The sequence below is a fragment of the Haliotis asinina genome, chromosome 2 (genome assembly GCF_037392515.1).
Source record: "Haliotis asinina isolate JCU_RB_2024 chromosome 2, JCU_Hal_asi_v2, whole genome shotgun sequence".
NCBI lineage: Eukaryota > Metazoa > Mollusca > Gastropoda > Lepetellida > Haliotidae > Haliotis > Haliotis asinina.
In genome coordinates this window covers 65,493,400-65,637,578 of record NC_090281.1, presented here as the reverse complement: position 1 = coordinate 65,637,578, position 144,179 = coordinate 65,493,400, and the positions used below count along the sequence as shown (strand labels likewise).

Genomic DNA, 144,179 nt, shown 5'->3' with positions numbered 1-144,179 from the left:
TGTAGTAAATAGCCTCAAATTTTTTCATGTCCATACGCGTATGTGTTTATCCCATCAATAGCTATCCAACGTTTCGTGTCCATAGGCGACAGGGACGTCTTGTTTATAGTCAGTCCGTATATCTTATGTCCATCACTTCTAAGTGTGTTCATTTTATGCCTAAAGGTACGGGTCTTGAACAGGGCTTCCTTGAATCTGGCGTGTTTGATGTGTTGTTTCACCACATACTTCTTAACCCCCTTAGCCTTCCGGATCTCACTATTGTCGGCTTTCAGTATGGAGTACATCTTAGGTCTCAAACCTATGTACTCGGCTATGGGCGTGCCAGCACACTCGTCCTTCATCTTACCTAGGACCTTTTTATTTACCGTACTGTGTATGGCATGGGTCTTAGGGTAGTCGCTGGTGTCGTATAAATCGAGGTGTTTTTTCATGTTCTCGTACACGTCCTCGGTTCGAATCTCCATCAGCAGGGAATCCGTGTCAGTGTACAGCACTTCACACCTGTCACCGTACCGTTTCTTGAGCTCGTTGTAGTAAAAGTCGTACATCAGGTGTTTGGATAAATCGAGGATGCTCATCCCCACGTAAACAGGCCGGTTGAATTTTATGTGGCTTTTCTTCATGTGTAGGGCAACCAGGTTGTCTGTGAATATCTTACTACGGTTGAATGCCGGACTGGCTATCAATCTCCTGAGCTTGTCTTCCTCACTCGACCGAACCAGCTTCACGGTCACGCGTTTCCTCAGGTTCTCCATAGTCTTACCAAACACCGAGTTGTTCATGAGCTTGTAGAGATTTTTCTCAAAATCACTGGTGGCTTTTTTTCATAGGTCTGTGTTCATTCTGATGTAGGGCTCCATCCATGGGCTCTGGTCGAACATGAGCACCCTGTGTATTTTGGTCAGCCTCATACCCAACGACAGGTACAGCTGTAGGTTGCGATAGTGAACGATGTACTTGGTCTTATTCATTAAGTTAGGCACGAGTTTTTCAACGTCTGTCACACGCCCACCTAACAAGTTATGTTGGTACTCAGACATCCAGTCTGGGTTAACCCTCATACGTTCGGGGGCCAGGGGGTAGCTGTTGTGTGATGTGTGTAATTCCTTGGTATACTCTAAGTCAACCTCGAGGATATACCCTTTGTTCGAATCTGGTGCAACCCCCATAACATCAACGTGGGGTACCCATTCGAATCCCCCTGTAGGTAGATACTGGCTCATGGCCCAGCCGTACAGGTTGTTTGCGTCGAGGTAGAGAATGTGATTGGTTGGCTTGTTAGGATCGTAACCTTTCACGTATTGATTATTTGCTTTCGCGTATCGTTTGGATGCCATGGAAATCCCACCTCGCAAGCCTTTCTCAATGAATAGGTGCATGTCGTAATCTGTGAGCAATTCCAAATTAACTCCGGTCTTTTTAAGCAAGGCGTCCCACGACAGACCTGGGCTGGTGTAATACCATGCGGGGTCGAGTTTATACTGCTTGAAACACGTCCGCCTAAACGTCTCAAACACTTCGGCTAACAGCAGTACATCTGTCCTCAAGTACAGGTCGTGATAATCACCCAGGTTCTTACAACCCAGTTTATTCCATACGTTAGTCGCGTGCGAGTAATCATCTCGTGAGACGGACGCCTCATTCAGCTTGCTATAAAAGCAGTCAATAGGGGGTAGTCTGGTCTCGGTGAACTTGACCCAACTATCCATGTACTCATAGGGGTACACACCCTTCCTCATAAGCAGGGGTCTAGTCTCGGCGTCTGTGTATCGATCGGTGATAGGGAAGGTATTGTTGGCCTTGACCAGACTGTCGAGTGACGACAGGAGGAACTGAAACGAGTCAATGAACCTAAGTCCGTTTAAGCTGAAGGAGATGTATCTCTCCATGTTGTTGGGGATGCACGTTATATTACCATCGATTTTCGCGATGGCCTGCATGATTAAGTGTGAGTCGTACCCTCTCAAGTTGTGAAAGACAACGGGGATGTTTATTGTCTTAGGGTTGATTTTAAGCTTGAGGTTGCACGCGCTGTGAGCGGCGCCTCTATACTTACCAGTTATGTGGCAGTGATCTCTCACCGAATCACCGTTAAGTGGTGAGTCACACACGTGACAGTTAGTGCTACTAGCGTGAGCTAGCCTGTCGACTCGGGTCATACGCATGGGAGCGACTCGTATGGCCGTCTGCCCCACACCTTGACAATCATCCCGGTGGGATTCTAATAAATCAGCTCGTGTGAAGCCATGTAGGCATCGTTCACAGAAGTGGGTCTTTTCTCTGTGTGCCGATTGGTCATACAACAGCCTGCTAAAGTGTTTTATCCATGTGTAGTGATACTTGTCACCTCGCTGGATCATGAATATATTGATAACTTGACGATCCTTCACCGGGCTGACCCTGTGTACTATTGTTGTGTTACCTTCGTGCCCAAAGACATTTATAGCCAGATTATTCTGTTTTTCTACTTTAGTGATCTGGGATATGGGGGTGGGTTCATCTATACCATCCCAGTTGAGCCCATCATCCTGAGGATAATTAGAAGGCCTGTTCGGATTAGTGTCAGCTGGAAATAAGGCTGACCTGATAGCTAACCTCAGGCAATCGTTTCCTCTATTCTTAACGTTTACTATGGCATGTTTGTTCCTATAGTAGGGGGGCAAGGCTAGGTATGATCCGCCTCTGAACGGCACGTAGTTAGCTATGTCTAGATAGACATTATCGATTTTATCTACAGCCCACCCGGACCCCAAGTGTGTGTAGCGTTCTAGGTATTCTCGTATCTGCTGAAAACTGGTATCGATTGATGCGTCAATGGTCTCTGTATGTGTGACGACCTCTTGTTTACCTCGGAAGTAAGGCTGAACATACTCAGTGGCCCCTGTGGGGCCCCCAACCTGCTTATCGAGCGACATTTTCACTGTGATCTGAAACTTGATACTTCCTAGGTTATTTAGTTCCTGGTTGACCTTATCAGCTATCAGAGGCTTGATATCTGTAATGTCTATGTTTCTATCAACGTGCATGCGCCAACCTCTCAAATAGTTGCCTACAGCGCGCTCAGTGCGCACGAACTGTAGGTCAATAGCTCTATTCTGTCGTAATAATTCTACAAGCTGTGGTTTCCTCATACGGGAATAACCAGCTAAACCCAAATCGCGTGCCTCGGCTTTCAGTTGTTTTACTGTAGGCACCACCACTGGGGTATGTGATAACAATTCGACTAACCCGACTCTCCCCAGGTTTGAATAACCCGTGTATCCAAGCTGTTTTGCTTGAGCTTTTAATTGTGTTACCGTAGGAGGGGTTTCTAAACCTAGTAATCTCAACAATGCTGACTTCCGCATTCGAGAATACCCGATCACACCTCTCTGTTTTGCGACCCGCTTAAGCTCGCGCACAGTAGTCATAGTGTTCACACCTAACATAACCAATGTCTAATTGGGTCACAGTAAAGGGAGGTAACCCTTGATAAAACATTTATTTGGAGTCTATCTTGAGCAGTCGCCTACGTTCTTTTATGTAGTCCTTTTTATTCTCGTAGATGAGTTGATGTCTGACTACGTTCGCTCCGTGAGCTTTACATAGACAGTAGTGTCCTTTAACCCCGATACCACACACAGAACACGTGTAGTTAGGACTTCCCATATGGAAACAACAGAACCCCTGATTCCTGCATTTCCTACCACAGGCCTCGGTCTTCCCCATAAGTATGTATTCGCATCGGTATGGAGCGGGTCTCATGTTTACTTATATAGGTATTTAATTTAATTGCTTCGCAACCAACGCAGTAGCTGCTATACCCAACACTATGAAGCCCAGTTCACGATTCATTTGTCCCTTGGATGGTGTGTAGTACTGAGCGAGTGTGGGTTTATTGAGCGGTTCCAATCGTTTACCAGTTAGTAGGTAGTATTCTTTCATTGCTTCATCGACATCGTTGAATGTTTGAACGGCATGGTTTTCACGCTGGAGTTGTTCGTTAATAAAATCGATCCTCTGGAGGCGTTTTTTAGCGTACTCGGCCTGTGCTTTTTGTAAGTTCTCAGTAGCGAGATCGTGCCGCTTCCTTTCTTCCTGTATTTCAGCCGCGTGATCATCTCGTAGTTTCGAGAAGAGGAAATTACTCCCGGAAAATGCCAGGGCATTCACTAACGCCCCACCGACCATCATAGCTATCGTGGCCATCCTATATTTATTTCATTATATTATCAGGTATTATCCCTTGTTTTACTAGGATGTCTTTTGTGGCCATCGCCATACCAAGGTTCATTATGAGCATACCCATATCCTGCAGGTTGAAATCTAGCTTGATAGTTGGTTGTTTAAGCACCATTTTAGTCAACCGAGCGTACCCTAGGGCTAGAATGGCGACCACTGTGGCGTGGTATGCGTCGTTGACGAACGTTTTCCCCTCAGACATTATGTATATATAAAAAATATTTTAAATTATAACATGATATGCGGGTCGACCTCTAATTGTGTTGGGGTGGGGGGTACCACCTCACGGTGAGGGTTTCCCTCACGTGTATATAACCACGAGATAGCCAAGGCAGCAGTTACGCCTACAACCAACAACAGTCGGGTTGGGTTGGTCACTGTAATAATTTTATGTTGGTTACACCACCGTTTTTTACCGGCAGCTACTCTCTTAGGATTCTTCTGCCTGGTTACTGTTGGGGGTTCCTGTGAAGGGGTCACTTCCCTCACTGTTGGGGTTTCCTCCAGTGGAGTTTCCCTCACTGTTGGGGGTACCCCCACTGGGGTTTCCTCCTCCTCCCTGGGGGATTGTGCAGCATCCATCTATACTATTATTATTATTTTTTCTCTCAAATTGACAATGCTTTGCCGTGATAATCGCCGCCGTCACTGGAGCCAACAACATGCCATATTTGTGGTACAACCCGCAGCTGATAGAGCTCACGGCGTGTTCGATAAAAGGGTCTTTCTCGAGGTCTTCCCACAGGTAAAGTCGGCGCTCTGGTGGAATGGGAAGGAAGTATGACTCAATACCGGTGTATATCTGGGTCATAGCCGATCCTATTGTCTTTGTCATTTCTGCTCCGAGCCGGGACTCGTATCTAGCGTACAGCTTATCGATTTCTTCGGCTGACATTTTGTGAATTTTATCCGGAGTGTAGTCTCCAAAGTAATGTTTGGCTTTGCCACCAACAGCCAACGCCACCAGTTTCTCTCGCTTATCATCAGTGGGGGAACCCTCCACCAACAATTGTTCGAGCAATTCCTCACACTCCATCTTATAATATAACAAGTAAGATTTAGTTTTAACTATATAATACCCGATGCAGACAAAACACAGAGAAATGAAGGTTAAGTTGCACACGACAAACACTTCAAATATCATAGCTATACTTAGCATTTGCTTAGCTTTAGCTTAGCTTTGCTTAGCTTTGCTTAGCTTTGCTTAGCTTTAGCACACTCTATATGCTACTGGTTGGTCGGTCTTGAGCACGAGTTTAGCGTGTTTAGTTTCAGCGAGCTGTTTCTTCACCCGTTCCCGTTCTAATTTGCTCATCACATCGTTCTCTCTCAAACACTCCTCGAACGAATCCCTGTCCTTGCAGTGAAATAAGGCCACCCATCGCGTCTGCTCCCTGAGGTCTTTCAACACCGAGTTGAACTTCTGTGTTAGCACCCAGACGCTGTGATTTGCATGCCGGCCGGAGAAGGCCAGGTACGATAGCATGTCTCTCTTTTTTGTTATCTCGCGATTAGCGCTGCAGTCGTCCAGTATAAACAGCGTCGGTTCCCCTTTAAATTTCTCGTGAAGAGCTTTCAACCAGTCCTGCAGGCGTGTTCCAGGGTCGATTTTGTGTACGTCCGGGTCCGTCATCACCCAAGGTCGCGCGTACGTTTTATTCATGCTCAGAGTAGGGCACATGATAACGATGTTATCGAACACATCCTTGTAGTAACCCTCCAACATATCCAACACGAAAACGGTCTTCCCACAGCCAGTCTGCCCGCACACTATGGCGCAGTGTGGGTCAGTGGGGAGGTCAATAGATGGCTTGCACGAATCTCCCATTGTCTATATTAAGTTGCGCGTCCATAATAACGTACAGATATAATTTCAACTTACCAGCGGGTTGAGCCTTCTTAGTAATCTGGATGGTTATCCCTTCGCTGCCGTTATCTATACGGCGCCCGCTACCATGCAGTTTATCATCATCCGTGGATCGCATGTCCAACCATAGGGCGTACTTGGTGGTCAGGTATTCACCGATCTGTACGGAGCCGAGGTCCAGGTCCTTTGTTATATAATGTGGGGCTCCCCCCACTGTCCCTGGTAGCTTTTTTATCTCATCCCACTGCTGGTGTGGTCTCATACCATGACTGAACAGCTGGTTGGGCACGCCCTCGATGGTCACTTCCACCTTTTCAATCTCGGGGTTGAAAAACTTCTCGCTGTCCCTCCGGAATGGCTCGTAATCCTCCACGGGGACGACCAGGATACCTTTCATCGATCGCGCCGGCACGTTCAGGTTGATATTCCACACAGTGTCGCTCTTATCTCGCACGACTGATCTATGCCTCAGTACGCGATCGTACAGGATAGCCATCTTCCCAGAGTACTGGCTTCGAACCTGCCTGGCCAGCTCCGGGCTAGTGACCATGTCGAACTCCAGAGAGATGTTGTCTATGGTATAACTGGCCTCATCACCGTTCGGCGTACGCACTACTTTGCTATAGTCGTTAAACGTGAGCTCGTATTCGAGCCTATCACCCAGCGCGGCCTGGTAAAACGGCGCGTGTCCAGTGAGCAACTCGAAGTCGAGCGGCACGCAGAATCGATTCCCGTATGCTCGAGCAATGGCCTTTTCACCGTCCGATAGCTTGTCTAGCTGGTCTGGCGTGAAGGCATACCCTATACGCGACCGGGTTGATTTGCTGATGCCCTGGTACACATCATTGACTCGTTCTCCCTCGCTTTTCCAGAGATCCCCGTAGCAGTGAAACACGTCGCTGTCGTCGATGCTCAGCACCTCGTTACCGCTGATCTTGACGGTCGTTTTCTTGATGATAGCTCGACCCACGTTCCGCACTAGCTCGCGTTTGTCGTTGTCGGAGGTCAACGTGATATTGAACGCCAGTCGAACAGTGCCTGGTACAATGAGGTCATTCTCACCAAGGTTTGGAAATCTAACCAGCAGAGTTTGATTCTGGTCTATCTTGCTGGGATTGTTGGTGATGGTCACCGACTGGCGCACGGCTCTGGCGCCTAATGGCTCTCTCAATCTTCTGAAAGGATCTAATTTTCTGCCGTACATTGTTATATAAATGAAATATATTTTTAATACTAATGGCTGAAGACATAGATATGACGGAGATGTGGGACGATAGTGCCCAGGCATTAAATGATGACCAGGAGACCTCATTCAGTACTGGCCTACAGCCGGATGTCGAACTCATTAAGGGCGCCGTCGATGGTTATTACGACGCAGTTGAAAATAGAGACAACATCAAGCCGTGGGGAAGGGAATATGACAAGTTTTTTGTTGATACGGATGGCACGCTGCGTTTGAAGGCTCACCCGGGGATCGATCTCATGCATAAAGACACGAGAGAACCGCTTGCCTTATCAACATTGAAAGGTAAATATAAAATTAAGTTTGTCCAAAAGGAACTAGGTTTCAGAGATTACGGTGGCGCGCGACCTAAGCTTACTCCGAAGTTAGTTCAAAGTCTGGAAGGCATCAGGGACGCCCCATCGGATCAAAACATGACTTATGATATTAAAAAGGTGTTGGCTGACTACGAGAACAAGCCCTTCCCGGGTCTCGAAATTACCTTTCGGGAACTGCGGGGGTTGGACCTGTTGATGCAAACCATTCGTGGTCAGCTCTGGAAAAGCACGGCCAAAATGAGTGAGATAGACGACCACATCTCCTATGAAAAGAAAAAACTCGGTGAAACTGAGGACGAGTCTATGAAAGCCACCATCGAGGAACGAATACGTAATTTGGAAGATGAAAGGCAGACCTGGTTGGAGACAGCGTCCGGCTACAAAGAAAAGCTTAGATCCCATACCAGCCGTGTGCGGGAAACCATCAATCAAGTCCTCCACCGAGACACCACGTTAGCAGACAGGATTCGGATATTGTTCCGGGAGCAAGGGATCACAATCGCCAGCATTCTGACTGCATTGGGTTTCATCATATCAACCCTGGTGGTGTCACTGACAGGGGGTACCCCTGTGGGGCCTGCCGGTGGCGGAACCCCCGGCGGTGGTGTTAAAGACTGGATAAAAAAACTCGGGGAACGCCTAGCTAAACTAGCTGGTAAAGCCGCCGAAGCCCTTCCCGGCATCCTGGGTAGCATCGTCTCGTGGTTGTTGGGCGCTCTGGCTAAAACTGCCACGTGGCTCAGTCAAAACCTGTGGGCAGCCATCGTCGCCGTGGTGGGTCTGGTGTACGTAGCGGCTAAGAAATTTTTAACCAAATAAGTCCCAAAGCTACCCCACCAACCACCAGGGCCGTTTTATTATCGATGTGATTGGAGGCCTGAATATGGGGGTGTGTGGGGGGTACCTCCACATGAACTTTAGACTCCGGGGGTGGTGCCACTATACCCGTTTCACGTGGTGGGATGTGTGGGATATAGGGGGTGTTAATATTGGGGTTGATACCCAACTTTTGATCCGCCGTGGCTATGACTATTTTGTTGTTATAACCCACCACTTTTTTTACTCTCAGTTGCATATCACTCGGAGCCATGTACAGCCCCACGCCGAACACGTAATTGACTTTCGATCTGGCGTATTCTAACACGTTTTGGTAACGGTTGATGGCCCGCGGGAGATCAACTGGAGCATTGATAGCATCCTCAACGTTGGCAACGAACTGTTTCTGAGCGTCGTAAGCAGTTCCCTTACCGAGGATGTTGGAACGCCTCATCGACTGCGCACCCAACAGCGCCCACACGTACGTTCGAATCGAGTCGTTCAAGCGTATTGTACCAGCACGAGTGAATTCTTTCGATGTTTTTGAGATCATTTTAGTCCAGGCTGTGGCTGCATCAGGATTGGTTTGCTTTATACAGCTGACATGGATCTTTTCATTCGTTGTGGGGCCTGTAAATGTATGACGGTTTGGGTTGTATGAACCATCTTTAGAACCGGCCTGATATGTTCCGGACCTGTAGAAGTACACGAGAACTATACCGAGACCATGGTTCACACCAGGAAGGCGAAAGTCTTTATTCGTTGGAATCTCAAACTCCCCACAAACACGTTCATAAGCGCGTTTATCATAGGGGTTATTCGTCATACTCCACGCTTTATCTTGGGGAAGAGGAGCACTTATTTCCTTCAATATTCGTCTCGTTTGATAATAAATATGAAACAAAATAACAGCCTTACTCAGTTCGTCTATACCGTAGTCTAGTGTCATACCCGACCCTGTCGTCGCACACCACACAGCAAAGTTGAGTTGGTTCTGCCAAAACTGCATTGGGTTTTGATTCCAGTTTACCACCGCCTGCGCGTTATTAACGGTCACGATATAGTTTTCAAAGATATTAATAAAGGTTGTTTTAAACCCCGTACTACCTACCACCACGATTTTCAAGTGTGCTAAGTCCATATTATAATATATAAATTATATATTATAATATGTACATAACACTTCCAGGAATAACGAGCGGTGAGGCCGTTCAGCTGACGCACGCGATCGATAACACGTCAGGCCAACTAGAAGTCGCACTCTGCGATATCACCTACCTACCGCAATGGACTAACATCAACGCCAGCAACAATAAGCTGTTCGTCAGTGGAACTCGCAGTCAGATAACTGACGGCTACTACAGCGTGTGCTCTCTAAACGACGAGGTCTTCAAACCCCTGGGAGCCGAACTCAAGATGAACGACTCAAACGGCACAGTGGTGTTAATCAACAACGGAAGAACCTCCTTGAGGCTCGGCCGACCATTAGCGAGGATACTCGGTATGTCTCCTGACGAGATAAAACCAACAACAACCGTCACAGGCACGAAGTTACCCGGCCTAGTACCGTACCGAGAGCTGTACATTCATCTCGGTCAGGTGAGCACAACGTACAACATTCAAGGAGGTCACCCTTCCACTATACTGAGAGCAGTGCCGGTGAAAACTGAGAAATACAACGACGGTAGAACCGAGTCGTTTTCACCACGGCAGTATAAGAGATTAACCCAGGGCAACATACCTGAGCTGATAATATCGGTGTTAGATATAAATCATAATCCTGTAAATATAGGATACCTCAGCTTAACGCTTCATGTAAAATGACCAGCGCACAAGGGCCCGGAGTGAAAAAATGCGTTAATATCGGGATCTCCGACCTCGGAGACACGCGCGGTTTCGACGCTCCCGGAGTAGATGGTAAATCGCACGCCTTGCAACTGAAAAACAACATTTACAAACGCGTTGAAATCCCCTCCGGTGGAACCCTAAATGATATAGTAGATACCACAAGAGCAACAGTCAACACTAAGTACGCCCTTGTCAACACCGGTAGTAACTGGATAATATACCCATCGTCGGGGGTAAACTGTTCGACTTAGACGATGTTGAGAGCACTACCGTCACCCGAAACAAGCCATATATGCTCGTCTTCACCGAAGATGACAAGTGGGTGTTGTTACCCGATAACGACTGGTTTCTCAATATTAGGCTCGGCTCCCCCTACGTGTTCACTGATAACAAAGACATCCACCTAAACAAAGTCGTGAACAATGGAACCCTGCTCGTGGCTTACGTCCCAACTCAGAGACGTAGCGTAGTCGTCAGCCCACTCAACACTATGGCAGCCCACATGCTATCGAGTAAACCGACCATACAAAACGTGACATTGCAGTTGGTGTCTGAATTCGAAGGCGTGGTCAAGATACTAGAGAGTCTACCGGCAAACTCAACACTGATCATCAAAGTCTACCTAGGGGAACCATCGGGGAATGATGTCGAGATCGTGAAGGGAATCAAACTCGGGTGGGTGAAACGACACCAGTATCAAGTTTGCAACGTTTACGTGCGGGTGAATGTCGGCTCCAACACCAGTCTGGAGGGGGTCAACGTGATCGTGGAAAACAAGATATCACTAACCAAGATCTTCCTGTCTGACAACATACACTTCATGGGTATGAAGTTCACCCCTGAATTATTATCAGAAAACCAGTTGGAAATTATATCGTAATAGTATAATAATGACCAGTCATCCCAACACTACGCTTAACGACCTAGGAGATACGGAGGGATTCGATCAGCCTGGTGAGGAAGACACCTTATATATCCTGCACTTCAAAGACAACGTGTACAGACGGGTGTCGTTATCAGATTTAAAAGAGCCCAAATGGCTGATCAATTTAACACTCGCCTCACCTTATATCACAATAGACGCAGATACGTGGTATATCACTAAGATTAGGAACAACGGTATCTGGTTCGAGGATTTCATTCCGGAGGAATTAGTACCCACGAAAACTACTGATACCGAAAAAAATAGGTTAAAGTCTGGAGCAAAAAATAAATTAACATTTAGCAATAATCCTTATGGCAAAGATCTTGTTGGTAGAATATTCTCCCCTTTCACACTCATCATAGAAGTCTTCTTTTATTCAGACAATGAAAACACCTCAAGAGTACACCAATTTTTACCCGGGGTGTCAATACACTGGTATGACGAACACGCAAACAAATATTGTCGTATTGTTATACAACAGGATACCCCCACGGGTCCTATAAACCGCTTAATAAGCCTCAGTGGGGTTTTTATTACAACAGGAAAGTCTATTAGCCTCTCACCTCTTACCCTGAGTGGTAGTCTAGAACTTGTAGACTTCAAATTCATTGATAGACTTTTAACTGAAACCCAATTAAAATATCTTTCAAAATATATATTATAGGATGGGCCTGTACCCAGGCGTAGATGAAGTAGCGAAGACGCTGGAAACCGTAGATGGGTTCCGCTTGAGGCAGTTATGTGATGTGAAACGCCAACTAGAACAAGACCGTGACACGCGGAAAGCACTATGTAAAAAGTACAATAGAGCTTTCAATATCGTGGACGGGGCTGACACTACCCTTATGGTAACCAGCATGGGACTAGGGGCGGCAGGTGTTGGATTGTTAGCTACCATCGTGGCTGCACCTATAGTGCTAGGTATTGAAATAACGGCAGGGGTGGCAGGGTTGGCAGGGTTGGCGCTTAAGTTAGTATCACGCAGACTTCATCGTAAGGCATTGAAACACGACGAGATCAGGATTCTGGCCGAAGCAAAGCTCAACACAGTAAGTGGGCGTATTTCCACGGCACTCTCTGATAGTAAGATCTCAGAAGAGGAGTTTCGTTCAATCCTCTCTGAACTCACAAAATATAACGGAATGAAACAAGATATTCGGTCCAAGTCTCGTAAGTCTGCTATCAGCGAGGACGAGAAAAAAAAGTACATAGAACAGGGGATACAAAAAGCCCAGCAAGCCTTTATTACAAACACCAAAGAGATCATAGGCGGTTCACGTTAAACTGTTTCATCGATATAAACGTGACATAGGCACAGTGTTACCTCCAACAGACGTTAAGTAGTAGGGGTAATAGTAGCAAGAGCTAAGGACCCAACCAAAGCCTTATTTAGCTTAGATATATTAGTAAATAAGGCTTTGTAGAGACTTTTCTTGAAAGTGTTTTAAAACCCCCATTGTATATACTACTCATCGCTACATCCTCCATCTCTAGCTTTGCACAGTCAGCATCTAAGGTTCATGTGACAATTCTTTTACAGTAAATGATTCATAGACTAGTTCAGGTTTCATCTCGACAGCTCTGAAGTTTGTGCATGGGTTTGCAGGCATTTGGAATGACACTTAAACTACATATGTGTTAAGCAATGTCACCAGTTTGTGTGCAGAAGTGCAGCTGAATTAGGTGGCATCTCAGCTCATTGGAGAACACAGTCTATCACAGTGAAAGCAGTGCTACAGATAATTTTGTAACCTCAGTATACTGTTGACGTTAGCTGTAGAGGAGTACAAGGGTAGAATTCTGAAAAGTTTTGTTGGAGTTGTCTTTAAATTGATTGGATCAATTTTTCACATGAAACAAGGGCCATGCAAAGATGTGACAATCCAAGTGATTATAATTTCAAGTCAATCCAATTTGAATGACATCATTATCTGTTGATAAAGAATTGCTCAGCACTGAGGATTCTGCAGTTGCATAGCAGATCTATAATGTATTGCAGGGGGAATAACTTCAACCATAGCAAAGTTTACTTAACTGCTGGCTGTGAATGTTGAAGGGAAGTACTGAAACAAGCATTGTCATGAAGGTGACATAATCCCCCACCTCAAAAAGGTTAACATGCTGATATCTTCTGTTAGTTCAAAGTGTCGCAGTGACCTTCACATCACGTATGTGAAGGTCATGAAAATCGACAAGACCTTGCGCCTTTCCTAAATGAAGCTTGGCCTTAAAAATGAAGAAAGTCTAGTGAATGTTTTTTTTGATATCTCGTTGACAAGCTTAACATGCTACTTAACAAGCTGAAATCTTCAAAATGTCAACATCACCTTGAAAATTAAGTGAAGGTCACCAAAACCAACTTTCCTAGATAAAGCTTGGCATTGAATATGGAGAATATACTGTGAATGGTTCTTGAGATATTGCGCTGACAATTTTTACGTGTAGGTTAACATGCTGAAATCCTCAGACTGTCAGAGTTGACATGATCTTAAAAATCAAGTGAAGGTCACCAAAATTAACTGCTTCCTGCACCTTCCCTGGATGAAGCTTAAATGTCGAATATGAAGAAAATCCAGTGAACGACTTTTATGGTATATCGCTGACAAACTCAACATACAGCTTAACAAGCTGAAATCTTCAAGTGTCAACATGACCCTGAAATGTAAGTGAAGGACACCAAACAAAACAGACTGGGCCCTGTGCCTTCCCTAGATAAAGCCGAGTGCTGAATATGAAGAAAATCCAGTGAACAGTTCTTGATATATCTTTCTGACAAGGGTAAAATGTCCCTTTGTGACCTTGAAATATAGGTCAAGGTCACCAAACCTGACTGGGACCTTTCTCATACTGTGATGAACCTAGGCCCCAAATATGAAAAGAATCTAGTAGTCGGTTCGTAAGATATTCTAATTTGTACATATGTACAGCCAGTGCCTAAAACTATATCCCCTGCTTCATGCTAAATGCACGAAGGGGGGTAAAAATCTTTAAACAGTGGTGTGCAGGCCATTATACTTCTGTACATGATACACTATTATTGGAATTGCATCCTAAGCACAACTGTTTTAGACATGCTTATGTGCTCTATTGCTGTGGAAGGCTGTTCTTCCAGACCTCTCCCTGACAGAATGTCTGGGATGAGATGGATTAATGACTGCAAAGGGACCAGAAGCAACTCATAATGCCAGAATCTTCAGCAGATGATGGGAACATCCCAACGGTTCTTTCAAACCTTCAGTGCACTTGCCTGTATCAACTCAGGAGGTGGTCACACCTCATACTGTTAACTGGGCTGTTTCATTGCCCTCCTTTAGGGCATGCTCTCCCCAAGTATGGGTTCTGTCAGAGTGAGTGAGTATGGTTTTAGTTGCTTTTACTTTTAGCAATATTCCAGCAAAATCACAGCCAAGGACACCAGAAATGGGCTTCACACATTGTACTCATGTGGTTAATCGAACACTGACCTTTGGCGTCATGAGTGGACAATTTAACCACTAGGCTACGCTACCTAGGGTTCTGTCGGAGAATGATTAAACACTGAAGAGAAAACTACCAAATGTTATGTTGCTATTTTCAAAAACATAACACTTGTCCTACTCTATATGATGCACATTTATATATGGTACATAAACATGTTCAACTTGAGTATTGGTGGAACATTATGTTTGTTTTAATTTATAACATAATATAACATTCTATCACTGAATCCTCTGAAGAAATTAATCAAAGTTACATATGATTCCTGCAAATGTAAAGTAAAACCATGAAACTGTAAGCAATTTTAACATGCCCAACTGGCCAAGTTAGTAAGTCAGTAAGTTATACAGCATGATCCAAGACAAAAGTGTGCGCTCTGACCTTTGCTGAAAGACCTTGTGGGAACTCTGTGTCAAATCTGTTGCTGAGACCAAATCTGGAACATTTAGAATATCATGAATGAAGTGAGAGAAGAGGGTACAGGGAATATTGTTAAAAAGATGAATGGAAATGTCATAGACTCATCATACTGTGGCAGGAAACCACCATAACATCACAAGGCCAGGACAACTTCAGCAATATGGCAGTCTGTGTCACCAACTGCTTTGAAACACTTACAGAAAATATCCACCCTCTTATCAATGCCTTATGCTGAAAAGTAATTCAGCAGGCTCAAGGTTAATGCTAAGGCCAAAACAAGAGAAACATCGTTACACAAACAATGGTGCCGGTAAAAAATGAGAGCAAAAAACCCTGGCAATGTAATAGCAAATGAATAATTAAATTACTAATGCAAAGGCTCAATTGACAGAAACACTGCAGCAGATCATTCATTTTCTGACTGCCCTAACAGAGCTTAGCTATGGTTGTTATCTTGAGAAATTAATGGTTCCCAGACATGTAATATTTAGGCAAGAGAGAATGAGTGAGTTTAATTTTATGTCACAGTCAGTAATATCACAACTTTATAGCAATGGTCTGTGTATAATCATATCTGGACCAGACAATCCAGTGATCAATTCAATGAACATCAATCTACGCAACTGGAAGACAATGACATGTGTCTACCTAGTCAGTGAGCCTGACCACCAAATCCCTTAAGTTGAATCTTAAGACAAGCATGAGCTACTGAATTCTATTTAGACAAGAAAAGCTAACAGTGAAATACTGTGATGGGTACATAAAGACAGTCATGATTGTGCACACCATTCCTCTGATGTTTATTAAATAAAGTAAATAGTGTTGTGTAAATGCTCAAATGTCTGACTTTTCACAAGACGTGGTAGAGACGGTAAAGCTGTTTATTCGATATGAGGGTCAGTGTGACCATGACGACCATTACTGTAATTCTAAATCCAATAGTCAATGTGTTTATTCTAAATATATCTCATTTTTAGTTGTTCTCGTAGCCAAGTGGGTATTGCCTCACACAAACATCGGGCTACACGACGCCACGTTTTGACACACATGTTTGTTTTCATTATTCGATCGAGGTCCTCGATTCAATAACCAAAATAGGTCCTTATCTGAAAACACGTTAGCTGTATGGGGCCAGAGATTCGTACATGAAAACAGCACTTACATAGTAACATTCCCTGCTCCACGTATACTAATAGGGTTAGGGACGGTAACAACATAATCTTCTGGTATATCCTCGTCGTCTTCTTCTTCGTAAATGGTATCAAAGTCAGCCATTGTTTTGTACGATCTGAACTCACAACACTGACGACACGAAGCTGTACTTCCGGGGGGATAACTCTAAAGCTGTAATCTGGCACACGTTATGCTAGTGAGCGAAACGTTGACTGGCTTAGATCCTGACTATTTAGAACTATAAAGCTGTACCATATAGTACCAGAGTAATCCCGACTGCGCTAGTTACGTGCATCATTCCATGTGACGAATGCTGACACACCAACATGTCACAAATGTAATCAATGGTACTGACACAACCTGGATTATTACAACTCATGATTCTGGAGACAACCCAGCCTCCACCACACAACCCGGTTGTTGACAGAATGTAGGCATAATTTATAATCACCAAGGTACATTGTACACGAAATCCTTCACCAATGTTTGTTTTCGTTCCACCAAATAGATAGGAATCAAGCTTTGAAAAAGAAAAAGTGTGGAAATATATGTGTATGAGAAAAGCACTGCTTCTTTGACTTTGACACTGTCTTTGTTTGCCCACCACAAATTTTATTCTAATTTTAATATTAACAGTAACTCTGAAGATGTAACGTTTACTCAAAACCATTTTCCTATTCACACTTCTTGTTACGACTTTTATTCCACCTATTCATAATGCCGCGAGAAATTTAAAACTTGAAGAAATTTACCCAGGAAGTAATTCAAAATGAGTGTTTTTGGTGAAAGCTCCAAAATGTTTGTTTTCTGGTAATATTTGATCATTAATCAATCATTATAAACACATCCTGTGAATTTCTCGTACTGTGTGCTTTGTGGTTTGTTCCGCTTAAATGAAGGTAAACGGGCAACTAATGCTTGCTCCACCACAATTGGTTAATCCTGGTGTAAGTCGTCTAATAACTTGTAATTTGGCGTCTGACAATTGGGAGGTTTCGTGACGGCGAGGCACTGTGAACCTGATGGCAAAAGGAAGCATCGATGTATCTCCCGCTGATAGCCCAACGCCCCGTCATCATATTAGTGACACTCACTAACACATTGAGGAGATCCCCACCGTCCTTTTATGTTATTTAATCACACACACGAACATTCCACACAGGTTTTAGTGTCAGTGCATCTGCAGGCTGGCAGTGATTAACGCAGCTGAATCAACAAATATTGCATAAATAGTTATGTTGGCACGCCCTTAGGGAAATAGATCAGAGCTTCAATGATTAATATTAGGTCACATCGCATTTCTGACATTACTTCAGCTGCCATGGGGAGTAAGATAGTATGAAGTGTTTGATGTTGACCCGGTATACAGTATGTCAGGTCACCTTAATACTCAACCTGTCTTACCTCCATTCGTGCATGGTGTCTAAACTAATATCTGGTGTCTACATGTTAAGGAACCACTTAAAACGTGCACAGTGTCTGCATTCTGTGATATCTCATACAGGACTGAGTGACTATGGCTTTACGACGTTTTTTTAGCAATATTCCAGCAATATCACGACAGAGGACACTAGAACGGACTTCACACGTTGTAGCCATGTGGTAAGTCAAACCCCGACCTTCGGCGTGACGAGCGAACGCTTCAACCACTAGGCTACGCCACCGATGGTTTTGTCAGAGAATGATTAAGCACTGAACAGCGTGAGGATTGAACGCTTTAACCAATAGACTGCCCCATACCACTTCATAAAGGAGGTCTGACAACCTCTGAAACTCGCATAGAAATAAAAGCGTCATGAAACGAACTACATAACAGTGAAGCCAAGTTTGACATTAAATGATTTGGTTGAAGCTTCATATGAAACTGAGACACAACGAGCCGTCATGTAACCCGTAACAAAAGTACTTTCAAAAAGTCCTTTTACAGATAAACCGATAACCCGTAGAAACAAAACTAGAGTAAAACGAAAGGCCATAACCCCTAACCATTTAACGTCTAATTTCACTCCTGTTAAATCTATATTTGTTTATCGTTACAGATTCTTCATCCGTACCTTCTACAAACCATGTATCACAACTTCTCGCGTTGTCACTGTCACATCCCGTCGCAAAGAGTATGCACACAAACAAAGGATCCAACCACTATAAAATTTCACTGTTCACGTCGTTATAGCTGTAGAATCACAATGCCAATCTTTAATAGTCTTGGAAGGACTCTCTTTACATGCGTCGAAAATGAGACACTCGGAATTAATACTAAGTGGAATAAATAAACTCAAAGCTTGACCTTTTAATTAATTTCTTCATCCGCGTTACAAAACGTAGTGCATATGGACACACTAATCTATCTTTAAGTTCGCACTTTCATAAAACCTAAAATTTTGGTTAATATAAAAATTTTCCGAAAAGGTTTTACATCCTCGTAAACTTTAGGGGTGAGGTATTTAGGCTTCTGCCATCGAATTTAACAGTGCACACACATTTCGATTGTTAGATAGGTCAAGTTTGGAATCAAACAGTGCATAAACAGATCGGTTGATAGATAAAGTTTGGAAACAAACAGGACATCGACAGATCGGTTGATAGATCATTTTTGGAGTCAAACAGTGCTTAGACAAATCGGTTGATAGATAGATCACTTCTGGAGCGAAACAATGCTTAGACAGATCGGTTGATTCATAGATCAAGTTTCGAAACAAACAGTGCAGAGACAGATCGATTGATAGACAGATCAAGTCTGGAAACAAACATGGAAAATATATTTTTATGAATGATAGTCCTTTTTGATCAAATGTGCACTTTGATAAGAACTCTCTCAAGAGAGATTGTCAGTGTCCAGTCTAACGTTTGTTGCCTGTTCAGCTGTTACGGTACCCCATTTTGTTCTGGCGGACTGCACAGAACCGAGTGTTAAAGGAAGGTCATCCAAACATTACGGTAATTTGGGCTATTGACTTAACTTACTCTGTCGCACCCTATCGTCATTTTGTCAGTTCATTGAGATACTGTTTCGGAGCCGTTTACACAGCTATCCCAGTGATTGTGGATTCCCCTAAAGCACACTGTGACATGTCTTTGTCGCGTGGTGCGGCGTTAAGCTGCAAGATCAGGTATGTTGACATCAACTATAGTTAAAGTAGTTTCCTTCGTTTTTAAAATTTAATTAACTGAGCTCATTTGAAACCACTAGGGCAGACGTTTGCTATACATTCAATGATCCATATGATGTTGAGTCTCGATACGGAAATCAAGATTAATTATCATACAGAATTACCGTGACTACGGTTCATATTTTCTTGTGTTTCTTTGCGGTTGCTTAGGGGTTAAACAACAGTTTAAGTTTTTCATCAGTTCATACATCTACTCAAACCTAAGCATTTGTAGAGCCAAAGCTTTCAGTATTCAGGAGCGTAGTGAGCCACGTTTTTCGTGTAAGACCGATAAATTACAAAGTTTCATGTTTAGATAGTATGGAGGTATGTTTTTTTAGTCATGTGCAAGCCCGATATTTTTTTCGAAACGGTAGCCACGCCCTGGTATTATCCCAAGCTAAGTTGCGGTCAGATTACGCAGAGATGCCAACCCTACTTTGGGCCTAAGTGTAATACTGGTAGTCACAAAGTGTAATGTGGACCCCCAAAGTGTAATACCTGTCTTCCGGTCGCCTCGATATAGTGCACGTTTTCACAAAAGGAATATTCTTGACAGAAATACACGTCACCAGTCATTATGAAACGCAATGCATCAAACATTATTGGCCAGGTGACACAAGATACTTTAACTCCTTACAAATTAATTAGAATCAGCGCTATACTAAGGAAAAGCGATTTCTATCGGGGTATGGCCTTTTCTTAACCCCTACATGAGTGCGTTAGGAAACAGTTCCTCGTGAAGTATTATCCCTTTATTCATTTTCCTTTTACCAGTAGAAAGTGTAATTTTCGCATTTTAAGTGTAATGACGTAAGTAATTGGTCAAAATCGGCATAATTAAATGCAAATGGGTTGGGATCTCTGGATTACGGCACAATCGTGTGCTGTACCAGAACCAAACGGGCACATATCTATCTGGTTTAACATCCACATCCCATGTCACAAATCAGTTGATATGCACGTCACAATGTACAATCACACAAGTACAGTGGAAGCTGTCAAAACCGGCACTCACTGGGACCAAGGAAATGCTCCGGTTAGGACAATGTGCTGGATTGTAGAGCTGATGATAAATGTACAAGCCACCGATGGGACTGAGATGTTGTGACGGTGCTTACAACTTGCCGGTTTGGACAGATGCCAGTTTTGATGATTGTTATAGTTAGCCATTTGGCCAATGTGTCGGTTACATTATTGACTGGATGTGATCGCACTCTGGTCTAGATCAATGCTTATAATTTTAATCACTATGTAAAGGCTGGATATTTTGTCTCTGGCCCTTGCACTAGTAACCCAATATCCCTCTCGTTAGCAAATATCTGATAAGGTTTGGGGGCTAAAGGCACTGGTGCCATGGGTCCCATAGCAACAGTTTTTTCCAGCCATTCCCCAGAGGGTATGTTGTCGCGTGACAGGCGCGAGAGGGAGCGTGGGACCCCAAAGCTCTTCCTCTTTCTGCCTGTACTGTCTAGGTGACAACAAGCCCTCTAACCTTGTGGATTGTGTTGTAGGTTTCACCTGGACTGTGCAGTCAGAACTTGCAAATCCGAGCCGAGCCTTTTGTTCTAATACATGTTATTACTGTCCTTTTGTGTTGTGTCATCTTTGACTGGAGGACTTAGCGCAGTAGGCACGCTTGCCCATCCCTTTTCATCGTGAGACGTAATTGTTACGAAATCGGAGCAATTCACCAGGTCTTACAGCTAGATTGTCTGGTCTATTTACGAGCCGGAAACGAGTTTGAGGCGTAAATCACTCGCAGGTGTAAATAGTAATTTAGCAAACATAAGAAGCTGGGTTCCGTAACTGAGTTTAATATTATCTGTAAATACAGATGATACAGATGATAACCATTGCTCAATTTGCTGTTATATGTGGTTGATATTCCGCTTCTTCGGTGAATCCGTATTTTAGAAGACTTCTGCTGCAAAACATATATACGAAAGCGACGAAAGGAAAGAAGCCAGAGCACAAGAGAATGTCTGAGTGAATGTAACTCTTCTGATTATAGACATTTATACACCAAAACAGACTGGTATTTGAACAAATTTTAGTTCAATTTTTTTATGCTAAAAATGTTAAAACCAACTCTTCGCGGTAAGGGAACTCCGAACTGTGCAACAAGCTGCATTTGTATATATTTTCTTGCTGAGAACAGGTGAGGGATAGCGGTATTTGGAGGGGTTCAATGAAACGGACACTGGGCAGTTTCAATGGCCTGTGTGTATGGCACGAGTTGATTGTGTATGGATGTCGGATACCTTTAGAGATACAGTGGTACCGGTCTTACGAGTCCGTGAGGAACATATTGCATCTGCTGCATACAGGACGGTGCAGGGCTTATATAATACATGCGTGATTCTTCTAAACATTTTCAACACCGCTCATACGTCTTGTCGAAGATATTTCGGAATTGCGTTTCATCAAGTAGTTAAACCTGTCCTGGATGGTAGGGGAGGGTGTATATGGTTGTACTGAACGGTGAATGCTACCGGAAACGCTGTCACATGAACTTCCGGTCACAACAGATATTACGTTGTCCAAACCAAGCAATGTTCTCATTCCAAGGAAAGCAAAGACTAGAGCTTCTTTGAAGTTAATCGTGTCTTCATCGGTTTGCTGGACCTTAAATCCACCATGTTTCAGTTTCTTCTCCAGTAAACTCATGAGGAATTTATTAAACGCCCCTCCTCCCGTGATGAGAATAGTTTTCTCACTATCCTCATCCTTCTGGGAGCAGTCGGCGCATGCCCCCGCAATCCTGTTGGTGATATGTTCTACGAATGTGCGCAGTAGGTCAGGAACGTTGTACAGATTGACCTGAAACATACCTGGTATGTAAACATTTACCTGCAAGAACACATGATGATCAATAAACACAATGTCCTACAAATAGGTACCTCTGACACGTTTTTTTGTTGTTGTAGTTATACATGTAAGTGAATGAGTATTGTTTTACGCCGCGTTTTGCAGTATTTCATCATTATCACGGCGGGGAAAACCAGAAATGGGCTCCATACAAAGAACCCATGTTTGGAATCGCACCCAGGTCTTCTGCGTGGCGGGCGAACGCTCTAGTCTAACCACTAAGCTATCATCCCCGTTGCTGTGTAAGACATAACAGTGTCCATGTTGTATACACAAAAGTTCAGGGTGAAAACTGTCTGTCTGCTACGTAGCTTGACTGTCAAACTTCTGTCGACAACTGTATGGTTTTAACACAGAAACTACGTCTGTTTACAATGATCGTGAAGTCGCCTTGATACATAGAAATATTCTTAAATGTTAGCATTACATCGTTACAATGTCAAGACAAAATTTAAGAGTCTTACATCTAGAAGTGGGAATATTTCCCTGTCGATCCACTCAATGCCCAGTGATTTTGGTGGCGGCTCCTCGTAGTACTCTAGACCCTCGAGCTGCTGTAGGAGACTATCTTTAACCACCCCACTTGATGCAATCTCACCGTCGACATCGTACTCAAGCGTTTCATCGAACTGTTTGGCCAGTTTATTCAAGACAGTATTGCAAGGACACATGTCAAAGCCCTTCTTTCCCTTCTGTCCCACATTGGCGATACCTCCAAGATTGATACACAAGTCAGTGTGACTGAACAAAAACTTTTCACCAGAGGGTACGAGCGGTGCTCCTTGGCCCCCGAGGGCCAGGTCCTTGGCTCGGAAGTTGCACACAAATGGACACCGTAGGTACGTGGATGTCGTCTCTCCATCCCCGAGCTGAAACGTGAAACTGCTCTCAGGTTGGTGGAAAACTGTGTGACCGTGAGACGCCACAAAGTCCACCTTCAGGCCCTCCTTCTCGATGAACTGTTTCACGGCGTCGCCTATGAAGTGGCCATAGTCGAAGTGGAGCTTGATGAGGTCCACTCCTGCCAGCTTTGTCGCCCGGCTCAGCTTGTCCGTCCACACCTCGCCATAGGGCACAGTGACGGCTCGCTCTATTCGGTATCCCCACACATCGTTCTCAATGTCTCCTGTGAACTCCGCGTAGCATATGTCCAAGCCGTCCAAGGACGTCCCCGACATTACACCTATGCCTTTGTACGACGCCATCACCCTGTAGGCGAATATACTGAAGTCAAGCCACGTCAATATGTGCAGAGGAGCTGGGTCATGCAGCGAATAGTGTGCATGGCATGGTCGGACGGCAACGCGCTACAAAATGTTGTTGATATGGGAGATATTACCAGGTCAAGGTTGGTTAAATCGGTGAAAGGACGGCCACTGATAACAATTATAGACACAATACACAAGATACAATGGACGGTGTTAGTGATGTTTGGCATTATTACTACTGATGCGCATTACTGATGTCAATTCATTGTATGTTATATTTTATGACTAAGCTATCAAACAACAATAATCCATGACAATAATTTGCGAAATACGTCGTTGTGACGGGATCCCAGTCACCTCTTACATCAAGGATGAAATATACTACTACACACGTACTCGTGTACACGCACTGACTCGTAGGCGTTTACCTACAACGGGTAGATCCGCCCGATGTCACATGCTGGTGCATGTGTTGTCATAGAAATCTTTACATGTGGTTTTTGTTGTGAATGAAGGCGCGATATTAAACAATAAACAATATATATTGAAAACATACTACATACATGCATGCATGCATACATACATACATACATACATACATACATACATACATACATACATACATAGAAAACTACTAATGCGGCAGTGCTAACATTAGTAAGACCGTTGTAAGTCAAGACTGTGTGTGTGTATGTGTGTGTATGTGCATATGCGTGTGTGTGAGGGGGCGCACGCTGGTTTCTCGGTTTCACACGCTGTAAGAAGACCAGTAATTGCGCCAGAAATCTTCGTCATGGATTCCCAGACTAGGCCTAATGTCTGTTCCCTTTGTTGCACCAAGGAGAATACATATCATGAAAACTGTCTTTATTTCTCTATTACAGTCATATTCTAATTCTGTTCAGTCATTGTGTTTGTACAGCCAGGCTAGTTTGTGCTGACATTGTAATTCACTTGCAGTATTTTATATTGATCTGTTAGCCTAGACAGGCCTGTGTAAATATACATTATCATACATACATATGTTCCTAGGATATTTAACCGACGCCCCTCCTCACCCATCAAAATGCGAAACCATACACCCGCCGAAACAAGCAACGCATTCGTATAGGGTTTGAGAGGATTTGGTTTGGTTTGCTGCTCAGCGTCGCACTTAACTATCTCAAACATTCCATCTAAATTTCTATGGCTGTGGTCTGTAAATAATGGAGTCTGGGACAAACAATCCAGTGATCAACATCGTATATAAGCATCGATCTTTGCTGTTGGGATACGATTACATGTGTCAAACGAATCAGCGAGTCTGACCACCCAGTCCTAAACGTCGTCTCTTACACGTGAACTGATACTGATACTGCCACAGAGGTGTGTGTGTGTGTGTGTGCGTGCGTGCGTGCGTGTGCTGGGGTGCGCAACCCCCACTCTCTTGTTCGTCCTGAATTTTTATAAATGAATATAGAAACTCTCGTGAAAACAAAACAAAATTAACTGTGCACCCTCCCTACTAAGGAAAAGCTGTATCCGACCCTTGGTTGAACAGATTTCCACACTATGCTACTGGTTGGCAATTAATTCTTCTACACACTGCCTTTACTACATGGTAACTAAAATACAGTTAGTCGACAGTTGTTCTACTGACCTGGTCAAGTGTCACGGTTGATGACGACGTTACTTCCGGTTCTCGTGACAAAGCTTAACCCACCAATCACACTGAATCCACTTCCGAAACGTCAAATTTATATTTAACAGACTGCAGGGAAAACCACCCAGCATGTATTGGTCTCGCGTTCAGGTTGGGTGGATGTATTTGAAAGAAACATAGCTAATGCATCAGAAACGTACTGAGATGATTTTATCTTCACTTGCCTTAAAGAAATCGTACAGATGAGCAAATCAGAGCCAAGGTGCTATGGAGATCCGGATACTTAAGGACCAGGAAAATGTACTTCTGATTGTTTACTACAAATCAAAAGAGATGGTGGCAACATGCATACATGGAAATATGCATCTTTGTGTCCTGTAACATCGATACTTATTGCTCAGTCTCCAAACCCGAGAGGGATAATTAATTTTCAGACTGATTTCATATGAAACGTATATATATAGGTTGTGCCGTCTCTGTTGCACAGATTTACAAGCGCACAAATTTCAAATATCTTGCTTTGATGGATCAAAGAAAAGAATGATTTCCTGAGATGTTGTATGTTCCTCCAATGTGCACATCTTTTCTTTCTCTGTGAGAAACTTTGTTGTGGCAAACTTCGGCTCTATCAAAGAAAACGGTGTCCTTCAGCACCAGGATGCTAGAGCTGGACATTTGCGAAATGGAAGCTTGTACCCCATCCATACAACTTCCAGTAACCTGTTATAGGATTTCACCTCTCCTGTGTATGACATTGTACAGATCTTTATTGAGAATACATCTACATACTTCTCTATATTTATAAGATTTTTGAAGATCCTTGAGAATTTGTTGGCATACACAGTCTGAGCTAAGTCATGGAAGATACATTACCAACTCAATCACAACGTCACTTTACTTTTGGAAGTAGAATGTATCAAATAATTAAAGATAGTGATAATGTAACTGTAACCGTAAAACAGTTAAGTGCAAAGATGAAATTGTTCTTGTAAAGTTTTCTATCAACAGTAGCACAAACAAAAGAAGTAATACTTATGTAAAACCCATGTCCTTGTATGGCGTATGTTTTAGCAGGAATGTACTTCCTCTATCTGCATTGGTTGATAACTGACAATGTGATTACAGCCATCACAGAAATAATTTAGGTCTTCCAGGAAAATCGGCTTTTCAGATAATCAGAAGGTATCATTCAGCGACTGTAAAAAAACATAGACCTACTAGGTTCCTAAATACTTGATCTGTTCCTTCTAAACTGTCAGAGCTGCCTAAGCTGTGATGTTGGAACAAAGAATGAAGCAATATGCAGGGATGGCTTGATGTCAACAGACTGAATGCTCAATGTGAGTGTACATTATCATGTCATATCAAACAAGATACTGCACCTGAAATAAGTCAGTTATTAATTTTTCAAGTCTTATTGAAAGTCTATCATATTTAAAAGCAGTTCATACTTTAAGACAACAGAACTACTTTTGGATGTTTGAGTGGTGATAAAGGTGAGGTTCTATACTACGTTATCAGGAAACTTGAGAGTGTCTGACCCACATGCAGACACACACTATACTATGCTGAACAAATAGTTGTTTGATCATGAACATATATTTTCATACATGTAAAATATGAAGTTCAGTCTTAACTCTTAACTAAATTCCCCATCACACATATTCATGATCCCTATTTTTATTGTTCAGTGTATGTATGCAATGAAAACCAACAAAGGAACATCCCTTATCAGCAAAAAGTTTATTAAAGAACAAGTTTAAAACAACTGATGCCTACATTATTAAGACATCTCATTATACAATCTGCACATATCTAAACAAGAAACTGGGAGTTTTGCATTTTATTTTCCAATCCTAAAACAATCCCTGAAAATAAAACGATCAAGCCATGTAAAGAATGGCTGTAAGCCAATACACATTGCTTACTATAGTCTGGACATAAAATTTGTACAATGAAAACACATGAAACTTATTGTTGTAATGATTACCCGAACAGAGAAAATAATCTAAAATTAGTTAGAGGTTAAAAGAAAAACTCAACAACAGGGAAAAACAATAATAGGATATGCTTACTGAACACAATGATCATATGTCAAAACAGTGGCTGAAGTAATGATTATAATAAACTTTCCATTTGAAAAGGTATTGTTTGATACACATGAGACTTATATGATTGTATATTGTTAATATTGCATGTATTCCTTCATGTTATGTTTCAACAGATATATTCATGACTATAATCAGTGAGGGTCCTTCACAGGAATCTGTACACAAATTTGAAAAAAACTGTGTGTAATGGTCTTTTTGAGGGATTTCATTACAGATCTCTGTGCATGACAGAGTCACTTGACTGGTGCTCATATTATATGGGATACATTGTTTGTATTTATAGTAAAATGTGTTATCTAGCTGGTCTGTAGCATGGTTGTCCTCTCAAGCAGAGGAAATGAACTCAACAGTGACATGTGGTTGTGAATGATATGATGGGCTGTTACATCTTTTAATTTACTCAAACATAGTATTTACCTTGATATTTAAATTATTTTTCCAGAAATATTTAGGGAGGGGGTAGCTTGAAGAACCAGAAATGGGCTACAAACATTGAAGATGTGTGTGGAATCAAACACAAAACTTCAGACATCACAAGTGAATGCTATATTGCCCAACTCAGACAAAGGAAGACACTCCTCTTCTACATGCTGCTGTTAAATACTTGGCGCCTATTTATAACATACTGTCTTAAGTTAATCAAGACATTTTGGGGGGTTAGAACACACACTTTGTCTACTTTAAAACAATTTCATTACAATTGAAACCACAATTACAGAACCATTTTGAATGTCTTAGAAATTAAGCATTTCACACATGGCGAATTGTGTCTTCACAGACCAGACATTTGGAATATATCTAACAAAACAACCAACATTTTATAGAGGAGCTTATAAGAGCTTCATGCTGACCCTACCGGTGTAGTTGTTTACCTCTTAATACTGTTTACTGATGAACTGGGACATGATATGATACATAGGTTTTTGAAAAGCATGAGGAAGTTGAAATGAAAAGGTACAATCATTAGAGAAAGGAATGGAACCAGTGTATGACTGCAGGGATGTACTTCACAAGCAGTCCTTATACAACTGGATACAGGGAACACAATTTATTTCTTGGTGTAAAATGTATTTTGCTTCAAGATATCATAACATTATGTAGCTGTATCTGCTTGAGGTGACTGTAATTAGGTAATTAACTGCTAAAGTGGTTAAGGGCTGCAGCACATATGTATCAGACAGAAGTGGTTATGTGGTACAGGTGTATCTCTCCTGTCGTACATGTGTATCTGCTGGATGTGGTTGAGAGTTACAAGTGCAGCTGCCAGAATTTACTGCTGCAACTAAGATGAGGCATAGTATACAGATACTTTTGCTATCATAATTATGCACCATATATCTGATTAATATCATGAACATCTCTAACACGTAAGAATTACTTCTGATGACATTTGAACACAACACAAATGGTATTGACTTGATGGAAAGCGGTGAGTGAGCTAATGATATACATGTATTGAACATATGTACAAGATGTAATTCTAACAAATTACCATAATATCAGACTCTATCACAAATCAACTCAGAACCAGAAGTGTTTGACTTCAGACTATGGAACGAGAATATGGTTGGTTATATTTTAGAGATCGTGGTTGTAAATATCTACCCAATATTCCGGTCCTGAAACTTGAATTGTATGTTTAAATATCATCCAAACAAATGGACTTGTGGATCCAACATAGCTGTATCACAGATAATAAAAGGTAACAAATATATAAAAAGGAAATTATGACAAAGTGAACATACAGCAGTGTATAAATCTAAACATCAAAATGATCCCATAGCACTGTAACAACAGCACTGTAAATCATGACTACACATCATTGTGCTGTTCAGTCCAGACAAGGATTCTGGAGGAGGAGATTCTTCTTGTCATTAAACCCGTTTTGTTAAGCATGACATGGATAGTCATGTCTGGATCAAGTTATTTGTATGTCTGCTATTAAGATGATTTTTTCAAATTATGAAATGGTGAGGTTGCTTTGTATATAATTTTCATGTTCTGTCTATATGGTTGGCTATAGAATAACCAGGATTTCACTGTCTGGCAACTGATCAGAAATAACCATTATTTTACAGTAACATTGGAATCCAGAAGAACATGCAATGGTTTGCTAAGAAACAGTAAATGAAGTCACAGCAACTGCTAATCCTCAGACATAGTGAACAAAATAATCATGTAAGCTTTCGCACTTAGGAATAGTTTAAATTGGAGCAATCACATACAGAATCTAGAATAACTATCTAACACAGAATCACAATTCACTGTCAATTTCATCAAGCAAGTAATTGATATGTAAAATATATATTGGTGAAACCACTTGGTTTCATAACTGACTAAAACATACTAATCAGATGCTGATGATGAACGTTGACAACTACGAGTATTCTGACTTGTTATACAAGAATATCTTTGATTTGTCTAAAATAACAATATCTCATTGGCAAAGACAGGCAAACACACATTCTGCAGTTGCTTGCATGGTTACAAGTTTACCCTAACGATGCATCCTTGTCTAAATATCTACATTTGTACAACAATCTTCAGAAATAGAATAACAAGTTGATGAAATGCACAAGTACTTTGTTCATGTTGCATCGCAAACTACATGAAAGTTTTGTATATCAACAAGCAAGCCAAAAATACAAAACAAAACAAAACCAAAAAATATCAATCAGATCCATTCCTTTCATCAATATTCTTGAAAACAGCTGATAGTTGACAAGAAATATAACACGATCCACCAATGATCTGACGCTTTCATTACAGTTGACGTCCTTCATGATACTGATATGCTTACTACAAGCTGGTTCCCAATGAATGAAACTGCTAGGTTAGACGTTCTGTATCAGCATAGGTACACACGGCTACAATACCGACTAACCAAATGGTTTGTGATGCAACATTCAGCTGAAATGCAGTGAGTAAGACATGTATTTAAAAAACCAACACAACTCTAACAATGCTAGGAAACTTTGAATTGTAAGAAATAACATCATCAATAACAAAATAGTCTTGTTGAAGCAAACAACTTCATCTTATATCGTGAAGTCTAGCAACAGACATGTTGCCTTTTATCACTTTCATAGATTTCACTTCCATCATTGTGGATTGAGGACAAGAGAACTGTTGTTATAAGGGAGATAACTCTAAGCACCAAGATATTGCCTGGATTTAGCACAGGCCATCCATATCGTAACAGTCAAGGTATCACAGTGACACATCAGCTGGAATATGTATCTTAAATATTTAAATATCTTTGAAGTCAAACAAAAGTATATTAGGAACTTTCAGCTAATCCAATCAGATACAATAGATAACAAATGTTTTCATTTAGCAGAGTTCATGTATACATTGTGCACTGCGTATGTCCTCAAAATAATATTCATGAAAATATTCAAAGGTTTTTGTACAGTGAGAATAATAACCATACATTTCATGGGTAATGTGAATGTCAGAGAGAGAAGAATATGTCACTATACAACCCTAGAAATATTATCTGAAAGCTGCTTCATGCTGTTTTCAGCAAACTTAACAATGAGGACATCACTCTATGAAAAATAAGGAAACAAAGGATTTCATTCCTTTTTCTGTTTGTATACAGGCTTTCTATTTCACAAGTTACAGTGAACTACTGAAGCACCAGAAAAAAGGTTCCTACCACTGCATGGATCTCCCAGTCAGGTGGACACTGAACAACCAACACAGTGTGTCTGGCAGTGTGACGTGAGACAGTCTTCTATTGAGATCATGTCTCTTGCCCTGATTAGAACAGTCTGGGATAACATGCAAGAAAGTTCCTGCACAGCAAGGCACAGTTGCGAAACAAAAAAATGCGCTAGAAGTAAACACTTAGAATTGGGTCTCTATGACGTTTATTTTCGTTTTGTTGTTTCCAAATCTGGTTCATTTCAACATCCTGAAAAATACTGAAGCCCTGGCAAGAAAATATCAAATTCTTGTCTGCATACATCTTATCAGATTAATGGAAAATAGTAAATTTTTTTATATTTGCAAATTAAGAAGCATCATAGAGACATCTGGACCCTCCTTCCTCTTCCCTGACAGTAGCCACACTTAAACAGGCAGGATATGATTAGCACTAATTAATATCAGTTGGAAGCATAAAGCTTCACAGTATCACCCATGGATTGTTAGCATTAGATGCCTGATCACAATTACACACAGCACTTCTGTCCCTCCACATCGTCGGCAGACCTATGCAGACTACCCAATCATTGCTGTACCAACAACTTTCATGAAGAGGAAAGAGGTCCTTCTTCATAACATATGTTGAGATATGGACTGGATATGAATGAGGCATGAGATCTATCTGCCATTATGCTGCTCATTAACCTCTTCCTCGTCATCCTCCAGAGTGAGGATCTGTTCCATGCTTAAACCCTGGGTACTGGTTCCTCGACGCATCTTCAGGAGCTGGCCAATACGAACCCATTTCAGTTTATTCTTTTCCACAGCTTCATGAACTTCTTTACACTCAGGGAAAAGTTTCTCCAGAATCCTGTAAACATTGAACTTTCCAACTAATTTTCTTACATGGTAAAAATGAAAAAAGGTAAAGTAAACAGGCCCTACTGTTTATATCCATGCAAATCTTATTCTTTACCTCCAAAGTTCCAAAATGGTATTAGAATTGCTAGATTCCATCTATATGCTCACACATTAGCCTGAGGCAAGAGTGAGTGAGCATAGTTTTTTGCCATGCTTAGCAATATCCCAGCTATATATGGTGTCAGTCTGTAAATAATAATAATCTGTAAATAAAACCAGATAATACAGTGATCAACAGCATGAGTATCTGGGAAACGATGATGTGTCAAACAAGTCAGTGAGTCTGATCACCTGATCTTGTTAGTTGTCTCTAATGACAGGCATGGGATTGCTGCAGATCAAATCTAACCCAGATCTTCATGGGTTCCTAAGCTTGGACTAATATAAAACAAGATACAGTTGTCCTTTTGATAACTGAATTTTTACTTTCAGTAATGTCTTCTTTTGTAAATTTGGTGATGCTGTTTCAAATGTTGATGTGAATAATATTAAGCATATGATTAACGAATGATCTGTGATCATTTTGAAGTTGAAATATATAACACTATAACAGAAAACACCTGGTAGTTAATACTAAAGTAATGAGCTGTTCATCACTGAAGAAAGTACAATTTCTATATGTGCAATTTTCATAGTGTAATGTGAAGTGCACTTACATGCAATGTAATAGGTCCAGTTCAATAAGCACACAAACTGTGTACAATCGTCTCCTTATAGTTTATAATATTAATTTTATTTACCACAATCCTATTACAAACAATGTCAATCAAGTTTAAAGATCAAACAATATTTAACATAGATACCAAATGTGAGGGACAAAAGGATGAATGGACAGCACCCATTCCTTTTTACCCAGGGGATGAAAGAGACAAAATAGGATCAGAATGCGTAACAACCAACTCCACAGAAGGTCTCACCTGTAGACAGGCAGTGCAATGCCATCAAGGAAGTTGATCTGCAGGTCTGGGATACAGGCCTTTTCTCTGTCCATCATTTCTATTGGGTCCTTACCAACAGCCTTCTCTAAGTCCCCTTGAGAGAAGAACTCCTGGTACACTTGGGCCTGGAAATAAGGATGGTCATCTTTACATACATACATACAGATCTCTACTTCTGACCTTAAATGATGACTCGCCATGAAGTCAATGAGACGATATTGTAAACTGTCAATATCAACAGTTTCTTCCAGAATAAACATCAGCTGCAGCAGTGGAAAATATTCTGAAAAAAATCCAAGGTAAATCTGTAAAAATGAAGGTAACTTCATAAAGTACTGGCTGTGGAATGATGTCATGGATTCTTTGGAGAATGTGTCTGCTGATGTAGATATTGTGTACTGTACTGTACTTAGTTAAATATGTCAGCAGCTCTGTAAAATTAACAAGAGTCATCAGAGGATGACATATCCCCCCGGCCCCCACATATTTGATAGGAAAAATCATCTGCAGTTAATGTCTTTTCAGAAACGAAGCCCTTCTGTCCATTTTGACACTAAGTCTGAATTGTTTCCATGGAAACCAGGAAAAATAAACATGCCAGAACTTTATAAATAGCAAAAGGCATGACTTTATAGACTGCTGCAAATATCTGCCAAGTTTTGCAGAAAAATATTGAACAGTTTTTTAGTTCTGCTCTGGAAACGAAGCCCATCCCTTCATTTTGAGACTAAGTCCGAATTGTTTCCAGAATAAATAACAATGCCTAAACTTTGTAAAGAGCAAAAGGCACAACTTTGTGTTCTGCCTCAAATATCTGCCAAGTTTTGCTGAAAGATATTACATAGTTTTCGAGTTGTGCTCCGGAAATGAGGCCCTTTCCTCCATTTTGAGACTAAGTCCGAATTGTTTCCATGGAACCCTGAAAGTGATGAATCAAAAAAACCTGTAAATGGCGAAAGGCACCACTTTGGGGTCTACTACACATATCTAGAAAGTTTTACTGACAGATATTTGGAAGTTTTTGAGTTCCACGCTGGAAACGAAACACACCTGTCAATATGAGACGAAGTCAGATAAGTTTCCATGGAAACCAAGAAAATCATAAATCACAAAAACTTGTAAAGAGCAAAAGGCACCACTTTGGGATCTGCCATACATATTTACCAACTTTTCCTGACAGATATTACAAAGTTTTTGAGATGTGCTCCAGAAACGAAACAAACCCCTCCCTTTTGAGACAGAAGCTGCCTTTATTCTTGTATCATGATTGAGAGAGGTTCAAGTTTTACCTAGGAGAGTAGATTGAACTGCTGGTAACTTAGGAATATCTTTGGGTTGCCAGCTTCTTTCAAGTAGAAAGAATTCATACAGTCCATTAAATATGGGATGTTTACCAGTGGCTAATCTGTCATGTTGAAGAACAGCATGATGAGTAGACAAATATCCTAAATTAGTCAGGTCACAGATGTATTGCATCTGCAGTCATGGGTATGGTCATGTGTGCATCTTCTATCTTGTGGTATAAACTAATGCCATATATTGTCAGAAAAAGAAAGATCTACTGGATCCAGCAACAGCTGGGGAGGCAGAATCTGAGACCGCGGAGGCCTAGAATTTCTGCAGGTGTGTTCAGGTGAGTTGAAGACTGGTAGGACTGTGTAAAATATGTATAATCTATCTTCATGCACAAGATCTCATCAGATTGCTAGATGAAAAACGGTCAGTGAGTAAGTTAAGGTTTACATCACTCCCAGCACTATTCCAGCTATATAGTTGTGGAGTGTAAATAATTGCATCTGGACCAGACAATACAGCGACCCACAGCATAAGCATCAATCTACACAATTGGGATACGATGACATGTGTCAACCTAGTCAGCGAGCCAGATATACCTGATTCCCACCTCTTACGAAAAGCATGGGTTACTGAAGGTCAGTTCTAACCTGATGTTTCATTGGTGGCAACAACTACAGTATGGACGACTGCTGTCAACTTGGACAGATTTGGGTTACTAATGATGTTACCATTTTCTGAAAATACACAGTAGCTTTGATGACAGCTGAAATGCTATCAGAACCTGCATAAGTAGGAACTGTAACATTAAGGTACTTTGTAACCAAGTCTAAGTGCAAAGTTTCACCAGACTGGTGAGTATGTCAGATGGGACAATTTATTCTGTGCACACTGATGTGGTATCATCAGTAATGGGTACTAGGTTCATACAGTTAGCACATATTTTTTTCCTAACTCCCCAAAAAGATAGTCATTCCTAAAATGTGCAGTTGCCTTTGAAATTTTCTTGGCATTTTGAAAATTTGCATTTAGTGTGAGAAAATACAGGATTCAAGGCAATGATCTGACAGAGGTAGCAATTTTGCAAAAATCATGTTCTTTCTAAAATATTTAGTTTGTTATTGAAAAAGTTTTATTGGCACTGCACATCTGAAGATATTTTGGATGTGATTAAGAAAGACACTGTTATGAATTGATTGATGTGGTATTATCCATCCATTCATCGAATAGTTAGTAGTGTATACCATGGTCCATCCTCGATATCTCCAAGAGTGGAGAGTTATCGTAACGTATAACCTGGATATCGAGGACAACCATGGTCTGGTGAAAAGGAAACTTTTATGTTTACTATACACATTGAAATAACTCACAGCTATGTGTTTGGTATTGTTCCAGTCCTTTGTCTGATCAGAGAGGTCACAAGAGGTCATCAGCAGACACAGGAGCATATTTCTCTGATCGGGCTGGGTACTATCATAGCCATCTGTTACATAAAAAGAAAAAGTGAGACATACAAACAAGGAACATCAATACTGCAGTTTAGACACTAAAAACAAACAATCTGGAGTAGGGTCCAGCTTACTTTCAGATATCTGGTACAAACACTTCATTTCAAACTATGTACACTTACTCTCTGCCATTTTTTCCAGACCACCAAATATTCTGAGGTGATGTGCTAGATCTGTTGCCAGGATGATATCTCGCATCAAGTCCAGCACGTGTTGGTAGTCCTGGAAGAAACAGTTTCTCCTATAGTTCAGGTGCATCACAGAAACTCTGACTCAAATTTTAATATGTCTACATCAGTTTCTGCCCCTATTTGTGTGTTCAGTGAGGTCTGCATTTTGTTCCTAAATAACTGAGTTTACTACCACAATACTATTACTTTCATACCAAGGGTCCTTTGTTACCACAGCCTTTCAAACAAGATCACCTTAAATAGAGCCATCCAATCAAATTACTTTCATTTGCAAGGGAAATTCAGAAAGAGAAAGTGAAAGTGATCAGAAGGATGAAACCACCATGAGTTACTGACTGGGTAAAGAGCAATAAGACACATATCTCTCGGATATCAAGGAATGAATTTAACACTGACAAGTAAAAGAACAATATATTACCAGCACAAAATCCTACAACGTACTTCTTGTAACCTTTCAGATATATATGCTTTTAATTAGTCACTAGTATTTCATTCAGATTGAGACTTAAAGAAGTAAATATGATTCCAGAGGCTATTCACAAGGCAGGATCACTTGTTTCAAACACTATCATCAAGTCAAATGTTCCATCCGAAATCAGCTATGAGGGACGTTGTGTGGTTTTAGATCAGTGACTTTAATCAAACTGTAGTGTGTACTTGACAGACATCCATTCAGAAGAGCAGTACTTACTGAACTTGAGAGGTGTTCAAAGATATTGCATCCCTCTGTGTTAACAATACACATACTCTGTGCAAAATGGTGACGCTGAAAGATAACTTATATAATTATTTAGGTAATATATAAAAGAATACATCAGTGAAAATAAGAAGGTAACCTTGATGGCATAACTGTCCCTTTAATCAAAAGATAAAGAGGAAAGAGGAACACTTTATCAATACTGCTTGTATTATGTTATGTGAAAGGAAAAGTCAATAAGTACACATAAAATAGTAACTACACCACACCTGAACTGAACTAGTAATTATGAAGGAATACGAGGATATAATTACTCATTAAGATTTTGAGATAAAATGTGAGTGTGTTGACAAGCAAAACATTCTGTCTACCTCCATGACAGATCCTTCAGAGCTGTACAATGCTGCTAACACAGATTCCTGGAAAGGAACATAAAATGCCCATAGCATATGATTAGGAAGCAACAAGAAAAATCTTCACTGTGTGATTAACATTCAACAGAAACAAGGCACAACTTTCAATAAGATCATATTTTCAGGATACCTAAGCAAATGTATTCTTGTGCATAGAGCACTGGAATGCAAATATAATGATTAATACAATTGAAATGTTATAAATCAATGATATATGTGATTATTAGCCATGTACACACCATCTATATTTGGCTGAACATATAAGAGGAATAATGTGGAGAGCAATGTCTTGTGCAAAGTGCAGTAAGTCCTGCAACATGGTCAATGAGAGTTTTTGGATAGGTGACCATATTTGGCAGCTTGACTCCTAAGTGTCTAGGACTTAAGTTAGGTCACCAAATGCAGCACATGTGATACATATGGTCACTCCTAAGACAAATTTGCTTCTGTTCACAGTGAATTAGCACCCAGTGCCATGAGGAGATCATGTAACTGTTAACCTTCTAGCATCTTACAGACATTGATCTATGCAACTGCGATACAATGACGTGCCAACCAAATCAGAAAGACTGACCACCAGATCCCGTTAGTTGCCTCTTAGAACAAGCAGGGGTTACTGAAAGCCAATTCTAACCCAGACCTTTAGGGATCGGCTAGTGGGGATGCAGTTGAAGATGGTGAAAGTGTACTCACTGACTGCACTTGGAATGAGTTGGTTGTTCCTCTGTGATCAATGTCATGGCAAAGGCAGGCCACAAACAGCGCAAACACTTCGATGTCTCTGTAGGCACAAACATAAGGGGAATAACTCTTGTAGCCATAACAGGTCAGAAACCCATATTCATTCAGTTCAGAAATCAATCATGCCAGCTACCATGAACAAAATACTGCTGCAGCAAGATGCTGAAATGAAGCATGAAGTCAACGGCCCTTGTCACAGCTAATCCAACGTGTAGTGCCCCTATATTAAAATACTCTAATATGAATGCAAAATTCAATCACATTTGGAACCCAGCTTTAGGTAGACACTGAAAAGCTTTCCGTTATTCATGTTTAAGAGAAACACACATGTACTGTACGTCATGTTGACGTTATGATCATCCCATACTGGGGTCTTCATGAAAGGAGACATCTGACTGGCTGAAAACTGAGGGATACCCCAGTCACAAATCTATCATGCTATCCATAAGAAGTCAATGTCATAAATGATCAGACTTAGGAAGGAGTTAATAAGCATTTTATAAATTGTCATGTGAACATTACTCTGTCAGCGTAAAGACAGGAAAAGTTTCTTATGATGATAATCATGCATTTATAATGCGCCTGCTTTCCAGCTAGCAGCTATTTAGTGGTGCTCAAATAAATCTAGGTTGAGAGACTCCAGAGAAAAGGGAGGTTTTTAAGGGAGTTCAAAAGAATGAGACCTTGTTGATACAACAGAGTTTGAGGGGAAAAGAGTTCCAAAGAACTGGGGCTGTCACTGAGAAGGCGTCGCTGCCAATTCTTGTTTTGGTAACAGGATTATGCAACAAACAACTTCTTTCAGATCTGAGAAATCTTGAAGGCTTGTACTCATTCACAAGTGCTCTATGTGCATCTTACAGAGAAAACCGTCCAAGGAAAAGAAATGGTTGCTATGGTGCTTCTGTAGTGACCATGATTTCCAAAAGAAAATTTAACATAAATTTGGATAAATGGAAAGATATCCTCAGGCTTGTAATAATTCATTAAGAAAATTTTCAATGATTTCATTTTGATGCTTTATTTTGGCATGTGGAGTGAGGTTTTGAGCAATAAGAATATGGCAAGACTAAGGAATGTAACCCTTTGAGCAATGAAGTATCCTCCCAAACTGGGCCTAGCTAATTGCTTGCTCCACTCCAACACATACATACACTGCGATCAGACCACTTACTTTAAATGCTTCTCCAAGTGCAGGTTCTTGACCAGAAGGTAACAGAAATGGGCTACAGCATATGCATGCATCCAGTTATGGTATGGTGGATTCCTGTATCCTCTCTTCACCATCAGCACAAACCTGAAATAGCGTAGTTCATGACAAATCAGTCATACACCAAAACTCTGTGGTATTTCTGTCAGTGAATACATGATTGAATGCAATACCATAAAAGTTGCTCAAAAATACAAACAGTACTTTACTTAACATTTGAATGGATTCATTTAGTTTGAAGTATAAAGAGAAGTTATAACCACAGTGATCCTGTATACATCCACATTGTACCAGCCAAATCCATGGCCAGTGTGAGGGAACATACATGCTGTCAAGTAATCATCAACTAACACAATACTAGCCAAATCCCTTTTCATATTGACTACATGGGGAACTGGGAGACTGCGCTGCACATTTCAAACATTTGCGCTCACCTTGCCAATGTGTCTTTTTTTATTCTAAACTTGGTAATCAAACCAAGATCTTCAAACATGCTCAAGCAAGCCTGAAAAAAATTTAAACATGTTGTGCAAATCAGACAAGAAACAGACTCCGTTGTGAAGCCAAACAAACTTTCATACCAGCAATTCAAGCATGAAGCTCATGCTTGTAGATGTTGTGGCTGCACCAAGTCTGTGAAGATGCAGATAGTGGGATAGCATAAAGCAATGACATGTATTACATGTTACTGGCTGCATATGTATAGTTCTTGTCGTGTCTATTGTCAAATGCCACACAGCAATATCCTAGCTATATGGTGGCAGTCTGTAAACAAGAGTCATCAGAAGATGGCAAATCTCTCCGGACCCCACGTATTTGAAAGAACAAATCATCTGAGAGTTACTGTAAGTCCAGCTTGATGGGTTTTTTTTCAGACCAAATCATTCTGATGGAAATCATGAAAAATATAAATGCCAAAAATTTGTAAATAGCAAAAGGCACCAGAACAAAATCTGCCTCATAAATTGCAAAGTTTAACTGAAAGATATTAAAAAGTTTTCGAGTTGTACTCAGGAAACAAAATCCCATCCCTCCCTTTTGAGACTTAGTCCGATAACTTCCATGGAAACCGAGAAAAATAAAAATGATAAAACTTTGTAAATAGTAAAAAGCACCACTTTAGGTTATGTTTGATGTTATCTCCCAAGTTTTGCATAAAAATATTAAATCGTCTGGAGTGTATATAAAGAGTAATGGTCCAGCTATAGTCTGTTTGCAGTGAAAATGTACCAATGACTTTCACTTTAACCACGAAAGTAAAACAAATAAAGTGAAATTAAGATTGCAAATCCGCATAATTTTACCTTGACAATTGCACATTTAAATCTCAGAATTTTGTTCAACTTAGGATAAAAGCCGTTGAACAAATGATCATAGATCGCAGGTTTGTATTACAAGGGGTAAGTGCAGTAGTTGGAACAGTGAAACAATGCACATGATGAGTGTTAACTTAGACCAATCCTACATGCTCTTGGTGTTTTCACTGAAAACAGACTATACATCATGGCAGCCTACAAGTCATGTATCCAGATAGTGAATAACTTTAAAGGACAACGTATGATAGAGGTCCTTATTGGCCCACAACATGTCATGATTATCAAAATTTTATAACACGATATTTTTAGCAAAATAGGGCTAAATTAATTGTTGAAGTTACCTCCAATTGCTTTTTTATTATGTTTTTAGTGTTGTTATTTTTCCTCTTTGAAGACCTCAAAGTTATCATATTTTACAATATCTTCTAGAAACCTACATCTTCTGATTTTCAGAGTGATAAAAAGGTGTGAGCAAAAGCATGACCTATCCCTATTTTTTCACCACATATGAAGAGAGAAAATTAGAATGCACACTGTGGTGGGTCACGCTTTCGCTCACATCAAAATATACTTTTTTAGTTGCCCCATACAACATCTAAAAAACAAACATTGACATAAAATAACATCTATAGAAACTATCCATCACATTTACACATCTATGCCATTATACATTATATTTTGAATGGTTTTGTGCTCTAAAATACATGTATCAAACATCTTTATTGAAATTTTCAATATCATAAGGCACTCACAAGCCTGATTTATGTGAGATAAAACTTTGGGTTTTGGAAACCGTGTTGGTTTCTGCTAGAAAAGTACGAAGACGTCTGAAGATTTTCAAAATATGATGAAGCAGCACTGTAGAGGTGAGAATCTTTGTTATTATGTCAGAATTTGATCATAGTTGATCTTTCATTTCAAACACCTTTGAGTCACCTGTCACTGTCAAAATAACACTGTAATTCAACAGGATTGCCATGTATATGAACATTTACATTTTCCAAGAACCTATGTACCCTGATGTTTCCAATGACATATTAGATTTCAATTAACCAAAATGACTAAAAAAAATAACTTTTTTACTGGAATATCAAGGTCTAGCAGGTGATGAACACAAGCAGCTGTCAAGTGATACAGTGTTGTAAAGTGTAATATATAGATCTAAGCTTAAATTCACATTGTAAGGCAGAGGAATTTGTAGTCTAATGGTTGCAGTGGTGGACTGTTGTTTTTTGTGTTATCAGACATGCAGGTTCAAATCCATGTTCCTTATCTCTCTTTTTTTCAAAGTTTATCAAGTCTACAATGTTTAACTTAACTGTTTCACATCAAATGCAAATACTGAATTTTTTCTTGTTTGACAATCTATGTTATAACACTATTTAAACAAGCTACAATTAGCATAATTTAAATCTTTTCTTAAGCCTGAAGACACTGACCATTCAACTTTGTCCCCAATGTTTCAAAATTAATATTTTACATATTTTGATGTACTTAAGGTTTATACACTCTTGAATGCTGCAGTTCTTGACAGTGGATCAGAAACTGAGATTGATGACTGTGTGAATGAAGAGTAATAGTGGTAGTTTTATATCTTTTACTGACTTTAACACTTGCATGGTGCTAATATTAAACTTTGCACACAATGTAATCTCACCCAAATGGGCCCCTCTGAGGTCAAGATATCTATTTTTAGTGCAACATGATTGGTTATTATAATAACATATGATGATTGAGATGTTAACTGTATATTTGCTAAAACTGGTTGTAAATACTGACTTGTAACACTTACTAGTTAAAATGAAGCTGTGCCGAAAATGTACGTTTACCCCAAAACAGGCCCCTGTGATTTTTTGTACAACATGATTGGATATCATGCTTGCATGTTGTAAAATTGACCCATGGATTCCATTTGCAAAGAATGTTGTGAATAATAAGTGAGTTTGGGGGACACAATTGGCAAGTAAGTGAATTAACAACATTTAGCAACCCTAATTGGGCCCCTTGAGGTTAAAACATTGTGATTGATATTGACATGTTTTTCAGCATGACTACCTGTTATAAAACTGACATAATTTGTATGTAAATAAAATGACAGTTGTAAATAAGTCAATATGGCAGAGCACACTGATATTTCAGACTTCTTGTTATTTTTCATGGGAACTGATAAAACCCATTTTGGGCACCTCTGCAGTGAAATTACACCTCAGATCATATACAATATAGCATTTTTATGCAAAGCTAACTTGTCTCTAAACAAATAACATGTTTTCAGCCAATTCAGTTAGTGGGCCAAAAACAACCCTTATCATACCTTGTCCTTTTAACAGTTAAGAGCAATACCTCCATTCATGACACACAGCAACTCTTACAGCAAGCATATGGCATATCTTGGCATTCTGCCATTCATAACAGTTCTTATAAATGCATGTAAGTGTTCAGTACAGATACCATTATCTAAATGGAGCTAATACAAAGGGCAAATTGTTTTAACATCCCAATGGTCTTGTTACTGGTGTGTCATAATACTCTGATGCATCATACAGTATTTCCATGTCAAGACTTTATGGCAAAAAGCCATTCGTATCATGCTTTCTTTCCATACTATAAAGGCATGCTATGTGGTCTACTTCATTTTTCTCCTGATCAGTTACCGACTGTTCATGCAATTTCATTTTCAGCTCATTTACCATGCTGACTGTTTAATTTCAAATTTAGTTTAGTTTCAAATTGTTGTCTCAGTTTGAGCATTAACAATGGCACCATTTCCGTATAGGTTAATCATCCATAAAGTTGTGTCATCTCATAACTGAAGCATTTTGAAATCTCATAAGTAATGATGCCTAAAAGATGAACATAAAATTACGCTCAACTACTAGCTTTACTTACAATTGGTCAGAATTGTTACCTATGCATTGTAGATATGACCACATGCAACGACCACACAGCATATATTAAAGGTAATGTCAGCGTTAGTATCATCTCACTCACCACAGGGGTGTCAGCCTCTGGAATTGTCCGGGGAGCATAGTGGAATTTGTCAAAGATTGGACTGATGCCATGGACTGACAGCATGTCAGAGCTGATGAGATCTCTCACTTCATCAGTTGTCACCTAGGACAGACAATGGTATCTCACAGATACAAACAGATTACTGAAAGTCTCCACAACATTCCTCCTTTACACTAGACACATACATTCAAAAGTTCATTGACCATGTCAATAGACTGATCCAGTCTGTCAGTCAAATTTGGTGCATGTATCAAGTTGAGCCAATCAGGCAGTTGGATGGACTTTCTGTATTTGTCAGACTTACTTCCAGGGTTAAACATTGCCTCTAAGGTGATGTCTTTTTGAATAAAGCCCTATCTATTACCTGTTGCTGGGACTTGATGTTTGCCTTTAACAAAACTCATAAGGATGAGACAAAAGATTTGAGGCAGATTAAGAGTCAAATGTCTGCACAATCATTCTTGAAACCTACGTATGCACAAAAGTAGGAACTTGCACTGATTTCCATATTTTTGCACACATGCATTATCATTACCTGTGTATGACAACAAAGGGCAAGTTGAGAATTTGCAAGTGTTATAAACATGGACAATAAATGTAAGTACCAAATAGTTATTACTTTAGTTTTTGTCAATATTGGGCATTGAGGTTGTTGGTCATAATGTTGAGATGACAGGCAAGAAAGCCTAAACAATCCATTGTTAGGGTCAATGGAAACAGCACAGTCGTTACATTAAAGAACATTATGATGCATACTGTTGCCTTCCCTCTTACATATTCTTGATCATGCCATAGACTCTTTGATATATTATTCAATGTTCAGTTTTTAAAGGCCAATTTATAAACATTTCAAAATATTCTAGATGTAAGGTGTTTGAAACAGTCAACAGTTTTCTTTTACACTAAACATTTCAGATAAATTCCCATGAGAACCTATAAAACCATTGCTTGAATACTTCATATGCTGGGACTAGATTGGTCCACTGAAGAAGACAATAAGAACAATGATCAACATCTATCTATCTATTGACAAAGTTCATAGCCGAAACCTAACTAGTGCAGTTTGATAATTCAATCTCAATAAAACTTTCTCCAATCACATTTGTTGACAGGGATCTTCAAAGTGCAGCCAGATGAACTGAGGCAAGATCTGAGCCTTAAATCCATGCTTGTGACAAAAAGAGTGCTGTGCATGTTTATGTCTTCACTTGGCCACCCTGTATCCACATCACTGCAAGTGTATCAGTGTATAATAAAACTGTAACACTGTACACCATGCATATTTCCCATAATATATTTTTTATAAATTATGGAATGGGTTTCTAGTGTAAAAAATCAAACTGTGTAAACATAGCTATCTCATCATGAACCCATTTTATCACGGAATTAAAGACATTCATACCGATAACCCAAGTATGATTCCCTCATGGTAAATTTGAAAGACATTTTGAGGATTTTCAAACATTTTCATATCATATTCAATGTTAAGATAAGTACTATAATTTCATGTATGATCATGCTGAGTGAGTAACAACTGCCAGTCAACAGCTCTCACAAGTGTACTGAAAAACAAAATTTTAGTATGCGAAGTGAAAAGTCGTGTTTAAACCTACAGCCAACATGCAGTGGAAAATGCAAACAAATCATACCATGGGAAAGATAGAAGTTGCACTTGGAAATTAAACAGATATAGTTCTTACAAGCATATACAACAAAACAGAATAACTACAAGAAGCACCATCAATAATGTCACATCAACTGGGAGACAAATGTGGTCTTTCATACTTTTCGTCTAATTTAGATTTGTTGTCTTCAAAACAATATTTTTAATCATTTCTTACATCCACATATCTGTGTTAAAACTTAATGATTTAGCAACTTCCATCTTCACATACCATGCAAAGAAGAAGAAATAAAACAAAAAGCGTGTGAAACTAATAACGAAGCAGAATTACCAACAAAACACAAAGATCTAACTAACCTGCATGTGATAAATCATAAGCTCATTAGATAGTTTATTACGGTGCTGTGCGTCTTGAACTTTCTTGTACATGAGACACTGAAACATAAGATACAGTTTTCCAAATGATACAGAAAGAAAGAAACCAAAGACGTCTACACATTCCCCATGATCAGCTAGGACATCTACAGGTCTATGGGACAGTCAGCCAGCAAGCCAGCTAAACTGATCCATGGTTTACCTTCATGTGAAACATCATCAGCTCATTTGCGAGACTGTTTCGGTATTGAGCATCAATCACTTTATTGTACATCAGAGACTGAAACAGATAGATAGTCATGGTTCTCCACATCCTACCTATACCACTCTACCAGGCTTCACTGCATGCAGTTCAACACTTCAGTGGTAATCTCACAAAGCAGCAAGTTAAAATCCAAATCTTCTATAATTTAAATTATACAGATGATGCAAGGTGTATCAAGCCAGTTTTATTCCATCTACAACATGAGATTCATAGCCTAGTTTGGAGCCTGCCCATATTCAAAAACTGTTCTGCACATTTTTTGTTGTATCACACACTACATCAAAGAATAATTATCATTGTGTATAATTCTCGGAATACAATCATTGCCATATGAAATGGCTGTCCTCACACTATAAAATGCAAAGATTTTCAACATTAACAATGGAAATACTCTTGATCACCAAGAGCTGTTTGGCTATGCTGGTAATCTAAGAATGAAGACATAATGTGTCTCATCTACTTCCTAGATAACAGTCTAGGAGAGATCAAGGACTTAAGCAAACCAACCCTTCCAGCACATGGAGTGTAGAGCTTGGGGGTCTGATACTAGACTGACATATACCAAATATGGGTGGTTTAGGTGGTGAGATGAGGAGCATCTCCCTTCCATGTGAATACTTGCAGATGGAGAGACTATTCTAGCAGAAATATCTCCTTTGTGAGAGTCAATCTGCCAGGATATTGAATTTTCTGTGTAACAGGCTTCCAGTCTGCAAGTTTGTAACTGAAAAGCCCTCCTTCATTAATTCACAGATTTTGTTCCTCCCTAAATCTCATATGCACAACAGAAGTGGTGTCTATTGACATAAACACTATAGAGCATTGCTGTCTTCGGATCCATATTTGAGAGTCAGAAAAATGACTTTCATGTCCTGACAAATTATGCCGAAAGTCTTGGTCTTCTCTGAGAAATCTGAACCGCAGCATCAGCCAGGAGAGCATGCTGGATGCCTCTGTAAAAAGATGAGGATTTGGAGGAGGAAATATGAGGAGAATGCTTGTTATGTTGTGGTGGTAAATGAGACACCGATTGAAACTCAGCACTTATATGCCAAGATATCCTGTGGTGCTTATATAATATTGTAGAGGAAATTACAGGAGGCCAAATCCTCATGTGATGCGAGCAAACTAACCTATAGCACACACCACCTCCAACATCTGACTTGACTTACAGCCTCAAAATTAATATCTCCTGGTTGATGCATTTGTCATATATTGAAACTGTAATGTAGAATCTTGGTCTGAAGTTGGAAACTGAACCATCGTCCATGTAGGTATACTGACAAGGTTATCTGTTTTTCCTGGAAGGAGCACTAGATGAATCCTGTCCTGAAGAAAAATGTCTGCTTTGGGGGCTGACCCTGTCTTTCAGGTTCTTCAGGTTGTCTCTTGGCTCAAGCAACTAGTGTCATACCTAAACTTGTCAATCCTGGGGTGAGATAAGATCAGTTTCCACTAAGAGTCTGAGGCCTTGGTACAGACTCAGGATGAAGTGCATACACAAATTAAGCAGCCTGAAGATCTTCTTGTGAATCCTACCTTATCTCTAAAGGTGTATCTGTAAAGTTGCTGTGAATGGATAGTTTATCATGTGATGGAATCCGCCATTAATTAATGCATGTCCCATTTTAACTATCTGTCTATTATGAAGATCAATATCTATACATCTGGACATGAAAACCTGTATCTCGATGGCAACATTTCTGACAAACTCACAGAACCTGATAAGATTTGAAGCTTTAAAATAGTTTCAGCATAAAGTAAATCCACCTTAAAGAAATCATATTGATCTTTATTATATTTCCTGAATAGTGTGAAGATTATACCTCATTCAAATTTTGCCTGGGGATCAGTGGCAAGAGCATCTGTCACATGAGGTGCACAAGCCATGTTCAGAATATAAGGATGGGACCCGAGCTACATTGTGTTCAGAAGAGAGGCCAGAACGTGAGAAGGTTGCTGAGGGTCTCCAGACTTGCCACACAATATCTAATCTCTCTCCAGCTATTCATTCTATGCTTTTAGGTAATTCTCAAAAGGGTATGATAACAAAAATCAAGCACCCATGCTTTACACTCCTAACTTGAAACAATCCCTGTGGCAGGAGAATCGTAAATCTCACTTGAAACTCTTGGAGAATGTAAACAACACCCTTGTGAAAGTCTTCACTGGAAGACTAGCAAACATAAATCTCTTAAATGATTTACATAGTAAGTTGCAAGGCAGAAATAACTTTCTTCATGGATGACAGTTGTCGATTATGGTGTTTGTCATTGTCATTATCTTTGTCTGAGGCATAGCAAACTTTTCTAACTTGAATGGAACTAGTGATGCCAAGTTCCCCCTTGCCATGGTCATCTCCAGCCTTCACAACCTGATCCAGGGAGTGGCCAGAGGCACCCACTGAAGAGTAATACTCCTGCTCATGGGCAAGTGAGTCTTGACAACCAAGTTGACTATGGAGCTCTTTTCCTGCTTCACCTTGCTCTAGCCCTTGAGGAATGTGGTAGGAGCTGGCTTACTAGTTGCCACCTTGGATGGTAGATCCCTGTGAGATGATGAAGATCACCTTGATCTATCAGTTGAACCATTACACTTTGATGATGCAAATGACGTAGAATTCCATCCCAACTTTGAAAGAGTACATCCCATAGTGAATTACACTTCTGGAATTTACAGTACACAACACTTCTCTGCATTTTAAACAAGAGAGACAAGGATCCATGAGAATCTGTTGGTAGACAAGGATCCATGAGAATCTGTTGGTATCCACAGTCTGTGTCCAGGAACATCCATTCCTAACACAATCATAAATCTCTCCACTTATGTGACTCCTTGAGAAGTAGTACAATAAGCACCAGATATTATCAGATTGACAGCAAAACCTCGAGTCAAAGATCAACATGTTTTTGAAAGGATATATTCCTGGTGAAATTCTTCCTTTCGACTTAAGCACACTCAGAAAAGGATTGAATTATCTCTGTTGGTTGATAGCTAGCAGCAAAGAGGAACATCTTAAGAATCTAAATAATTTGTAGTGTGAGAACAGTCAGTAAAAAGACATAATGGCTATGATATAGATGTAGTGCATTTGAACAAATTATTCTGTCACTAAATTGAAATAGTCCATGCTGTGTTTGAAACTTTTGTACCAGTTCTTTGTGAAAATATGCTGTTTGAATTTGAATTTCATCTCCAGATAATGAGATATTCAAATAAGAACAATACAGTTTTCCCCTCAACCCCTTCAGTAATAAAGCCAGGAAGCACTTTAATAACAAGAATGGTGAAATATACACAACTGTCATGAATGTTGCTTACATGGCTGATGCTAATACAACAATACACAGCGAAAGCTGATGCAATATCTTCATCAAACACAGTGAAGTAGGGACCAGTCTTCTTGTTGCAAAGCTGAGCCACACCAAGAACTTTTTCTGAAACAAACAGCAGAGCTAGTATTAAGCAATGAAGGTCACTGTGTTATTTGGTGTTTTTATAACTAAATTAGTACTTGATAAAATGTACTGGTAATGGCTTCTTGTTAACAGTCTTGTAAAAAGTCTGGACCAGACAAACCAGTGACTGATCAGCTGATCCAGGTTGCTACATGGAGACCAATACTCTAACCTGGAATCCCAACAAGTTCATTTCAAGGAAAAATAAGGGAGATTGAAAACGTCTTACCCTCTTCATCTTTAATGGGGAAACAAAGGATGTTCCTGAAAGAGGAAAAAATATTGCAGGGCTTCTATCCACTTGGCTAGGTCACAATGAACTTATTTGTAAACTTTTGTCCAAAATTGGTGCACATGAAGCATGTAAGTATATTTGGACTAAGAACGCTGTGTGTGGTATCAAGTGAGTGAGTGAGTGAGTGAGTGAGTGAGTGAGTGAGTGAGTGAGTGAGTTTTACGCCACACTCAGCAATATTTCAGCTATATGGCGGCGGGCTATAAATAATCGAGTCTGGACCAGAAATCCAGTGATCAACAGCATGAGCATCAAACCAATGACATGTGTCAACAAAGTCAGCGAGCCATACCAATGTAATCGTCATCGCAAGTTATGAAACTCTTTTGAACAAACAGTTATCACCTGGTCTTGAAGCCTGTTGAATCATCGATGCCTCTGTAGAACAATGGATGGGAGTATGCATCAGGGATGTTAAGCAGATTACCTGGAAGAAAGGGTACTGTTTGAACATTTACATTCCCTCTAATACATGCTGTTCTAAATCATGGTGAAAAAACAAACATTTATTTAAGAGTTAATCAAATCCTGCGCACATACTCAACATTCATGTTGGTGTTATTAGTAGAGGTGGCCAATACAGCTGCACTGTGCAGTAGGTCAACTGGCTGTAAAGACATGTAATACGTATACTTCCAGATCAAGTGTCAATGGAAGCTACTACTCAAACACCTATCTATACATTTTTCACAACAATTTTCTATTCACTTCTGCATAAGACTCGCATGATCATTTTGAAACAGCATTTTCATTTCTATGGTAGGAAATCTATGGTGTTCAACCAAACTTGTAACAAAATATAACTACTTGATCACTTAGTTTCTTAATCAGTTACATATATACTTAACTGCAGCTGTTTTATCTATCACTGATTAACAGTGAGTACTAAGTAGTGGAAATAATAAGTTGAATTGAGTGAAATGAGTGTTAGCTGAAGAAAAAATGTCTCATGCATGTTTCAATAAAGTAAAACAAATTTTCTGTCTAAGTTCTGCTTGCATAAACAACAATACATGTCTTCTTGAGCAGTTAAGTAATGATAGAGTACAAGCATATAGGAATGTTAACCTGAAACACACAATTAGTCATCTCACAAGTCATATCTCACCAGTTGTGGCCACATGTCCTGCTATCCCTTGCGTCTTTGGCATTCTAATTTCCTGTTGTACCTGGAAAAGATGTAAGAAAGTGAATGTATTTTAACCTCAGTGCTCCAAGTGTAACATCAGTTTGTCGAGAACACAAAAGATGAAAGACTTCCAGCAAGACCTTCACTATTAGGGCACTCTAGAAAAATCACTGTGCCTGATCATCTGATCTTCTTCAAGCTCTTACAAACCAACATTTTGAGACTGGTTTTGACACCAAAACAATTTCCTCTGGGATAATAAAGTTACATTTTATCTTATAAGACACTGAAGATCTATTTTCTCTCAGAATCTGTAATAGGAGAATAGAATTAAGGCACCAAATACATGCAATACCCCTTTCAACAGGGTTGATTCTGAAATCATGGTCAAATCCTTCTTTACTGAATTTTTAACAAGAGCATGTTGAATGAGCTCACCTCTTTGTCATTTGCACTTATCCCATCAAACACCTTGGCAACTAGTTCGTCTGTTTCAGGATCAATAAGGAACACAGAACACCTACAACAGAAGTATTTCCATAGTGGAAACTATTTCCTAAAGTACATGGCATGTAAAGTGTAATTGCCACAGGGTTTTTATAAATTTAAAATGAAAGTCATCATCATATGCTTACCAAATAGAATCTACAGAAAGTAATTAGGTTTTAACAAATCCTCTCATCTTCATCAGCCAACCCTTTCCCATTTCCAATTTGTACAAGAAGAAAACCTCATTTCTCACGTTGCTGTTCATTGATCATATACAAATTTGAATCACAAAAAGGTATTTAACTAATATGTTATCCTTACCTTTCTGCATGTGTGAGATTTCTTGCTTCTTGCATAATTTCTCTGAGTAGTTTTGTAAGGTCATCTGTAATGAACCAGGAGCACTTTGAAAAGCCTAGCTGAAACAGCCTTTCTTACTGTTTCAAACAACAATAACGTTATGTAGTAACTATACATTTGGGGTCTCTCTAATCAACAATTGTACATGATATAATGTATTGCTTAAATGGTTTAAACAAACTTATCATAGAATGGACCTAAAATAGTTGATATAAAAGATGACTGAAAAAAGTTTGCGCAAGTTTCTAAATTCATCCATAATTATACCTCGAGGATGATACAGAAAATATGATCAAACAAATGTTGATTAGAAAAAGATTAGTGAATCAAAGAAATAAACAATGATTATATTCAAACATAATTATTACAACTCTGCTGTTAAATGTAAGTACTGAAAAGTTAGTAGACAACAACAGCATTAACTGAACGACATCAGTGATGTTTGGATATGTTATGAGAAGTTATGTCATTCTGGTACAGACATGTATTGTTTTATATTGTTGTAATGGTTTCCTCAGTCAATATCACTTACATGTTCGTACACACATATGCCATCTAATCAACTTGTTTGAAGTTACTCAGTAAGTCTACAGTGTAGACCAGTGAACAAGTTTTCTTTGTCAGCAATAACTGTATTTGTATCTCTGTCAATTTACAATTACATAGATATTTTGCAAATGTTTTGTCTTATTGTGTATGTGTCTCTGTGAGTGAGTGAGTGAGTGAATGAGCGTCAGAGAGAAACTGAGTGTGGGGATGAATATTCCTTCTCTGGAGAATTAAACTGCTGTCATTTGTGAGTCCTTTGCAGATGAGTTGCTGAATTAAACTATTACTTGGGTGCTTAAGTCTTTGCGCATTTATAAACACATTCTTCCAAACCTGAACAAGAACCATAACAAAGACAAAACTGATGTCTGGAAACAAGAACATGAATTCTTGCACCTACTTTTCTTAAAGAGGTTGCCCCTAGCAATGGGCACCTGTATCTCTGACAAGACATACGTGCTGGGTGTCCACAACTCCTGCTGGTGTCGGAGCCAGCTTGTGGTGTTGGTGGGGATCTCACTGAAGGAGCAGATGTATGGCAAATATTTGGTGGAGATGACATGCTTTACCCTGGTTTCTGTGTCTTCTACGATAACTGTTTGCTCTGACTGTTGGCTAGTATTCATGTTTAGGGTTAGGGCAAGCTCACTGTGGAACTGTTCCATGCTGGATGAGTCACCATCAATAAATGCATTGTTCAAGCAATTGGAACTGCTGCCTGAGATGGTGGGGCTTGCATTACCTTGACTTCCAGTCCTTGCTAATGCAGGTTCACTTACGGACATGTGAACCTGACTTAGAGCACTCTCACCATCTACAGTTTTCACAATATCTGGCAGTGGGTTGGACAGTTTTTCTGAGGTAATACATGAATCTGATCTACTTATCTTCTTATCTAACTTCAACTTCAAAGTTGCTTCAACCCATATATCAAAGAACCTCTGTTTGCAAGTCTTGTCATCATCTTCAGCTGTCATAGTTCTGAATGCTGATGATGGTCCATCAATGTCCTCCGAGAGTCCCACAGACAGGTATTCATCACAGCTCACATCCGTGAAGACCGGGCTGAAGTACTTCTCAGTGCCATTCATTGGTGACACTTGATACAGATCCATTTCCTCATCACTACTACTAAAGAAGTCATCACTAGCAGTCTGGTCCTTGGTAGACATAGTTGGATCAGACTCAGCTGAAACCTTACGCTTTCTCTTGTAGGGAGAAACTAGAGCAGCCTTTTTTCCAGGCTCTTCTTTTGATACTTTTAGATTTGGAGATTTCAGCTTTGGGTGAACTTTGTGGTCTAATTTTCCTGCTTTCTCAGGTGACCTATCATTGCTACTGTTAGTGAGTGCATTTGCTAACTTTTCTTGCTGCTGAAGCTGCTTTGTTATGTTAGAGTCTATGGCAGTACCAGCAAGCAGGGAGGAATTGTTAAAACTCTCATGGTATGGTTCAATCATTGTCACTGTGGTGTTACATAGACAGTCACTAAAGGAGGTAGGTACTGTGTTAGATACAGAAAAATGCTTTCCGAGTGCAAAAACAAACTCACCTAGGTGGGTAAATAGATTTTTGGCTATATGTAAAAGTGCCTGAAAAAAAAGAGAACAGATATCAATAATGAGTGTTAAGAAACTATTGCATGAATGTAGACATGCCTGACAAATGGATTTCAGTCTAAATTATTTTTCCATGAGGCATTAACATGAAGCATGTGTCTTATGCAAGATATACAGGGTTGAAAATAGTGCCACAGAAATGTAGCTGCCCTGGGTACCGGTATGTATTCAACAGTCTAACATGCTGACAGAGACCTCACAAATATAGCCTGCTTTGCAACTAAAGTAAGATTGAAGTAGTACCAAATATGAATCAAATAATTAACTATCCATAATGTTTTCTCCTATAATGAATTATTATTGTAGAACACCGTTGCAACACCATACTGAGTCCCAGAAAACAAAGTATAATCCTAAAGAATTAAATATTATTTGATCATAAAAGAACAGTCCTTTGACTAACAATTTCAGAGATGTTTACAGTGGAAAATAACACATACACCCCAAACAACCTGCATTTTGAGATAATTCAAGAGATTTTCAGAACATTTTAAGCAAATATGGCTCAGCAGACATCAATATACCTCAGTAAAAATGATTTGGCCATTTAGAACAATATATGTGAACCTCTTCACAGTCTTGTTGTGTTGTTACATCTAAAGTTTCAGTAAAATTTGTTAAGTGGTGTCTGAAGAGGTCATGTTTGCAAAGTGAGGAATTGCCTTTTGACGGAACTTTATGTAAGATACATGCATGAGTTTACACTAATTTAGATGGCAATGCACAAACATCTATTCAGGGTATACATAGTGTCTGAGTAATAAAGGTGAAATTATATGGCAAATGAAACTGGAACATATATGGTGAGCTCTTCTTCAACATATTCTATCCATTTTTCAGAAAAAATATCCCCCAAATTTTCACAACAATGGTCAAAGATAGGTTTCTCAATGTGGTTGCCATACAGAAAATAGTATTTGCACATCTTGGACAAATGGAATGGGGCTTCACTGGTCTATTGGTTTCTGAGATGTTTACAACAAATGACATACAAAGATGCCACTTGATGTTCACTTGGCTTTGAGATAAGTTAGCTGAAATATGACAATGCATGCTCTGAAGCTCACTTCACACAACTGAGTGAGTGAAGGTTATACAATCCTTCTTCCAGCTACTGCATACGTTCAAACGAACAACTAAATTTTTCCCAAAACAACTCAGGATGATAACATTTATAACCTAAGACGATAAAAAATGATATAACTTGAACTCAACAAACTAAATGTGAAAGACTCTTACTTTTCAAACTAAATATGAGAATTTCCTATATGTTAAATGACTTCTGCTAAACTAATGGCCTGAACGAATATTTCAGGCTATGCAGATTTGAAATATCTGCTAAACTCCACAGAGTGTATGAAAAATCTAATCACCAACGGCAAAAATTAACTAACTCTGAGCCACACAAGCTAGCCCAACCAATCCCACCAACCCATGTGGTCCGCTCACCCCAGCCCAGCAAGCAGCATGTGCCTCATGCTTTTCCCATGATGATGTGTGTTGATGTGGTGTTTCTTGTCTCTGAACACTTACTGTGTTGCGTTTTCAAGTCAATTTTGCATGTCAAGGAACAAAAAACGTAATCTTCAGAACAGCATATTTAGTGCCAGTGAAGTCATCAAAGCAATTCCACCCTTCCTTGTACTCATGGAAGAATTAGGTGAGGGAGGAAATTAATATGTGTGCCATTTTGAATATTTTCTTTGAAGTTCTGCTTGTCCTTCAGGTTATATTTAAAGAACAGATCTGGGCTGACTTGCACAAAGCAATCTTAGTACTACAATGATTGTAACTATCATTCTTCAACATAGGCTTAAGATAGTCATAGCGCTAAAATTGCTTTGTGCATGTGGACCCAGAACAGTATTTTATTGCTTTTCAGACCAGAAGACAAATATGAAGATCACAATGAATATACACATTTAAACAACAGTGTAGCTGGCTAAGCTACCCTAACCCTAGCCCTAACATACATAGTCATTAAATTTATCCTTGCAATGACAGCATAACTCAATGACCACTACCGACTCATCCATCACCTAAATGTGTTACATAGAATCTAACTAACAGCAGCTTCTAGTGTTGGAATCACCTTGAGTGAATATTCATGAGACATTTTACACAGCTGACATCAACATATTGGTCAATCAAATATCTTACTTGAGTTTGAATCTTGAGCTTCCTTTCATTCTGAAATGCCAGTGTGCTGGTGAGAACAGTGGCAGTGTATTGAAAACATTGGTGGATTGCATAAACATCTTCACTAGTGAATCTGAAAAACAATGACATATCTTGGAATGTTTCTTCACATCAACAAAGTAACACAAAAGAACAACTTTAAGAAATTAACACTGTAAGGTGTATTGGCAGAATATTATTCCAGCACTTCCTGCGAGTTAAAAGGCGAGCGAGTATGGTTTTATGCTGCATTTAGCAATATTCCATCAACATCATGTAGGGGAAGAGCAGAAATAGGCTTCACACATTGCACCCATGTGGGGAATCGAACCTGGTCTTTGGCGTGACAAGCTAACACTTTAACCACCAAGCTACCCAACCATCAACTCTTCATGTAATGCAGTGTAAATATTATGTTATTGAGATAACAACACAATGTATGGCCATTTGTCTGATCAATGTTTCATCACAACAAATTCATTGACAAAAACCCAGCCTGGTTACAAAGCTATGTCCCAAAAAGGTGTTGGTGTAACAACTCAATTAACAGTGTGAATCAGCTGTGACCACTATGTGTGTTGATACAGGCAAGGCAGCAGTGCAAAGGCGAGGTAGTAGCAGTGCAATGAAAACACTGGTTGATTGATAACAGAATGGGGGATGTTGTTCCATTTGTCAACCAACGATTTTCCCAACTGAGCTAGTGTAACCAGCTGGTTGTTATTCTGTCTAGGGTAAATTACCAACTCATCCCCAAAAATTCCTGCAGTAGAGGTGTTGAGAAATAGCTGGTCATGAAAAGAAATGGTATACTGCCTCAAAAAGTATGCTACAGCAAGAGCAAGGTGCAAACAAGCATTATACAGCTGCAACATGATGTTCCATCCCTTAATCTGCACAAAAGGTATAACCTGATCTCCAGTGATGTCATCCGTGTACCATATGCACACACCATTCAGATTACCATTAACAATAAGGAGTGATGCCACTCCATACCATTACACTTTGAAACCGGAATTTTACATATTTCTTATTCCATTAACAAGGCTTCCTTTCACAGCTCCAAACTTCATAAACATTATCTTGAAAAAAAAAAAATCTGATAAAATATTCTAATATAATGAATAGATAGATCGAATTAGAAATATAAATGAAATTCTACCCAATTGTGCCTTTTTTGTTGGCCACACATGCTAGAGCTATCAAGTCATCACAATTTTTCCTCCTGACTGGCACACACAGGAATGATTCCAGTTTCGATCCTATGTGATCTTCCAAACCAGCCCGGCGGTCCTGCCAATATAATAGAAAGTGTCATCACATTAAAAGGATTCAAAACGTAAATGCAATTATGCAACTGTGACTTATTTTGAGAACTATGGGAGGCAAATATATGGACTTTTAAATTGCAACACATAATTAGGACCAATGTGCAGATTCAAGTCTTTGATTATAGGTGTAGGACAACAGATTTCAATTATTTCTTATTCGAATGGGCAATTTATTCTTTCAATTACAAAATATTCACCAAAGTATCTCCTGTAAATATGTTGAGAAAAGTTAATACAGTGATTGCTCTAGGCTAACCAGCAGACTGGTGGTAATTTATGACACTGTTCACGATAATGACACTCAAAACATGCACGGCCAATTGACTGACACAAGACTTTCCCACCTGTGGAATATCCTCCAGGCATATTGGCTCCTTGGTTTGCAGAGCAACAGCAAAACTGCTGGTTTCTCCCTGTGAAACAAATGACAAGTATCTGTATTAGCACTCAAGGCAACATGATGGGATTAGCTGTTATAGGGCTTTCTCTTGATCATACACAATTGCTGGCTGGAGGGAGTAACTTGATGGATCAGGTTGGAGGTGACATGGTACATGATATTTTTATCACTGTTTATCAGACAGAGAAAAAATAGATCTTAAAATAAATCAAATTTTTGAAGTTGTTCTTGGAATGATATATTACATCTATCTGAGGACAACCTGGAAGAAAAAGGGATAAACTACTCCAATCCCTTACTCAAAAGGTGCCCGGGAGTCAATGACATTTAATCAAAACCTGATTTATACACTTTAAGCTGACATGTACCTAAAGCCATCTGAGCAGTAGGGTGCTATATCATGTAGATCACTGGCATCAGTGACTATCAATGGAAATGCTGGTCATTTTCATATTGAATTTTAAATTAAAAAGTATAAAATATTCTCGAACTATAAATGAAAGCAGTTAACCATTTGATTGAATAGTGAAAAAACATAACTTGATTACTGATTATGATTTGTTGTCTAAAAGAGGTAACAGCTAAAAAGTTTCAAAATTTATGAACAGCTGAATTCATGATTAGACTAATATAAGAAACTGATCAAGAACTATTGAACACTTTCTGATTTCTACTCTGGAAACACAATAAGGAAGATTGACAGCGCCCATTTTGATCTGCCCTACAGCTTCATAGCACATTTTCAAAAGCATGTCATCGAGTACAAAATATTGAAATGAATCTTGAATATCTTGCATATGATAATTGGACAATAATCAGGTGGATAAAAAGCTTTCAGTTTTCTTGAAAGATGTTTTTGTGCCAGATCAGTACTAATTATCTCTATAATGAAATTATCTTATTGGCATTTATCACTTATGATATTCAATTGTCTTTGCATCAAGAGTTTTACCAGATATATCCCTTCAGACTACTGAGTCAGTAAGGATTACAGGAGGAATTCCTGCCTGTGGCTTTAATTACTGACCATTTGCTGGATGAACTCATTCACATCATTTCTAAACCTACTTTTCTTTATTTTGAAAAGGAAATAGATCCCTGGCTTGCCTTGCTCTCAAATTAACAGAACATAAAAGGCAAACAAATTCTGTCCATTAGATGGAAATGCGAGGTATATCTGTATGATGATGTTAGGAAGTCTGCGAACTAAAAATCAAGGATGTAAATGGAATGCAATGGTATAAAATATAAACTTCAGTCAGTGGATTACCAGGATACTCAGATGCTATGTATCTTAAACAGATCTGAATTGTTTCCTTGCAATTTATTAATCCCTAACAACATACATAACTGATATTAGACCTTGAAAGTTAAACTAGTTTTTTTTGCGTGAAAGAACTTGAAATGAAATCAATACAAACAAGTCAAGATAGTTCCTGCATTATCAGGATATAACAGTATATTATAGGCAGTATATAACATTTCAGCATTCTTGGCTTATAATCCAGCTAACACAGAATTTGATATTGACAAATTTGAAACACTGATTCTAAGATATCTGGATAAAGTACTTCTAAAGTAATGTGCCCAGTCAGAGGTATTCTTTTATCTTTACATTGTCAACTAGAAAATATTTTTTACACTGGCCGAAAGCCAACATAAGCGCAGGACATTGTTCTCAGTCTTGGCATTTTTCTTCAGATAATCCAGGTGTGTTTACACAACAGATTGTCAACCAAATTGTACCTAAGCAGTATATGAGAGCTACAATGTTGAGATATTATGACAAGTGTCAATTTGTTTATATCTCTAGCAGTACAACAACTGCACATCTCAACACAAAGGCAGTCAGGCTTAAACAGCTTAATAGGTGACATAACTGGATAAAGTAAGATAAAGGCAGCAGGAAGAAAGAGGATGACTTAATGCTGTCAGATACAAGGAGCTCTGGGGACCCAATTGTCTCTCAGTAAGACAGTGCAGTGTTCAGTGTTCTGGCATCATTGTCCCAAGTGGATATAATGAGATTCAGCAGATCGATCAACAAAGGCAAGAAACTAATGACACTCACAAAGTAACAGACAGTTTGGAACATCGCCTTCAAGCACATTTGTTTTGTTTTTCAAGTTCAAATGTAATACCAGTGAATATCTAGGTTTAAAGAGGCAAATATAATGACAGCTTGACCCTGTTTTTTTCAGCTAATGAGACCTAAATGAAACCCTCACATACCCAGACTTTCGAGAAATTGAGGCATGGACATCCAGACAGAAATCAACAAAAGCTGTGTGAGAAGAATGATGTCTTTGTATTGATATGAGCTAAGTGAAATACTGGTTTGGGTGCTGATGTTAGTCCAAAGAGCATCGTCTGGAAATACAACACTCCAACTTAGGGCTGTTGATACTATGTTAAGACTTAGCATGTAGCATCACACAACTTTAATTCTTTCACTCAAACTCTGACTGGCTTTATCTGACGCAAGCAGGAGTTGCTTAGTCTTGATAACTCTGTCTCTCAGAGACTAAGCAAGGAATGCATAAATACATCTCCAACTCCTCAAAAGACTTTGATAGTTCACTGGCAGTGTGGTCTAAGCAGGCATAGAGAAGTGATTCTGGAAGTGGTCCACTTGTTCACAATTGAAATGAACACTGCTGGAGAGATTCTTATGTTGAAATCTGCCAAGATGTGGAATTTCCCCAAATGTGGCAAGTCTGCAGTAGATCAAGTGTACCAGTTTGAACAAATGCATAACCTCCCTGCTTCTGGACATATGCTACCACACAAGTGTTGTCTCTCGCTACCAACACTGAGGACTACAGTATTCTTTGATGATGTGCCGTAATGTCTGTTGTGAAAATGGTAGGTAAATCAGTAATCTGGCTTTTGATTTATTATATCCTGTACCATTGTCATTTTTGATCTGATTAAACTTGTGGCAAATTTGTGGCTGAGTGAGTTACTTCTCTTGTTTTGATAGGCAACCTTCACCTCTATGTAAGATCTAGGTGTCATACAAGATACATCCATGTGATGAGTGAAGGAGCTATGGAAGAGGTATTCACAGAAGATAACTGTTGACTACGAATTCTGTGATGACTGATTCTGTGACTCACAAACACTTTACTCATATTGATATATCCAATATGTATTAACTTGAAAAATTGAGCATAGACTTTTACTAGAGCAAAGATCAATCTCAACTTACTTTTTCTGAAAGAAGTTATCTCTTTCAACCTGCCCATTTGCAGAGAATGTTTTGGGGAGAATATCCTATCTGCATTGTGATACATCAGGTATGTTGAAAATCTTAAGATTCTTTAGTGCAAGGAGAAGCATTAAACATCTTCTATAATGGCTTTATCATAATAGTGTATACAAAGGAATTGGCAAAGGGTCTTGTCAAGGGTTTTCACAGCATTTTGTTATGTCTTCAATTCATCAAAAGTAGGCAGATGTATATGTATTTATCTAGACCAACAAATAAGTAGGTATAGAAATATAGGTACACTGGAGATCACAGTTTGGGTTTACATGCCAATGGCAAATCATTCATGTCAGAGAGGAATAATACTACCCTTAGACAAAGAGAAACAGCATTCAGTGAGGTCACTGTGATCTCAAACGCAAAATTAAGGTATATTGGTGAAAACTGAATTACAAATCAAAAGAATTATTTGTTATGAGAATCCAAGTAAAATATTTCTATGCAGATTTTTCACAAGTTTACATGCAAATAACACTGACAATTGGAAGCTGCAAGGCTACTTTGAAGTAGACGTTACCATAAACATGTTTGTAATGAGGATATTGCCTGAATCTCTTAAGCAGTCTTTGAATGGCAACTTGTGGCTGGCTATCTCTAATTTGTTTCAATTCCCCAATTTTTTGCTCATCAGCACACTGAAAGTGGAACATTTCCCAGGAGCACAGCTGCATTTCAAAGTCGTATTACAGCATGACAACATCTCACATGTAAGTGAAATGTGATGTAGGGTTCCCATATACAATGTAGTAACACAATGTAAACATTCCAACAATATGAAAACAGCTTTTACTCTACTTACTGGAAAGCGAACTTCTTCTGCTAATATTGTATTCCCAACTACCTGCAAACAGTAAGCACATGCAGAATCCTGAGTATTATGAAAACTAGATGAATAACACACAACAATAAACATTTCATTTACAAGAATAGATACTTGGCAAAACTTAATGCTACTGTTTAAGACTAGATGTAACAAACATAACATTTTCTTATGATTAATAGAATGAAAAAAATCATAATCAGCTGATAAACTGACAACATCACACAGCAACATCAGCTTGCTCACCAACTTTTACACTTTTTTTACAAACCAAAATCAAAATATTCATGAAACCATTAAGGTAACATTTCATTTTAAAGGGGAAGCATTTTCACTACTTTGAAAAAATCTTTGATAATTAAGGACTGAATATATGAAATGAGGAAAGAGAAGTTGGCTTTGTTGTCAAATGTCATGGGAGCTGAATGCAGCAATGCACACACAGTTCCAGTCTTTGATGTCTCTTATGTTGACTGTATCAAATGGCCATGACAGCTAGCTGCGTGAGTACACTGACATGTGACCACTGTTCCTTCCCACTGCATTACTGTTGAGCAGCAGTGAGCAATGGCAGCGCATTAAGCGCCTATGTATTACATGTTACTTGTCAATTCCACCACCAACTGACACATAACTGACATTTCCAATAATGAAACATGAGCCTAATGATAGCTAGTGTCATAAATTGTCAATGTCAATCACACATGAAACATAGGAAGTCAGATATTGAAATATACCTGCAAATATAACATTAGGCCAGTGGTCAGTGTAGGCAGAATATTTACCTGTTGCCTAGCACACTGTATCAATAACATACACATAAAGCCACAAGCTGCGGAGAATGCAGCTCATCATAAGTAGGAGGGATATACTACCCAGGCACTCAGAAGGCTGGTCTGTTTACAAAGCAAGAATTATGGGGGCTATTCCTGGAAATACGAACCAATCAATTGTGCCTTTGGCATTTTCTACCACAAGATAACGAAATAATTCAATCAGATCCATATACTGTCGAGAAATTTGGATTTTCAGAGGAGTTCAACCAAGAAGAAATCAATGTGGCAGCATTATAATGTCATTACACTCTGTGTTATATTTTACACTGATATCATACTCTGCAAACAACTCCATGAGACAAGTACACAAACATCATTGGGGTTAACATCCCTTGTGGCCAGTAATGACAAAGTTTAATTTCACAATTCATGTAACAGTTTCATGTCTGCTTTGGGCTGATGAATCATATCATGTTCATTTCAACATTTTGTAAAAGATGCAAGATCTGTCTTATAATTCGGTCACATGATTTAGTGAGACTAGTCGTTAGTCTAATGATTTAGTACAAAGCTTAGTCTTACCTGACAGAAAAGTTCATTTGTTTCTTTGACAACAATGAGTAAAAATGCAGTCTGTGCCTGTGTTCGTTGCTCCAACTGCCAAGCAAAAAAAAGAAGACAAATTCAAATATCATAACATGCATCCTTAATAAACAAATAAAGTGCACTCAGTCCAACACTGCCTGTCTTTCTCAGACTGTTGTATAAACCAGAATGAACTTGAGGTCCTGGCATAATCCTTTTTTGTTGTCATGATGAAAAAGCTCTGTATCTCAGATTCTCATCATTTCAGATTTGGTGATTAACAATAATTTGTAAACTACAACTGAGATGATCATGTAAACACAGTGTCAGTAATTGTGTATGTAAAAATAGTGATCTAAATTCATATTTCATCAGCAATATTACAGTAAAATATCTTCCTGCCATCACAACATCAGTTCTCCAACCTCTTGAACAGGGTCAGACATCGATATATACATATTTGAATGCAGACATTCAGTAATACTGCATTGGCTATACATTGCACCCTGTCCAATCTGTACCTGCTTGTGACCGACTAGAAAGACTGAATTAGTCAGGAATTCGAGTTAGACAGAAATTTCCTATTTTCATGTTTTGAACCCAGAGTTCAGCTCTGTAGTCTGCACAAAATTCATTGTAAACTGATCAAAAGTTATGCCTAGTTAACAGGTTCTTTGCCACAAGGCCAAAGTTACTGGGTGGCTAATGATATTCATTTTTTAAAATTATATATAATATGCTATTCATTATATGAAATAACTTATAAGTCATACACATCAGTCATGGCATAAGTGACAGATAATCCAACATGGATAACAGCGAAACAGTAAGTCCACATAAAAAACAGAACAACAGGAATTACAATGACAAATATTCACCAGGTACTGTTAAGTTTAAGGCATTTACTGTTCCTTCCATATGGCAATCAAATAAGGAGAATACAGGCTAATGGAACTGAAATGCTTAAGTTATGTTATTTTTATTATTTTCCACTCTAACCTATCATTACAGTAATGGCTGTTATCACAGAAACACAATCGGTACCATTATGGTACAAATACCATGCTAAATTTGAAATTATACCAGTATTTCCCAAAATTCATTTGAATACTTACATATTTAATGACTTTGAGTTGAAGTGATGCTGCATCGTGGTCATATAGTTCTCCTACATAACAACAAAAACACATTATCATGACATATTAGACATGGCAATGTGACTGTGTCCCAGTAAATTCTTAACCATCGAATGGTACAGACATTACATATATTAGAGCCTTATTCATAAGTTCATTTAGTACAGCCATAAACAACTACGTTGACATCAATAGCTATATTTTAATGGCATAGAAAATGCTGTAGATCATGTGTTCTGAGTAGACCAACAATTGAAATTTAACAATACTATTATATTATTCAACAAGAGACAACATCAAGCAATAATACCGTAAACAAAGAATTGCCTAACTTGATATGGGAACCAATATGACATTAAATCAAGTATTAAATTACACTGAATTATGGGGCATTTAGATACGGTTTATGTCATTTCATTCTGTGTACATTCTACATACAGTGAACCTTATGCCAATAAAGCACATGATGTACCATTGTGTGCAATGACCTTGAAAATACAATGAACTGCTGGATGGAAAGACTGAATGCCACACTGCAGGAATTCATTTCATGTCTACAGATAATTTTATTAATTACCAGTTGCAGTGTGCACATACAACTGGGATATGTCAATTATTTCTAAACACCTGTGTTCATATGGAGGAAAAGCAACTCACCGCACAAATTGATGAGGGCTTCAAAGTGAGTGTCATCTGCACAAATGCTCTTTCTCCTTGTCACTGAGTTTTTGGTGAGATGATAACATACAGATACCTGAGAACATATGGAAATAAACTGATGCCACATTCATATGAGAAATCTGATTCACAAAATGTATGTAAGATTTAGATGTTTGTTATACCCAATGGACTGAGTACCTGAACAGTATTCAAATTATATCACTGCTAACTAAAATATAACCTTTAGATTTTTAACAGATATCCGGTTCACTGTCAACAATACAAAACTAGTTGTCCTTGCACTGTGACTATCAGCATACAGCTCATCTGTAGAAGGCCAGAAACTCAGCACTTCTTACCATGCATCTAGATGCTGAACTTAATATAGATCATCAGGGATGAGGGACGGAATACTTTTGATGCAATTCAGGCAGTATTCTTAGAATTGTTAACAATTATATTGATGTTTTCACAATTCTTACAGATACTCTTATCGTATTTCATCATTGACAGAACATATCAGAGGGAAGGCAGGTTCTGCTACTAGTACCATGCTAATAGAGTTGTCAGTAATCTTTAAGACTGATTCAGATCCAGAGGAGACTTCAAACTATGGGGAGTTTTAGATTACGATTTTTTACCAGCTTAAGGATATTATCATCTGAAAGAGTGGAAACAGGGAATGATGAGTAGTGGCACCTTCATAGAATCCACAGTGCACAACACTCCGTACATTTGTAGTTCAGAAGATGAAGCTGGGCAAAGGTGAGTGGAATCATTTGATGAGAATATTCAATCAGCATCAGGATTGGCAGCTGGCAACGAAATCTTAAGATTATGTCCTGTGAACACGGTCACTGCACAGATATAATGGCTATGACGTAACAGAGGTACTGTATTTGACAGAATTCTACAAATAAGAGTTAAGAACTCTGCTGACCTTTGCTAATGTCAGACTGAGACATCACTGACACTGACACAGATTGTATTAATGTGAAAATTTCAGGAAAACTGATTTTGTGAGGGATGAAAATACCAAGTAAAAGTTGCTTTGAAGAGGGATTTAAAATGTATATTTTATGATTACATCATAAATACTCGAGCTTGTTTGTTTCTGGATGTCCTTCAATAGTGATTAACACTTGTTCTTAGCAAGCAGGACTGGCTAAATGCAATGTAAATTCTTCATACAATATATTTGCCATCACAAAAAAAACTGAAGTAAAACATTTGTCTTGTTCTTGTTGTTTATTAACCTTGAATAGGGACTTCTGACTGATCAATTCCCTGTAACAAATGCACAACAACAACAGTCAAAACGAAGGCATTACAGTCCACTATACAGAGTTGTGTCACATGCAAACAATACAACACTGTTGTGTTCAATGTCAGGTAACCCTGATTAGGTTCCTAGGTTTGTCAGCATCTTACGCATGCTCATGGTAAACGTCTGACACATGCATCACTTCTGGATTTACCCCCAAAGGAAGGTTTAAAAGTAGTCATATAACTGGAATACTGTTCATCATCTACTCACTCCAGTACAACACTGTTACTCAAGATCAAGAATCAGATTCCTCCTTCAAATAATGTCAGCACCTAATATCATCAATAAAGTGACACGTGACATATATGTTCATATCACAATATGTCCATTGCTACACATACATGCTTGAACATAATTTATTTCCTGTACAGATTTGACCCCAATTACAATAGAACTACAATTGTAGTTCTGGATTAACATTGCTCAAATTAATGGATGACTCACACTTTTGGATCTGGTACAACATTGTGTTTCATCTTAAGATCCACATGACCCTGGTGACTCATCACATGACCATCTGATAGGTCTATGTCTTAAGGTTACATTAAACTTTGTGCAAGATGTGCAAAACAACCTACCTGCTTTGCTAGATATGTAAGGTTTCCTTCTTCTGTTGCTGAGCAGGAATTTTTACCTGGTGGTAAGGATGCCTGCATCCAAAAGATCATGGTTCAACTGTGTCAAGTACTTATCTAATTATCACACTCACATGTTGACATACACTATAGCTGCAAATCCAATGTTTACATAAACACCTGTTTGTGACACACGGAATACTTTTTGTTGCATGCATAATATTTAACATCTATATCCTATTATCAAACAGATGTGCTCTATGTTAGGCAACAAGGTCGCTATGTCATCCAAGGGGTGCCTGAAAGGTTCTGAGCTTAACTATGCAGGGTGAATAGTAAATCATTTGCAAGTATTAAGATCAGTATACCTTCAAGGCTGCATTTGAATGAAAGACAACAACCATTGGCTACTGCACTGTCATCAAGTGTCTCAATCTTAAAAGGCTAACAGCAACAACCACTTGGACAGACATTAGCTTCCTTATTTACCGCTACTACAAGGTAGAAGAAGTGTTTTAAGAAGCAAATGAAAATCAGGAAGATCCTCATCTACCACAACTAAGAAAAGAGTTGACGAATATACAATTTGTTTATGGATGACTGACAATTTGCCCACATTACATCGCCAAAACTGTAGGCATCTCTCACGAGAAAGGTGAAATCATTCTGAATAATGCCTAACAATAGTTTCAGCATGCTGGGTATCTAGCCACAGACTCCTGCTCAGACATTTCACAGGTTTCATCATAAAGCTTTATGTTCACAGCTGATTTTGTTGAAAGATTTGAACCATACACTGAGGGCACCAGTGCATAAGTCTGTTGTCACCATGGTTACATGACAGCGGCTTTGAACATATTGAACTGCCTCCATATTCACTTCCTCTGACACTGTCCCTATTTCCACCTCTTCACAAACTTAATGAAATGTCTGGAAATTATGCAAATGATAGAGATATGGAGGCTGCACAAGGAGTATGACTTTTACATCAGTGTGAACTCCTGCATCTAGCATGAGAAACTTGCAAGGGATTATATTAAAATATTATTAGCAACCAATTACAGTCATACAGTCCATTATAGCTAGATTCTGAACGTTTCTGCAAACCAATCATAAGTTAAAGAATCTTTTGTTTTAAAGGACTAAAATGTCATATGCATGCAAACATACAACATGGTTGAATATAGCACTGTTGTTATTCATTACTTAATAAACCCTCCCCTTCCAAAACCCACTTTCAAGCATTTGCCTTGTCAGTGTCACATAGAAATAAAGTACATGGTCAGATTAACATATATTTTTTACAAATGTCTAATGATGCTGTTACAGACCAAGAACCACAGAATACATTTCAAAAGTCATTACAGAATGTTTTTGCACAAAAGAAATCTAGCTGTAAACACATATTTGATCAAATATAGTGCTAGCCCTGCACTTAAACAAAACATCGATTAAATATACATACTCCAGTTCAACTCAATGTACCAGCTCCAGACAACCCTGGTCTTGTTTGATAAACATGCTACTGTGTGCCAGGTAGGGTAACAAGCATCCTTTAATGTCTTTGAAATGGCATGTCATGGAGTTGAACCATTAACTCTCTGCTCTGTCCACAATACCCCAGAAGCAGCCAAGATACTGCAGATGTACATGGAATTGAGCCAGCCACATATGTGTGATGATTAACTTCCTGACGGAACCTGATATTTTCTTATGGCCTTTTGTAAGTGGTATGCATTACTAAAATGTGATTTTACCAGATATCTATCTCGAAAGAGAGATTCCTTATCAAACTGAAAATGTGAAAGCGTGACATGGAATCAAATGAGCATAATTCCTAACATAATACGTAAGTGAAGATAAATGTCTTGCTGGTAAATGATGTGAGACATTGCAATGAAAGTGAACAAAAATGATAAACTGGCTACATAACATGCCTAAATCAATTTCTCTTTTATCAACATCCAACTATAAATGGAATCAGTTTTGATCCAGGAAAATCATTTTGAAGAACAATTGCTTCTTTCCTGCCCAGGTTTGTTGCTATAGGAACTACAATCCTTCAACCTTATTGAGGACCTGGGGCTGCTCAAATTTTCAATCAATGCTGTATGAATTTTGCCTGCGCTGCTCTTCATGAGTGGAGGAATGTCTAACCCAAATCAATGACCACTATCACTTCACTGGGTATGTTATACTGCCTGTTGAGAAGTTGTGCCACTTAACCATATGATGTTGATATATACTGTCTAAGGGGAAACAGTTCATTTTACACCATTCATGTCAGTGCAAACATAACGATTTGTGTCATAGAACAGCATAGACACACTGGTGTAGTCTGACAACTCTTATAATCCAATTAAATATCAGGTCAATAAATGTATTACAAACTACTCAAAGTGGCTGACTGCCTTCGAATGCCTTGTGTTAGAATTTTGAAACACAATATGTAATGTCATTAACATGATAAAGAAATGAAAAGAGTTGAATGTTGCCAGAAGACCCAAACATATTACAAAATTGACTCATCCATCACACATTTTGAAAATATGTCTCATTTTAATTCATAATCCTCAGTAAAGAATATAACAAAATAAGACAAATGAAAGAGACTGTGTACCAAATACAGTCTTGTTTGTATACAACATATTTGTGTGGAAAAATGGTACTGTCCAAATACACACTTAATTCACATTATGTATATTAAAATCTAAGCCTAAAGACACTTACCACAATTAAACCTATATTTTCATTGTCTTCTCTATCTTGAATTGGTAGACATAATACTGAAATTAAAAAAACAAAATCAAATATAAGCTGAGTTTCCACAAATGCTTTTTTGGTGATACATCACTGATTAAACTATGTGGCTCTATATAAATCACTTTCTACAAAACTGCTGCATGAGTGAGTCTTAAGCCCTAGACAAAAGGGGGTGAGCAAAGATAGACTCCTAACAGAAGACTGAAGTTAGGAGAAGCAGACACGGTATTGACCCAGCTTATACAGATCGTGAAAAGCAAAGAGACTAGTCGAAAAGCCAATTAGCTGACATTCACAATATGCAATGAAGTTTTCTGTCTCTGCATCTTCTCTTCTGTTTTGCTATCTTTGTGACAACCGGAAATGGAGGTACTCTGCATATGTTTCAAACAGCATCACCAATCTTTCATCTGTCACCGCCACCAGGATATCCTTTATGTAAGAGCAATAAGGCAAACCTAAGGTTGGAGTATTCAAACTAAAATACACTTAGGCCTGAGATGTTTGACCTTGATTTGGAAGTCAACGATGATGAATCAATTACAGTTGCATTCTGAATCTGAATTCAAAACCTAGGTTTGAGCTGAACTACCAGGTGTTTGTCCACATAGTAACTGAATCTAAGGATCACATTAATCAGTTACATTTCAGAGATTCTGAAAGGATCCCTTGATTCTTATTCATAACATCAACCCAGTTTTATGTTGGGCAAATAGCCTTTTAAGTTCTTCTTAGTCACCATACCTACTTATTTTTATAACTACAAGTCAGTTCTTCACAATAAAACAAGACAGGGTCTGAATATGGCAAGAAACTAAGTACAGTAAATACTGGTTGTGCAAATATATTTTCATTTTTATTTAATTTTAGAATGGAACTTGCTGTTACCACTTCTGGACTGTTACAAGTGGTTCTTCGCAACAAATACACATCTGCAATGTTGGTAAGGTGATATGTAATAAAGAGATTTTCACAACAGAGCAGAAATATCAGTATTTTCCTATTTTGTAGTACACATCATCAACAATGGTTAGAAACTGACATCCATGCTTGTCCCCAAGAGAGGACACACAGATGCCTGATGTTAATGATAATGCTTGTAAGAATACAAATGGCTGCTTGAATCAAATATTAATGATGCAACATGATTACAGATGTTATTCATATTCTCTCATCATGATATTTCTTGGATGCCTGATACAAGCGAAAGATAGTTATAATACAGTCAAGTATACATACCAAGCTGGCTCTGCTGAATGTCTTCATCAAGGGCTAGAGCAGTGATCACAGGGTCTTGAGGCGAGGAAATGGGCTGGACGAGTTGCTGTCTCTGCTGGTATGCTTTCCTGTCAAAGCAAGATGGAGACATGGAGACATAAGTTCACATATTTCTGGCCTGATGGTAGATGTCAGGTCAAATATCTAGATTTTAACTTCTTGTTATCAGTTGCTAGCTTGCACCGCCATGACTACACTATTTGTTGAGTAGCTGTTTTACTGGAATGCTTTAAGTGAACTCTTTAAATCAGATGGTATCAGTATTGTTGCTTGTAATATCCCTGCCATGGTATGTCAAGAATATTGCTGTATCTAGTCTCATATGTGCTTTGGTGCAGAGGTACTGACAACCATTAAACAGGCAAAAACATACTTGGGTCTTTCTGCAAGTGAAGATTTGTTCAAGCTACTATTACCAAGGACAGAAAAACACCCCATGAAAGTTAAAGAACACTGCTTTACAATGTACTATTCCGTAAATAATGATGAAATTTCATTATCTATGTAAGAAAGAGAACAAGATAATTGCAGGGAACTCTGTCTCACATATCAGTTACTATTCAAGTTGAAACTAATATAATTTGTGATCATTCAAAGATAAATTCACTGAAAAGAATGATGTAGTATTGTATATACATAATGAAGTAAGGACTAAACATATATAGTATACGTAAGGTCATACACAGTATACATATGGTTATACATGGTATAAATATGGTTATACACAGTATACATGTTACACACAGTATACACATAGTTATACACAGTATACATATGGTTATACACAGTATGCATACAGTTATGCATGTATGATCATGGGCATTGATTGCTCTCTCTGTGACAGTAAACTATCTTGTAATGTAGAAAGATATAATCTTACCATGCTAGTCCTTTTGCTGGAAGTGATTTTCGACCGTTAGTTTCTACTCGAGTTGTCTCAGGACTCCGCAGGTATACATTAGCTTTTGTCTGAAATGCAAGTTAGCAATGATTGAATGTTTGTAAAATTACACCGATTGCTTTTGTTTAGAATTACCATCAGAAACATCATGTTTCTGGCAAAAAGGTGTACATCAACTTCAGTAGGATTGCGCAACACATGTAGGAAGCAGGATTGATCTGAAACATTGATAAGTGTTACCCACAGAACTCAGCAGCAGTTGAAACTAGAAAGCTTTGTCCACATGTTCATACCACAGTATGATGACAGAAATAGGATGTTTTATGTTCACCTCAACCATTATCTTCTTTACTGAGCATATATGATTGGCACTGGTTCTTATTGATACAGGGTATCCATCATGAAAATCAGGATTAGTTCAGAAGAAACTTTGGAAATAGTCCGAACATACAAGGTATTTTTGTTTTTTCTTTGTTCTGTTGTAAGTTTGGGACTGTGTAAATATTACTGATCACACTTCACACATCAGGATCTATTTTCATGTTTTCAAAAAGAAAATCTTATTTCTTTCATAAGGAGGATATTATGACCATCTTCCAAAGGAATTAACCACTAGCTATAAAAAATCTAAATAGCATTATCAGATTGGACCATCATCCTTCAGTTCTATTTACTAGACGAGGATGGCAGTTGAGACAATAGACATTAAGATGAGCCATGCATGTGTGATTATGTACTTCAAGAAAAAAACTTCATTGTCAAAAGGCCTCTTGAAGATTTCAAAATATACTCTGAAATAAAAAAAAAGAATTTTTCTTTCAGATTGTACTTAATGTATTATTTAAGTAATTAACAGTTTATGATAAATTGTTTAAAACTGACACAAGCCATTGTCACTGACCGAGGTTCATCATGGTACACACAAATAAATGAGACGTTATGGTGAAGGTAATCTGTTCTCAGTATCATATGGCCCCCATACGAATCCAGAATGGCCTGACATCATGGCCCCATGGAAACAATCAGACTACTTATTGTGGCCTTGGGAATGTTCACCCTCTATTCCTTCTGCCCTTGTACCAACAGTTGGAGGTTCTGTGGCTGTTGCTGGCATTGATCAAGAGCATCCAACAAATGTCTGATGGGCTTTAGATCTGGAGACCTGAGGACCTTGGCAGTACTTGGGTAATGGTTGCTTGTTGCACAATAGGGAGAATATGTGGCAGAAAACTTTCATTTGTGTAATGTTATTGCTAATAAATTACTATTGACTTGTATGAAGTCTTTAAAACGGATTTTGGAGATGGAAGCCCACATCATTATGCTCGGGCCAACAAACCTGTCTTCTTCATGTATACAGTTTCATACTTTCAAGCATATTGTTCCCCATGATGTCTTTCAACATAAGGTCTACAGTTGTGATGCATGGTTGGCTGGATCTGGAGAGGTCATGTCTTATCCCCTGTGTCTGATAAAGGGTCCATGGTCTTGTTATGGTGTTTATTGATCCACTGAAAAACCCTGTTACTGTCTTTATGCACCGGCAATCATGGCATGTTTTTCATGACTAACAAATAGAAAGTCATTGTTTGTAAAGCCAAATAATGCACCTTGCATGGTCATTTCATTTTGATCTTTGGTTGCCACTCTACAACATGGTTGCATTTTCACATTATACTGTACATTTTGGCCATTTGTTATTCTACCTGAAAAATCACTCTAAACGCATGCAGACATGTGAAATTCATTATTGGTATCCATTTTGTATAACCTTCCATTTTTCTACTTTTACATTTCTATATCTTAAAGTGTATAGCTACTTTTGTTTCAGAGGTATGCATTTTCAAACACAAACTTGAGTTTGGTGATACTGATGATGAAATGTTACTTAGCATTCCATTGGCACCTACATCTTACAATGATATTGTTGAGAATTCTTGATTCACAACAGAACTGGCTAAAGACACAAAATGAAAAGTCAAGGGAACTAAGTACAAACGGTGCAAACAAAATATTCAAGGGTAATTAATCAAGACTTAAGACTTTTCTTCATAAGCAAGGTAACTAGGTACATTACGTATAGAGGACACTAAACAATCTTCTGTGTTATACCAATTTTGTTAAACAAGATAATGATTTGGTATCAAACGAGCGAAAACGACTTTGATACTAAATCTTTCAAGAGTTTAATAAAAACAGAATTGAATGAAAGCAAGTTTTAGATTCTGTTTATAACCCTAGGAACCTAAATTGATAGAAACTGCCTACAGTGTGATGACTCGTATCAATTTTCAATCAGGCAAGCAGGGTCTAAAACCACTGTGACAGAGGCATTAACATTGTGATGCCATAACTGTAACTAGTATGACATCATATGTCTAATGGTATCAAACTAATGTAATATTGCTGTAAAAATATTACACTGCAATATCTTCCATGGGTAATAAATAAGAATGCATTTCCTTAGCAATTTGTAATCATGGCAATATCCATCTCACTTTTTGCCTCAATAATCCACGGAATCTAACAAAAATGCATCATTTCATACTTGCTCAACTGTCACACCCTGTAGGTATTGGGATTCAACCTATCTGAGCATGAAACTTTATATTGAGAAGATTTTATACGAAAGTCCAGACTGAAACTGAAGAGAAATATTCAAAGTCTAACACAGCTTCCATTCTTCCAGCTAGAAATAGGCACATGTCTTACCCTCTATTAGAAGCTCAAATACACCTGTACAACAAAAAATGTAACCTACCATCACTTATATGATCCACTATGCCATTTCACCAGTGATGTCAGAAAAAAAATGTATTGAAGTAGTACACTCTGAAACCACTTTGCCCTTACTCTGACGTGATTCCAGGTAACCTGTCATTTGTGCTGCCATGGTGTTGAAGGATCTGTGACAAGATTTGTTTGTTCTGTTAAAAAATGATACATGTACTAGGCCTTTATTTTGTGTGGCTTACAAAGCAATGAACTTGAGAGATCTGTTTATCCGCACAAGCTGTCATCTAATAATTAAGTACTTGAAGGAAACGAATCAATATCAGAAACTACTAAAATTTATGTGCAGTACGTATTGGTCATTTTCATATATTTGACTGTTAGATGTGTTCCAGATTGTAAATGGTAATGTTACAACAAAAGTTTTCCAGTGTTCCAAATTGTAGATTGATAATACTGTGATGTTAAAATGTGTATATGAAAACTTGCTTTTGTTTGTGACTTTGTGCAAATCACACATTTGTGTATAGTATTCCCAGAAATTATTGAGAATCATGTTGCGTCATGTAACTCATTACGTTTATTAACTTCTGGCGTTTTACTTACATAAACATGTTAAAACATCATCCTTTTACAGTCTCAGTCTTGTTTTAGTACTTTGTTAGACCTCCTCGCTCAGCAATGCATGCCTGAATACGCCTAGGCACACTACCCATCAAAGTTTGTAGGTAATCGTGTGACAGGGTATCCCAATACTGGACCACCTCGGCCTTCATATCTTCAATATTTCTCAGTCCCTTTTGGTTTATTCTGTCCTTCATGACTCCCCACACATTCTCAACTGGGTTTAGGTCTGGGCTGTAACTGAGCCAGTCTAAAACTTGAACATTTTCGCCCAACAACCACTGTTTTGTGTAGCGCGCAGTGTGTTTTGGGTCATTATCATGCTGGAAAATCCAATCATCTTCATACATTGTTTGTGCTGTCGGAAGAAGGTGACCATTTAGAATGTCAACGTATCTTTCTTTTGTCAAGTTTCCCGTGAAAACACACAATGGCGTCACTCCGCGAGCCGATATGCCACCCCACATGTGAAACTTCGGGCTATGTTTTGGTTGCTGGTAGATAGGTTTGACGGTATCTTTGGTCCAAATTTTCACACAATTAGGGAAAAGCCAAACAGAACTTTCATCCGAAAAGAAAACATTATCCCAATCTTGATTTTCATGAGCCCGACACCAGTTTAAACGTTTTTCCTTTTGTGCATCTTTCATCAACGGCGAGTGAATTCCATGTGTTTTCACCCAATTAAGTCTCTGTAATTCCTGCCTAACTGTTTCATTGCATACCTGAGGACTTCCTCTGCTAATCATTTTATTTCTGATGTTCTCAACACTTTTCAATTTGCCCCTACTCACAATCTGCCTAAGTCTTCGGCGATCCACAACACTGAATTTCCTAGGCCGACCTGCCCCTGCTTTGTGCTCTATCCCGGTTCCTGTTTGAATATTCTTCAAAATTCTGTATACTGTAGACAGAGGAATACCATGTCTACAAGCTAACACTTTAGCATCAGCCTCACCCCTTTCAAAATCATCTAGAATGAGCTTTCTTTTCTCTCTTGCTGTAAATTCTGCCATGTCAACACAGGAAGCCGTCTGCTCAGACAAGGGAGATAACTCTTGACGTAATGAGCTGCCTTCTAAGCATTCAAGAGTTGTCTCCCTTATTTAGTATGCTTAGTGCATAGTGAAAACCCTTTTTCCAATCTTAGCATCATTAGAAAAAAAACAAAAATTTTCTCAATAATTTCTGGGAACACTGTATGTATGTAAACTTGGTCTCATCGCTATATGGATGAAATAATGTCATGTTAAATTGAACTCACTGACTAGTATGGCCTACAATGAGTTCAACAGAACATATCATGGAACACAGTAAAGGAAAGTCTAAACAGCCATGGATGTACGAGATAAAGGACGCACACTGTCCTGTAAAGAGTCTCTGTCTGAAATCTGTCTAAAATAATTTCTTTCAGTATTTTTGTCAAAGCCTGAGAGAAACTGATATTCCCAGCAATAAGTCTCTTATTTTTTCTTGTTCAACAATGCACGAAGAAGCAGGATTATCACAAATGAACACAAACCAATGTGTCAGTGCAACATCAGCTACAAAGTTGACCAAAGCTCTTGTTGGTGGGCTTCCATTCAATTCAGTGCTAATGCACTATCTCCGCCATGCTCTTCCCATGATCAAATCATTTCACGTCAGGTTACCTTGCCCCAGACCGATTCACGTCAGTTGTCACTTCCAAGTGCAGTCTCCTACAGTGCAAGAGCTTAGCATCACTTTTAAGTGGTGGCTGCAGTTGGTTAACAGGTGGAAACATTATGTTAATCCTTTTCGATGGAAAATGTGCTACAACTTGACTCGACATGGGAATGTTCACCATCCAGTTCCAAGAATGTGGAATGTCACATGGCAGTCAACGCAACCATATTATGTTCAACCTGAATGCAAACTGTCTTGAAAGTTCTATTTTTGGTAGAGTGCATCTTAACACAGGGGGCAGACACATCAACAGAACAATATGTCAGCCCTCACAGCTATTGTTAACTTCAGTCATTGATAACTTTGTTGTTCTATTTGTTTTGTGTCTAAGATTAATTATCAGAAAGTATTAAATCTGACATCTTATGAAAGAAATAGTTTGTTCTACCTCCACATTTTGTGTAATGAAGTATAGTTTTGCCCTGAACTATTACAATTCAAGCAGAAAGAGGCTTGCTTTAACTATTGAGCAAACTGGATTCCCTAAATAGAATGACTATGGTATACAAAAAGACCATGGTGTGTCAAGGTAAAAAATCAACCATGGTATGTCATAGTTTCTTATGAGACCATGCTATAAAATGGTTATTTCATGTTCATTCTACCTGGGCTTCACCATTTAATCACCTGTTACAAAAAGTGTTTGCTTGCGATCTTTATTCTTTCTCAGAATCCCCAAGGATGAGGTGTTATCAAGTTCAAAGCAAACAATAGTCTAAATACAATACCCAATAAACAATAATCTAAAAAACTGATGATTTACAGTGCAAGAAAAAATGTCTCATATAGTGTACAAGCATGCAGTGTTCCAATTAAAGGGTGTCTAGTTTGCTCCAAAGGTATTTGATTCTATAAAGACATCTTTGACCACAAGGATTTCATGCTCATATATAAACACTGCTATTGGTATGAAGACTAGCTCTTTTGAAGTTTTGTCTGAAGACCTTTGAACTTGATGATTTATGTAAATAACTGAAACAACACGCTTTGCTTGAACAATATTTAGATCAATGTTCACCTATATCTGTACATTTTGTTGGCTACTTTAGAAAAACATGATACCAAAGTGCTTTTGTCCTTTTCATCCTAATGAACAAATTATTGCTGCAGCTTAAGAGACAGCTGGCTACGATCAGCATTACAATGTGCTGAGCAGTAGGTAGGTTATTATCTCCAACAAGCAGTACTACTTGCCTGCTGTTTACATGGCCTTCAACCGCAGATGAGTACATAACATCTGTCATTAAAACCATCAAGGAATCTTTAATGCTAGGAAAAGTGGAAGTTTACTGATAAACTTAGGATGATGACGCAAATAAGTCTGCTACACAAAAAGCTCTCTGTGTGTTGTCCCTTGATGAGATGTCTTATCAGTTTTGCAAATCATCACTAGTGGGATTGCAATCCTGAGCTGCAGCTGTTTCCACATACAAAGCGGTGCCATGGACAAGTGGGATAGCCTTATTACATGAAGTTATTTCAGTCATAGTTATCATACATCACTGTTCCCCCAACTGTTTTCACAATATTAAACAAACATTTTATTTCATTTTCTCAATCAAGCAAATGTTCTTATCATTTTCCTGAAAGAAGAATCATTAAGTCATGTCTGTGACAAGACTGATCAAAGGCAACATGACGATAATCGACATTTGGAACTGAATCATCAGCAATCATTCTCTGAGGTTATGTTTTCAAAACAACCAAGACATGAATTCATTATGACATTATCCTTCACACTTTACTATCCCGACTGGGGTCTTTAGCTGATAAATAATTTCTCAATGCTTTTGTGTCCTTCATCTATAATCACATAAGACAAGAGATGCATATACAGAAAATAACAAATGAAACTGACATATATTATTTATCAATATTATATGATTAACTTCGTCACTGATCTGAACTAAGCTTAATGAATAACCAAACATCCATAAAGTACCCTTAGTGGGCAAACAGTGGAAAAAATGATATACTTTTGAAAACTGTATTTTAATGTTCATATTGTCTTAAAGCAAACGCACTGCATTTTAACCTTGCAGTGGAAAATATCTCTACCATGTCACCATCCGAACTCCGTTTAGAAGAATATGGACACACATGATCTTCATAACATAAAAATCAACTATACAAGTTACTACATGTTTGTGGAAAACATAAAATGTATTGGAAAGGATAAAAAAATGAGTTTTTCTAAAAAACAGATGTATTTTCAAGATACGTAAATACTTCATTCAGTCCTTTTCAACTATGATTTTTCTTCAACTTCTGAAGTCTTACTCTTAGTCCTTTACATGTTCTAGTACACCCAAAACTTTGGGCTGAGGCATTGTTTTGGAGGCAATACTTTTTATTTACAGTAACGTTATTCACTTGGAAACCTTAAGATATCTCAATTTATATTATACGGCAAAATGTTATGGATGTCAAAGTTAGGAAAGTTGACATCCATAACATTTTGTCGTATAATAGATTACCAACTTCTAAATGCCTCTCAAGATCCTCATTAACTTATATTGTATTTTTGCAAAAGCAACAGAATCATGAAAATGATCATTGATATATTCAGGTCTTACAAACATATAAACTGAGTCATACACATATTGAACTTACCTGATTATATTAACATTAACTAAGTATTATTAAATTAAACTAACCAACTTACATCAATACATAGCTACTTAGGATACACATGATAAGACCTTTGCCATTACACTGATATCATGATACATGGGGCATCCTTTGTTCTTTGTCCATCTGCAGTTGGTGTAAGAAATTCAAACCCAAACCATTATTTGAATACATATAATCAGTATTTACCCTTTCTTTCCCTAAATGGTAATACCATTATTAAGTTATACTGATGTTGTTTTTCAGATCCAACCAACTTCATTCCTCCAGACCTGTATGGGGATTAACAGAAATGTTTTGGCAGCCAGGCAGCCAAATCCCACAAAGCAATCAGTCCTTTTATGTGTGACTGTCTGCTGTAACTGTGGGTAAACTATTACTAATTTCATGTGTATCATCTAGAAGAGAGGCTGTGTCTCTCTGGTAGTACTCTCAATCACTGAGCAATCGAAGAGCCCTGTATTGGATGTCTATTCCCATGGAGCTTGAAGCTCTTCCTTCAGCTGATTACATTCACAAGACACTTGAAGTAACCGCAGTTTTTCCTCTGCTCACTCCATGTGATGATCAATTTCTAGCATAATCAATAATGACAGAGAGAGTCAGGTTTACACATTTCCATTTTGTGAGAGGAAAATGTGCAAGGAAAACATTCTTAGAGAGCTGGGTAATGAATTTTGGACAGAACCCTTAAGCATTACATATTACACGTTTGTGTTCTATATCATTACAAAAGATTGATTTTTTTGTTTTTGTTCAGCTGTATCACACAGAACAGTTGGCAGTGATACAGCCACAAGAATGATGCCTGAGTCTAGTAGTAGTGGGAGGAAGCTCTGCCCATCATCATTATATTCCACACCTCATCATTATATTCCACACCTCATCATTATATTCCACACCTCATCATTATATTCCACACCTTCGCTAATGAAATATGATTTCACTGGTTAGTTTGCACTAAGAGCGTGTTTACTGACTTATTAATAACACTACTTCAGAATTGTACCCTGTTGTACAAACTGAACTTGTAATGTAACAATCACCACATTTTAATTCTACCCAACATGTCCACACTAAATACAGAATTCCACAAAATAACACATTTAGGAAAACACATGTCCTTGGATTCCCACTGACTATTAGTTACAATTTAAACAATTACCAGTAACTTAAAATAACATGTCAATATTTGTTAAGACAGCACTTGGTGACAAAGTGATCTGATTGTTGTAAACGACCGACTACATTACATCTAATCTCCCACCTCTAACCATGTTCGTAGTCGTTGATGCCCGCCAACTTCTACAACAGGTCTGTTGACGGAGAAAGCTACATAGTCTAACAAGAAACGAAGACATTTCCATTCCCCTACGATCGATAATGTCTCTTCCAAAAGACCAGTCTTGGCTTACATGGCTTACTAAGAGAACAATTATTCATGGGGATTTATGCCAATTTACCTCCATAATCAGATCAAAGGGGAAACACTCTCTAGAAGAAGATATATGAATGCACTCACTTCATTATATGTGTGAAGTGGAGGAAGGACTCATTCAGGCCATGGGTCCTTCACAGTGTCTTGATGCAGACAATTCCTGCAAAGAGCTGAGACACTCTGCCTGACTAAATCTTAAAATGTAAATATATAAAGTGACTGTCAGGCCTAAAACAAACTTCATCTGTCTGTCTATTCCAAAAGTAATTTTCTAGCATGTTTCTTTGAAAAACAAAAACAACACACAAAAAAAACAACCATAAAAAACCCAAAAAAAACCCTGATTATAAAAAGACATCATTAGATCCCAATCAGATCACTTATTTTCCTATTGTTGGTGTGTCAGCAATTAGAACAGTACCAGGTATGATTCTTTTAAACCTTGGATGGTGAAAAACGACACTTCAGCAGCTGATAATTATTCAGGAGTCAGTTTTCCTGTCTGTTTGAATGAGGATATTTACAAATAAGCAATACCTAAAGTTTATGAATCTACAAGTGAGGATCGAAAATGGTTGCAAGGACAATTTGTCACCAGTTATCTTAATTACTTCTTCTTATTTTCAATATGTGGGCACTTAAAGATGTAGGCTTGCATACTTTGAAATTATAGTATTCCAACAGAAGTATCATTTTGATCCTTCATCAAAATTTCTTAATCTCATTTCACCAAGAAATAGAAAACATTTTCAATTCATAAGTGTTAGTCCCCATTCTTTGCATGGGATGATAACATGATCCTTTTTCATTTCCAATACCCAAATCAGTTTTGTGATTAAACATGTTGATATTTTCAGCACTTTGTTTGTGAGTTGCTTTTGTCCATGGTTTCACACAAACATTGTCACAGGGTAAAGTCATTATAACTGACTGACTGTCACACATTTTTGATGTGATCACTAACTCAAGGCATTCAAACACTGATAGTGACATAATTGAATAATTGGTATTCCTTTATAAGCACCTTATATCATACATGCAAAATGCATTTGCTATTATCTATAATTGATACTGCTGGATGATACCTCCTTAAATGAAACCATGAATATTGGAAGTAGAGATGCTTGTAGAGTATGATAAATCTCTCTGGATATCTACTTGAGGTGAGCTCATAACATGTAATATGTAAATACCTGGAATGGTGAAATGTCAGCTGCAGTTACAGGCCCCCCCTAAGTAATTGAAGGAATTACAGCGAATTTGAAGGAATTGCATCTCAAATGTAAACAAACGCTGCCCACTCCCGAAACAATTGCAGTGATATCGGTAGTTTAACAGTAATAACAGAAACACATCGTCCCTATCGGAAGCAATATCGGTAATACTGGAAACACGATCAGCCATCTTCGGAGATTTTTCGGTCGCGAGCGGAAACTCACGCAGCAAAACATGGCGTCATTGGAAGAAGCACCCGTTGAGGTGAGTTTTGTTTTTAGTTCCTACTATTACATTTTTATACTTATCTATCTTTGACCACCCGTGTTGAATGCGTTTAGGTATGAGGTGTTGTCGGGGCAATAGCATATGCTTTTAGGAAAAGATTGTCACTGCAGAAGAGTGTCACAAGTCATGCCCCTGGAGGTTTTTACATCTGAACATCGAAGTCGTGTCGATGATTACGAACATCATGAACGTGTGCCATGAAGAAGTTTATGAGCCAAAATGTTTCTTCCTATGAAGTGCAATTGACAAATTTAAACACATTTTACAAAAAAATGATGTTATATCTGGCGCACGTTCGTAATCATCGGCACGACTTCGATGTACAGCTGTCAACCTCCAGGGCATGACTTGTGACACTCTTCTGCAGTGACAATCTTTTCCTAAAAGCATATGCTATTGCCCCTACAACACCTCATACCTAAACGCATTCAACACGGGTGGTCAAAGATAGATAAGTATAAAAATGTAATAGTAGGAACTAAAAACAAAACTCACCTCGACGGGTGCTTCTTCCAATGACGCCATGTTTTGCTGCGTGAGTTTCCGCTCGCGACCGAAAAATCTCCAAAGATGGCTGATCGTGTTTCCAGTATTACCGATATTGCTTCCGATAGGGACGATGTGTTTCTGTTATTACTGTTAAACTACCGATATCACTGCAATTGTTTTGCGAGTGGGCAGCGTTTGTTTACATTTGAGATGCAATTCCTTCAAATTTGCTGCAATTCCTTCAATTACTTAGGGGGGCCTGAGTTATAAAAACAAATTTGAATCATAAATATGACTTGCTACATACAAGCATAGCAACTGACATCAAGTGTACTTACCACCTGAGGAAGAATGAATGTCAGGGCTTTTCTTATTGCTGTTCTAAGTTCTGCTACTGTTTTGGCTTCCAGCAAGGGTAGGAATGCTTCCTATAAACAAACATGGAATCATTGTCAACAATAACAGATGAAATAAACCATCGACATAATGTACAGTTAAGGATCCCAACTGATAAAACTAATGAAGTCTCACTGAAAACTGTTGAATGCAGGTGTATAATCACATGATATTATGTAAGATTGTAGAAATTGTAGCGACTTTGACCATACACATCCAGTCATGTTTCCTTCTCATTCCTGCATCAGGAAGCTGTTGTGAGCAGTTTTCTGTTATTCAAGTTTCGGTCCATACACCAATACTTTTGTACAACATACAGGCAACAGCTGCTAGTTCAAATTTGTTTTTAACAAAGCATGAAAACAATGGTGACTGGTGAATTCATTTGGAATATATTAGCTAAACCTTAACATAAACCTTTGAAGATTAGAGCAATTTAGAAATTGAACTAATATTCGAGCAGCGTTACAGAACATATTTTGCAGAAGTGGCAAAATTGTGTAGATAGTCTACATGGGCTGCAAACATTTTGAATTCATAGACACCATTTTCACAAACATATTATCACTAATGTTAAAGATTTATAAGCAATGAAATCCACACAATATAGGCATCATAAACTTTCACTTGACTGAAGCAATGCAAATACCCTGTGGAAGTTGTATTAGAAGTGACAGCACATAATGTTAAGTTTCAGCAGAGACCATGGTCTCTGTTGCAGGAGTCCCTTTTCAAAATATATGCTTAAAATATACAGCACTGAAGTGTGAAAAGAGTTGTTGTAATAATAATAATAATAGAGTAACATGATACTAGTGTCTACATTTACCTGCAACTTTTACTTTGTTGTATATTTCGGTTTGGTAAATGATGTATCATTTCAACTCTTATTGTGAAAATAATGTGGAAAATTGATGTAAACTTTGAGGGTCCCCTGCTTATTTCAAGCATAACACTAATGTGGCAATGTTCCCAGCTGCTAAAGAAGACTAATATTGATAATATATTCACTACTTTTGACTTTCTGGTCACAGAAGATGTGTGAAATTACTGGTACCTCCATAAACCTGAACACATTAATTGCAAATTTTTGTGAGATATTGCGTAAACATGAGTATGAAAAAGAACAAAGTGTCGTGGTCACTTTGGAAATAAGATCAAGGTCACCCCAATCAACTGATGTCTGTGTAATCCCTAAATGTAGGTTGTCGCCGAATTTGAAGACATTGGGTACAACAGTTCATGAGATATCATGTCAACAAGAGTTTGAAGAGTGGTCAAAGAGTTAAGGTGACGTTTCACTCCACTCTTAGCAATATTCCAGCAATATCACGGCAGGGGACACCAGAAAATGGGCTTCGCACATTGTACCCATGAGGGGAATCGAACCTGGGTCTCCAGCGTGAACATTAAAACAGAGGCAGGCATGTCGGAGCTTCTTCCTCTTGTGCTCTTAGGGTCAATTCTATAAAGCCATCAATTATGACAAGTAAAGATCTGATTTAGAATCGATCTTCCATGTTTATCATTACAGGTGACTAAAGCAATCTGTCAGACTTGCTGACTTCATAGGTGTACCTCATTGTGTACACCAAAGCTTAAGATCTTGGTGTTTATCACTGGATTGTCTGGTCCAGACTTGATTGTATACACATTATTGTCATATATGTGTACCTGGAATATTGCAGACTGGTGTTAAGAAACATAACATTATTTAAGAAATATATCAGCCTGGTTCAATCGGGAAATGATAAATACAATTTGAAATTTCTTTAGAGATGTTAATTATTCATCTTCACCATAAGTATTTCACATCAACATTAGATAGTTAAATTCTATGACTAACAATTTACTGTCTATATGTTAGTTATTCTGCAAAACAAACTGATACTGCTAAGCAAATCACAATTACTTTATTGTGAAACTGTTATGAGATGCTTATTAGTATTACATAATAATTTGCAACTTCACACTCATCTGCAATACATTAGTAATGGGCTTGACATTTATACTGCAATAAAGATTTGTATCTTTTATTTTTCATACTAACAATGAAGATGACGTGACATATCAATCAGTAATACAATGAATCTTTTTGGGACTACGCTAAAAACATAAAATAATGCAGATGACATTAAACAAAAGGTGATAAATTTTCAGTAATTCATTATATTTGATACGGACCCATCCATAAAAGTGAGACAGTAGTTAGAATGAATGTACACTCCCAGGTAAATGTGGGAACATAATTACTCATTTACATAATCAATAGACCATCAATTTCCACATGGCCTCCTTCATTTATGTACACCTGTGAAGATGGGGGCTATAATTGGTCTTCAGCAACCAAAGCGTATTATAAGACTAAGAGGTAACTAATGGGATCAGGTGGTCTGGGCCGCGTTTCACAAAACTCTCGTAAGCCTAAGATCTCGTAACTTTTCTCGTAGCATCCGTAGCTCCTGTGTTTCAGTATAGGAGGCACAATGGCTACGACAAAACTTACGAGATCTTAGGCTTAAGAGAGTTTTGTGAAACGGGACCCAGGATTGCTGACATGATTGATGCATGTTATCACATCCCAAATGTTCGCTCCTGTTTTTTTTTTTAAACGTAACAAAATCTAGGACAATCTAGGACAATAATATCATAATATCACCATATTCTAAATTGAATATTGTACATTCCTGCACAATTATGTAGTTGGAGCATGACCTAGTGCTGTTTGAGTGCAGTTCTTGCACAACCTGAATATTTATTTCTTATGTCTTAAATCTTTAAAACTTGAAAGAAAAGTAACTTGGCACCCAGAGGGCTGAGCATTTTTGAGATGACTTATCATTTTAATTGTAAGTAATTAGCAACACCTACATAACACTACTAACACATGTTGGGAAAGTTCTTTTACGGTATACATGTTCTGCTAAACTGTTTCACCGGAAACCATTCCATCCAGATTTAAAGTACAAGGACACTGCTTTTCCCCCCATTTCTTATGCAATGTTCTAACACATAATAACAAATATCTTTAGAAATTACTGTGTCTGTGTGTGTGTGTGCATGCGTGTGCGTGTGTGTGTGTTAGTGTGTGTGTTTTACTGTGTACATGGCGCATTAACTGCAGATCGAGTATGAAATTACTTTGAAAGGGGGCCCTACTTTAGGTAATGACCCCATCATCTGGGCAATTTGAAAACAATGTTAAATACACAGTAGGCAAACATGACCATGTGAATCTCTCAGTTTCACCTCCATCTGAGGCTTGACCTAGAACTATGTACTTCCTTGTATCAAATGTTTGGTTGTGATGCAATAAATGAAAAGGTGGTTGTGATGATTAATTTTCAGCTACAAGAGCACCCAAGAACGATCATCGAGCATGAAAAACGAAAAATGGCAGGGACAACGCTGTGCAGACTTACAAGCCTGACACTGAGAAGCATGAACATAGGTTTGAAGCTTACTATAATACGGGGTTGATATGCTGCATGCCAATATCATATTTTCAAGATTAGACTGATAGTGACGGAAAGCATTATTGACCAAAGCCTCGGAGTCTCCTCACACTATCATCTTTGAAGATATTTATGCCTTTTCTGGTTGCTATGACCGCCATCTCTGGCTGCTATGAATGCCGTTTTGTACACTCTTCGAACATTCTCAGGCACTCTTTCTAGCTGATACATGAGTCTTGTTTCCATTTCAAATGATTGATTTTCCATTATAGAGTGTTTGTTTTGTTTTTGCGAATATTGTTGCAGGTTTATTTTCCTATTTCAGTGATTCTTGTTCTGTTTTGATGTATATGAGTTCAGCTTTGATGATGTTCAAAATTTTGTTGAAAAATTTGTCACTTTGATGAATCCAGTATTAACGAATATTTTTAAGAGAGAGATTTTTACTTTGAAAAGTTTGTTGTTTATCTAAGCGAGACATGCAAAACAGAAAATATTCATGCCATTCACTGCTGTAACTTGTGTCATTTTACCAAGGCCCCTTACAGTACTACCATTACTCCAGAAACTGCATTGTTCGCAATGTATTAATGATTTACTTCTTTTGCATAGATCTCATACCAATCCATAACCGGGTAAACACTCTGTGTTGATAAACTTAGCAATTACTTACATTTTGCTGTCACAGGACGTGTTATGGCTATGTTATTGAGATCAATGAGCACCATGTAACTAATATTCTATAATAAACTTACAGACTGACATGATTATGGTACACATAATTCCAACAGACAAATGGATTGCCTAAGGTCATAGTTATGTGAGCATGTATGTTCACTTGTTTGAGAGTATTCCTGACCATATGCCTGCAGTTACCCTGGTTGAATCACTCAAAATGACTTTAAGTTCAATAGCTTCAGGAAGTATGTGAACATAGCTACTATCAGTGGCATATCTTTTAATAGTAAGGAGCTGATAATTGAATAGCCATGGGAAATGATAACGATGAGAGCAGTGTAATCTATGTCAATATGAAAGTAAACACAGAGTGATAGACTGACAACATGCAGCTATAACATGAGCAGCAACACATGAATGTATGTCCTGATGAAAAGCAAAATGTTTGAATAGTTATTCTTATCTTGAAAAGCAAGCACAAGTAAGTAGCAGCTGATGCGTTGACAGACAGACAAATGGACAACTATATGTTGAATGGTCATGAGATCAATAGTACTATGACATTTGTTCTGCAACAACATACCATACTGATGCTAGTGCTGCTATACAAACAAAGAATTCAACAGATATCATTTTCCAAATATAAGAAGATACTATAAATAGAACCATCTACTCTGACTAGTATTCCAAAATGTGACATACAAATTGTCTACAACATATCACAGAATATTTCAGATCAAATCTGGACACAAACAATACACTGACACTCTTGTAAATGTTTACTACCATGGCAAGAAATATAGAATACCCAGTCTGGACAATTTTCAGAAACTAATTTTGTTCGGTGTAAAGGGCAACAGCAATGAAAATAAAACAAATTGACCAATGAAAATCTGTGATGACACCAAGAATATCTGTGGACTGTTATTTGTATCATGTATCTGTTTGTATATCAAAATGAAACATTTTTTTTATTTACTTTGATTTGCACATTTTTTCAAAGTACAGGGCACATGCTACATGTTGTAACGAAAAAAATAGATAACAATTGCATCGTCTTAATATTTTCAAGAGAATATGCAGGGCTCAATTCAAGAGATGTTATCCTACTAGCACCAGGGGCAACCTGTGACGAGGACTCACTTGCACCAATCAAATTCCAGTTGTAATGTAGTGTTAAAACATCAGAGGTTTCAGTGCATATTTCCGTGATGCAATTCCTATGAAACCATAGTAACACAGAAAAAATGTTATCAGCATGTGCATTAGCATTATAAGAAAAGGATGTCAATAACTTTTGTCTACCATTCCTGGCTGGAAACAGCTCAATTACAGTTAATCACAAGTGTTTGCCTTCAGCATGTTTAGTCCAAACCCAAACTATTAATTGTATTGAAATTCTTCACCTTCCTTCCAATCATTATGCTTAATGTGTTTGCACTGTCAGGTATTGTGTCAATGTGTGTTGAAGTATAATATGACACGGTCTACATGATCTGTAGGTGTAACAATAAATTATAGAAGGGGCACATATAATCTGTATGTTAAAACATGTTTTGTAAAAGGTCCCATTAAAAAAAAAAACACCAAGGGCCCTTGGACCCTGTGAGGTACAAGCACTACTGATGAACACAGCGCCAATATCATGGAAGCTGTTTATATAAAAATCCCACACATTCAACATATGAAAGTGTTTAATTAGTTTTTACAAAATAAACGGAACAGTTATTACTCAATGACTCCTCTCACAGAAATAATTAAAACCAGATCGATTACTTTATGCTTTTGATCAATGTTTGTAACAAAGCTAATGTGTTATAGATCTTCTCTAATTGGTCGTTGTTACTGCAGTGACTTTGTCGAAGATTTCTTTCAGAATCAGAACATAAGAAGGCTGAACTACTTTGTTGTCATGACAACATCCCAGATTTTAAATAATTACATGGATCAGGTGTACTGGAAGGGTATCATTAGGAAGGTTCATAGATACAATACATCACAGTTAAGTACTCTGCAATAACATGAAGTGTTGAACATGATGAAATAGCACAGGTATCAACTAACAGGAAAACTTGAGTTTGAACTTTTTAGTTTCCATATCCAGCAACAAAGTTTGGATGAAACATAATAATTCTACATACATATAATGGATAGAAAATCATACTGTCTGGCTGTTACTGAAAGGCTGCAATACAGGCCCCAATAGCACCAAATCACTTGTGTTAAACAGTGATAAAAGGTTAGGCCGCTAAGGTCTCATTTGATTTGGTCATTGAGTTCATACAAAACACAGAAAGCTACTTTGATTGTAATAGGCTAATGTCATAAAAGCTGAGCAGCAGAAGGTGGAGCCACTACAAACAGTAATTTGGTAGCATGTTTTCACTGAGCAGTCGTAGGAAGATGTTGATGAACAGAAACTGATCTGCACAACCACAGAATACTGATCAGTCAGTGAATACCTCCATTTGCTGACACCATGACAGTGACAACTGTTTGTATATCAGCGTACATGTATGTATGTTCATTTTTTCTGACATGAACCAGTTGTCATCAACAACTGCAAGAGAAAGCTTTGGCAATAATACAGGAGCCTTAGATGAGCTATATCTTACTGACATTGATGTCACTGTATGCAAACACCAATATCGATGTTGCATAAACATTAATTTCATGATAGTAGACATTAATATGGTCACAAGCACCACTATTTTTGTTTACATCATTGTGAAAACAACAACCCTACAGCCTCAAAAACTGAGGTGCAAACATCTTTTCTTGTTTTCAGTATAGACACATAATCTCGTATGAAATTCATAATTTCTACAATCTTACCATCAATACACATGTTATTGGGCAGCTTTTTCAAAATTTAAACAAAACCACAACAGTTCTGAATGACTTTCACAAAACTTAGTACCTGCTCACACTAGATAAACTAGTAGATTTAGTACTGCAGATTTGCCTCCTCACATTTGAACTGTAACGGGCCACAAGCTAATAGGGATGTGAGCACATATCAATTCTGTCAATATATTTTGTCAAATATATAAGGAAAGAAATAGATCTTCTCTAAATACTTCAGAAAACACTCTCATAGTATAGATGTTTTGATGTCTCCTTTGAACATCAATTGTGTAATCAAGAAAATACTTGTGATCTATCTTTGAACTTGAATTTCACTAGAGCAGTGCTACAATACATACTTGAAACGACATGTATCACAATATCCTTTTCTGGGACCTGGTATATTGGGTAAAACAATTCATGACGTTTTGTGATATATATCGTATAAATAGCACATCAGCTCCCTACGACATGCTTTTCCAATTTCTGTACCCCTGGGCATATTTCATGAAAATTCAACCTCCAGTTGAGTTCCGGATCTAGTTCATAAACTCTTATGCCTTGTTTCCGCTGTCTCACTGGAAGTGCACCTTCTTATCTATCCAAACTCCTAACGGTGTACATGCCTTCCCAAACACTTCGTTCACAGGATAAGAAGTTGCTTTTTGTTCCCAAAGTAAAGACAGTGATGTACGGAAACAGGTCCTTTGTCCATTCAGGACCAATAGCCTGGAACTGTCTCTCACAAAACCTCAGAGACTGTTGTGACCTTCATAACTTCAAATCCAACCTAAAAGCACACTTGTTCAAGACAGCCTTTGTCTTATACCACTTTCCTTTAATCTCACCTCCATTTGTGAGCTCTGAGCATGCTTAAATAGCATGGATATCTGCACTTTACAAATAAAAATATGCTATTTATACAAGTACACACGTAGTAACAAATAAACAATGCCTAAGATATATGACAGACAAATCTTATGACAGACTATTACTGTTACAACCTAATATGATCTCTGCAGCTAGGGGCACCATGGAATTACCTTAACTGTCCCACATATTTCCTTAACCCTGGTAGTTATTTGCTTTATGTTGCTGAATTGTCCCAAACTAAAATATGTCATAGAATATGAACACATGAACAGGAATAAAGATCAGATCCAAAGGTCCACAAAAATGATCGGCTGCAGAGTTGCTTAACTATGTCCACAATTTACTGCTCTCTAGGCTAGCAGTCTAAGTCTTGGACCTGGAGCACATATGGCAAAGCAACTGCACCTTACACAAATGCTACACATCAGGAGATAACTGGCATCATGTTAGTCATACATGACTTTGGTACCCAAAATAAACGTTTGACAATAATCATGTAAACCAGGAATGTGAACGTTTCAGACACCTATCTAAATAGGAATAACGGACATGCATAGTACACATGGCAGGTATACTTTTGCACACACATAGTAGCAGTGTTCACGAATAGTGTTCAAAGTGACAGGACTTTGGGTCCTGTAAGTTTCAGGTGTCTGTCTGACCTACAGAAAATTCACAGGACCCATAGAATAAAATTTAACATACATTTCTGATTTAACATTTCTTATAATCGGCATTGAAATTTCAGTAACATAAGATTTATAAACAGCAAACAAGTGTCACATGCCACAAATATCAAACTTCAGACAAAGTCATTGTGAAATATTCAGTCAGCCACTGGGTTGGTGACTTCTCTTTGACTGTTGGTGAATCTTTTTCAAAGGGTCAGACGATATTCTTGAACACTGATAGTAGATTGCATGGCATAAAAAGGGCCATGTAATGTAAATAAATTTTCTTAATACATATTAAGTTGTATTAAAAATGCCTAACATGTTTCACATACGTTTACCCTTCAAGCAAAATGTACTGACGCAAGGCTATAACATTTTAATTAGATCAATTAAATCTGAGAATTTGCTTCAGTAACATTTAAATTTAGATTTTGTTTCAATAATATTTAAATGAAACAGTTTTTCATACTCTCTGATGGATCACTTAATCCAGGTTCAAGCTAATACTGAAGTAATGCATGATACAAAGATATGAAAATAACTCCCAAATGTAGAATGTAAGCATAAAAATGATAATGTCTGGATTACTAATTATAAATCAGATACCGATGACCATTCCTGTGTCTGTGATGAGCGTGGTGTTTCTGATATTCTAAGGCTACTGCAGGCATGTCGCCAGTTGCAGTCTTCAATTTAGAACCATTAAACTTATCGATCGCTCTCTAACATTCCTTGTCGACTGTGACAGGCTACAGAGAGAAGTCTGCATTGAATAACTAACAAATACCAACACACAGAAACACACGTGGCGGTTAAAATGCGCACAAACCTGTATGTAAACATTGCCAGTGCATTCAGAGGGAACTGCTTTAGCATCTGGTTTACTAGACTCCGATTCTTGACTTTTGTTCTTCATAAATTTATCCGGATCCTTACTGAACAAGTATGCAGAGGCCAGTGCGTGTGTAATTACAATCACCATTATGAACAAAAAGTGTCAGCTTCATTCAGTAATCAACCGCAATTTCCAGTAATCATGGGATCTGTCAAAGCATTCGAACTGTGACATCCCGCAAGCCGTCTGCAAGTGCTTGAAGTGCCATCTAGCGGCCAGGGGGAGATTACTCTAATCGCCTACCCGGGGGCCAACACGACCCCGTTGAGAGCACTGTTAATCTGCCCTGTGCGGTATTGGTTGGGTTAGAATAATCACCAACACTCTCTCAATACACAAACCAACCTATGGGCATGTTCCTAATTTATTGCTAAGGGGGGGGGGGGGGGGGGGGGGGGGGGGGGGCAATGATGATTTTGTGGAGAAGCATGTATAATGTGAATGACCTCCACCCCCACCCCCCGCTAAAGTTAATGAACAAAGTAAGTGACCCCACCCCTCCACCCTGCACCTGCATCTCCACGAATATGGCATTTCATAAGTTCATAAGTTCTGTTTTTTTTCTTGTCATTGGTCTTGATCCCGCTTGCATGGGTTGCACCTTTTTATTTATTTATTCAGTTTTGAACACAGCCAATTATCTAGTGAAAATATGCGGTCCTTGTTTGGATGTGCTTTCCATAATATCCCTAGATGTTACTCTTCTTCAAATTTTGGAGGACTCCGTGGAATCTCTACCAGATTTACATAACAAAGAGGCTGCATGTAATGCATTTTACAGACAGCTGTTGTTTGAGTATCGTGTTACCATACGTTATAAACTGTAATTCTGTTTTAAACATTTCTTACGTAACACTCATCTATCGCCTAAACTGTTTAAACATTTCATTGCTTACAACAACACTGATAATTTCATGGCCGTGTTGCGGGAATTTTTGGCGTGGAAGGATTCCCATGCTACGTAAATTACCGTACCGTAGGGCGTGTGATGGTTTCAAGTTGTCTGGAAGGTCGGCGCTGAGATGGCGCAGAAACTGTTTGGTCAGCCTCACAGCTAATGCCCCTGGCCAACTGGGCCGTGAAATCCGGGCGAGGTCAAGGGAAGAAATATAATACAAAAGGGTACAAGTGGTCAGTGTATCGTGAGCTGGTGTGAATGCTAATCGTTACACGAGATGTTATAACGCAATGAACAACCACAACTCTTGTTTTACGAGTACAATGCTGTAAGCAGTTTTTAGTCAATGTCCCCACAAAGACACACACCGTTGGATTAATGGAAAACAACAAACTGACGATGAAGGAACGTCGTGCTTCAGCTGAGGACGGTGATAAACATGGAGCAAGGGACTCTACATACAGCCTATGGCATTTCGCATTGCTGTATGATCTAGCAATTAGAAACATAGTATGTAGATCAGCAAATGCATTTTGTGACCGAGCATAATTAACTGCTGCGTGTGTTAGCGTGTGTCGTGATATGATGTGCAGGGACGAATACCGCGTTTTGATTTGAGGAGGGGTGGGGTGAGGGTGGTCGGTTCAGTTTGATCCTTGATTGAACACCCATCTTTTTTGAAGAGGCATAGTGGGCTGGAGAAGGTGTTCCTTATAATTAAGACCTTAAGGATACAATCTGTCTACATGTTCCGGCAAATTGTTTTGTAGGTCAGTCAGATATTTCAATGAAATGTGATTGTTCGTGTTACAATTCTGTTTGAATAATTCGTGATGTCAGTAACTAATCTCTCACGACACATCTCTGGCCATGCGAGGCAATCATGATAATTGCTCCATGAAACTATGTCAGTAATCCGAGACTGTAACACACAGTTGGGTTTTCCCGGCCTACTGGGGATGGTAATGCTGTATGTGACGTGTGTTGACTACTGGGTGGGGTGCGCACTATCACTGCGCGGCAAATGCATCCGTCTTTATACCGTGGTGTTAGGATGACAAAAGTGGCTTGTGCTAAGTGGAGGATTTAAAGCTCCTTAATTCTGGGCCTATTTAATAGCTACTCAAGAAAGGCTAAACCTTGCACAATACAACCCTCGGGCTGTGCCACAGCTGATACCGTATCGGAATATAGTCCTTGGATTTAGCACTAAATACAGTGGACACTGTACAATCCGGCATTTATGTTCTTGGTAAATAAAGGGAAAAGAAAAGAAATTCTGTATGTATGTACGTGTATATCGATGGATTTATTATCTTCAGTGTAAAATATTTATACACGTACATTGTACATGTAGTGCTATCACAAAAAAATGTCCTCCATTGTTGATTGGCGTTTCTTCATGTTTGACTCCAGTGCCGGGAAGGTTTTACATCTAGCCATTTTGAAATTGTCGTTGAAACTTAAAAACCGCTTGTAAAAACAAAGGCTCAAGCATTCTCTTACTGACAAGTAACTCCCAATTGGCAAATGCTGGGGCAAAGAGATTACCAGTAACAGGGTGTTAGTTGTCAACTGGCCATTGACAGGTTCACTGGCCTTTTTCAGCAACATTGGGGCGATGATGACGTATTGTCCAAATTGATAGTGCCATTGGGACCAGAAAATGGTGTCAGAAATCGGAATGTACAGATGTCGGATAATTCAGATGTCGGAATATACAGAGTCCACTGTACTGTTATACATTGTGTAACGACACGTTTAGCTCACGGAAATACGACTTCACGCTAGTTACTGACATAAAATAGCAGAGTGTTTGTAGGGATGAAATATTCTGAACGGCAATGGAAGGATGTAAGTGGAGGAAGCTATCCAGATGTCGGATCCTAGAGCTCTGCCCGTATCGAGGACTGTTTTAGGTAATCTGATGTCAGGGCTATTAATAGAGAGGGGCATTTCCAGCGGACTCAACTTGTCGTACGCAAATGACGCCAGTAGAGTGGGTATTGACGTACATACAAGATGGTGTTATTGAGTTTTTATATAATGCCGAGGAGATTAAATAGTAATGGTAAACAAGTGGTACGTGTGTACGCGAAGGTTACTGCTGATGTAAAGCTCTTCAATTCAAGTGAAATGCGTGACATACATATACTTGTACACAGACTGAAGTTGTTCTCTTTACCTTTCTACCTCACAATGAGGAAAATATAAGAGGCATTTTCCCTACAGAATTGCGATGTTGTTAGTCTAACAACTAGTCTAGAAGTTACAGAAGTCACATTTCAGAAAATAAAACATTATGAACGGTGGGGTAGCTTAGTGGTTAAAGCGTTCGCTCGTCACGCCGAAGACCTGGGTTCGATACCCCACATGGGTACAATGAGTGAAGCCCATTTTCTGGTGTCCCCCGCAGTGATATTGCTGGAATGTTGCTAAAAAGCGGCGTAATACTTAACTCACTCACACCTATAATCATTCACACAACGACAGGTGGTGTCTGTTACTGCGTGTTACGTCAAGGTATATAGCCACTCTATCGGAACAGTTCTCGTATCTTATCAGGAACGCGTGCGTCAGTGTACTACCTCACAAAACAATGACGGGTAATAAACGCAACGTAGACACACTGCCTACTGGAGAAAGACTCATAGGTCACATGCGTGCTTATATACTATAGACGGTCGGGGTAGTAGCCATGCTCCAATTCTTCACCTTCAAATAGCCAGTGAGAATCGACCGTCGTTCATGTACACAATTGTCTCGAAACTGGATATTCCTATAGTTGCAAGCCCAAACCGTTTTAAGTTAAGCAATGAACCTAAATATTTGAGTAAAAAATAATCTCTACCTTTAACACAACCTTTTTTGACAGTTTACTTGATCAATAATTACCCCTACTTACCCCTACCCCTCTCAAACAAACAAACAAACAAACAAACACACAAACACACAAACAAACAAACAAACAAACAAACAAACAAACAAACAAACAAACAAATAAATAAATAAATAAATAAATAAATAAATAAATAAATAAATAAATAAATAAATAAATAAATGCACGTTGATTGCTGAAAAGGATGTGCAAATATCCTGCATGTGATCAGCTGCGTTTTCGTTTAAAGATTTAAGAATTCGCCAATTTTCAATGAGTTTCATCTTTTACTGAACTCATGACTAGAACCTTTTCGACGTTAAGAATTTGTTTTACAATACATCAGGTCATGTGTAAACAGTGTCTTTATAGAGTATCGAATAATTTTGCGAAATCTTGTTTAGAAAAGACGACTGAAACAAGTGGCTACATTTAGACTAGTGAGTCTGTACCTTTGATATGTATCAAACACTTGTTTATTCATTAACCTGAGCAAACCAGAACATGTCCATCTTTGTACCCACAAATAACAACAGCAATGTATGTGTAGAAACGTCATTCATATTCGAGGCCGCACAATCAAAGACATAACCTTCTTCATATAAGCAATAGAAAACTAAAAACAGCGTTCAGCTTTGCCTGCAAGAGTTGGCCGTTACGAGCCAATAAACGTGGTATTTAATTTATCTGCGAAATCGACCTGATCAGCTGAAGGAACGTGGTCAAACTGCCATTATATGTGATTAACGCGTACAGCTCCCCCGAGACAGTGTAATTGTATCCCCCTACCTCTGTGTCGCGCTACAAAGGTGCACGGATACATCAACCTATTCGTTCTGAAAGGCCGATCTCTTTAAGGGCATAATACCTCAGTAAATGAAGATTTATGTACAGGCAAAGACGGAATTATTCAGGGTCTTCCGCATCGGGATAAAAGGAACCAACCCGGACGAGTGAAAGTAGTTTCGGTTTCCGCCTGACCTGTACTGAGTGTATGTATATTACTGATTCGTCCTCAATGATTGGTTTCAAACTTTGACTTTAATAAGTTTTATGACTAATCACACTGCAGCTGTCAGCTTCTGACTGGAAGAACTAGAATTTGGGAGATTCGGGTCGATCTACCTGGGTTTTACAGTAGTTTTACAGTAGGTGACGATTCTTGTAATATAACCTGGTGACGATTCATGTAACATCACTTGATGACGATGCATGCCATATAATCCGTGACAAACCATGATAACGTGGTGACAACCCGTGTAATATAACCCGTGACAATCCATGTAATATAACCCGGTGACGACCCATGTAATATAACTTGTAACGATCCATGTAATATAACCCGGTGACGATCCATGTGGTATAATCTGGTGACGATCCATGTAATATAACCCGGTGACGATCCATGTAATATAACCCGGTGACGATCCATGTAATATAACTTGTAACGATCCATGTAATATAACTTGGTGACGATCCATGTAATATAACTTGTAACGATCCATGTAAAAAAACCTGTGACGATCCATGAAATATAACCCGTTGACGATCCATGTGGTATAATCTGGTGACGATCCATGTAATATAACCCGGTGACGATCCATGTAATATAACTTGTAACGATCCATGTAAAAAAACCTGTGACGATCCATGAAATATAACCCGTTGACGATCCATGTGGTATAATCTGGTGACGATCCATGTAATATAACCCGGTGACGATCCATGTAATATAACCCGGTGACGATCCATGTAATATAACCCGGTGACGATCCATGTAATATAACTTGTAACGATCCATGTAATATAACTTGGTGACGATCCATGTAATATAACTTGTAACGATCCATGTAAAAAAACCTGTGACGATCCATGAAATATAACCCGTTGACGATCCATGTGGTATAATCTGGTGACGATCCATGTAATATAACCCGGTGACGATCCATGTAATATAACTTGTAACGATCCATGTAATATAACCCGGTGACGATCCATGTGGTATAATCTGGTGACGATCCATGTAATATAACTTGTAACGATCCATGTAAAAAAACCTGTGACGATCCATGAAATATAACCTGGTGACAGCCCATGTAATAAACCCTGGTGATAATCCATGTAAAAATAACCTGGTTGCCCCTGTGCTTTAGTTTGAATGGAAGGGTTAACATGGAGTCTCTCAAAATAATTCGGATGTGAAAAGTCTATTTACTTTAAGAAAACTGGTCGAGATTGGATTAAAGGATATCGTTACACGAGCTGTCAAAGAAAGGACATAAGAGGGAATGTGTAATTTTCACAGAATAAACGCATATATTTCCAAACTACTTTCATGCTCAAATATTAGACTTATTTCGATAGATCCGTCACAAGAAATGTAAGACAAACATCCCGTTGATGCCAGAATGAACGCCCTCTGCGGCGTGATAACGTCAGATTTTCTGCTTGCACAGAAGTCTGATACACTTTGGTCGTATCGATTACCAAGGAAGAATTAAAGAGACAAGATACTATTCACCCCGAGGCTATCTTTAACTAAGCTTTATTCCATCATCAAACAGAGACAATTCTCTTTTACGTAAAGTTTCACGACGTGAGGCTGTTTCTTCACAAATGACACAACCTGGAGTCCTCAGGACTTCAAAAGGCCATATGTATAGGTTTGTGCTGGTTCAAACATACCACGATATGTTCCGGCAATATTATCTTGATGGGCGGCTGGGCGGTCGGTTAGAATTTGTCCAGTTACAGGGGCGACATCTGAGACGTCCCCAAGGTCATGACGTTAATGGGGCTATGTTAGGAATAGAGTGTCTGATTATATGAACTCTTCCACCAGAGCGACAGATTGTGTTCTCAACAAATGCTTCAGTGTTTACAAGCGACGTCATTGCGTGAAAGTGGAGGCACTTACAAGCCCAGGCAAAACGTATTCGGACCCTTGACGTAATTTCCATAGACTAATATGCTATTTAGGTGTAGCATAAATAATTTTCAGGAAATGAGTTTAGGATGGACTTTTGTAAACTTTGACAGGGAAATTCGAAATCATCTCTGAAAAGAGCACATAATTTCAGTTCAATTTTTTCAACTAACGTATGGTTCTAGACTGCACAATCCCATATTGTATGCCATATTAATGAAGTTGACGGCACTGTAATATGTTGATTACATTTTTGTCATTCAATAAAAAAGCATCAAAGAATTAAAAAGAAATTATATTATTGAAGGTATGATGATTCCTAAAAATGTGCCAAATTTGACTTGGATCTTACGAAAATTAAATTCAGGAAAATTATTTATGGTACCACTTATTTAACCCCCTTTTCGTCAAGTGTCCGAATACACTTTGCACGACTGTGTACTTGTGCGAGAGTGGGTCCCGTCAGTCAGGGTGACGTTGACGTTGATCTCCACTTAGACTCTAGTAGTTACGAACTATGAGGCAGGCCGTCAGACATATCCGAAAGAATTAAGTTTAGAAAACACGATCTACTATGACTGCCGATGGAAAGTTTAATTGAATATTTAATCCAAAAGGATTCTGCCAATACCTCTTCCATTAAACGGCTTCGTAATTAAACTTGCTTTGTGTACAGTGGCATTTTCTCGGCGGCTCTAGATGCAATATACCATTCTACAATAGGCGCTGGCAGATGCTTGTTCTCAGATGGGAACTGAAAAAAAGTTCAATCGGTGGATGACTGGATTAAATCCTGGTACATTATGTCCATGCCGTATTATATAGAGGAGGATACTGTATTGACAGCCAAATGGTGTCGTGGATTAGAGCAATGAACGTCGATTCCTTAATTTAGATGTGAAATGTGCTTCCGGTATTCATTAAAGCGGAAGACAGGAGGAAGTTCATTTATTGCACCTGTCCAGGAAAATACAGAGATTGTGATTGTGGAAAAGGGAAACTGGTCCTCAAAGGTATTTGTGTCACGCTCCTCAAGTAAGTGTATCCTCCAACATTAGACGGTTTATTGTTGTCGTAAAATGAAACGTGGCAATATTTCAATGATTCTCTCTCACGGAAAACACAGTTACACAAATCCATTTATAAATGTGTTGTGAGACCTGTTGTCGTAAAAGTACACCCCAATAATTAGTGTAGGATTGTTTCTGTGGAGAGGAAGAACTCCGCGATAGCTTCTCTGATGTCAAATTACTTCCTCTGCGCAGTTTCCAGCCGGTGAAACTTGATTGAATAAAAGCGAATAAGGATTTACCGCTGAAAACAGTCGTAAATGGAAATGAATCTTGCCCAAAGTCCTTGCTTTGATACATGCAACCGAAAATAATCAATACACTAGACCTAATAGATTTTCAACCTGCACACCTTTCAAAGAAAGCACTGATCTCCACGGACCAAATTGTTTGTCGGATCATGGCCCGGCATTGCTGTTCGTCAAAGAAGCTGTATTAAGTTGGCCTGTGTAATTTGGAGGATGGCTGTCTGCCAACGTGCCCAGGCTCCGTCTGCCTTCATATTGCTCTCAGTGTCTCCTCACATGAACACAGAGTCTCTCATCCTTGTTACTTGTATGGAAGAGCATATGTAGCAAATCTCATGAAATGTTTCCTTGCAGTGAAAAACGACAGAAAGCAGATAATCTGGATATCCTCGTACGTACATCTAGATCAGCTAGCTTTGATCCTTAACTATCTCACGAGATGCACCTATGTATAATCCCTACACATCCACACTAAATGTACACGGGAATCTTCCGCCACAGTCTAATCACCCTACAGTGGCTAAACCTCAACCCAAATACCCAAGTCTTTCTTTGCCTTCAATCAAAACGTTTATTTCCTGACCCATTCTTTGCGACTCCCAAGTTTGCATAAATCCTGTTTGAAAGTGTCCATCAAGAGAGATAATTTCCTCTGCTACGACCAAGACCCAACCGTTGAATCAGCTGCGATCAACTCGGATCCTTCCATGGCTCCATGTCACAGCTACAGAACGTGGTACTTCATTCATTAAGGCTTACAATGGTGGGATCGTCGACTTGCTTCTCTGTGAACACTGCGCCATGACGTGACGAAGCTGTTATCATGCAGTAACACTTCCCACACAGGGACGTTTTGAGTCATTCCTCTATTTCCGTTGTTCATTTCGTTTTCACACACAGAATTGATTATCCAGTTGCAAATATGAAACTGTGAAACACAACTGGTTCTGTTGACATGTTTGATGCGAGTCAGTCATGGCTTCACCAGAGACTATATCTATTACATGGTCTCTGGCTTCACCCAGAATTTCACTGCGACTGATCGTTATGTATAGAAACAGGTTGTTCTCCATGGGTGCTCTCTGCATTGCATGATGACCTTGATTTGACTGGTTTCGGACGTAAACACGAGAGGTTTTGGTCATGTGACACTGTTGTGACGTAAGAGATAACACCACGTATGAAAATTTGGGGCGATGAAAATCCTCAACAAAACTGTGTGACGTCAGATTCCGCCTTTATGTTGTAGTGTACATTTTATGACCATTGACCTTCACTGGAGCATGTTTGTCGTCGAAGACTGGAATGAAGGTCACTCTTGCTCAGAAGTTGTTTTATCTGTCTTCTGCAGAACATTAAAGGTCTCTGCAAAACTTTCGATAAACATACAGGTAGGCATTAAGAAGATAAAACGATGTAATTTGCTAACTGACGTATGTTCCCGAGATTGTTCACGCTGTTACTTGCCTCGCCTCTGCATGCGTTTACACTAGCAAACCAGTGGGCTGGACACGCTCACCTTTTCGAGAACACCCTTTTTTCGTGCCTTAATCGATATGCTCATCATTTGACATAATGGATATTGCTTTTAGGTTTTGTCTCTTTTACTGGTTGATCAAATTGTGTCCCGGGCCACACAAACACATACATCTCAAGGATTAACAATTTTTTGCTTGTTTGTATTTGATACTGAGAAAAAACACGATGAGTATTCATCTGATGTGCAGTTAAGATTAGGTTCACAATTAGATAACTGTGGCTCGTTGCCGATCATCATTCGTTTACTTTACGGGCTACCAAGGTAGAGAAATGAAATACTCTGACAAGTGCAACACTTCGCATAATTTGACTCAATTTTCTGCGTTTTCCACTGCTGTCTTCCAAGAGCTGTGGACCAGCAGTCGTGTCAGCCCATCGATCAGAAGTCAGGAACAACGTGCTCGAATCACCAGCTTGAGTTTAACTCGGACCAGCTAGAAGCTTGGAGAGCCCCATTATTGTCTTGTTCACGCTCCCATGTGGCTCTTTACACAATGATAATGTCATCTTGGACATTTACTATGCTGAATGGCTGCGCTGTATGCCATCTCCAGAATAGGCTGGGTCGGAGAGCGATCTGTCTCTGGGGTACAAGGTTTTTATAGAAGTATGACATCCCTTTCTGGTGCCATCTATGTCGCCATTTTGAAAGATGGAGGACGATTTGCCCAATCCTTCATTGCCAAAACGATAAACAATAAGAGTGGTCAGATTGTGGTATTATTCATTATATTAAATACGAATTGCCTTCCAGGCGACAAGGGTGAATCTTGAAACACCCTGACTGTTATCCGAATGACATTGAAGGATGTAGTCTGCAGCTTCAGGAACATGACATCTGACCTTGTCTGACCGTTCTGAGACGAGACGTTGGACCTGGTCTGACCATTACAAGACATGACGCTAGCCCCGAACTGACCGTTCCGAGATGTGACGCTAGACCCGGTCTGACGGTTCCGGGACATGATACTAGACCCTTTCTGACCACCCGAAGGTACTAAGGTGTACGTAATGGTGGTTAAAAGTGAGTGAGTGAGTGAGTTTAGGTTCACGCCGCTTTTACCAACATTCCAGCAATATCAAATGGGCTTTATACATTTTACCCACATGGACAGTAGAACCTGAATCTTTGGCGTGACGAACGAAAACTTTAACCGCAAGGCTACCCCATCGCACCTACAGGTGCAAACGCATACATAGTGACCACCTGGAACATAGTCTTGGTCTGTAAATTGAAAAGCGGCGTGTGAAACATGCAGAGACACAAAAATGGATAAAACACAGCAATAAGTTGTCTACAGTTATCTACCACTTACGCCATTTTCAGCTGAAATATATTCCAATGACCTATCTCGCTCTCGTCGTTTTATCAATTGCGAGTAAAGAATTCCACATCAAAAACAGTGTAGCGTGTTTTGTGTGATGTATGACCAAGGAAAGACATCAATAGCTCTGACGTTGGAATCAATTAACTCAATTGCGCCAGTGTGAAACTCAGTTCAATATGTCAGACACACACACCGCATAAAAATCGAACACTGAAAATGTCAACTTAAACCAGCGAAATTTCTCCAATAAGTGTAGTTTCACTCGGTTTGCGAGTTTGTCCTTTGTAATTCCAAGCAAATCAATGGAAACCAGTCCCTGGTGGGCGCATTAATGTGCTATGACGTAATGGATGTTATAATGAAGGTCTCGTGGGTTGCATTATCTCTTCGGGAAGTGGAGAACTGGGAGGTCTTGGTGAAGCAACCCAGCAGCCCTTGTATATCTTCCCCTGTAGCCCCCACACATCTCCAACCATGATATTTCATGGTCCCTTTCTCTGGAGAACACAGTGAAATCTGACTGCTGCGAATGCACGGAAGGTTTGTCTAGACAAAGGTGAATGTCAGTGGACCATTCCACAGCCTGGTATATATATATATATATATATATATATATATATATATATATATATATATATATATATATATATATATTACGTTTATATATATATAAAGCGTGTATGGACGCCAGTATAGCGTTCAATACTTAACTCTAGTTATATGGCCATCCTGTGCAGACTATGCAAAACCCATGATAGCGAAAATCCTTTGAATGTTTGCGTCAGTAATGATATTTAAGTTAGATTTCACATGACAGTGAGCTGTTCCTGTACATGGGGACACCGCGGGAAACAACTTATGTTCAGGAAAGGTGTTAATTTAGGTCAAAATCGTCTGTCAAAAGAATTAAGTGTGTCTTAATCGTGAAGTGTTCTGACGATCTCATTGATTTTCAATAAAACCCGAGCTTTTGAAGTCATCAGCGGCGCAGAGATCTAGTTATACAGATAACTCCCTATACAGACTCGAGTCATTCACTCTAATTCAGTGCCCAAACAATCCCGGCCGTGTTTGCGTCCGACTATCTATCCTCAAGCCCTAGAGTTGTAGACTTGCGTTCCAAATGAACGCTACAAAATGTCATGGACCCAACCCTTCCCAAGCTGGCAATATCTCTCTTGCCAATAACTTTGGGAGAGCGTTGCCTTCGTCTAATATCCGAGTAAATAAAACACATGCATGCAGTTGGGATTGGTGACCTTAAGTGTGTTAAATGACTGGTTAGACAATAAATCACATAGTCTGCGCTGGCCAATTAGTTTATCAGGCGCCTCCGCGATCGCATCACGGATTTGGTACCACCGATCGATAGATGTGACTTTCTGAAGATTTATTTACAGTGCGTCCACCGTGCCAAGATGTAATTCTAACAACCCGCGGGTTAACACACACACTACCTCCACACACTACCTCCACACACTACCTCCACACACTACAACACACACTGCCTCCGCTCTCTGCATCAAACACAGCCTCCACTCTCTACATCACACACTGCCTGCACACACTACATCACACACTACCTCCACGCTCTAGACCACACACTACCTCCACACTCTACATCAGACACTACCTCCACATTCTCCATCACATGCTATCTCCACACACTACATCACACTCTACGTATACACACCGCACACTACCTCGACGCTCTACATCACCCCCTACCTCCACACATGCTGCATCACAGACTGCCTCCACACTCTGCATCACACACTACCCCCACTCTCTGCATCACACACTACTCCCACTCTCTGCATCACACACTACCTCCACACACTACCTCCACACTCTACATCACTCCCTACCTCCACACATGCTGCATCACAGACTGCCTCCACACTCTGCATCACACACTACCCCCACTCTCTGCATCACACACTACCTCCACACTCTGCATCACACACTACCTCCACACTCTCCATCACACACTGCCTCCACCCTCTGCATCACACACTGCCTCCACACTCTGCATCACACACTACCTCCACACTCTCCATCACATACTACCTCCACGCTCTGCATCACACACTACCTCCACCCTCTGCATCACACACTACCTCCAGACTACATCACATCACACTTACATACACTGACGGAGAGGCAGATCGACCATTTCCCCAACACCCCTGTGCCCACCTCAGAAGCAGACCACCAGCCAAAATAAACTGTAACGTGTCTTAACCTAACCAGTTGGGTGTTCGGCTTGGACGGCCTTGAGCATATTCATGTTGCAAATGGTTAAAGGGTAGGTTGCAGTTAATAATGAACAACATCAAACAGGAGACTGAGAAACAAAGAACCATACCTACCAAATCGAAATGAACATCACACGCAAGTGGTTGTGTCTATGGCTGGACGTATTTTATTTTAGCCAACCATTGCTGTCAAAGTAAAAGGAAATATCGACGCTCCCGTAATAGGCTACTGACTGACACGCAAGACAGAGCCTATCTAAGTGCTGATTGCTATCTGTCTCGTCTGAAATATACTAGACTTGCATACACACAGATCGATGTATGGCCACATCAGACAACACTTGTACCGAAAGAGACATTCCATGAAATGCACACAAGGCCGACGGAATTGATGAAGCTGGAGGGAATATGTATGTATATTCTTGCACAGATGAGCTATACATTATTGTCCTGTTATTGTACTCTGTTCTGAAACATGCCCCGAAACACCATGAACATTTCAGTGCATTCCTGCCTAATCGTTGTTACAGCAGCAGGTAACATAGGAGACGCGCCCACCGAAAACCAACACAAAATGCTCATTACAACGTCTAGGATACACTTGATGCTATCCTACTCAAAGCAGACGATAAAACTGCAATTCATTCAATTCTACGCGCTTCGTGGAACCACTAAATGTAACTGTCTACACATGGAAAAAAGAGTTAATGACAGCGCCACCGTGGAACAACTTGAAATTGACCTACATGGTTCTGAAACAAGTAGCTAGAAGCAATGGACATTTGTGACTTGATACAACGACGCGTGTTCCCCAAAGGAGGTCATTCACGTCTCGCGCCTGACATAGCCCTGGCAAGATGGGGGCCAGCGCCCTGATATTTTTCTAAAAGGGAGATGAAATCAACGTAAATTAGGCATAATGAGAAATGGAGTACATGCGATGAAGCAGACATACCACATGCAAACGCTGATTAGAAGTGATGATCGAACTGTTAGCGACTGATGGGAAGGTATCGATTCCTAGGAGAAATAGCTGTGCTACTTGAAAGCGTATGACTCTGCTCGAGATGTCTTAATAACTGCAAATTGGAGTTTAGGATTCGGGGCAGTGTATGCGGGGTAATCTTAAGAGAACGCTATATTGTCTTGAAACCTCGACATTTCAAAGTCACACGAAATGAAGTCGTTCATAACGACCAACCAGACGTGGATTCTATTTGGATTTTATATCTGGGTGTACTTGAACCCCTCACAAATACGTTATGAATTTAAGTACTGTGATGTGCAGATATGAAGCAATGGAACAGTTATTTATGGGTATTCGCGTTAATAGCACCAAAGAAAAGGGGTATTCAAATTCACAGCTCTGTATAATATGAATCAGGATTGGAGATTTCACTCTTGAAATGATTTTGTACAAATATCACGATTACGCAGTCCTTAAAAACATAAAGGTTAAGAATGACGTTAGTTGACACACAGGTTGCGTGTTATATGAGTATTTCACCAAGCATTAGAAGTCTATTAATTATCTTGGGTCGAGTCACACACAGTAATCAAGCACGGAGCACTCGTCATTGTCTGTAAATGCTGAAGAAAATGCAGATGTAATTATCATGAGAACGATTTCACTGCCCTTTTATGTGCATGAGGTTTCTAATGCCTAATGATCACTGTTATGACGTCAGACTATTTCAGATTATATAATTTAGCAATTCAGCAGGAGCACCGTACGTAGAGCAAAAAAAAATCAATAACACACGATATGTCATCGTTACGCTACTATATCAATCACACGTTCATAATAACTTGACCCATTTCCAACACGGATTCGGGGACTCAATAATCTGATCAACAATGGCGGACATCCGGCTCCCAGTTTGTGACGTCAAAAGGATATGGATCTGGGACTGTTCAGACCTAAGCTGCTGCATGAAAGCGTTTCAAATACGTCAGAACGGGGAGTGCGTGAGATTTTACGCCGCTTTTAGAAATATTCCAGAAATATCACGGCGGGACACCAAAGCTGGGCTTCCCGTTTCCACCCCATGTTAGGCATCGAACCCGGAACGTCGTTGTGAAGACTGCCTTCAATAATGGACCACTACATGGTACTTTGGCCAGAATGGACTTTAGACTTATTGTACCAATACATTTTAAAACATAGTTCAGAATATGTCATATTTTCTTGAAATAATTACGATACGAAATCCTACGCTGGTAGAGATATGGATTTATGACTGCGTGGCCTAATTGGATTTCAGTCTAAAATGAACTAAACGCTTGTAATTTCAGTTGACCATTGACCAAGGTGTGAGTTTTACCAGCTAGACAGACACAGCATACCAATCACACATTCGCGAGGTTTATCACCTAGTCAGACAAAGCATACCTGTTACACATGCGCAAGATCTCTATGAAATGTGAGAGTTGGATCTTATAGACAGACAAAGTATACTCATAACACATACGCATGCTCGTAATGTAGGGTGAGGGTTTTACCACCGAGACAAACAAAACTAATTATTATCGCATGACCTTAATAAAACCTTGTCACATATACACACTTGCTTGTAGTTGTTTTACGTTTCACATAAAAGTTAAGATTGTGGGGTTATTGTAAAAGATTGAGAGGTTGTTGTGCCAGACTGGGAGGTTGTTGTACCAATGGAAACCCAGAGTTCAAGCACGCCTTGGCTGAGACATGCAACAACTATCTATGGAGAGATGTCCACATGACGGGATGATCCAAAGTGTAGCCAGACAATTGGTTGGATGTATAGTGTTGCACTGCGACATGTTTGATTCTGTTTGTGAGAAACGGTAGAGAAATCTTATGCCAAAGAAAATGGGATCGCTTGCCAATGTACGAAAAATAATCTGAATAGCCACGGATTTGTACTTGACGATGAAATATTAACGCGAACATCGCTGCCAATTGTTCGTATGCACGCATGTATATAACATCGAGCTTCTGAGTTACACATACTGTGGTGTCCATTTCCTCACTGGTTGATTAACTTGATCATCGAATGGTCGAATCCGCTCGCATGACGATTACATATGCATCTAAAGTTTCTTGCTTGAATAAACTTGAAACGTCACTGTTTTGTGGGCATACACCACTATTAACAATTAACTTAGACCACCGTGCATCGTAAATAGATATTCATATCTCTCAAATATCTCAGAAATCAAAATATATCTCTAATGTGTGCTCAAAATAAAGTGTATTGTTGTGTTGCACCTCCAGCCTATGGTCCTGCTGGAACAACGCTTATTTCTTTCACAATTTCCCATCTGGGCAGATAGTTCGAGAAAGCAGTTTTGTAATCTATTTCGTTCGGGTAATTCATTACAGCATCAACCTATCATATTCGCAATCTCCCCTGTCACAACAGATGATGGAAGATGAACGTTGATGTTTGCTTAGTGACAGGTTATCCTGAGGTAGTCTTTTAACGGCTGAACAAACATCCCCTCCTGGCTACACAGAGAACAGCTGAAGACTGGTGCACTGGGTTTAGTGCAGCATAATGCTCCTAATCACTTCATGGTCAGTAAACTCAGACCAGTCTCCATATTCCATGAAACGTCACGGTAAGTATGATGTGTGGTATTACGGAGGGCCCTGATGTCGTGTCATCCCCGGCCGCGTCATATGAAACAAACGTTAAACCATGGTACTTGTCGTTCCCCGCCTGGCACTCGGTTTTAACAAGGACCAGTCGACTCTGAGTCGTATAATGTGTCTGATTTGGGTATCTCAGTTTGCCCTAAAAACAGCTAAAGTCCGATCCGGTGCAAGCAGCAACACATACACACGAAGGCACGTCGTCATATGAGCGAAATATTTACGACGTTAAACTCCTTTTTTAAATCACCTCGTGCTAGTTATGTACTTGAACGGTTTACTGCTTTTGTCAATAATTGTAAATATGTCCATCGTGGACAGTCGCACTCCACGCATTAAACCAATAAAAAAATGCGAAAACATGAAATGGACAAGTTAGAAAGGAAAAAATAAAATGCCAAAACTATATATCGATGTGGGAACGTTCATGTATATTTCACGGTTATGTGGGGTAATATTCCTGGGCCCGTTTCAAAAACCCCTAAGATCTCGTAAATTTTCTCACAGCATGCGGACCACCTATGATATAATTTAGGAGGTAAGAATGCTACGAGAAATCTTAGACTTACGAGACGTTTGTGAAACTGGACCCTGTTCCTTCACTCTAAGGTCATTAGTTTTTCAGTTGTTTCGAACCCCCATCCTCAACACATACCCCCCACCACCGCCACCCTTTGTCTCATGTAGTACCTCATGATCCTGTTTATCGGCCAATGGTACCCAAACGAATAAACTACTATAACCTCTTACCAGGACCATCATGGCTTCTTCGATAGTGTTCGAGTTATTTATAAGGCATTCACAACATTACAACACGTCTTTGGATAAGGACATAAAATCACTTAAGGCCAATTTTGTGGGAGCAACGGTTGTCGGAGAGAGGGCGAGGCACATTAACCTTTGCAATAATGTGTGGTAGCACCGTCAGAAGGATGAGCTGATCCGCCTGTGAGGCGTTATTGGCAACACTTCTGCTCAAAGGATTCACGCAGGCCACAGTTACTGTGGTGTTCCAGGCACCTCGTGAGTGACACAAGGTGATAGATTCAATAAACCAACTTTGGAAAACGCTGCTTCGGGAATCTCTTGCAGATAGATGAGCTTTAGGGCCTATTGCTCCCGCGTCAATCAAGGATATTACTTTGTGCGATTGTAATTGTTCATATCAAAGGCTGATATATGTTTAATGGGATTTCACTTGCATGTTTGTGTCTGATTCATTTCAAAGTGCTAGGTACATGCATGGTATTTGTAAAAATTAAACCCTGGACCTTTTCAGTGATGAAAGAATATGTTTGTGATGATAATATATATGAGGATCAATATATGCAATATATTAGTACTGAAGCACTTACACCAGTGTGTGTGTGTGTGTGTGTGTGTGTGTGTGCGCGCGCGTCTGTGTGAGTGAGTGAGTGTGTGATTTTGTGAGTGGGTGAGTGTTTGTGTGTGTATGTGTATCTTTTGGTTAATACTAATTTGTAGTAAGTAGATAAGCACAAATTGCTTTGAATTAGCAACTCAAGTGCCATTGACCTTTCCGTTAAACAATGCTTATATTAGTATTAAGAACATTGATTGTGTTTCATGCTACAACATTTGATACCTTAAAATTGTATTCCACAGCTCCCTGCAGTAGGCTTCCCCCTCAGTCCATTAAGTCACATTGCAGAACTTTATGCTTCCTCAAGTCTTTTCCGGTCGGACATATTGTCTTAGGATTCTAGAATCAGCGGGTAGGTTGTTTTAGAAGGAATGTTAATCTCTTACTCTAAAAGTGAAATGTGAAGGAGGATGCGGATGTACGTTCCCTGAGGTTCACAGAACAGGTATTGTATGTATATTTTGTGGATGCATTCTATATACATACATAGAAACACTGAATAGTGTTCTAGTACATGCCAGTTCAGCGACTGACAATATACTCTTCTACTGTCATACATGTATGTCATAATATACACTTCTACTGTTTTACGTATGTCACTAAACACTCTTCAACTGTCACATTTGTATGTCAAGAACCACCTTCCTCTGTAACCATTGTACGCCTCAAGATTTCTGTTTATACTCCATGCCCTTTACAAGACGATTGTTTAAAAAGCCAAGACGTAACCCGATAGATTCCGTGCCTTGCGCATAAAATATCCAAATTAAAAAACCCTGACCTTTGGAAACGAGTAATGTTTCACAAGAATCGATTTAACGCTAAGCGTCAACTACATCACACAGGCACCTTGAACGGCGAGGATATCAATTCACTAGAGCCGGAGCCGTAAATTGTGATATTCAGAGGACGTATATAATAGTCCCTGTCTGGCTGTACATCCAGGAATACGTCATGCAGATAGAGTAATCAGCTACACGAACTCGGCAAATATCTTTATAAAATCTTGTTTTGCTAGAGAAAAGACATGGAGGTGTTACAGTTTGTTGTGTTGACTGTCGTGAATCTGGCCCTTAGACAAATTGCTATACAGCTGTACTTTGTACATCAGAGAATGCAGACATTAAAACGTAATATGATCCTTTCAAAATAATAGATTTTCTATCAATCAAATCTAGGTAGAGTCTCCACAAAGTCTAAGCAAAAGAAAGTGCCTCTCAGGATCATAAATGAGAATAAAGTGAAGCAAAATGTCTCGCGGGTAAAAAAACCCCAACCAACTATTTAAAAATAGGATGGATGCACATGTGAATGAACTGTCCACAAATGTCTCCGAACGTTCGACGCAAATTGCTATCGTGTTGCAAATTGCTAAGAAAGATCGATTATCAAATAATGAAACACACAGTCGATAAACACATACCACAGATTACCATTACTCCCTGACAGGCACAGTGTAGTTACTAAATGTGCAATTACACTCACTACCCGCTTTCAGAAATATTGTGTCTCTTTTGATCCAGTGTACACCAATACCACCATTTTTCCATACACAGATATTGGGTTATAAACGTCAATACTGTCGTAAGTACGAAATGAGAAGGTCTTTTCACGATTTATCCCACATCATTTGTAGGAAGCAAACAATATTACAAGAAGGTTATGTGAGATTATCAGACCAACAAAACCCCTCTCGACATCAGCACACTTGGATAAGAGTTAATCGCCGGTGCCGACGTAAAATCATGAAAACAATTTTACGCTTTAACGTTTCTTTGCAAAGCACAACTAAGCATCATACCTCTGCAAGCATGAAACTGAATACACGTACGTATCTTTTGGTGTCAAAAGTCTAAATTGTCTCCTACTGAATGAAATTAACTGCACAGAGTTAACGCTAGTGAATGTTCCCATCTTTGCTGCTGTTTTCAAGTAACACGGGGCTAGATTGAGCGTCAGGAACACCTTCAACTGTTCATAATTTACAACATGTTGATAGAATGCATGATATGTTTGTGGATGATCAACGACTCCTCGTTTGCCACATAGCCAGTGCAGTTGACGTGTGCATTGAGGACATCCTGGAAATGAGCTGGCATGAAGAAGGCTTCAGTACACTGGTTTCCAAGGCTTCTGACTATTGATGAGAACACTCCAGGTTCGCCTCTGTGAGAAGTTATGCCGGTTTATAACAGACAATCTGAATCTGCACTCCTGAAAAGGCACGGGACAACCATCACGTCAGTAGAACATCTAACGTCTCCAGCCCCAGAGGAAGGACAAGTGTGGTCCATCAGCTGACAAGGGGATGGCCTTGAATAGCTAGGATTTACAAAGGAATGCTACAATTGGACTACTCCCCTAAAATGCCAATATTCGGGAACAGTGCATACATTTTTTATACGTCACCGATAAATCTGCTGTAGCTTGTTTCATGCATTTGGTCTCTATTGACACATGGATACATGACATACATAGCGTTTCATGGCGATATGTCTGATTTATTATAAATATATATCACAGAAGCACTTTAACCTCTCTGACCATTATGTCTCTGTGTGTTTATGGTCCATATATACTTATGCATCTATATGACAAAGAACGTTATTGTTTATTACCTTTGTGAACATCGGTCAATACACTATTGTTAAACACATGTCGAGCACTTATCATGAAACGAAACCGAATAAACGGAATCAGCGATGCAGAAAGCACCGCCATGTCCGTACTAGTTACAGGGCAATAGGCGATGAATTGCTGACACGCCTTTCATATATGGATACAACACTGGCGGCCTCATGCACTTCGTCTTGCAAAGCATTGGTCATAAAGCTCAGTTATAAACGTTCTCATAGTACACAATATTGTCTGCGAACTTTGTCAGTGCGACTCCCATAGCTGTGTACCAGGCTCTGAGTTAAGTACATCAAACACCGCTTGACTGTGCATGGGCTGTTTGACAATATGTCTACGGGTTTAAGGGGGTCGAGTATGGACGAATGCCAAAACCCAACAATAGAGGTCGTCTTGTGTAAATAAACCGTTAACGGGTATTAAATAAATAGATAATGCTATAATGTGTTTTTGCCAGGGCTAATGATTTCTGGAGATTCTAATGATTGGACATGTGGCAGTCATAATATTTATGTACACCAGCAATGAATAATTGTAAATTCTTGGACCATGGAACACGGGAAGCGATCATGGCGACGATATGTATTAGCCACATGGCGATTCCGCTGACGAACGTACATACTATTCAAATCCGGCTAAGACTCATCGCCTGAAATCAGCTGGGTAGCCAATATTACGTGAACGCAATCATTTAACAAAAACACGCCATGGCCCACAAAAAAGAGCACAAACAACCGACACAAACAACTCACTGCTCCCAGTAAGTATCATGATTGTTGTTAAGGGTGGAACATTCTTTACGTCAGTAAGAACACTGCTGATCATGAGTTCCTGTTGTACGGGTTGGCCATTCCGTTCAGGCCATAATCTTCTACAAGCATTGGACATCAGCCATGCATGAACAGGATCAAGTACTACTGCACCAGAATACGCTCTCGTGTACAGAATTCCCAACACCTGTTATCGTGCTACTGCAGAACTTTCCAACTCTATCTAGCTCACCCCAGATCATATCTGAACCGTCACAAAACGGTTATGTTGGGCAACCTTTGAATCCTAAAAGTAATGGAGCCCAACCCCGTTGTCCAAGAGACCTAATCTTCAGCCTGCTGGTGGGATGCGAACGCATGACCTTTGTGACAGGGTCTTCGCGGATACAATGAGGATCTAAGCAGAAACGTTAACGCCTCTAGCATTCCGCAGATCATTCCTGAGTGTGATCATAGTCTCAAAGCTATGACGTCCTCGCGCAACCAGGTGATATGTGTCTTCCCATCGTGTGCCAATCGCTGTCGATCACAAACCTGTTGTGGGCGCTGATCAGATAGTAATTCATTTCATGGCTGATCACACGTGTGCTAACAACCACATTTGTACCGAGATGTTTTGTTGACCAGGTTCTAAGCATGCCCGTTCAGTCGCCACACCGCGTCTTGAACACTGAACGACATCAGTTCGATCAGTAGTGAGAATTTGGTGAGGTTTTTGGTGATACACCCAAACACAAGTTTCCAAGTACGTCATGAATACACACTGACTTTTTAGAAAGTTGGAAAAATGGAACGTGTAATATTTGGTTTTACAATTTTTGACTAAAATACAGATGCTAGCGATTCGAACCCACCTAATCCGCACCTAATCACCGGAACAAAGTCTGCAATCTAGCCCACCCAGCCACCGCGGTTTCTATATGTTGCTTTCAAGAACCTCGTACAGACAGTGCCCATCTCTGAGTTCCTCTCTCAGTAATCCTAAGTTCTATAGGTCTTAACTATTAATGTGTACCAGAATGTTTCCACCCTGCCCTATTTCCTGACACCCTCACAATGTGATCCTTAGCAAACATTGAGCGGCATAGTTATTACCATAAACTGTAACATTACTGTACAAATTCGTACATTCACTGTCTGATATTCCAAACGAAACTCTTGAGACTTATGAAATATAATGAATTATTTAACATTGATACAACCACTATCCCATAAACTTTTGCGTGTTCCTGAATACACTGGTCAACAGAAAGACGCACATAGTTAGGTCATTTGGGTGCCTGGTCGATGAACGTATATGACTACACCAGCACAAAATACTACTCTGTCCCATAATGTATGCCTCATAAAGGTAGTATTGACAAAGGCTTGTATATGGAGAATATATGGGCGCCCCAATCCTGGAACCACTTATAATAATTAATGTCAACACATACTGGCAGAAGTAGATGACCATATAACAAGAGCCCCCGCCCAAGAGGTTCACTAACCTGTAAGTCAGAGCTCAATATATCCAAATATATTTAATGTTTACTCTTCAAATGACGTGAGGTTGTGTATGAGGTTTGGATGAATGACGTTGACCGTGACACAGATCCACGTTACTGTGAAATTCTGTGCCAGCCTAATGCTTAGCTCTATTGTCTATTGTCCATTGTTGAGACGAGATTGCATGATGAACGGCTATAACTCCCTGTGTCCTTGAACCAAATATGTTTGCTCCAGTGGACTGACGTCGTTGATTGTTTACATACACTGCCTCTGTGACACTGTCACCTCCATGTACTGTTATAGTATGACAACACATACATTAAAAGAAACGTTCATTCACAGAAGAATTTCAGTTAAAATGTGGGAAATTTGTGAAACATGTAAAAAACAATTCCATACAAATTTTAAGGGATCACTTACCTATGATTTCACCTCTCTTCACTGATAAAGAATATTCACTATGTAATTATGTTAATGACACCTCTGACCTGTCATCCAGACACCGGGTGTCTGTAGGTGTTGTGTCACAGGTGTTACTACAATCCAATATTATAAACACAAGCCTGTTCCTTATTGTTAACAAATACAACACAAAAACACATCTCGGAAGAATAAACACTTACCAATATACCAAAAGGCCGGCGAGTCTTATACAGTGCCCGGTACATGGTGGACCATAGAAGGACTTCTGACCTGGACAAGCGCTCATTTACAGCTACAACTAGGGTAGCTCTGGCACAGCGCGGGTTTTACAGGGGTACTGAAGATTACTTGATATGCAGATATGCCTCTTAGAGTCAACCCTGTGAGGATTTGTTTAGTGAAGGGACCGATCGCGCAGGCAATCCGCGACTAGCTTAAGCTTTGTACGTACAGCGATAATCCATTTCACTCGAGCTCAACACATGTGGGTAATCATGTTATCTCCATAGCGCTGAAGCAGTCTGGTATTAATCACAAACTACGTTAAATCACTTTAGAAAATTCAACTAAGTTACATTATACTTTTTACATTTATACTGCGATAAGATATATCCATTCAAGTATTTTTTCCCCGGTTATCTCAAAGTATCCCGTGTACACACCTGTCAGGAGTCCATTAAACCCTTGTAAACATTTAAAAGAGAAACTGTATAAATGACTTGGCCGAGGAACCAACATACGGAGGTGGTTAATGGGCGTTGGAACACTTCCATGCTTCCACGTGTCACGGCATCCATTACTCTTCTAATTACATATTGATTTGAGAATAATGGGAGAACCTAAAACTAACACGGTTTACACTTAAAATATTACATTTGTTCACAGAGGAAGCCAGATTGAAACTTCCGCTGGAATTGTACTTACTTGCTCACTGCCTTAAACACTGCATCAGACAAATTCAATTGGGTACATGCATGGAGGACGGAGACAATGTTGGTGTGAGGCGTGGAATCAGTCTCATTTATCGCCTTATTTGGAGTGAGACAGTCCCTGTAGAATGAGCGAGTGAGTTAAGTTTTACGCCGCCTTTAGTAATATCATGGCGAGGAACATCAGAAATGGTTTTGTAATCACGTGGAGACTCGAACCCGGATCTTCATTGTTACGAGCGGGCGCTTTAGCAACTAGGCTACCCCACCGCCACTCCCTGTAGGGGGTCAGCAACACACACATAGGTCCATTGATAAACAACCATATTGCACCGTGAGGTGATCCAGTATCGTCAAGGGGCTTCACGAAAAGAGGAATTGCCTTCATCATTTTGGCTGATTCAGAAACAAAACAGTCATTTAGTACATACACCTCTGTGCCTATCGACACTGAAGTGTTGCTTGAGAGTTGGGTTTACTCCAGCTCTTAACGTTATTCCAATAATATACTGAGGGAAACAAAAAAGGGAACACCACTTCACCGCAGTGTTCCTCTTCATACTCTCAGGTTTTCATCTGTGCAATACACAGATTGTGAAAAAGCATGGAAACAAATAAAGGAGCACTTGTTCTTTCATGCGTTCCCTTACTTGTTTCCCTCAGTATATCACACACCTGCTGAAGTGTCTGTTGAAAGTGGGGGGGGGGGGGGGGGACTCCTGAAGTGGTACCTGTGATTTATCTGGCTATGGTGAAACCCCCGAGAACGGTCATGGTGCATCAAACCTAGAAATATAATCGAAGGGAATCGGGCTTCGACACAACAATCACGTGTTTGTGACTTCCCAAGGGAAGCAACTCTGCCCTTACGGTGTCTCACATGACACGACCGCCAGTGTCTCAACATCTCCTCGATATATAGACCCTTGAAGGTCCCGAGGTAGAATAGGCTCATGCTTGCCATGAAAGGCGACTATGCTTGTCGTAAGAAGCGACTAACGGTAAAACGTGTTACCGTTAGCATTTACCGTGACAAACTATGTATGTATGTATGTATGTATGTATGTATGTATGTATGTATGTATGTATGTATGTATGTATGTATGTATGTATGTATGTATGTATGTATGTATGTATGTATGTATGTATGTATGTATGTATGTATGTATGTATGTATGTATGTATGAGACACTGAGAGTCAGCGCATATTTGCCATCAATGGATCCCTGTTATTATGTACGCTGGGGAAAGTTATGGGGTAGAGAACTGCATGATTATTCAGTGTCAGATACTCGTAAATCATCTTCCTGATGGTGAGGAATGCACTGTATTGCATGTATCACCCAGGCATTGAGTTAAACTCCGTATTGAGTCTGATACTTGAGTTGTGCGTCGACTGACAAACTGAACACGAGAGCCTGAACGTTGTATCAACCAATTATACCAGCGCGCGCGCGCATGTGTCCGTTCGTGTGTGTGTTTAAATTTGTGTGTGCATGAGTGGTCATGGTTATAATGACACAGAAGAAATATGTTTGAGAATGTAACTACACCGAGACTGAATGCAATCGAAAACATTGTAAAAACTAATTCCACAGCAAGTCACATCAGAAGAATTGACGAGAATCTTAAGATTAAACACTTGAAATCTTAAATGAACACCCACAATGTACATATGTTTTCACAAACAAACGTAATGAAATATCGGCATTATTTTTCAGGTTTCATTTCCGTTGTGTACATGCAATTGCTCATAGTGGCGCCACATCGGGGTTGCACAATCAGCCCTGGACAGTTCTTGACCCTCCTCAGTCTAGAAATCTCATAAGCTCTTGGGACACGTGAAATGTCAAAATACCCCCACCCCAAAGAATCCTTTGAAAACTTTCAATTGATTTTTGCCCTGACATTCGTGCTAGACAGCTTCAAGTTGGGTTGGTTGTGATAAGCACTCTTTGATGTGCTTCTTCGGAGTTGCACAGCTCTCAAGAAGGCTTTCTGGCAAGAACACTCGCATTGTACACACCTCAAGTTGACAATTACTGTTAATTTTATTCTGGAAATAGGCTGTTCATCCGACCGGTCTGGTATTAGCGGTTCAGTAACAAGAGCTTTTTGTAGATCTCCAAAGGAAACTTTGTATTAATAAATTATAAAATCATACAGTCAGTTCAGTATTCAAGGAAATTACGGCGGAACTGCTTCCAGCGACCTTTCATACAAACAGACTGACAAAAGAATTTAACTGCTTTCGATTGATTATTGAAGTAAACTTACAGTCGACAAATGATGCACATAAAACAAAATCGTGATTTATCATGCCGAACGATTTTGAAACAGTTTAGGTGTATACAAAGTTACTATTACAGGGTTCCAAATGACAAGGAAATCAATGCTGATTCGGATATACAGATTGTCGATCTTTTGACCCACTTGCACAAACCTTCTGTTTGCTAAGCTTAATATGGATATGTGTTGGGACCTTAGCTTACGACAGCTGTGAACGTTCCACTCCACCCATAAGTTTACTCTAAGAAGAAATCATTAACTAGCAGGTCATCGCTTTGATGTATAATATTTCAAAGCCATCCCTTTACTGGCTTATATGAACACACCGTTTGGGGGTAATATACACATAGTTTGAGATTCATAGCATTAGACGGAAGATCATAAGTGTCTACAGAGAGATTTTCTTCGTTTACCTAAATCCCTGTTTCGCATTGGGTATATTACATAAATGGATTTAGGTACCTCGGCTCTAAAACAAAGTGTATTTACTTTGTATTGATGTTCTGTGAACGGAGATATGTATCACACAACTGAGTCAAGATTTTATGAGAAACTGGCCCAATGACTTCTTGTACTACAAAGTCTCAATATCCAAATGTCGAATGATGTTGTCCCTAATTTATCCGCGGGCGAGTTAAGTCGACGTCAGTATTTTTTTGTGTTGGTGTAACTGAGAATACGTTCCCTTTGGCTGATGGCGAAAAGACAACAGCGTTTGAAATAGTATGAGTCACACTACAAATCAGTTGACTTATTTTGTCTCCGAGCTTAGTTCGGGGTGGACCTGTTTTCTTGGAACTGGACATCACTGGGGTAAAAATGTCCTAGAACTTGATGTTAAACATGAAATGACTGACACTGAATACGCTGCATCCGACGACGACCTTGCGCCCTGCCATAGCAAATTTGTCTGCAAGGAGTTTAAAACCGGTAATACAGTCTAACTCTTTGGGTTACAATGAGATACTGCAGGATCTTTAAACAGTTTACATCCTGGAACTGTATGACAAAAGCCGAGAGTTTGACGTCAAGAGCTGTTGACGTGATAGCGGCAGACCGATATTGAGATATTGCCTGTAGCAGTTGGATATTTAGACGTACCAGTTGAGACACTGCTGGTGTTGTTGAAGAACATGAACAAGATGCACGCCCTGAACCATATAAAGAAGAAACACAAGTGCATCCTTCAAATGATATTGATAATTTATTGCGAACATATAACTAGGCCCATTTCCCCAGATGTCTCCGATTTCGTGTAAAACCTCAATTAAATCTAGTAAATCGCTATTTCGCTGAATAATTGATTTTGTTTGCGGCATCAGAGGAAGTGCACTGTCGATGTGGAGAAAACGTTTTTTGAATAGAAGAACGTTTACACGCACTATCTGCAGCCTTCATCGTTATGTCTAGATCTGCATATGCAGAACTGAGTCTAACGGTAAACATTGTGTATCATATATCATTACAAAACCCCCTTTCATCTGGCAACAGTTTTTCAATGTCACATGACCATTTCCATTCTTGCTTGAAATCCTTTATAATTAGTCTAGTTTGCTGTTTCTTCCTTCTCATGCGTGTTTTACAAGAACATCCTGGTGGTAATCGTATGAAGCCGATTACGTTGTATGATCGTGTAGCATCGGTGTGCACAGGACATGAGGTTCAGGTTTAACGGGAGAGACTGGCAATAAAATGCATAAACATAAACATAAATCGACTTGACGTCGTCTTAACCGTCCTTTCCAAACAGTATCATTGACCTTGCACTATCAAATATCAGAGCGTCATGTGGTAGTGTGTTGAAAGGTTGTTTGAGATGATTTCTAAAGGTTTCTCTGAATGATTCTATACTTCACCAAAAGGCAACAGCCGTGAACAGAAGCCGCACGTTATCACAACACGTTAGGACAACACATTAGGATAAGGTGTTAGGAAAGTGTGCCAGGACAGCACCTTAGGATAAGGTGTTAAGGTAAAGTGTTAGGACAACACATTAGGATAAGGCGTTGGGAAAATGTGCCAGGGCAGCACTTTAGCATAAGGTGTTAAGGTAAAGTGTTAGGACAACACATTAGGATAACGCGTTGGGAAAATGTGCCAGGGCAGCACTTTAGCATAAGGTGTTAAGGTAAAGTGTTAGGACAACACATTAGGATAGGTTGTTAAGGACAAGGCGTTAGGATAAGGCTGTAGGTTTACACTTTAAGGAAGACAAGGCTTTATCATAAGGAAAATCTAACTTCGAAGAGTCAATGCTAGGTGTCTGTATGGAGGCAGAAGAGTGAAGGCAATGTATACAGTTTAACCGGATCACACGAACTGACCCTTGTCCAGACAATCATGGCCTCTCATAAACACGGAATATTTAGTGGCGGAGTTCAATCGTGTTTATCACGTATCTCTCATGTACATATGGTCAGTGTGTCTGGTGGGGCGATATCAATGTCACACAAATCGACTCCATGGGACTCTTTTGATCTATTTGTTGTCTGCAAGGATGAATGTCAAATCCCTGTTGTCCCTTACTGGCATACATAAACTATGATGCTACCTATTTTGTCATTGCTAATACATGCAAGGCTGGGACATCGAGCACAGAGACAATAACGAATTCACGCGGATTGTGCTGATCCCGGGATTCTCAATTATTGCCGTATGGAAGTGGTTTGAACGTTTCTGTGCGGTTGGGTAGCCCAGTGGTTAAGGCGTTCGCTCGTCACTTCTAAGACCCAGGGTCGATTCACCACAAAGGTACAATGTGTGAGTTCCATTTCTGATGTCCCCGCCATGATATTGCTGGATTTTCCTAAACGCGACGTACAAACATACTCGCTCACTCAATTGAGCGTTATTTTGACACGCCGTGAACCAGGGTTTCGGCAAACACTCGGTGCTAGCCATCGACATAAAGATTTAGTTCGAGAACAAGCTAACTTTTAGATCAGAGCGAATTTTTTCATGTGCCTCAGCGTTTCATTAGTTAAGAAATGCCAAAGCGCCCAAGGCTTATTATAATGGAAATGTAGCCTGAAAGTTAATTGTTCTGAAACTGGAGTCATCCCGACCGCCATTTGATCACATTGAACTGTTCCAGTAAATGCAGACAACAAACCTGGAGCTTGTCTGGCTGCTACAGTTTGCAACGCTGGTGGGAATTCAGACAGCTACATTACATCGAAAGCATAATGTCATCTAGATTTTGAATGAACGAGCAGAATATAGTTCCTGCTGTTGTTATCTGGCGGTGTAAATGATTCCCGTTAATATTTCATGTTGCAGTTGTTGTTGTTGTTGTTGTCATGTTGTTGACTGGATGTAAATAAAATTAGTAAGAATAGCTTAATTAGCTATACTTGTAACATGCAGTAGGGATGAGTATACTGTGTTCTTAAAACCTTACTACCCCCTCCTCCCCTCTACCACCCCATCTCTTTTATCTCTTTCTCTCTCTTTCATCTCTCGTCGTATATATCTCACTCTATATCTCTCTTGTTCTTTATCTCTCTACCCCCTCTCTCTCTCTTTCACGCACGCACGCACGCACACGGAATAACACGGGTAAATCGACGTTGAATTTTGTGATTAACACTTATCATCATATACAAAGGTGGAATAAATAGATTGTTATAGGTAAATAATTCAACAGTAATTATAACAAGTTCCTAAAGATCAATAGCACATCAATGGAGTCGCATAGCGATGTGTCCACAGAGCCGTTACTCGCGCGACATACGTTGGTGACACGCCGACACAGCGGAATTGGAAGGTTTTCAGAACACGCTCCAAACAAACTTGAGGGTTTGTTAACCCGTACGACTCATCTGCTCAGCAAACACAAATTGCAACATTCATCGGGTTCTCGGGACTTTAATCAGCCCCGGACTGGCATGATCACGCCAGATTCCTGTAAACAAACCGGGGAATTGATTGGTGCAAATTACAGTGGGTAGAGTGACAAATACATACGGTATGTACACCGTCAATCATACGTCAGTCACTGTTGACATGCCATGTGACTGGCAGGTGAAATACACATTATAACAGCTACATCAATGTCTGACACACAAAACCTTAATGCAATGTTCAGGGGAAAATCAATATCGAGTATAATGGGGTTTTCTCTCAAAGTGGCCAGATTCTAAAGAATATTATATTCCTCGTGTTGGAAAAATCAAATGACACTAGGTGGGGAAGTAGATTGGATACAGGTATAAGAATACCGCACCACAAAACACTACAAAAACATCATCATCATCATCGTCATCATCATCATCGCCAACAACAACAACAACAACAAGGACATAAACAACACAAGAGCTGTCTACGGAGCGCGAGTACACGAATACAAGCAGACTAACGATCTGCGAGATAGAACGGATCGAACGATTTAACGATCTGATATAAGATAGATTTGGACTGATTTTCACCGTCGTTGTCTGCCCACCAAGCTTCCGCGAATTAACGATGTTGTGGTCGACTATCCACACAACTGCATCGTAACATTATTGAGGGTCTCAGTCGATCTTCACGTGGCATTAAACACTAGTTTTGCTTTCTGACGTCTTATGAGCCAAATGCGATGTTTTACTACGACGGAGCTCCCGAACTGGAGCTGGTCTTGACAGATCAAACAGCAGTTGATGCACCACACAGTCAAACATGTCGGTAGTTGTTCATGATAGCACATCAATCAGCTCAAACTCTAGGTTTGACGATTCATAGTTTATCATCAAACCCATGGATATCGCTCCTGGTCATCACTGGACGAGCGGTTGTGTATGGTGAAAAGATAGCACGGAAACGATGCTTGTCGATGTTTATGGTAATAGGGTTATATTTATTCAGTTATTATAGACTCTTAACGTTTTACCTACTTAGCTTATAACAACTGGCGCTTAGCCGCGGGCAACGTACGGACCCAGCTTGTGAAATGGCAGCTGCGTCACTACATAGAGTGGTGTAGTACACGGTACGGCCAGTGTAGGGGCCCTTGGGTCTCGCAGATATCGATCTCCTCTTACAAACATTGTCCTCACTTGCATGTGACCTTCACTGTCACATCTACATCGCACGACCTCTCAGCGGCACCGTGTACCACTCGGAGCAGTGCCAGTACATAAAGAACACCGTTAGGAGAGTTGACATGATGTAAAAGAACCCATTTCGAGTGGTTTTAGCGACGCCTACCGAGATAACACCAGGTATTGTCAGTACATGAGTAACAGACTAAAGAGAGTTAGTTCATACAATAGTATACAAAGATGTAACACAGGGGGTGGGGTATGTGTAGGGTGTTTGAGTGGGTGGATGGGTGGGTGGGTGGTGGTGGTGTCGATTATGTACAAACCGGCACCATATACCTGGAATATTGCTGAGTGCGGCGTAAGACCTCACTCACTAGCTCACTAATACATGGCGGGGAGTTACCCTTTTGGTGGTGGTAAGATTATTGAGGAGGAGTAAACACACTGACAGAAAGCCCATCTCGCATAGATGTGGTCAATAGAGTCTGCTGTTGGTATCAGGGGAGTGGTCACTGATGTGGGAAGGCAGTTGGCAGTCTGGACATACATCTTCGACGTAACATAACAATGGCGAAAAGGGATTAGAACCGACAACCATGTGCTTCGAGCGTGTACAGGGGAGGCAGTTCCCCGCCACCACTTGTGGAGCTTTAAACAACTTGGTACCCCCAACAACAGAAGGTTCCACTCTAGGAGCACACACACTTGAAGACAAATCATTCACTGTCCACTGGGCCAAATAGTATAATACACTTTGATGAAACCTATTGAAAATCTACACTCACCCGAAGTGAGATTCATATGGTATACTTTACTCACATTCAATACTTCATGTTCTGTTGATCATGTCATGATATTTAATCGTATTCGGATACTATTACATGGATCCAGACATGCGTCTTCTTCTGAACATAAAATACTAGAGCATAACCTGCATCAATTTTCCTCATACTTTCATACTTTCATACTTTCAATGTGACATGATACCGTCTTCTGTTTTCTGTGTCACAAAATGAAAAAAGTGGCTAACTCATTAAGCTTGGATTTTTTTAATTCATGACAGAATTCGAGGTTTTACTGTAGCCATAACATAACGCTATAGTTTACATGGATTTGTTAGGTTATGATATAAGTACTGGTCACAAATACACATTTCAAGAGGAACTCAAATCAGTTGGTTACACCCGATGCAAGTCGAGAAGAAATCTGACTATAAAAAGAAAAGATTTTAATTGAAACTGAGAAACGGAACAGGTATTATAGGCTGAGCTGCTATCATGGCGACATCGCCTGCTCTGATCATTACCTGGTCACGCAAGTCGCGTGGGAGTACAATTTCAGAGACGGATCTCAGGAAATGGAAAAGGTGTCTTGACCTTATACCATAATTGCACTGTGAACACAAACATACATAATGTCAGCTCTGAGAGTGATTCCAAGTGACTACTCACTACTGATGTGATCATCATACACGCCTTAATTACCACTTCTCTCACTGTTGATGTGATCACCATATAAGTCTTAACGCTACTCTCACTGTTGATGTGATCATCATACAAGTCTTAACGCTTCTCTCAGTGTGATATGATCACTATAAAAGTCTTAACGCCTCTCTCAGTGTGATATGATCACCATAGTCTTAACGCTTCCCTCACCCACAAATGAAATGATGACAGTTAATTCAGTTGTATAAGATTCACAAATCAGATAGTGTTAGTGCGCTAATTGGGATTCTCATTCACCAGTGTGACAGTGATACCACGACGGATAAATGGTGGGATCAGCCTTGAGGACGCAGTGTATGATAACAGTGTATGATAACAGTGTATGATAACAATGTATGATAATGTGTCGACGATGGCGCCAACAGACCACAGCGTAGGTTTAAACATCGATCACAACCCGAGCCCACTGCCTCTCACATCAAGTCAACTCTAGCTGTCAGCTCGTCATGGAAATACAAAACAACGGTCACCTGATCCACGTTTAAGCTGTGAATTGGACATAATTTTAGTCGCTGATACGTCAGCTTGAGAGAGGCACTTATATGCTTAGTGCCGTGGAACTGTTTTAAAAGCTACGTACAATCCTGATGAATATCCCTGATTATACGACAGTAGGGCAAGAGTTTTTTTGGCGTTCTTCGCAATTGTCACAGGTCGCGGGAGTGTTACATTGTGGATTATAGACGCAACTTCAGCGTTTGGTATGTTGTTCGTCATTAAGGGGAGACTGACTTCAGTCATCGCACTGATGATATAGACGAGACTATTGACTTAAATGAAGAGAAGTGGTGCCATAATCAAAATACCACGACGCCATTTTCCATCAAATATCAATATTTGGATTTAAACAGTCCCACCAGAAATTCGAACTTATATGCATGAAAGACACAACTATTGCTTACTTACATGTCTTAACGTCACATTTGATACCAGTGTTAGATATGCAGAAGTCCAGCATCACTTCCCTCATAGCTAGTAGTGAAGCTGTCACACTTGTATTTCAACATTAAAATTCACAAATAACATGCCAGCACTGACTCTACACGCCATTACAGACCGGATGAACTCCATAAGCCCAAACATCTTGAATTATCCCGACATGTATCATATTTATCAGAGTATGTTTGTATTGGTACAAGAACAAACATGTAGTGGACGCCTAGTATTGTGTCAGCAACAATTAGGTGTAAACAACATCACTGCATGGATGAAGAGACACTATCAGTGATATCCTGGTATATATCACATATAGACTTTGACATGTTATCATACCTTCATCCCCTGTTACATGTAGACAAGTAACATGACAGAATATACACGTATCATTTCATGCATAAAGCGGATGTTGCGGTTGAACAATGTGGAAAGTAACAATTGTCTGAGCATTTTCTTCAAATATGAACACGTTTTACGATCGATAGTTTCTCAGGTCACCTACACGAGATCGTTAACGTGAAATGAACACATGTATGTTTCAGCGACAGGTAAATGGTGCATACGTGTATGGAGCCGCAGCATCAACATACACTCGTTCACATCATTCCTGGTTGTATCGCGTTCATAACATACCTGGTTGTATCGCGTTCATTTCATACCTGGTTGTATCGCGTTCATATCATACTTGGTTGTATCGCGTTCATTTCATACCTGGCTGTATTGCGTTCATAACATACCTAGTTGTATCGCGTTCATAACATCCCTGGTTGTATCGCGTTCATAACATACTTGGTTGTATCGCGTTCATAACATACTTGGTTGTATCGCGTTCATAACGTACCTAGTTGTATCGCGTTCATCCCTCGTTGTATTGCGTTCATAACATACTTGGTTGTATCGCGTTCATAACGTACCTAGTTGTATCGCGTTCATCCCTCGTTGTATTGCGTTCATAACATACTTGGTTGTATCGCATTCATAACATACCTAGTTGTATAGCGTTCAGGACATACCTGGTTGTATCGCATTCATTTCATACCTGGTTGTATCGCGTTCATAACATACTTGGTTGTATCGTGTTCATAACATCCCTGGTTGTATCGTGTTCATAACATACTTGGTTGTATCGCGTTCATTTCATACCTGGTTGTATCGCGTTCATATCATACTTGGTTGTATCGCGTTCATAACTTACCTAGTTGTATCGCGTTCATCCCTCGTTGTATTGCGTTCACAACATACTTGGTTGTATCGCATTCATAACATACCTAGTTGTATAGCGTTCAGAACATACCTGGTTGTATCGCATTCATTTCATACCTGGTTATATCGCGTTCATAACATACCTAGTTGTATCGTGTTCATAACATACTTGGTTGTATAGCGTTCATAACATCCCTGGTTGTAAAGCGTTCATAACATACTTGGTTGTATCGCGTTCATTTCATACCTGGTTGTATCGCGTTCATATCATACTTGGTTGTATCGCGTTCATAACATCCCTGGTTGTATCGTGTTCATAACATACTTGGTTGTATCGCGTTCATTTCATACCTGGTTGTATCGCGTTCATATCATACTTGGTTGTATCGCGTTCATAACTTACCTAGTTGTATCGCGTTCATCCCTGGTTGTATTGCGTTCACAACATACTTGGTTGTATCGCATTCATAACATCCCTAGTTGTATAGCGTTCAGAACATACCTGGTTGTATCGCATTCATTTCATACCTGGTTGTATCGCGTTCATAACATACCTAGTTGTATCGTGTTCATAACATACTTGGTTGTATAGCGTTCATAACATCCCTGGTTGTATAGCGTTCATAACATACTTGGTTGTATCGCGTTCATTTCATACCTGGTTGTATCGCGTTCATATCATACTTGGTTGTATCGCGTTCATAACATACTTGGTTGTATTGCGTTCACAACATACTTGGTTGTATCGCATTCATAACATACCTAGTTGTATAGCGTTCAGAACATACCTGGTTGCATCGCATTCATTTCATACCTGGTTGTATCGTGTTCATAGCATCCCAGGCTGTTTCGCGTTCATAACATACTTGGTTGTATCGCGTTCATAACATCCCTGGTTGTATCGCTACACGCTCATATACACTACATTTAATGCTGTGTTTGTTGAGGCTTATATGTGGAACTATGGACACCGGCGACAGCTAGAGATGGCCATTACTCGCTCAATCCCAGTGTTCTTCAGGCGACCGTTATAGTGTATTAATATTCCTATGCGCTGTGGATGACTCTCAACTCATAAAGGAAATCAATCCTGAACACTGTATGAAGGGGGCTGACAGTCTGGGAGTGTTTGTAATAACATGTAATGGCATGTAAATAAATTAAATTTACCTCTCCAATCCTCAAACAATATGTGTCTGGTCGTTAAAACGTGTGAGATTTGTAAATACAAAAGAGGGAAAATCTCATTATAGTCAACACAGTGCTGAAAGCTAGCAAACACCACAGAGTGATCCAGAAAGATGGGCCCCTCCTGTGCGCGTTAAGTCACGAAATTAATGTAAAATTTCGTTTTAGAAGACTGTCAATTTCAGGCGCTTGTTGAGGGGGAAATCGATTCGGGGATCTCGATGCTTGGGCATCTATTGATATTCGGGAGAGGACGTGATCTTTCGATATTTGAGATCAATTTCAGCAACAGGGTTGTCTCTCTCAGTGGGAGTGCTTGTCTATTTCCTTGAGAGATGACAGGAACAAATACAGTTGCTTACGTAAAGGCACGCTTGATCTTTCTGTGGCACATTATTTTTTGACGTCGGTACCGAGATGTCAGTGATTTATGATCAATAGCTGCACTTGTTTCCCAGTTTCAAGCCCGGCACTCACTGTTTATCGAAAAACAATCTAGCAGTTTAATTTCTCCCACAGTTGGATCTCATTTCACGGAGATGCGGCGTTCTGTGTGATTATTGCATCTTTAACTAAGGCAACAGCCCTATAATCGAAGACAGAACGACGTCCGACGGTTCCACTAGAAGTCCCTCAATTTCGTGCCGACTGTCATGTTTCCATACATTATGCATATCAGATAGACACACTTTCCCTTCATTTTGTGTCCACCTTTGAAATACATAACAGATGTCACTTTCATACAGTCCACGGAAACAACATGGATTTGTAGACGCGTTCACATACAGTATTGTATTACATATATGCCGGTAGGGCAAAATGACACAAATATGTTATATTAGAGTAAATCGGAATCTAACACCACCCAAATCTGCAAGCGTGTAATTCAACATGCTTTCGGCTATGGATGATCATATTTCAATGAGCCCTCCTGTCCACGGAGCAGAGCTAGTACGTTTCCAACACACGATCAGTAGAATAACAGCTTGAGGTTGAAATAGACAAGCTTGAGGTTGAAATAGACAAGACTTACCGTGTGTTGCCCGGAGAGCGGCGGGTTATCCATACTTATAGTCCTATGCACAACCGACACGGGGACCAGTCGGCGAGAACTGCCCTAGGTGGAAGGCAGAGGCTTTTGATAAAGAGTTCAATGAAATTCCTCTGGCTGAATGCGCCCGGGTGAAGGTAGCGCTACAACCGAACAGAGACACAGGCTGCCTCGCTCCAGAGATGGGATGTGTATTCAATAAATTAGAGAGCGGGGCTTCACGAAATGTGCGAATCAATACTAATAGCGGCAGCAAGCACTGTGTGCCATCACAAAACTATATCGGGTTGGTAGGAGGATTAATGATAACATTCGCGACAGATAAACTATTTACAAGTACACGGTACACGCTGATGACAGTGGTGACGAATGAATATTCATGCAGCATCTTCCAGGTTTTACTCATATGTACATATTCATGGTTGTGACTGTTTATTGCTACATGACGCTGTTCACAGCGTTTGACTTTCATCAACTAGAACACATTGGCCGCACTATTTCTCCCGAGATTCAGATACAGATGCTTTGGAAAGCCAAGATCGCTTCTTGTGTTTGTACATAATGTCCCGCGCTGCATAGACACACTTCTAAAGAAAATGTTTTGTATAGACGGGCTGTAAAAAAGTCCAGCACACACACCTGCCTATAATACATTTCCTGTATCAGTGAATGCAGTATACTAACAGACGCTTAAATACAGTATTTAAGCCGTTGTTGGTGATTTAAATTCAGGCCTATGTACTGGTACCTGCTTATGAACCTTCTACGCTCAGGGTGGTCTGTGATGGGAACTGCCAACTCGGGCAAGCGTTCATCATATTAAAACATTTTCACTTTGGTAGATAGGTGAACATTTTCATAGGTGGACACAGTGGTGAACCAGTGCTTACTGTTGATTACGAGGTGGACAAAATGGTGAACCAGTGCCCACTGTTGATTAAAAGGTGGATACAGTGGTGAACCAGTGCCTGCTGTTGATTAGGAGGTGGGCACAGTGGTGAACCTGTTCCTACTATTGATTACGAGGTGGACACAGTGGTGAACCAGTGCCTACTGTTGATTACAAGATGGACAAAGTGGTGAACCAGTGCCTGCTGTTAATTAAAATGTGAACAAAGTGGTGAACCAGTGCCTGCTGTTAATTAAAATGTGGACAAAGTGGTGAACCAGTGCCTGCTGTTGATTACAAGGTGGACACAATGGTGAAATAGTGCCTACTGTTGATTAGGAGGTGGACAAAGTGGTGAACCGTTGCCTACTGTTGATTAAAATGTCAACAAAGTGGTGAACCAGTGCCTTATGTTGATTACAAGGTGCACACAATGGTGACCCATTGCCTGCTGCTGATTACAAGGTGGACAAAGTGGTGAACCAGTGCCTGCTGTTGATTACAAGGTGGACACAATAGTGAAATAGTGCCTACTGTTGATTAGGAGGTGGACAAAGTGGTGAACCAGTGCCTGGTACTGATTATGAGGTGGACACAGTGGTGAACAATTTCTTACTGTTGATTACAAGGTGGACAAAGTGGTGAATCAGTGCCCACTGTTGATTACAAGTTGGAAAAAGTGGTGAACCAGTGCCTGCTGTTGATTACAAGGTGCACACAATGGTGAAACAGTGCCTGCTGTTGATTACGAGGTGGACACCGTGGTGAATCATTGCCTACTGTTGACTACAAGGTGGACACAGTGGTGAACCAGTGCCTACTGTTGATTACAAGGTGGGCAAAGTGATGAACCAGTGCATACTGTTGATTACAAGGTGGGCAAAGTGATGAACCAGTGCCTGCTGTTGATTCCGAGGTGGACACAGTGGTGAACAAGTGCTTACTGTTGATTACAAGATGTACACAGTGGTGAACAAGTGTTTACTGTTGATTACAAGATGTACAAAGTGGTGAACCAGTGCCTGCTGTTGATTACAAGGTGGACAAAGTGGTGAACCATTGCCTGCTGTTGATTAGGAGGTGGACACCGTAGTGAACCAGTGCCTGCTACTGATTATGAGGTGGACAAAGTAGTGAACAATTTCTAAGTGTTGATTACGAGGTGGACAAAGTGGTGAACCAGTGCCTGCTGTTAATTAAAATGTGAACAAAGTGGTGAATCAGTGCCTTATGTTGATTACAAGGTGCACAAAATGGTGACCATTGCCTGCTGCTGAATACAAGGTGGACACAGTGGTGAACTATTGCCTACTGTTGATTACGAGGTGGACAAAGTGATGAACCTGTGTCTACTGTTGATTACAAGGTGGACAAAGTGGTGAACCAGTGCCTGCTGTTGATTAGGAGGTGGGCACAGTGGTGAACCAGTGCCTGCTGTTGATTACAAGGTGGGCACAGTGGTGAACCAGTGCATGCTATTGATTATGAGGTGGACAAAGTGGTGAGCTGTTGCCTACTGTTGATTACAAGGTGGATACAGTGGTGAACTGTTGCCTACTGTTGATTAGGAGGTGGACACAGTGGTGAACCTGTTCCTGCTTTTGATTACGAGGTGGACACAGTGATGAACCAGTGCTTACTCTTGATAACGAGGTGGACAAAGAGGTGAACCGTTGCCTACTGTTGATTACAAGGTGAACATGGCTTTAGTAATGTCTCTCCAGTGTACACGGCTGATCTCTTCAGTGAACACTTCTGTAGTAATGTCTGCAAGCAAGAAATCCGATGTATTTAGCCGGCTCAAAACCAAACCGCAAGTCAATTCTGTTTTTGAAATGTAAAGCTGTACACAATAAAGCACTCGTCAGAGTTGTACACAAAGTGAGTGATCTAGACTATCGTGTTTGTGGGAGTGAACTACCTCGCTGACTATGTGTGCTGTCGATTAGGTGCCTGACTCAGAGATTGACGGTTGGAATTCCGAAACTGACTCAATCAAACGGATGAACTAAAACCCGTATTTCAATCACAAAGTGAAATCCCACATAATATAATACCTAGGGTTATTAGCATTTTAAAATAAGGTATGATTTAAAACTAGTCTCTGAACAGAAGACACGATGTTGGGAATCGACTTGTAATAAACTTTCTGAACCTTTACATCCTCTCTATCCATCCACCCATCCACATTCCATCAGTTGCTGCAATAATGGAAAGAGCATGTGTACCATTGAGACTGAACGCCCCCTATCTAAACTCAAGGCAGAGAATACGTATGGGTGTTGGGGTACATAAGCAACGGAAATCATTCACATATTTATTAATCCTTGCCTACGTCAGTTCGGAATATTTGTGTTGGTCAGTGAGTTTCCTTAGTGCACGGCAAGCGTCTGTCTGGTACCGCCATGGCTATTAATATCACTGGTTCAATACCCCTTCCATCACGGTGATGGACACGTGTCAATTTCAAGTTGATCTTGAAATTTTCCTGTGCGTTCTTTCTTAATGAAAGCATCTGCCCTTTTTGGTGGGTGAAATGTCTTCATTGATTTTACTGTAACCAACATGGTTAACTTCGCGTTTAAACTGACGAGACCTTACATCGCAACGTCAAAATGGATTTGTGTGGCTTGCCAAGCTCATGCGAACTGATGGCAGTACAGGGACATGTTTTCCAGAAATGAGAATAAACGAAGATACTTTTCATTTCCAAACTGTTCAACACGTATAGTTTTTTCCCAAGACATCCATAGTGTGGTTGAAATGTACGAACATACTATAAATTCACGTACTGAAACAGGACGTTGAGAAACAGAATCTGATGATTGTACGTCCGTCGGATGGTGTAGGACGTTAACAATCAGAATCTGATGATTGTACGTCCGTCAGATGGTATAGGACGTTGACGATTGTACGTCCAGCAGATGGTGTAGGACGTTGACAGTCAGAATCTGATGACTGTATGTCCGCCGGATGGTGTAGAACGTTGACGATTGTACGTCCAGCAGATGGTATAGGACGTTGACAATCAGAATCTGATGACTGTGCGTCCGCCGGATGGTGTAAAACGTTGACGATTGTACGTCCAGCAGATGATATACGATGTTGATAACCAGAACCTGATAATTGTACGTCCAGAAAAGCAAGGCAGTAACAGAAAGAAGTATCTTCACATCTGGATACTATATCTGTATCAGCTACACGATGTTGTACTGATAACATGTTGATATTAAACGAATGCACAGTCACCTATGTTATTTCATGATGCTCCTTTTTTGTCGAAGTAGATCTGTCTAGTATATGTTTTTGATATGAATGTATATCTGTCAGAGGTATATGCCTTGTTACTGCATTGAGATTAGTTTACGATCCACAAAAATGAAGTATATGGACTACCTGCAAAATATCGAATTTATTCAAGCATGTAAATATATATTTTACCTATAATATTATCTCTATTTGAACTGGTGAGTGTGTCCACGTGGGACTGGTCCGACATACATAATGAAAACGCTATCGCCGCGCTCGCTGATCAACCATCTGTGAAGCAGCAGCTGGTGTTTATTCAGGTTTTTAAAGTATAACTAGTACTTAGTCCCCTGGTGGATGTCAATGTGGTCATGACGCAAGTACTCACTGTATCAGATCTGCAGTATCGCGTGTCTCCATCACGAGTACTGTCGTCTCCAACCAGTCATTGTCTAATCATCACAGTACGACATAATCGCTGTCTACACTAAGATATTAATCGTCGTCCGCACTAGGATATATTTGCCATTTACAGTACGATATAATTGCTGTCCACGCTAAAACATAATCGGTGTCCACAGTACGATATATGTCGCTGTTTACACTAACATATAATAGCTATGGACACGTAGGATATAATCGTTGTCCACAGTGCGATATAATCGCGGTCCACATTAATATATAATCTCTGTTAGAAATGAGCATTCCGTGTGTACGTGTTGCCAATGGTCAACATTTTGTGTTGCTGTTTGAGTGGGTTCTCAGACCAAGGTAAGCGACTGTTTGGTTGTGTTTTGGGGGTATTGAACAAAGGGGAATATAATGTTTGGTTGCTGGTTGTAGGGTATTGAACACAGGGGAATAGAATATTTGGTTGCTGTTTGTGGGGTATTTACCACGGGGGAATAGTATGTTTGGTCGTTGTTTGAGATACTGAACACAAAAACAATAGAATGTTTAGTTATTGTTTGCGGTCTTGAAAACAAGGGAATAGAATGTTTGTTGTTTGGGGATGTTGTATCCAAGGCAATAGAATCGTTTGCTAGAGGTATCCAACTCAATGAAACCGAATACACTGTTTGTTTTAGGAGGCTATCGGACAAAGGATAATATAACGTGTTTGAATATCGTGTTATTGGTTATCGAAGACATGGCAATAGATTGTGGAGTAGCACACAAGTTATGAATAGTGGACTGTGAGATATGGTTGATAGGAGAATTGCTGATTGTGGGGTTTGAGCACGTTTGGTGTAGTTTGTACGTTTAGGGCACATGGATATTAATCAAATAAACCCTACTCTACAACAACAACAACACTGCAGAAGGACCGTCAACAACCTGCACAACCCATGCATGCATACCAGATGTTTACACCAGTTGTTGCAGAACATCTGAACACTGACTATTCCTACAGGAGCTGTCAGTGTCGCTGTCGTATATCAGTGACGGTCGTTGTTCAGCTGGACACTTGACCAGTGGCCGAGATTAGCCGTCCTGATCTTCCGGTAAATGATGGATGGGTGAGAAATAGGAGGGATGCAGCAAGGGATAGCTCTCTCACTTACCGATCGTTTCAGTTAGTGTCAGTATACTAATAAGTATACCGGTATTTGATGATAATGTCACTATCAATTTATCACACTAATGACCACTCTGACTGAAGTGGCAATACCATGACTGTCAACAGTGGTGTAACTTAAGCCTAACGCTACTGGTTGTAGCAGTATAAATGATAACATTGGTTGTAGCTGTACAAATAACAACACGGACTTTAGCAGTTTAATGACATCACTGTAGCAGTAAATAATATGACATCACTGACTGTAGTAGTATAAATGATACAATTAACGGATTGTAGTAGTATGTATAATAGTGAGAACAAAAACGCAAGCAGCATCAGTGACAACAACAACGGCATCGGTACCATTGATAACAGTAACGCCGGCATCATCATGAATAACAGCAATGCCAGCGCCAGCAATGTTAGATATAACAATAACGGTTGCAGTATCAATCAGTGATATCCGCCTGCAGTTGTATCAGCGATGTTTGTATCTCTTGTATGCAGCAAACCAGTATATATTCCAATTATTACCTCTCATTCAAGATATTTGTACAATGCATAGTTATTTACACTTACAACACTTTCGGTTGAGTATTACAATGTCTGTTTTGTGCACCCTGACTTTTACCAAGACTTCTTTCAATACAATTATTTATTAATTTCTAATTTGATCACAAGAACACCGTTTTTGTTGTACTGAAAAAAAACCCCCTAAAACGCTCTTTGTAGACGTCCGACATTTGTGTTTGATTGCAACCTGGTTAATAAAACGAGATGTAACCTGTGCGTTAAACATTTCCGACAAAATATTTTTTCAGTTAGCAGTTTCTGGTTTTCATCAACTTAGACATTTGTAGCTAACGACTCCGGTGACCAGCCTGGATCTCGTTGTCTGGTGTGCATTCACTGTTGTTCCGTCTACTAAGCACATGTGCTTAGACATGATTCTACCTGACAGAGTGAGATCACGATCAATTTAAAATAATATATAAGCGATCTTTAAGTTGCTTGAAAGCGTAACTGAATATTTAATGTGCGCTTATCAATCAACCTTATCATTCGATCGCTTTCCTGTTCTGGCAAAGAAATGATTAATTTTGCTTTCAGCGCCATGGCAACGCTAATGTCCGCTTCTGTCAACAATCGTGGTACCTTCCACTTTTCTCTCAGTTGTTCTCTAGACGGAACTGAAACTGTCTTTGTAATAAAGATTCGTAAAATGTCAGTTTCACGTGAAATAATTGTCAGTTTGCCAGAATATGACTTTACTTGGAACAAATAGGGCGATGGGGTGGCCTAATGGCTAATGCGTCTGCTCATCACGTTTAGGGCACGGGTTCGATTCCCCACATGAGTAAAGCCTTAGTCACTCACTTGGTTTAAATACTGAACTCACGTATCATCATGTAAGTATTACAGTGGTAAAGAATAACTCCGGTATGTATAACACGAGTGTTTCTGCAAGCAGAATGGACCCTTGAAGAACCGTGGTAGATTATGCCTACAGCAACCCTTTACGCTTGCCATAAAAGGTGACTGTGCTTGTCGTAAGAGACGACTAACGGGATCGGGTAGTCAGACTCGCTGACTTAGTTGGCATATGTCACTGGTTCCCAGTTGCGCAGATCGATGCCCATGCTGTTGATCACTGGATTGTCTGGTCTGGATTATTTACAAACCGCTGCAATATAACTGGAACATTGCTGAGTTCGGCGTAAAACTAAACCCACTGCAAGCAGAAGGGTAGCAAGGATACTTCGACATAGCAGGATATATGAATGTCAACGGCATGGAAGGATAACCTTCGAGACAAAACATGTTCGTGATATCTGCAAGTGAAGGTCAACCGACCATGTGTTCTGATCGGAAGATATGTATGAGTACACATCATGTGATCAAGTTCATGCACCCTATCTTAATAAGACAAAATAAGACAAAAGAAAGATTGGTGATGTACATGCTCCATCTTGACAAAACCATCTGCTACGTTCCATGGCCACTTCAGAAGACGCGGTGTGTTCAGCTGATGTGTCTAAAGTGTTTGCATGATCCACAAGCATTGTTCTGTATTGGTTTACGATCGCCCGAATGATGCACTGCAGTGTGAACCGACCGTCTGGCAGACTAGAGAAACATGGCTGCCGTCCACATACGTCATCAGTTCCTACTGGGTGGCCTGATTGACAGCAATAGACATCGAAATGCTGATGGGCTGTGAAAGCAACATGATATGTCACTTACGCCCGTGGTGTTCCCATGTGGATCTATGGAGGAAACAAAACACTCATTGTTTTCTCTTTCCTCACGGGCAGTTGGTAGTTCTTCATTTTTATTGCTCTCTTCAAAAATAAAGCTGTAACCATTATAACAATATCTGTTGAATATTTGTGAATGCACATTTGCTCACATCTTGGAAAGATGTAATTGATTTTGGAGTGGGTTTTTTTGACGCTGAAATGAAAACATCGGTTTGAAGTATAACGACCATCGCTGCTGCAATAACCCCTGGCGCGGAGCCTTTGAAGCTCACTGTTAATATTCTTTTAAAAAGGGCTATGAGTGAACCTTTATTAAAATTCAGTACAATTACTATGGAAGCAAGGACTTGATGAATACTTACGTCAACAGGAAGGACGTAATTAAATTTTACATTAGAAATGGATTAAATGACATACTTGTGTACGTTACTATCTGCTGCAATCAACAAGGCTCTCCTATCTATGTCAGTGATATCATTAAGTATTCAGCTGGGCGTACTACTACCACGCATGTGCAGCCTGAAATGTCTTCAGATGCAAACAGACATAAAATAGAGTTATGGCAATATCAAAAATTACATGAATCTGACGACTAAATGTAGTGATTACTGATATCCTAAATATACTTCCAATCAAAAGGTTAGACTCACTTGTGTAAGCATAGACACTTACTTCAGGCAACTATTCTAAGCTGAATTTTGCAAAAATATTCAATACTGTTTAAGGGTACTGATGTACTGCAAAACAAAAATCACTGAACATTTCCAAATTCTTAACGTCACACCAAAACACAGATGTTCACTTGCACGATATTTGCACATACATTTCAGAAATGTGATGCTCGTTCAGTTGATCTGCATGAGCGTTGCACCTGGTTCCCACAAGTTGGTGGAGAAAGCAATATATATCGATAGAACCATATATGTACACTTAAAATATACTGAGTGTTTTAAGGAAGAAACTTTGATGGGAAATATGCATTTGAAATATGGGATAAATTTATGACACTGATCACATGTCGTGGGATTCTTTGATTAAAACTTAAAACTTAAAACTGGGATATAGCTGAGTGCGACTTTAACAACAAATCAAGTTCTCTCAGATTTGAAGGATGAATTAGCCGGTGATTAGTTATACAGACATACATGCTGACTTGTTGGTACCAGTCAGGACGCTTCTTTATTGTCCAGCTGGTGCCTGGTGTGACCTACTTCCCTGACCCACTTACATCTAGATCAATAGCTTGCAATGACATCAGTGCTTATATCTAATAACCAATTGTTCGGAATCGACTTGTGTGAGGTGAGGTATGTTACACTGAAATTAACGAACTGACAATGCAGTCAGGCGACGTATATGAGAGCACCGGGACATCGCAATCACAGATATATAATACGTATCATTAATTATTAAGCACCGAAATACGAGATCCCTCACTGAATTAGGTCTGGTGTATGTGGAGCATGACACGCTACTCCACCCAGTATGTGCAACATCTATCAGGAAATGAGTGAAGCAAGCGTGAAAGTTGTTTTACACCGCACCCAGTAAAAGTTCAGTTAATTGATGGTGACATTAAATAGAGCTGTCCGGACCGGCCACAGAAATCACACTTTTAATATCATGAGGACTTGTGACTCACAATGAATACAGTGATGTATTGTAACATGTCGTGAGCGTCTGTGTTTACCATGGGGTTATAGGTGCGAATATAGTCTAGGAATCTTTACAGGGACATAACGTGATAACATCAAGTAAAGCCTCATAAAGAAGATATCAGATGTGTGTGTGTGTGTGTCTGTGTGTGTGTGTGTGTGTGTGTGTGTGTGTGTGTGTGTGTGTGTGTGTGTGTGTGTGCGAGGTTGTATAACGCCGTAGCTTTCTACGAGGAGCGTTCAAAAAGTAGTCACCCTAACTATATTCTTAATGTCCAAGCTTCATGTGAAAGGGGGATGGGTTGTGTCTTCAAAGCTCTTTTAGTAAACATGAATTGGGGAGTCACTTTAACGAGCGATTGCAGTTTAGAATTGCCTATTTATGCACTTTAATACCTATGTTTGATTGCTTAGCGGACTTCTGCCTCATGGAATGTGTCTTGCATAAACTTAATGAAGTTAGTGATGCATTTGTTGCTGATTTTGAAAGACAGATAGAAGTTGAACATGAACACATTGCAGTTTAAGGATAATGTCTGTTCTTCATCTGCAAAAAGATTATATGTCATATGTATAAATGATTAAAGATGACGATATCCATTAAACGTGTTCTGCATTAAGGACTCTAAAAATTATCATTTATGGGTTTGATTAGCTTCATCAGAACATCTCTGGATTCAATTCATCACAACATCTCTGGTGTCAAGCCATCACAACACTTCTGGTGTCAGATCATCAAAACATCTCTGGAATCAGGTCATCACAACATCTCTGGTGTCAAGCCATCACAACACTTCTGGTGTCAGATCATCAAAACATCTCTGGAATCAGGTCATCACAACATCTCTGGAGAGTTCTTCACCTTCGAGTCAGCAGAGTTCTACACGTTTGTTACTAAGGAACCAAAACGGTATTGTTCATGTCACTGAACGTTCCCCGAGTCTTCTGACTGATCCACGTTTTATAAACTGCTTTAAGCAAGGACACAATAGTTGTTGGTATATACACTCACACAGCTGAACCTAAGATATACAGTAAACAGTGACACCTCTCCGGTCACACCATGATCCTGTCTATACTTGACTGCAACCCGACGCTGTCTTGATAGATTATTAATTCTCAAGTAATTTTGTGAGCGCCTGTTCTTATCACCCTTGCAAATTCATATCCGTACCATAAACACATATAATGCCCGAAATACACAAGTTTACTTTGCTGGGTTGCGTAACTAACAAAATCGTGTTTGTGATATCTCTGGAACTAAACAGGGTGAACACAGAACTGTTATCCACACCCAAAGGAAAATCAACGCCTGTAGAGATAGGACGTTTCTCCCTAACTCCAGCTTCATTTGATATGATCAGATCGGAACACAATCCCTATAACCCCTGACAACCACAACTGATTTACCCATAGAGTTGGACCTGTTACTCACTCAGAATGACATCAACGACTTTTCCTTGCTTACATTTTTATTTAACTTTATACTTTAAAACTGCATGGTACACAGTTGACAACAAATATGTCTTTGTCTTCATCAACACGAATTTCCGAAAACACTAATAACAAACCGGTCGAAAGGTTCCACCTCTTCACCTGACTGTGAAAATTTAGGCCTCCGGTAAGAAATGTTGACTTTTGGACTGAAGTATTGTCCGACCCATTGGGATAGCACCTCTTTGGGGTCTTTCTTCTGTGTCTATACCGTTAGCAGTAACGACAATGCAGTATGCCCGTTTCATCTTGTCCCGTTTCTAGTTGTACCTCGTGCAGTCGAAAACGCAAAAACGAGTGCCTGGCCTCCCCATCTAGCTGATGTTTACAAATATTAGTACCGCAACTGACTGTCAGCTCATCCTCGTCGCCGATGTTTTGTTCAGGACGTGATGTGGACAAGGTACAGTACTGGACAAAGGCTTACGTAAACAAAGAGACGATGGAAACCTACGGCTACCTGCTTCCAGGTAACAACAGAGGACAAAGTGCAACAATGAAAACTAGACTTTCATTTGATGACACTCTCCAGCTAACATCTGATAACCATGATCTGCTCAACAATACTCTGCTGATGGGTCATTATCAGGTCCATTTATCAGATCCTACCCACATTCCGTGGATCCCAATCACGTCCATATAAAGTAATTCGGCAATAAACCTACACTGACTCCACCACGAAGGACTGTTATGACAAACATTCTCCAGTTGTTTCCTAACATGTTTAAATTCTCATCGTATACCAAAAACCAGTGACACAAATATTCAGCAACTGTCATATCTGAAACACAAACCAGACATGATAATAAACGATCTTCCCTGTAGCTCTGCCAGACTATCACTGTCAAAGGATTGCAAACATGGCAGCCAATCAAATTAGCCACAAAATTCAATTGACCATTTTCACGTTACCGACGCATTTAAATATATTTAGGCTTCACTACGCAAGTCATCACTAAACAGAACACTTCAGTCTCCGTTGGTGATGTAATTTCTGCTTTCAGCAACATCGTTAGAGTACACAACATCACACACTGAAACACCTCGGAGACACACTAGAATACCCCAAAGTGCTTATCGATCACAATAACGCATTTTTAACTGCGCCATCCCAGAAAACTGGCGATGCTCTAGAATTCTAATGCTAGCCTGATGCAGTAGTGCTTATCTGAGCATGAACATAACTAATGTGATAATGACAAGATTTAAACGCTGATGTCGTTTACGCTAGAGGACCTGTTACGCTCCTCGCAAAGTGAACAATGCAATGGCTATGTTTTAATGTCCATCATTTGGGGAATGAAGATATCAACTGAACTAGTAATCTGCTGGTTATGTTGGGAGGAAGTGGCGTTTCTGATTACAGTGACCATACCATTTAATTTGACTCCACCGCTAAAGCCATGTTTAACAAGACGTGGTTTAATGAAGTCTAGAATGGTAATTCTTGATTCTTATAAATCGTGGTTGCCATATAGAGACTATTTCGAAAGATATGATATGGCAAAATGAAACCCTGTTAGCCGGATCGTACCGATGTCAAGAACAGTGAGAGAGTGAGTGAGTTTAGTTTTACGCCGCACTCAGCAATATTCCAGCTATATGGTGGTCTGTAAGTAATCGAGTCTGGACCAGACAATCCAGTGACCAACAACATGAGTATCGATCTGCGCAACTGGGAACCGATGACATGTGTCAACCAACTCAGTGAGTCTGACCACCCGATCCCGTTAGTCGCCTCATACGACAAGCATAGTCGCCTTTTATGTCAAGCATGGTTTGCTGAAGGCCTATTTTACCCCGGGATCTTAACGGGTCCTGAAGAACAGAGTCAACGGAAATCTTAAACGATTAATTTCTCAGGTCATGATCGTTGTTCGTGAGGTTCTGCTACCAATGAGAACGTATGTTGATTCGCGTCAAGCGTTATGTTGAGACCCCCAGGAGGATGATACTTGCTGTCACCCCGCTGCAATACAATTAGTGTTCCAGTGAGCACCTCAATGGTAGGGGAAATCTGTCAGCTGTCATTACCACAGAAACATGGGTCATACACACTCCACGCGGGTTTTCACTGTTACCCCGGAATGGGTTACAACCAACAGCTGTCCACAGAAACGGTCAAACTATCACTGTCACTCCAAGAGGGTTACGACCAACAACTTTTCTACAGTAACGACCAAATTATGACTGTCACAAATTATCGCTGTCACTTCAATATGGGTTACAAGCGACAACTGTGCACAGAGGGAAAACAGATACTGTGATGGCACATTTTTGTTCAATGCGCGAAAACGAATCATAATATTAAACCTAAAAAATGATAAGGACATTATGGTTTCCTACACTGACACATCCTGTTATTGTGTGCATCCTGTCACCTCTAGGGGAACGTGTGGAGCCGGGAGAAAAACACATCTTGGATCCTGGTACACCTTACCTGACACACCTTACATTTTCCATCTGCTAAAAACATCTGCAGACGAAAATGGGATGGCTCAACACTACCTGCGAAAAAGAACATAGCGAAATTTAATCACCATTGTTTAATTTGTAGAAATTTCAAGTTTTTCATAAACCAGTTTAAAGGCCTCATAAATGAAGTCAATGGATTTTTGTTCGGACCAATTAAGCATTAATGTACTGTTATGTCTTCAAGAGGTTGAGATTTTTGTATTCATAGTCCTAGATGGGATTTCGTGCACTGAAACGGGTGATTCTGCTGTAGAATAATTCGAGTGTGCTGAACGTAGCTTCGTGGGCAATGACATCAACTCTAGGTCATAAGAAACAAGTTATGTACTGGAAGAGCATTAACAGTCACACTTCATCATCGCTGTTGATTTATCTCGAAGAGAAGACTATAAATATTGTTTACAGAAATATCACACTTTTTGAAAATTGTCTCAATAGAATAATAACAAAATACATAAAAAGATCCAATACTCAGATTTTCCAAATGCCAAATGAGCTGTACTGGAGATATTTGTTTGAAGGTTAGTGTGACAGAATAACACGATGAAAAAGATGACGTTGGTGATAGTAATCTCCCGAAACAGATTAGCAGTGTGGTCCACTAATGACCAGTCACAAAGAGACGCACATGCACGCAGTGGTCATCCATTGCGGTCGTATCCTATGCATGGTCAATGGTGCTGCACTGCTCTAACGGATT

At 39.6% G+C, this 144,179-nt stretch overlaps 3 protein-coding genes across 5 annotated transcripts in view; all 3 read right to left on the bottom strand.

Moving 5' to 3' along the window:
* Positions 1 to 16,438, bottom strand: part of LOC137272807 (cysteine-rich hydrophobic domain-containing protein 2-like) — a 23,363-nt gene extending 6,925 nt beyond the window's left edge. Inside the window, exons 1-2 of the mRNA XM_067805209.1 lie at positions 16,300 to 16,438; positions 15,099 to 15,153 (exon numbers count right to left, since the gene is read on the bottom strand). Coding sequence (XP_067661310.1) covers positions 15,099 to 15,153; positions 16,300 to 16,412 — 168 coding nt within the window. The 5' untranslated portion in view covers positions 16,413 to 16,438. The remainder of the gene's footprint in view (positions 1 to 15,098; positions 15,154 to 16,299) is intronic.
* Positions 16,439 to 21,256: 4,818 nt separating this feature from the next.
* Positions 21,257 to 24,397, bottom strand: LOC137272806 (anhydro-N-acetylmuramic acid kinase-like). Its single transcript, XM_067805208.1, has 2 exons — positions 22,795 to 24,397; positions 21,257 to 22,282 (listed from the first exon to the last, which is right to left on the bottom strand). Exons 1-2 carry the CDS (start codon positions 23,533 to 23,535, stop codon positions 21,827 to 21,829), a joined length of 1,197 nt encoding a protein of 398 aa, XP_067661309.1. The 5' UTR covers positions 23,536 to 24,397; the 3' UTR covers positions 21,257 to 21,826.
* A 2,511-nt stretch (positions 24,398 to 26,908) lies between these two features.
* Positions 26,909 to 130,088, bottom strand: LOC137274163 (cGMP-dependent 3',5'-cyclic phosphodiesterase-like). Of its 3 annotated transcripts, none has more exons than XM_067807200.1 (31): positions 129,878 to 130,088; positions 82,810 to 82,899; positions 71,326 to 71,414; positions 70,407 to 70,513; positions 69,135 to 69,190; positions 66,408 to 66,479; positions 64,500 to 64,596; positions 63,822 to 63,874; positions 62,704 to 62,778; positions 61,325 to 61,366; positions 57,199 to 57,267; positions 56,686 to 56,816; positions 55,506 to 55,617; positions 53,279 to 53,318; positions 51,139 to 51,202; positions 50,767 to 50,848; positions 50,308 to 50,368; positions 49,545 to 49,626; positions 49,134 to 49,168; positions 48,768 to 48,883; positions 45,164 to 45,241; positions 43,162 to 43,284; positions 39,289 to 39,359; positions 38,819 to 38,941; positions 37,597 to 37,684; positions 36,862 to 36,909; positions 36,485 to 36,559; positions 35,725 to 35,824; positions 35,465 to 35,577; positions 32,781 to 32,926; positions 26,909 to 31,813 (listed from the first exon to the last, which is right to left on the bottom strand). In XM_067807200.1, the coding sequence occupies exons 1-31, from the start codon at positions 129,908 to 129,910 to the stop codon at positions 31,621 to 31,623; spliced, it is 2,664 nt and encodes an 887-aa protein (XP_067663301.1). In that variant the 5' UTR covers positions 129,911 to 130,088; the 3' UTR covers positions 26,909 to 31,620. The 3 variants fall into 3 exon arrangements, with proteins under 3 accessions (XP_067663301.1, XP_067663300.1, XP_067663299.1); XM_067807199.1 differs by lacking the exons at positions 45,164 to 45,241; positions 129,878 to 130,088 and adding exons at positions 45,384 to 45,461; positions 92,224 to 92,492; XM_067807198.1 differs by lacking the exon at positions 129,878 to 130,088 and adding an exon at positions 92,224 to 92,492.
* Positions 130,089 to 144,179: the final 14,091 nt, after the last annotated feature.

Coding starts and splice junctions, on each gene's coding strand:
- LOC137272806 (XM_067805208.1), bottom strand. CDS start 23,535: ATGGCGTCGTACAAAGGCATAGGTGTAATGTCGGGGACGTCCTTGGAC. Junction 22,283..22,794: donor AAATATTCCCACTTCTAGAT/GTAAGACTCTTA, acceptor GGTATGTTTCAG/GTCAATCTGTACAACGTTCC.
- LOC137274163 (XM_067807199.1), bottom strand. CDS start 92,376: ATGGTGATTGTAATTACACACGCACTGGCCTCTGCATACTTGTTCAGT. Junction 82,900..92,223: donor CTGGCAATGTTTACATACAG/GTTTGTGCGCAT, acceptor GTTTGTTTATAG/GAAGCATTCCTACCCTTGCT. Junction 37,685..38,818: donor CACTTGGAGAAGCATTTAAA/GTAAGTGGTCTG, acceptor TTGTGCCTACAG/AGACATCGAAGTGTTTGCGC.